The sequence below is a fragment of the Brachionichthys hirsutus genome, chromosome 22, assembly GCF_040956055.1.
Source record: "Brachionichthys hirsutus isolate HB-005 chromosome 22, CSIRO-AGI_Bhir_v1, whole genome shotgun sequence".
NCBI classification, from domain to species: Eukaryota; Metazoa; Chordata; class Actinopteri; order Lophiiformes; family Brachionichthyidae; genus Brachionichthys; species Brachionichthys hirsutus.
In genome coordinates this window covers 1,450,404-1,593,782 of record NC_090918.1, presented here as the reverse complement: position 1 = coordinate 1,593,782, position 143,379 = coordinate 1,450,404, and the positions used below count along the sequence as shown (strand labels likewise).

The following is a 143,379-nucleotide window of genomic DNA, read 5'->3' as shown; positions in this document are numbered from 1 at the left end:
CCCTGCTCATTAGAGACGGCAGCCTCTTCCTTTGGGGGACAGCGCTGCTTGTATTTGTTTCCAGCCTGATTATTTGCATGATGTATTCCGCAGCTTCATATTCAGTGATGGGAGAAAGATGACGTTCTGGCAGGCTGACAATGAGGCCTAAGGGGCAGCAAAGCAGGCACAGTCAGCTCTATTCAAGGCAAACATCAAACACTATGCTTCTTTAACCCAAATTAGTCACCATTTCACAGTCACTAAAGCTTTCGCACCAACAATTCCACTTGCATGCAAGGCATCTATACACAAGAATGTTATGAGAGGTTGGCGCGATGAGTTTGTTTTGGGACAATGACCTGCATCTAATCAGCGTTGCAGGCTACTGCCAAAATATTTGAAACTGTTCTATGATTCAACCCCGAGAAAGTCACATCAGCTTTCCGGTCTCTTGGTAAGGAGAAGGCTGCAGCTTGTATCGGCTATCATCAAGTCAATCCTCCACAAGGAGGGAATGACTGAGTTCAGTTAGCAGCTGCAACACGATCACGCTTTTTTCCTTTCATTCCACTCAATCGAGGCTTTATTGTCACGTGCACAACAATCACATAGCTGGCAATTACATGTTTGCATGAACTTAATCGCTTATTAAATGTGGGAACAGGTAGATAAATATAACTAGCTATAGTAAAATACAGGTGTTACAGAATGTGCACGGAAATGAACAGCAATCACTGCCTGGCTGGTTTTATAGCGGAGTCTGTGCGGTGACTAATAATCCGATCTTCACCGATGCCGTACCCAAGGAACCGGAAGCTGCTGACTCTCCTGCATCGTAGTTCCGTTGATGGATCCCATATCTGTGTTCTCCCTGTAATCTACAATCTGCTCCTTGGTTTTACTGATGCTCAGAATGAGGTTAATGTTCGGGCACCAAGATTATTTCATCCAAATATGGATTTTACTTTATCTTTACTATATATATTAGCATGCATATTGTTCTGCAGTGTTATTACGACTGCAAGTTAATGAAGTTATGGTGATAAAAGGTTCAAACATTCAAACATTATTTGTGCTTCATGTCCTCAGTAAGAGCAACATAAAATACTTGGATGTGTTGACTGTGACAATTAGAAAGACTGTGGTTGTGGAAACTGTTGTTATATGGAAAGGGTAAGCTTCAATTCATTTAATAATTGAATGAGTTGTGCTTTTCAGAACAACGTGTTTCATTGAATCACAGCGAAAACAGTTCAGAAACTGAAGCATTATTCTGCCTCCATATATTTTTGCACTTAAATTTACGCTTGAAATGTTGATACTGTATTTTATATTTTCTAGTAGCGTTGTATTAAAGTAGTAACCCGTAACCCTTTGGTCACCAAACAACAACATGCCGGCCAGAAAGTCATCTCTGCATGTAAAACCTGGATAGTTCAAATACATGTAGAAGTTCATAAAACATTTGCGATGCTTTATCGTGGCTTAAATGATTTGCTTATTTGTGGAAGCGAGCAAACATTTCTGCATCCATTGCCGTCACCATGCTGACATAAGTGCCGGTTCCCTACATGGTGTAAAACCAAGGCCGGCATGAACAATATGAAAACGGATGCGCTTGCTGAGAAATGTTGCTGATGTTTGCGTTTTCTCGATCTCACCTTCAAAGATCGTGCGATTAAAAAAAAAAAAAAAAAAAAAAGAAATTCCAAGCGCTGCTTCTGTACCTTCGAGCATCACTTCATCAACTCTACTGGAAACATTTAATGCACTGCATAATGAAATGAAGCAACAGGCGTGCAACAGCTTTCAGTCTAAGTAAATACAAAACGCACGCTGTCACGCTTCACATTGCATTATATGGAAGTAGATTGGGCCTGATTAGGCATCACATGACCGGGATGCCGTATCACCATGACATCCACCTTCTCTCGCCCGCTCAGCTCGCCATTCTCTTTTATTCCTTTTCTGCCTCCGCTCATCTGCACATCTTCCTGTGCAAGACAGCCTGCAGTCATATTAACCGAGAGCAGACACCCCGCGAACCTCCTGCCGACTGCAGGGTTGAGTAGATATGCAAAACTTGATCTGTTTCTCCAATCGGGTAGGAGCGCACCTACTGCACTCCGCCCCCTTATTAAAATGACACATAGCATGCAAATGTAGTTTCATTCAGTGGCATGACGGTAGTTTTAAGTGACTCAAGTTGGATGTGAATCAGAAAAAAGGCTGAGTTTAAATAAAAATGGCTAAATGTACAACAAAGAGAAGGAAGAACATGATTACGTCACTGTTATCATGCTAAGTTCAGTAAATGAGAAATATACGCAGTATTTACTTGACAGGCTTCAATTCCCCAGCGTGTCCGACGTGCAGCCGTCAGACTGTCCATTATCCCACAGTGGTGAACTCATCTGATTAAAGTCACTCAATCATATCTCTGTCTTCATCTCACCCCCCCCCCCCCTCTCTCTCCATTGCCCTCTGTCACTTACATTGCTGGGAATCAGTAAGGGGGGGGGGGGCACACCTGCTGCAGATGGCCTTACTAAAACAGGTGATTAGGATGCATCCCGAGATGAGAGAGTGCCCGTATAATCCTGAGACTGACTGGATGAGAAGAACAAATCTGCACTGTATTCACATCCAGATTGAAAGTTTTAAATTGGACTTTCAATTAAACGGGGGGGGGGGGGGGGGGGGGGGGTATTTACGATCGCAGCGATGCTCTTTATGCACAGATAGCCTGATCAGTCTCAGTTTAATTGACATTCAACAACTAAACTCTAATCTCACCTTAATATGGAATAATAGTGAGCGCAATAAAACCACAATCAGCTGAAGGACATGCTGCGCCCTCTGGGAATAACGTCTACAAGCGTCTCGATCTGGAAGGCTCCTGTAAGAGTTTAACTGAGCGCGGCAGTCGACGGGCCTGAAGACGCTGAAGAGTTACAGCCATGTAAGCTCTCGCAGTATCAAATCCAAAATTGAATGTTCTGCTCTGTCGCATGTTGCTTGTTGAGATGGAGACAAGTCGAGTCGGGAGGGGAAGGGAAGGGAGAGCGTTCTTTGAATCTCTTAACCTTTACGGCTTGTTGAGGTATCAAGCCCTGTGGACAAGAGCGGACGCTGACACGTTTGTCGAGGGATGACAAATTAGCTGTCCTTCCAGATGCCTGATTGCCTGACCTTTATTCACTAAGTGATGGTGGTGGAGGCGGAGGGGGGGTGGGGTGACAGCGGTAAATGGTGCCCGTGTCAATGAGGGGCCTGCACAGGAAATTCCCATTTCACCCTGTCTCTCAGAATCCCCATTGAGCTTGATAGAAATACAATCCAGAGGTGCGGCTGCTCCACTTGTCTTCTTCTCTTGATCGCCCGATTAATAATAATATCTATCCATCCGTCTTCTTGTAGACATGACGATCGCAATCGTCAGAGGTCCACGTTCAGTGTTTTTTGTAAATCAATTAATATATGCAAATTAAATGTAGAATTAGGTTTTTTATATGTGCAATTATTTTTCCGTAAAAAAGACATGCATGATGGAAATGTTCTTTCATTGAAAAAATCTCTGCATTAAAAAAAAATCTAATTCAGGGTGAAAGTAAATAATTTGTTGATAGCAGAATTAAAAAGTCACAAATAATTTGCTGCATTGATTCATTGATTATCAGTTTGGGTTTCTATACAGTAAAACACAAAATTATAAAAGTTCTTGTTAAACTACTTAATGTAGCATCAATTGCATGCTCTCTCGCTCTCGTTCTCTCTCTCTCTCACACACACACACACACACACACACTAAATGCCAACTTTTATCGTGTTCATGTTCACGCTGAGCATGCTCACTCATCCAGGATGCCATTTCTCCATCTGATGGCCATGACTGACATGAGTGCGCTCCAGGTCTATCTGAGCTTGACATGAGCTACAAAAGCATCTGCTTGTTGATATAATCTCACACACACACACACACACACACTCACACACACACACACATGTATACGCATCAGGCTGCTTCATTCTTCAGCATGTCATTTTAAATCCTATATTTGTGACCATACAGGAGACACTTTAATTTGAGACATATTAAACTTTCAGACATTTTAATTTATAAGGGTTTATTTACCCTTATAAAAGGAAAAATAAACATATTATTGATGGATTTCAGGGATCCAGTTTTAACAAACGTCTGAGGTTATGTTTGCCTCTGAGCAAGAACAATTTAATCTGTCAAATTCAGCCGTACAAACAGAGGGTGGGGCAGATCGGGGCTACGATTAACCTTGACTTTTCTCTGCCCTGTCCTTGTACAAGTCTAAAGGTTCGCTCCTTCGCTGCATGTTAAGCAGTTCTAACCAGAGTAAACTTTACCCGAGTGCATCTTCTTCTACCTAATTGAGTTAGAGGAAGCCATCTCCCCCGAGAACAGGACATTATGCTTCCCTCTTAGGGAATGGCGGGAAAAGTAAATCACTTTTAATTAGAAAAATCCTTAGATTAGATCTGGCCTTTCCTTCCTATTCATTTGCATAGCGTTTCTCAGAAGTATCTGGGTACTGGTGGCTCATAAATGAGATTTGGAGTTGAGGAAGAGGCAGCATGCAGTCCTAACAGGTGATGAGGAAATGCCTGAGGGGTGACCCGTTTCCTTTTGACTGACATTATGCACTATTTGGGTTACATTGTCATTTAAAATCAAATGTAAAACTTTGGAAATATATTTTTAAGCAGCAAAATTACAAAGTGCACAGCTGTTTAATTTGGTTTCAAGTTCTATAAAGGCCGTGAATTATGTTTCAATTACAGATGAACAATCAAATGAAAACCACTCATCACAGATTTACAAAGTGATAACCTGAAATTGTCTGATGAAGAGCAGCGAATGTAAACATAATCAACTTAATAGACAAGGTGTATTTGAAGAGTTGGAAGCGTTAAAGCATTTTTGCATGAACAATTAAATGATGAACATAATCTCCTGTCATTTAGTCAATAGACAAATTGTTTCTGCTTTTTAAAAAGATGCACTCCAGAAATGCTGAGGCAAGACATTAGAGCCTAAGTTAAGTCATTCATTTTTATTTTACTCGTTTTATGATATGGCATAGAGGAAATATTGAATGAACTAGTAAAAGATTCCGAAAAAGGTGTAATTTTATCTTATTGCAAACTCGGCTGTGATTGATTTCTGAACCAGTTTTGGGGTCACAAAAATCCTCTTTGCATGTAAACATAGTGAATGCATTCAATGAGTAGAGCAGCGTGCATGCATCTTTACCCCTGATTTGAGACGGTGAATTGTTCTATGCACAAAGCTAAGTCAGATTTAACATGGACAAAGTGACAATTGCGTCTCACACGGAACCGTTCTATCACTCTGACTGACTGTCACCAACACAAAGAAACATCCCCTCTCTTCATTAAATGAAGTCGTTCCCATGCATGCTGACAATGTTCCCTCTGTGTCCTTATGTCTTTTATCTACAGAACATCTTCGATATTTGAGGCTTGGTGCCTGTAATTGACTGCTGGCATCTGCAGAGATTTAACCTGCAACCCTTCTGTTGCAGGGCAGATGTTCTCTCCGCGAGCCTTGAAATAAGGGGAGAGGAAAAGGGGGAATAGCAATTGAGCAAGACAGGGACATAAAAGAGAGACAGGAAGGGCAGACGAAGCAACAGGCACACAGGCGAACAGGGCGGAGGCACTTACCGAACCCCACTGTGGGAGATGTGATGGGACACGTCCCAATCTCCTCTCATTCAGAGGCGACAGTCCATCTGTCGCCACCGCAGAAGTCCGCAGGGAGATCAATGTCTGCTGAGGTGGCCAAACCGAAACCTATCTGCATCCCCATTAGTATTCCTCACCTGTGGAGGGGGGGGGGGGGGGGGGGGGGCGAGCCGTCTACTGCATCGGCCTCCTAGCGTAACCGGCAGTGCAGCTTGCCACGTCGATAGATTGATAAGACAAGCCTGGAAAGCCTGAGAGGGGACAAGCAATTTAAGTCCCACTGGGATAAACTTTTAAGATCTCACATGGGTAAGCAGGCGAGCGCTCTCATACATGCATAACACATGGAAATGTTCATGGGGGGGGGCACACTTGAGTAGACGCACATGTGAGCGCATGTTTACGCCTCACACCGAGAGTAGATACGGACAGCTTACAAAGATGAATGGCCGGCCTGCGAAGGACGGCAGGACAGCATAATGAAAGCCAGACAAGACATTAATCCTCCTTGTGGGGTTTGCTGATGTTTGCAGCATTACGGCAGGCCGCTAACATTTTTCATGCCTCCACTGTGGCGGATGAGGTATAGGGGGCTGGAATCAGAAGGCCGGCTGCTAAGCATAATGCTAGATCACAAACTCATGTGTGCGCCATGTTGTGTCGTCATTACAATGCAGTGGGTCCGAGGAAGTTAAGGGTTGTTTGAGTGAATATTAAATATTCACTTTAGCCAGAAGTTAGTTAGAATACAAGATAAAAGATGGAAGCTCATGTATGAAAAAAAATGACATTTGCAAAAATGTTCTATTCTTGACAGGAGTTCAAAATGAATGACCTTATATGTTTTGTTAAACTTTTTTCTCCTTGCATTGTTTAAACCCCCCAAAACTCATTTCTGCTCATTAGCATTAAACCATTTGATGTATTTCTCATAAAATAAAATGCCAAATCTCTTCACATCATAAAATGGCTCAGCATTAACTCTAAACTTGACTTCATTTTGTATGCAACTGACTGAATATGCAAATGAGATCTGCCCCAATATCCGCCCAGACCGTGCACCGCTTAACTGCGAATGAAGCAACACTGCTCACCTTCGACTCTGGTCATCAAACACACACACACGCCATATCATTGCATATCATAATGAATCCAGCCATCAGCTAATTCGGCAGCTTAGCCACCTGACAGGCCGCTAGGAGGACATTCATTTCTCCTGTCGGCTTTTGATATTCATTACGTAACTTGGCAGGCTAACGTCAACTGACGTTATCTAACACTCTGCAGATTGTTGCGGACTTGGATCAAATGCAAAAACGGCTATAATGGCAATCAGTAGAATGCAAAACCTCTGCTGAGGTCAAAAGATCGTACACTCATCTGTGTCGTTTGCCTGGCCCACGCTGTTTAGTTTATAGAGAAAGTTAAAAATATATATATATATACTGGCTCTACCCCAAACTTTAATCTCTTTGGTTGAATGTAATATGCTTACCAGTTAACCAGCATCCTGTTCCCACCAGCTGTGCCCTTAGAATAAATGGATGGAGCGGCATTGCTCTTGCAAAACTTATCAAAATGTTAACCTCATCCATTAATTCGAGTTCGTTAGCAGAATCTTGATGCGTCTTTATAACTTATATTTGTCTGATGTTGAGAATTTTTTGAGAAACATGAGACAAGCTGAACAAAAACTTGTCTCTGTCACCTGCGCGGAACCGAGGGTAACAGGATTTTCACTTGATTTTCCGGACCGAAGTCGGCCAAGCCTGCTTAATAACAACGACAAGTGAGGACTCCATCTTATGAGACGAGGTGACCTTTACAGAGCTCAGTGTACACTGGCAGGATTTCAATCAACCAATTAGCGCTCTGGTTTCTGCCCTAGTGTGATCTCTGGTCTCAGTAGACGACGCACATCCCATCAACAACATCATCGCCTAAAGCAGTGCTTCTCAATTATTTTCTGTCGCGCCCCCCCCTAGGAAGAAAAAAACATTTCGCGCGCCCCCCCCCCCGAAAAAAAAAACACTCTTGTATCCTTAACATACAAAGAAATATGAAAAAGAAAGAAATATAGTTCTCTCCGGGTTCTCCGGCTTCCTCCCACCTCCAAAGACATGCAGCCTAGGCTGATTGGTGACACTAAATTGTCCGTAGGTGTGAGTGCGTGTGTGGCTGGTTGTTTGTCTCTGTGTTGCCCTGCGATGAACTGGTGGCTTGTCCAGGGTGTCCCCTGCCTCTCGCCCATTGATTGCTGGGATTGGCTCCAGCTTGGCCCGCGACCCGATAGCGGAATAAGCGGTTAGAAAATGAAATGAAAAAAATGAGAAATATAGTATAATTATAAATTATATATTATAAATAATATAATATTAACTTGCAACAAATAACAACTTTATTACCATTTTTTTTAGTCTGCAACCGAAAATAAGGAAGTCATGTCTTCTTCTTCCACCGGATTGTTTACAACAGCTCTTCTTCTGCTAATCCTCCCTGCGCGCACTCTGACAATCAGGGCGCCACTGCCAACTACTGGAGTGGATGTGCAATTACACTTTACTCTCGTAAGGCAAAAAAAACATTTTCTCCACGGTCACAGGCGCCCCCCCTGACATCGCACCGCGCCCCCCCTAGGGGGGCGGGCTCCACCATTTGAGAACCACTGGCCTAAAGCCAGAGGTGCAGCGCTTTACGGCTCGCTAACAACAAATGGGAAAAAAGGAACTCTCCAGTAGAGGTCACATTGAAATGACATTTTCTTGTAAAGATGTATGTGCAGAAATAATGTTTCTTGGGATTTATTTTCACTTTAATATTAAAGAACATGAAAGTGGAAAAGAGAAGAAAAATATAGCATCAGAGGATGCTACAAAACAGGCCAGAAGTAGGTCATCAAGTTGGATTCTCTGCAATCCATGAAAAGTGACATCAGTGAATGCGCACGTGCGTTTCATGGATTATGCCTCAGTAAGCGCACGAACAATGTGGTCAAGGGTAAGCACAATAATGAATTGATTGTCCTCTGAGAGTGTCATAATGAATGTGAAGCAGACGAAGGAGTGTGCTTTTAAACAATCGATAGAGCTGTGACTCGACACCAACGTCGAAATGATTGATTGTGTTCATTTCTATTTAAGAATAACCGGGTGAGATCAATTGTGAATAATTTATATCGAGCCATAATTTAAACTAACATTAAAGAAAAATAATAATATGTTTGTCCATTGTTTTATCTTGTTTTTTTTGGTCCAGAAAGTAACAGAGGGGAAAAGGAAAAATGATATTTTGAAATACATTTCTAAAGAGTTGTAAATATTCCTGAAGTGAGGAACATGCCTCGCCCAGCTATGGTGCGGCATTAAGCTTTCATGAAAGTGAAAGTTAATTAGATATGATGACTGAACTCCCGGGATCGTAATTAGCTGAACTGCATGACTGCTCTCCTGTAATTAAATGTCATTTTCCCTCAGTTCACTGAGCCTGAAATGAAGAAAAAGTAGTAGAAGAAGAAAAAGAAGGGAAAAGAAGAAGAAGAAATTGGGCTAAAAAGCTGTCACTTTTTTTGATTTGCTATTTGTATTCTGCACCATAAATACAATTTGTGTCACTAAAATGTCACCTGAACAAATGAAAAACATTTGTTAAAAGAGTGAAGAGCGCTGCAAGTCTCCTGCATTCACTAAAAAAAAAAAAAAAAAAAATCTCTCATGAAGGAGACACAAAAGCATCCGAGGTGATGGAACCACCCTCTGGTGTGGGTCCAGTCCATCTCCCCCTCAGCTTGCTGGTCCATGGAGTGGCCGCTTTGTCACACAGGACCTTCTTGTTGGCTGTGAGCAGGCTGAGTATCTCACAGTCATCGAGGAGAAGTGCGTCCAGCACTCCGTACCGCTGACTAATGTAAATCTCTGGGAAAGGATCTCTTTGATCAGATCAGCCATCGGCCGAGCAGCAGACTTCACGGCGCTGTGCCGTTGTTGTTTTTTTCCCACCACTCGTGCCACCTCCGCCACACTGCGAGGAAAGCCAGCGCCTACCTTGGTGCCATGCCTCATTGGCAGTAAAGTAAGTAGCCAATAGAAGCCATGGCGGCGTCTGTGCAGCCCCACCAACCAGCCAAAGCAAGAACACAACACTAAACACTCGGTACAATCCCAGCCAACAATATACCCACAAATATGAACATAAAAAGGAAGGTAAAGACAGGAAAAAGGTCTAAACCCCATTCTGCAGCTTCGTACTCACTCCTCTCACAAGAAGAAGAAAGAAGAACATGTTCCTTACAGGATTAATAACGGCTTTTAGAGCAGAGTTCGCAACAAACGAATAAGAACGATGCCTCTGCTTGATGCTCACACGCCAGTTTACCTTCAAACGCTGACATTTGGATTGCGTTTCAGGGGCCTGGGCTGCAGACACGGCAATGTCGTAAACACTCAAGCGTGAGGCGAGAAAAGACAAGAGGTCAAATCTGCAGGTACGAACGGAATGACAGATTCCTTCTCCAGAGCCGTTCTAGCAGGTGCCATGTGTTGAAAGGCGGAGGAGAGAGAAGGAGAGAGCAGAGCGAGTCCGACGGAGGGCGCGGCAGGTACTCCTGTGGTGTGTGGGAGTCAAACCTGCAGGAACCAAACTATTGATTGACACCAGAGGACACGCTGTAAAGACGACCACGGCGACCGCCAGCTCTGCTGCTGTATACAAATGCAGTAAAGTTCATCTTTGAAACCTTTCCATTAAAAGCTACATTTTGTCTCAAGGATGCTGCATAGAATATATTTTTTATTTTCCGGGAGTAAAACATGAAAGATGGGAGGGTTCACCTGACTATTTACTTATTAACCATGCGTGTGAATGTACATAAATGAAACTACAATGTCCAATTATATTAGCAATTAAGTTACGACAAAAAAAATGTTTGTACTATCTTTTCTTTCTTAATTAATTTAGAATTGGTGGCTGACATTTAAGAAATGTGTGTGTGTGTGTGTGTTTGTGTGTGTGTACTAGAAACAAAGGCTATACAAAATAATACCATAGCCTATACCACAACTGGCGTGAGGTTAAATTGGCATGAATTTGCATCATAAATTAAAACGTCTCAATATAACAATGTCGTTCTCTGCTTTATGTCTATTTCTGAACACGGCGGGATCTCTGAGGACGCATTCTTGAACGCAAGCACGGACGCTTCAAGGGTGAATGGTGATAGGAACACCCACAGGCTATGTTCTCGACAACAATGACTCGTTTTACCGTCTCTATACGGTGTGCTCTGTCTGATGAGATATCATTGGCACTGGGAGAGACGGCGTGAGTGGGGGGGGCTAATTACCTCTGCCCGATGGACAGAAGATGATCAGTGAGAATGTAATAAGGCTTTAACGCGTTTGCTGGAGAAAACGACCTGCGGTTGCCTGCAGCGTTTAGAATTATAAAATGTCAGGTTGCAACCCCACCTGTGTCTCTGACTCCATCGCTGCCGTGTGTTCGTTTCACTCCTCATCAAGTTTCAATAAAAAGAAATCTGAAATATAACACATGATTTTATGATTGCTTATTTGCTATAGCCACCTCCCACCACGGGTGTTGACAAACCAGTACTGATTTTTCAAGGATGATAGCTTTTTTGGGTTTTTTTTTATTAATTACTTATTATTTTATTTCTTTGTTTTATTTAAAAAATATAAAACTGGAAGCCAGACTTAAAAGAAAAGGGATAAAAAAAAAAGAAAAAAGAAAGAAGAAAGAGCTGTTGAGCAACAAAGCTCGTATTAAAGATCCGTCTTCTGATTATTATCCCTGGAGGAGTCTTTATGGGTGCTTTAAAGTGGGTGACTTTACGACTGCAGCGAGGTACATAATATAATCACATCAAAGTTCCTAAGAAGGAGCCTCCTAAATTTTCCTTATACGTTCACCTGAAGTCACCGCAGAACCTGGAGAGGAAGTACAAACCGCTGGAACACACGGGATTAAATCATTCCCATGGCGCCATCCAAACATCAGAAACAATCACCGTAGCATCTCGACGTCTGTGAAGTCCTACTGGACACACACACGCGCGCACACACACACACACACACACACACACCCCTACTGGTTGTCTGTTTTGACCTTTCCTCCTCAGCACAGCTTTGGCTGCAGAATACATCCAGCCAGCCTGTCCGACTGCCGGAGAACACTTAGACGTTAGACGTTGTCTGCTGCTAATTCCACCTGAGCTCTTAATTACATCATTAAGGGTAGGTTAAAACCCTTCTGTGATCCCCAGGCTCCATATATGGGCATTAGCCACTGATAGGGAGGCCTTTAACCCGGTCCCCTTTTTTGAGACCCTGGTTATGTTTAACAAGGTTTATGTCTAACCCACAACGACATCTTTATGGATCCTGGCATAGCTAATCCAACGCAGTTTAATTGGTTTCCAGTGGAACCAACATCATCTCATTTCTTGGCATGCAACGTCTTTCCTGGAAGTGGGTTTTAGGCATATCACTCCCAATGTACCGGCTAAGCTCGGGGCAGCCCCTTTCCAGCAAGCATGAGGATTTTCCACTGTGGCTTTAGCTAAGCCTTTTCCCATCCGCATCCATTCTCTAAAGATGGCGAAGGGCAGTCGGCGGGGATGCAATGGCTTGAATGCTCCCGGAGATCTTATCTCGACGGAGGAGTAATCAGTAAAGGGCCGAGGGGAGGGCTATAACGGCAATGGCTGGATGGGCATGACAGAGAAAGGAGGGCCATCACACATGTCCATCCCTGACTGAAGATAGGAGGGGTCATCGGGGCAAAAATAGAGAGCAGACACAGATGAAGTGACAGCGAAGGAGAGCCAGTGAGGGTGAATGAAGGAATGGAACAGAGGAAGATTGATGGCTGACTCCTTCCCGCAAGGTGTATGTGGTTTTTTTTTCCAAACCCTCCATATGAACCAGGTGTCCAGGAGCCTCCGTGCCTGTCATGGAAGAGAGAAATGTGCAAGTCGGTGGCAGTGAAGACAGAAGTAAAATCACAGAAGGCTCAAAGAGATGGGAAGAGGAGGAGGAGAAGGTCAGGAACCAAGAAGTTTCTTTTGTTGGCACTAAATGTTTTTTTTACTTATTTTCATCACATATTAGGATGACTTCAGGCTTTAAAGGCTGTAGAATGGATCAACACAGTCAGCGCACCACAAGCCATGTCCGGTGCGTAATTCCAGTCTGTATTTTGGGCTTTCATTCTCTCCAGTCGTGTCAGATTGTTTGACTTTTGATGAGAGCTTGTTGCCTAATTTGCATTATAGACTCTGCATTGACTCTTGCAATTAGTGTGCATTATTTAAAATATATTACTTAATTTAAAACTTTTTTTTAAAGCACATCATGCCTTTTTGTGGACATATTGGAAGGGAAATCGTGTGTCAGCATATCTCAATATTCTTTAAATCATTGTCCTGTGCTAATCAGCATGTGCACGTTCTTCTAAATTAATCATTTGTGGACACCAATCTTTTTAAAGTGAAATATTTAAGGCATCAGCATCCTGCTACCAAAGATCTGCTGTATGATCCTTAAACTTTGCTTCAGAAACACTCGACACAAAACAACCGAGAGGCGACAGGAAATGCAATAAATAAAGAAACATGATGAAATTCATGAAAACTTTTTCAATACCAACTTTTGCCAGACTGGACAAAAAGAAAAAGAAAGACATCAAGCAATAAATCACACCAACTTTCCAAGGAATTACTTCATAATAATCAAGGCTACGTGGTGGACGTAGAGCTGAAGCGCTGGCTGTCCTTCACATATCTGCAGGCTCATTTTCCATCCTTTAAAACACATTGAATAAACTATACTTGCAGTTTGCAGGTCCATTAAATCAACAGGGATAGTGGCGGAGAGCAGAGGGGAGAGCTATTACATTTGTACTCTTGGTCAAATATTGCTGGCCTCTGAAGGAAAGAGAGGAGATACCCAAGCCCAGGCCTGGCGAATGGAGACAGCATGAAGGAGGGGGGGGGGGGGGGGGGGGGATGTCACAGCTATGTCCTTTCCGATAAGTGAGTTTCCACTTGCCTGCAACCCCCTCCCCACTGTAATAACAGTTGACACCTATTTGTGACATATGACTATATCTCTGATTGCCTGGGGCTCGATAGCATCCCAACGCCCCGCTCGGCTGGTGATGGAGGGATAGCGAGGCTCACATGAGCTGGTCGCTGTGATAGGCTGTGTGTGTGTGTGTGTGTGTGTGTGGTGGGGAGACAGACTGAATGGAATGTGTGCAACTCATTTGTTGCTTTCTCTTAGATGCGTTGGATGGCATGTAGGAGTAGATAGATGGCCGGTGTCAAATTAACGGGAACCTCAGGGATCCCGTTTATTCACATCTCCATTTGCTGCTGCAACTATCAATCACTGCTGCAGAGCAGAGCAGAGCAGAGCAGAGCAGTCACACTTCTGTCGGGCCACTTTCTACCAAATGTTGAATCGCCAGGTGTTCCCACACCAGATCCAAAGTGTTTTACCTTTATGACATCACTGGTGTTGTTCCTCAGGTATAGCCATGTTAATTCTGCCTCCATTGGGAGGTACACTTATGACTGGATGGGCAGAACAACCTCGACTGGGTTCTGCCCAGTCGAGGTTAGTTTTGGATTAAAGGATTTAATCACCTTTGGATTAACCATAACTCTGAGGGTAGGCCCAGAACAGACAGTGCAGGTGGTGTAGTGCATTCAAAATCAAACAACTCCACTTGGATTATTTTTCATTTTTGTATTTTATTTAGTGGTGCTTTCGGAATGTGACGAATAATTCCACTGATGATCTGATTGGAGGTGAAGCGGTCCATAAAGGTTACTTTCTCCAGGTCTGTGATTGGCTGGTTTTGAAGCAGAACAGAGACGCAGTGTTCAGGATGTGCGCTGGGCCAGAGGCCTATGAGAGACTGTAAATTTGGATAATAGAAAAATATTTATTCAACTTACAAACAGACAAACGTCTAAAGTTTTCTTCCCTTGATACCATCTCCAAATTGCCACTGTCTATAAAATATATACAGTCCTCTGTTTAAGAATGACCATGGTGAGTTCGTATATTGTTATTGCAGCCGTTTCTAACATTATTAGCACATTAAATACCAGAAAAGAACCATTTATCAGTAAAATCTTTTGTGTTTCTCTAAAAGTATTTATCTCAAGCCCCAAAGCGGAACAGAAACCAGTTCATCTTAACATTGAATGCCAAAACTTTCCATTAACCTTAAAGCCTGATAGAGCTCCAAAACTCCGAGCTAATAAGCTTGTAATGGTGTGAGACTGAATAACGTGGAGTCATCAGGCACAGACGTCGGAGCTTCCTCCTGACCTGCCGGTCTGAAATGAAATGCATCTTCTGTCTAATTTAAGAAGAGCTGCAGCCATTATAGATGAGTATTTGATATTCTTTGAAATAAAGTAGCGAGTCGGTTGATCTTTTCTTTTCCCCTGACAAGAAGAAGTGAAGAAAAATGTCCTGATCCTGTCCGAGGTGTCAGACACGAACAATCAGTGGCCCCATTTAGGACTCCTTTTACAGTACTGACCTTTATGAGACTGTGTACTCTGTGTTTTCCTCTCCTCTCCCTAAGGTTGTGTGTGTGTGTGTGTGTGTGTGCATCGTTCTGTCTGCAAAAATGATTTAGAAGTTTTCAGAGAAAAAAACAGCCCTTGTCACAAGCCACATTAAATCCTTTAATCCAAAACTAACATCTCTATTTAGTGTGGATAAGTGTGCTTTAGTCCGCCCCGGCCCATCTTTAGTGGCAAATTAACGAGTGTTTGTGGAGCTGTGTGTGAAGCCTCTGTGGCGGCGGCTGAAAATTACAGGTTACTTTAATACGTCTCCAGGCTGCTGAGATTGTCACGGTCCTGATCGGGATTCTGCAAAGGCTTCTCAATTAGGAGACATCTCCGCTGACACCAGAGAGCTTTTCCATCTAATGAAGTACCTCATATTATTGCCTTGCTGGTAAATTATTCAACTAAACTCCTCATGGGGTCGGAGAGGAGGGGGTTGAATAAGAAGACTGACAGACGGGGGGGGGGGGGATTGTAAAAAAAAAAAAAATTCAATTCATCACCTTTTTTTTCATATTGCCCTCCAGATCAGAGTGAATTTTGGCTAATCACATTTGTGATTTTATCCCATTTAAATTCAGACGACTTTCTCAATCGCTGAGAGACGGCCGGTGGAGACAGTGAGACTGAGAGACACGGACAGCAAAGAAATGTGCAATCGACAGAAGAAAGACACCTCGTGTGGGTGACCTCTATTGGAATGAATAAAGATGGAAGCCTCTTATGTCCCGCTGTTGTACCATTTTTCATTATTCAGACTTGGTTTGTCAAATACCGAAAATAACAGATCAGCTTTTCTTGATTTCTTTCATTGTGATCTAAATATGGAAGCAACTAACCAGACTATTTATACTGGTGGGAGTGGTGGAACCTAAAGTTTTCATTTAGTTGAACCAGTGAGGATGGCTGTGATGATCTGATCTTGGGTCGCCTCCCCAGCCCGACAATGAAATGCTTTGCCAGAGGACATACTGCGTGCCGGCACCTCTGGACTGAGGATAAGGAAGACGGGTGATGCTGGTTCTGGACATTGCCTGAAGGCCTGAAGGGAAAGATTGAATAGACACACCGTTTTCCTTTATTAGAAAACTAATCAATAGCCTGGAGGAACTGCTTTAAGGTTGTGACGCTTCATGGCTTGTGGGGCGAATAGGCTGCACAGACATACACACAACATGTCCATACTTGCTGACCTGCTACACTTGTCATAATGTCATTAACGACATTAACGACATCAACGTGGCTGCTTATATGCAAATAAAACGGGACATAAATATCAGTAATGGTGGCACAAATCAGCGCATGTTGTGTTCTTACCCCGTGTCCCATTGTGTGTTCATCACCGATAGCAAGCAAGCCTTTCTTAGCTGATTAGAAGGGAAGCATCAGCCCTGCTTTGATGTGAAACTACCCAACTATTGTCTCCTGACTCTCCATCAGCTTGGAGATGAGCGGTGCGTGACATATGCCCAACGCTGTACACCTGGATCTCTGGAAGAAGGCCAGGCCGATTCTTCTTGCTCTGACAACAGCAAATCTCGTTCAGCCAGGATTCAGTCAGGTTCTTTGCTTGATGATGATGATGAATATATTTATTAGATAGAATGTTAGAGTACAAGTACACTCACACAGTAGCATGTATTACAGTACAAATAAAGTCAAACATCCTGTCTAAGAGGAGCATTTCAAAAAAGCCCTTGCGGTCTTGTTTCCGTTGAAAGTCCTTAAATCGACAATTAACAATACAAATAAATGTGTACCCTAAGGCAGAATTGGTTTACAGCGGTTACACTTCAACTGTAGTCTGCTGCTGGTCGCAGCATGCGCGTGCCCCCGGGCAACGTGGGCAAGGTGTCTTGCCCGAGCCGGGGATCAAACCACCAATCTCTTGATCACAGGGTCAACCCTCTCAACCACTACGCCGCCGTCATCCCTAAATGATTCTACACCACAGATGCAAACTAACAATAAATTTAAAATAAATCACACCACAGACGCAAAATGACAATGAATGACAATAGATTACATAAATTACAATAAATTACCAAGACACTTAATATGTGCAACGTAGGTGGACAAAAAAAGGGGGTGGGGGGTTGATCCGTAGAGAGTCGCGATGACTATCTCCGTTTCACTTGATGTCCTCCGGTGAATCATGGCTCGAACATTTTCACAAGTTACAACAAAGAAACTGAAAAAAAACCCACTGGGACTCGTACAAGCTTTCAGAATTATTCAGCTTATTTTCTTTGAAAGAAGAAGAAGAAGTTGACAATAACAAATAGCACAATGTGGTGTTCCTAATTATAAAAAAGTTATTAATAATTATCTAAAAGTCTCACAGACAACATTTTCTGTCTCTGGAAGAAGATTTCAAAAGTATAACAAATAAATAAATAAACATCTCTAATTGATTATGTTATGTGATAATGTGGTTAGTTTTTAATCTTCCACATTGAAAGACATTTTACAAATTAGAATTTGGATCCAGCTGCAATTATGAGTTATCCACAAGTGTGTGTTTGTTTTTTACTTGCTTGTTTTGGATTTTGTTCTGTTTTTGCTGGCTTACCATTACGTTCATGATATTGGTAAAAAAAAAAAGAAAAAATGAAAATTAAATGAAAATTAAAGTGTCTTACATTGTTGAATATAAGCAACAACAAAAAAGTTCAAAAATCCACATCTCTGCCCAAATATGAATCAAAATGTAATCAGGTCTTTCTTGGTCCAATAATTCTAGAAGTGTACAAACAGTACTACACAGAGTGTGTAGACTTTCTGTTGCTCTAAAAGTCTAAATCAAAAGGTTTTCGCGAGTTTGTCCAGTGTTGTTTTGCAGGGAAGGGGAGATGTGGTAAGTCGGAAGTAAAGAGATTTCTCCAGCAAACATGAGAGGGTTTAGAAGTGGAGCCGAACCAAATAATGACACAGCCTTAACAAATAGCAGCATTGCTACCAAAGTCATGGGCCATTCTGTGTAAACTGCCCCCCCCCCCCCCCCACACACACACACACACACACACACTAAGTGTTGAAAGTGGAGCAGGCGCGTGGAAAATGCTTTTCACAATAGGAATTATGTAGGTGACACAAATCACACTCAGCAGTCTTTGTTGATGACCACGGTGCCATGACAACAATGGTAAACACAGCACAAAGAGACATATGTCTGGTCTATGCAGGGGTTAAAAAAATACCACGCAAACAGATAAACATCAAAATCAAATGTGCGGCTACAAACGCGTGCACGGGGTGGGTTCCCCTCACAAAGAAAAAGGTGTGAAATGAGTCCAAAGAATGCTGCACTGTGGGAAGGCTTTCAACGCATGTCTGGGAAGTGGCGAGCGGTCACGGCGCCTTGCTGTGAGCTGGTCAACGCAGCCTGGTGGAAAACAATTTGTTGCATCATTTCTCACTCAGAACTGAGTCTGTGTGGAGCTTTGGCTCTGCAGACAGAACCTCTGGGCACGACAGCATGCTTGAACTGGAGTCATATCCTGCTTTGACGGCTCTTCAGTGAATTCCTCCACCTGTCATCCGCCGTGGCTAAAAGATTTCCAGAGGATTTTTCTTTTTTTTCTTTTGCTGAATACAGTTTTCTGTAGATTAATATGAACTTAATGTAATCAATTGATACTTTTTTTTTTAACTGTGTACATTTTGGTGATGATCCAGAAGAGATCCTAGATTCTGGATCACTTTGAAATGGGGCTTCAAAATATGGGGGGGGCTCTATCTCATGACCCAATTTTATCTTGATTGATTTACAGGGAGAACATACAAACTCCGCACAGATAGGATTCAAGCCTCTTGCCTTCTTTCCGTGAGGCACCAGCGCTAACCACTACACCACCGTGCCGCTGATTGAATATTATTTTTTGTAGCCGGATAAATGACGCTGTACTAGCAGTCATGTTGGAAAAATTAGCACAGATTAAATAATAAGATTCGAAACCTTCACTTTGTGAACCAGCACGTCCGACATCACCCAAGATGTTGTGTATTGTGTAATTGTCGCATGACTTCACTTCAATCAGTGCGATTTGCAAAAATGCCACAGGAAGCAATATCAGCTGCCACGAGCACAGTTTTATTAAAATCAAATTACCGGCATTGAGGATATTGTGCGAGACACTTGTGTTGATCTATCGTTCCTCTCCTGAGTTCACTGTGAGAGACAAATATCAAGGGGTTCTCATTTGCCAGGTTTGAAATATCCAGGGGTTAAATGGCAGCATCACCAAAACAGCCCGAAATTCACACAGATTGGTCTGCGTCCGAAATGCTGAACCCTCTGAAGTTTAGACAATCAGGATCACCTTCGTTGTGCGAAGGTTAACCACTTATCTTTGAGTGTGACAGAGTTCCTGTTGTGAACGAAGCGTCTTTCCCATTATACGATTGGCAGACCTGTTCGAGGTGAGCTGAGGTTCAAATAAAAACCACGCAAAGGAGGACTTTGAAAGCTCGAGAGGATGAAGAGTTCCCTTCTTCATGCGTGTTAAAGGTTTGAAAGAGTTGAAATCGAACTTCTAGGTTCAGTGGTTGTTTGGGTTTTGAATGAAAAGGTTTAAATGGATTTTCTGTGTGATTTGTATTTTCAAGTACTATTCACATCATTTCAATGCCTAAATCCACAGCTGGGTATTTTTACATGTTATATTAATGTGTGAAACACTTTTTATTTTGTTCATAAGGAGGTTCGTTCTGCTGTCCTGTACTTCCATCAAATATAAAGCTGTTACCTATAGCCCTTATTCTTAGCGTTAGTTTAGCATAGTCTGAGCTATTTTATCATTTTCTGTACCAAATGAATAAAAAGTTAAATTATTTATCATAATCTATTAGCCAAAATATACCATTTGAACCTTGGTGGAAACTGTGCCTCTTTAGGAGTCAGAACCATTCATGCAAAGCTTCCCTGTATTATTTCCCACACACCCGAAGCTACACTTGGATCAAATGAGACCAGGAGTATTTTGTGAAATATAGCATAAAGTGTAAACAACAAGCAATTAAGTGCAATTAAAATAAAGTAGCAGATAATGAGTAAACTCATCTGAATGTGATGCATGTGATAATTAGCATGTGACATTTAGTTTATCCCCTCAGGGGGCAAAATTAATGATTTGTGCTAATGCACGAACTGCAGATTGTAGTTCAACACTGATTCTTCACTGATCTTTCTCGGAGGAGATGTGGTTACTAATGACTGTCTACTTTTACTCCGTTGAATTTGGCTTATTCATATTGAAATCACTTCAATATTTAAAAAATATATAGAATAATAAGTAACACATAATAACTCATTGTAATACTTTGAAATTAAACATTTCAACATGTGCGTGTTATTGGAGGACATGACAAAACTGTCCAAAGCATGTGAGCGTATGACTCTCCTCCAGTGATGGTGTAAGATCGAAGAGAAAGAAAGATGGAGTCGGAGGTTAATCCGAGGTTGATACAGTTCATCAGCTTCCTGAAGTGATGTGGCAGCCGGAGAAGGCAGGTAGATCCCAGAGAGCCGACCACAGAACTGCAGCTTCAACAGCAAAAACTAACGGTAGCCATCCACACAAAAATGCTCGACATGTCTGACATTTCTGGAGGCATTATTCATTATTTACCAGAACTTTACTCTAATTCCATTTAAAAAATATACAAAAAAACACTTCTTACGAATCATTTCAAGATTGGAAGACAGTTCATTAATAGCTGAATGTAGCCAGTAATGATTTCCATTATGCATGAGCAGCATTGTTTATTTGTTATTCTAACAATTTCAACCTGGAGGGAAGCAAAAAAAAAAAAAAAGAAATTGTCTCACTTGGGAATAATATAATTTGAATAGGAAAGAACCAACCCGAGGAAAGTAAAAATGTAAATATGAATTCATTTTAAGGTTATCATCAGCTGCGCCGTCACCTTGACAGATGCATCGAATACATATTGCCAGCGTTGATCGAGGCAAATGTGTGGTAAAGTTAAGCCTCAGACATTCTACCGTGTCTTCAGTCCACTCGGCCATTACATGTGAGTATTTTAAACCAAGATTGTGAACGTGGTAAGCATCTGCTAAACTGTTAGCATCATCATCATCATCGTTAGAATGTCAGTATTTCAAGAAAGTGAATTAATTCCGATGACGCTCCTAATAGTGGACTGTTAAATTATCATTTAAGGACATGAGGGAATGTCCGTTATTAAAGGCTACGCAACAAGATCAGCAGACACTGTGTGCAGAAAACCTGTAAGTAAAAAAAAAAAACTGTCAGCGCTGTGTGGCATTTTAATGAAAAGGCATGCAGCGCTGACAGTGATGGGAGAAAATGCAAAAAGCCATTCAGATTACGAATGCTAAGCCTCCAGAGGCACAGCCTCTTCTGCATCCACATGAAAAGAGCTAAGAGCGAGACTTGGCGCATGCTCTTGTTGGATTACAAGGCGAAAATGCTTTCTATCAAAAATGATGATTACAGCCCCATTTGTGCAATGTGCATGCAAAAGAGAAAACCCAAAATGAGTGAATAATAACAGCAAGCAGACACCAGAGGGGAAGGTGAGGAAGAGGAAGGAGAAGGAGGAATCGGCTAATTGCGAAAAGGCTGTTTTATAAAGTCTTCGTGGATATCGAGGAACTGTCGTGCTGAATATGATTTTTGTATCAAAATAATACGTTGAGTAATCAATACTCTTCAGAGTCCTCAAAAAGGGTCTTTGAACAATGTGTCAAGAGGAACGAGGCTCAGTGAGTTTAAGAATTATTTTGGGAGGGAGGGGCTTTTTATAACAAAGACGGCTGCTTGAATACTCTGAAGCAATGAGATCAATGAAGCGTAGAAACGATTCAGAAAAGGTGTGTGAAATAAATAGCAGCAGAAGGAGCTTCCTTCATTTTAATGTTCTGTTTACTCTTCAGTGGAATTGTTACAAGATGCTGCAGAGTCTGTCCGATTCTATTAAATCCCCACAGGGAGCTGGACGTTATTGATCCAAGTCCAAGTCAAATGAATAGCTCATCGCACCCGTGGCGCCGCCGTTTGCACCAAACTGGGAATGAGACACAGGAAGACCTTTTCCTCTGAGCCAAACTTCTTGTTTAGTCAATGGATTGCCATATCTGGTTCTGTCAAAATATATACGTATATATTTTTTCAATGCATTCACTTCTCCTGTCTTCCAGATCTTCCTGCTGCAATCAGCTCATTCCGGTCACCTGTTGCTCCCAGGCTCACCTGCAGGTAATCTGTCATCAGACCGGACTCTACATATACTCAGCTCAGACGACACGCCCTCGCTAGAGTGTCGTGGTTCGTGACGTCATTTCCAGCACTGTTTCCTGATCCTCACTCCTGTGTACTCCTGTGTACTCCTGTGTACTCCTGTGTACTCCTGTGTACTCCTGTGTACTCCTGTGCAGCCGACAATAATATATATATTTTTTTCTTATTTGTTGTGTTATTCTATCTCCTTGAGTTCCCAGCAGATCGTGAAATGATAAGACAGAGCACGAGTGTGCATTACAACAATGTTAGATTTTATACTACAACAAGCCACATATCACACATTAAAACCCAGACGGGCCATGGATCTTTTGGGCAAAGCTCCACTCTGGTCTTCTTCACTTTAGCGCTGTCCACTCCTCTATATGTACCTCCTCAATGCAAACAATCTGCCTCTCCTCTCACATCCACTCCTGCGTTTCCCTTTTTAAATCGATCTCACACTTCCTCCTCTCACCCCCACCCCCCCTTGCTCCAGTGTTCTGCCATGGCTCTTTGGTTCCCCCCCCCCACCCCAAGGGCTGTGTGTCTGCTGTAATGAATTGCACTTAATTGCCGTCTGGGACCTGCAGCCTTAAATATAATTCTCAGGACACTTAACCCGGGTCACGATGAATGATAAACACACCTCTGGGCTTGGGCTGGGAACGGTGAAAATAAACCGGCGAGGAGCGTACTGTTCATGATCATGGGCAATAATTAGTATTTGATCAATTGAAACAGGACTAAAGACTGTCCTGCCGGAGGTTTATTATACACCTGGAAGATGAAATGTAATTAAAATGCATGAAATTACACTGGTTTGTAATTTTCGCAACCCTGTTTTCCTTTTGTACGCTCTCTTGCCATCTTGAGGTTAATTAACCGTTAACTAAAAGCCTCTCCCAAACAAAAGGCTGTTCAATCGTAGCGTAGCAAAGTAGACACAGCAGCCCCATCAAGCCCCGGATGGACCGTTCTCACAGCACGCATTCTGTTACCGCTGCTGTAAGGCAATCCTGCTTATTTTGATCAATCATGATATTCACACTTACTTAATGTGATTTTCTATTGACTTTGTCAACAACATTCATTTATGGAACATTGTAATAATGATATCAAAAAGATAAATAAATGATTTGAACAATGGCTGAACAGCAATCAGAGATCTCAAAACTCCATCAAGTAAACTCAGTTTCCTATTACGTCATTGCACCTAAAAGCAATGGCACCATAGTAGCTTGACCTGCATGACCTTGCATCCACCTTAGTCCCAGCTTCCCAGGACTGGCCAGCATCCTTATCGTCATGGAAACGTTCCCAGTGCAGCCTCAGGTTCAGCAGGGTCATTAGCCGCCACCACCATCAGTGTCTGGACTCTGAGAGGGATGGAAATCTTCCTTCTGCCTGGGACAAATACCCTTTGATCTCAAGCTCCCTGTAGAGCCTAAGCAGCAAAGCCGTTCTCATATACAAATATACACATAAACAATATTTACTTCAGCCGCTAATTTTGCTCGCATGTTTGCTCGTGACTTGGAACACGTATGTCAGAGCACTCACATGTTGAGGTATTGCTGTACATGTCAAAATAAATAAATGTTTTATCTTAATAATCTTTCTTTCATTGTAATTAAAAGCCAAAAATCAGCCCGAAATGTTGACATATTAACATTTGCACAGGTGTTAGCGCTGGCTCAGTTCTATTTAAATATCAGTGAGCTGAATCTTAGGCAGCTAAATACAATTCTGTCATTATTTGTTAAATTATTTATGGGGTTCTTGCGAGATAATAAAAATGCAAATATAGGAAACGTATTCACTGCATGGGAGCAAGTCGAGCACCATCGTGCTAATTGACTATATCAGGCTTTATCCTGTTCAGTATTGTGTTTAGGCAAATTTACCACTACTTGATACCGCTACCATTTAAAAACAGCATCAATATAAAATGTTATCATAATAAACAGTGTTGTTCTGTTGTTTGAGAATTTAGCCTTTTGTCTTTTAAAGCTTGAGTCTTTTTTTTTCTTTTCTTTGCAACAACACTGAATTTGTATTTGCTTTTCTACTTTAAGGAGTCGGATGGACAAAGTTTTTCAAGAAATGGAAATTTCAAGCGGAGGGCCAACTCACAGAAAACTATGGCAACAGCAGTACATACAGATCTGAGGGCGAGTAACCCCTGCAACACCGCCGTCTTTGTTCCCTCAGCTTGCTAATGAAAAACACTCAAAAAACAAAATGGAGAAGGAGGTACATGATTCGATTTATCATATCAGCCACATGTTTAAATGTTGATTCAAAATCTGAAACTGAAGTCAGAGGCCGCATTCCACTGCAATGCAAATATACAAGTCCGACAGCATGATAGTATTTCTAAAATCTCAATCCGACACATGTGGCAGATGCAAAGTCAGATCAAAGTTAGCGTAGCCCTTATGAATAAAAGAGCGCAACCCATCTGTGCAGCTCCAGAGAGCGAGAAGGTTCTACAAAGCACGTCTGAGAGAAAACGTAAAGCAAACCACATAGTGAGTTCACGGTGGCACCGTGGCCAATGTGGAACAAAGAAAATCTACAGGTCCGCCAGTCTTTCTTGGCAACCGGCAAAGAAATCAGTTGTTATAATTCATGAAAAAGATCACAGATGTAATGAAGTTTCACGGGTTTTAATTTCTAGTCAGTGACTTTATAAACTGTCACGGCACCAATGAGCATCCACCAAATGACTGAACACACTGATAAACACCGACGAAGCTGGGCCTGCCTCATGACCTACAAAGCCTACCTTCTGGAGCAGGTGTTCCATTTAAGATGTGAAGATGGAGACACACTGGTCTGGGAGAGAGAGAGAATCTTTATGATTGAAGCAGGAAGTAAAGGAACAACGAGACGAAACAATGTAGCAGGAGAATCGTGGAGCCCTTTGAACCGTTTGATCTTCACGGGTGGAAACTAAAGTGACTAAATGAACTGAGCTACTGCAGAACATTAGCGATACATTCATAGGTGTGAGAAGTAGGACACACACGCACACAGAGTTAAACAGCTTGCGGCCAAATTGACCCCAGAGGAACACCAATGCGTCCAATATGTGTTCATAATAGTGAAAAAATATCAATCATTTTAGGCTTAATCGATTCTAAAAGTAACAGATTTACATCTGTAGAAACAAAACCATCTGTTCTTGTTCCAGTGTTATACCAAAATAGACCCCCCCCCCCCCCCCCCACACCCACCCCCAAGATAAACATCATTACCACAGCTTTATTCTCTTAGTCTTACCCAGAGGAAACAAGCAGAGGCACAGAAATACTCTCTGATGCGATACGCCCAGCAAAGATGTGTGTGTGTGTGTGTGTGTGTGTGTTCAGTGTGTTATTAATCACAGAACGATAATTTGCCCCTCCGAGCCACCCAGGAGCTTCATTCCGTTCGTCTCCATCGATTGGATGGCCGTTTCAGAAACAGGCAGGTGGTGTGGGGAGTGTAGGCTCAATGCAAGTTATTGATCAGAGCCTACATGACCTTGTGGACGCAATGACTGTGGAAGCCGAGCAAGGCATGCGGAGGAAGCGCCATCGTTCAGGGGTCTTGGTGGATTTGAAATGAAAGCACTGTTGCATTCACACGGCGCGCTATTCGAATCCTCCCGGAGGATGGCGGCGACATGACAACGGCGCATGCATGCTTCCGCTTCTGCTCGGCACAGTCAGTCAATTGTAAGCACCTTGCGACCTTTGGTACTTTTGCACACGAAGTACTATTCCCAGGTACTCCATCGCATTACGGCTAACTAGAGTCTAGGGGCGGGGGGGGGGTCCCATGTTCTCTCGGTGTTCAAACAAACATTGTTTGTACACGAATTACATGCTATAGGAGATGATTAACTACCCAGCTGAACCCCGGCGCCGCTTTTGGCAGCATTCCCACAGCACAATTTATGAGGGTTTGGTTCATTTGTGTGTGAATGGAAGGGGGGGGGGATATGGGAGGGGAGGGGGGGTTAATAGAATAATGAGACTGCAATACTGTGAAGCCACCATGCTGGAATTAGCAGCAATGAATAAGACCCTCTTTTGTTTGAGGACGTTTGATTACTTGCGTGGCGGAAGAGGCTTTGATTCCACACAAATCCACCCCTCGATCTGTCTCACGCACACACAAACATGAATGCACAGGTGTGTGTGTGTGTTAAGTAAGTGAATGATGGATATATCTCGTTGCCTGGCTTACCTTATCAGCAGAAGGGCCAGTATGGGTTTCATCAGCAGGCTGATGACGCTGGAGATACAGGTAAGCCAGGCGGCTTTTTCAGGAAGGGAACACATACACAAAACAAGATTGGCTTGTCTTCACGGCAAAATAAATGGTGTTGTTGAACCAGAGATCGTCAAAGAAGAAGAGGGGGGGGGGAGACTGCTTTTCAGGTGCGGCCCCTCGATAAGGGCCCCGGTCTGATTAAAACGGCAAAAGGAAAAGGTAAACACAGCTTAATGCCATTCTCGCTGAAGGGGACCCGCCAACTTCGTGCTTCCCAGAGACGGTTACTAAGGACGCGATACTGATTAAGGCGTATTCGTCTTTTGAGTAATGACTACCTGGGTTGACTCCCTCAGTAATCAAGATGTGGAAGGATAGTTAATTTTGTTGGTCGTCCCTGTTTCACACGTTTCAGTACTCCAGTCCAGAACGTCGAGGAGAAAGACGACACGGCAGGAGGGGACGGACGAGCGAATAAAAGGGGTGGGAACAGAAATATCAAAGACCAAATTAGAAAGTTGTAAAAAAAAATACAACAACCTGCAAACAAAAAACAGAGTGAGTGAGTATTAGATAAAGACTGCCGCACATCAGCTGACATGACGCCTCCCCATCCTGTCACAGGGACCGGCCGGGGGAATTGGGAGGCTGAGAAACGGCTGGGTTCCAGGCCCACGGTGCCGATCACTGTCACTCCTGTCTTTCAGTGCAACGTATTCTGGTAACACGTAACGATCCCCTGAGTCAAAAATAGGATGAGACCCCCCCTCCAGTCCGGCCCCATCGTCTGTTCTCCCGAGTCCTTCTGCTTCATCATCCCAGATCCTCTCTTCCTGTTAATTATTTACTTTGTATGGAATCACTTGTGCTAATATTTGCTTTGCACTCAAACGGATTCGTTTTCTCATCATCCAGGGCTCAATTTTCTTTAAGAAAATTAACTAAAATGTCATCTTGAACTTCTAATTGCTGACATGTTTTCATCATGGAAGTAGGTGTGAATGAACGTGCTTGTCGGCCTACTGTGGCCCTCCGACTTCTATACCTACCCCTTGGTTAGAACAGCTGTGATGCTCATTCAGGTTGGCTCAACCCCCATTGTAAAACTACCGGATTGAAGCGGCAGAAAATGAGGAGGAAGGGCCGCAGGGGTAAGCAGCAAGAGCAAGACCGGATTGAACAGCCAAATTATCACATTTCCTGCCACCATTTTCCAATTAGCTCTTTATTGATCAGCTTACTAGCTTCTCGACGCGCTGTGCCTTCCTCCAAATGGGCTTGAAGCCACTTTCTGTCCATGCACTGTCGAGTCGTCGCCACACTCTGGAGGTGGACAAGGAGACTCGTCTGGGAAACCATCCAGATACTGTGGGGGAAAGTAGAATCTAGTGCTAATGTGTGTCTCGTGCCTTATTTCCTGTGCTGCTCTTTTTTTTTTTTTTAAACAGAAAAGCAAAATATTGTGCCGTGCACATTATCAAATAAAAAAAATAAATTAAGTGTTGTCTTAAAGGCATTTTTCAGAAATTGATGACAAGGATTCAGTTCACGATGATGCGCTGAGGAGTATGGGATGGGGGGTTAGTGTTCTTTGGAGGTGCTTGTGTCTCACTCTACAAGACGAATGTTGTCAGATTAAGACACAATTCTTCCATCAGTTCCCAACATGTTGTAGTGTGTGTGTGTGTGTGTGTGTGTGTGTGTGTTGGGTGTGAATGCATCTGCTCCCATGAGCAAAAGGGCAAGAGAGAGGGGGAATGTTCAAACCCCAGCGGTGGGCTGGTGCTGAGGACTCAGTCTATGGAAGACAGGGAGTAGACTAGAACCCGGACTGTGTTCCAATCATATCAATTTAGAATTCAATCTGCAATGTAATTCTAAGGGAATTTGCTTACATCACAGGACCTCATTGTCAATGGGTCAGCACCATGTGCGAATAAAAATTAAAAAATTAATTAGCTGTTCTGATGTGATTAATTACATCACATGGCCCTCGAGCGCAATGAGTTATAGTGAGCTAATAGGGCTAAAGCAAGATTACGATGTTCTCGAATGGTCTACATTGTAATGTGTCTGAATAGTGTAAAATAAACATACAATTTGCATCATATATAATGATTTCAGTTTAATCGGTTGTGATATTGTTTTTTGCCACAATCAGATCAAATCAGATTCAAACAAAAAATTACGTTGCACAGCTTTAAGTGACCTCACCATAAAGATACACGAGTTTAGCAATACAGAAACTATAAATAATTAATATACTTCACCATGTAGTAGGGGGAAAAAAGCACTGCACTTTGATGTCCAACCTTTACCTCAATACCAGCGGAATTATATACAATATTTATGTCGGTGAAAGAATCATAAAAGGTGAATCTGCATTTAAAAGTGTTCAAATCGGACGGCAACCGTAAACACAAAGGTGCCGCTATTGTTTTCCAATATATCCAATCAATACGTTGTGTTAGGGTGATGGACAGAATAACAAAGTCACAAATGGCGCACAATCGATGGTTCCCCCCGACACACACACACACACACAAATTCATTATGGAAAGGGCATTTGTCCCGTCACATCAGCGGATACCTGTTTGCAGGATGTGAATAGCCTGGCGCTTAAGTAAAGGAGCGAGATGCTATCTTCCTGTTTCATGAACCCTTTATTCGTTATTTTACTGCGGACGTGTCACCCTGAGCTGCGTAAGGCTCATAAGTGTGTGAAACAAAAGCTGCTGTCAGCGAGGCTCTGGCTGCGCCGTCTTATCTGAGCTCAGCAAAAGTCCCCATCGATTGCTCCGCTGATTGTGCGTCTGCCGGCCTACCTGTCCAGCCCTCCCTCCTCCCTTTGCCTCCCGCCATCCATCCATCCCCTCCCCTCCCCACCTCTGCCCGAGGCCTCATTGATCAGCCGTTGGCCCCGGCTCCTGTCCGCTGATCAGGCAGCGTGATGCCTTTTGTGTCTGGGTGAAGCGAATAAACTATCCGGCCAATCGAATGGGAAGTATGGAGGAGTTGGGGGGGGGGGGGTTGTTTGGCCTTCGGATGGAAGAAGGGGAGAGAGGGATGGGAAGGAAGCCGTGGGAGTGAGAGAAAAGAGGGAACGGTGAGGGTGGCTAACGGTTGCTTCTCAGAGAGATGAGAAAAGAAACGCACAAAAGGGTAGAAAATAAAAATATATGAGCTTTACTCTGCAAATTGTTTTTTATAGCACTTGGCAAGCTGTGTGTGGAGGCTTGTAATAACATGAATGAAACAAATGTTGACCTAAAATCACAAGTAGGTGCACAATAAACAGGAGCGGTTGCGCCACGATTAGACAGAGTTTGAGTATTGATTAAGATATCTATCAACACTAATGTTGTCGCCACATGGAAAACGCTGCCGTAGCGTAGCATCGAGGGGGATGAAGAGGCTTGAAGGCCTCTTCAGCTTCGACGCGATCAGATCATCCATCTTCAGTCCACACGCTGAAGACAAGCTCCTCGACGACAGGCATCCACTCCGTCTTAAGACTGCCAGCTTCCCGTACTCCTTCACAACTGTGGACACATGGAATAATTGAGTCCATGAGGTCGCATAAATTAGCCGGCAGTTGTAGGCAAATCCATAGGCAAGTGGATGAGGCCTGAGCGTGAGGACCAAGCCCCTCTTAAATGTTCTGAGCAAGAGCGTTCAGGTCCGGATTGATGGGACGGAGCCAGGATAAACCATTTCATCCCTGTCAATAAGCAATCGATAACAGGGAATGGAATGGGAGGAGGAAATTTGTTATTCTAATAAGTGAGGTTATGTATTTATCTTATTTCATCGCAAGGTGACATAAAATTGCACGGATGGATCTGACACAATGGAGGAATAATGTGGACATTTGGTGGAGGAAAATGTCGGAGGATAATATAAGATGGATGAATCAGTTTACGAATGCAATTACTCACATCGAGATATAGGTCCAAGAAATAAGATGGCAAAGACAGATGATGCAAAAACTGTTTCGTGTTTTGATACTCCCAGAAGTAAAAGTTTTCTAGCTGGAAAAGTACAAAATAAAGAGGCAAGTGATTGCAGTTGTTTGTATTTCTATTCACGCTACAAAAACTGATGACATAAACAACAAACATTAACTCTGTTTGGAATCCCCCTGGTTCGCTTGGGGACTTGTGCGTTTTCTTTCTGTCCTCCATGTTTTCAGTCAATCGGTCCTTAGTTCAAAAAGAAAAAGAGCTTAGAAAGATTATCCCCCTGGCTTGCATGCCATTATCATTAATCAGTGTGTTATTGACTGCTCTGTCCTTTCCTGTTTCAAGTTCAGGCCTCCCTTAATCCACAGATTTTGCCCAGAAGACGCACACACTCGATTCAGGGGAGGCTCAGTGCAGCTTGAACCGTGCCCACCCTCGCAGGTACCGATCAATCTGCAGCGGGCCCTCTCTGGCCTACCAATCCAAATGCTCAAACACGATTACTGCCGATGTAAAGTCCTCAGAATTATATTATCTCGGAAACCATTCCAAAACCAAAAGGCTGAGCCATCATGTCTCGTAACTCTTTATTGCACGAAGATTTTCTGAGTTTTTGTCATTGTAATAGAGCCAAGTAGAAGTTCCCTCCCTGGTGATACTGAGCTCCTGCGTCACATCCGTATTTGGTCAAGGCTAGATGTAAGGAAATTATGTAAACTTTACATGTTTGAGATATATCCACATTTTTTGTGTCTGGAAGGAAATCAGCACAAGATTTTTTAAATTGTTGTCAGGGTTACCAGTTCAAGAACAAAATTTGTGCACGCCACCAACCTAAATCAGTTGTCACCGCAATGCATAGCTGGTTAGAAAGTTAAGATGGTTAGAAAACAGTCAAATTAATAGCTGGATATTTTAAATGTCTAAAATGACAGAGTTGAAATTCCGATCTATGAGAAATGGAAGGCATTACAATAGTTCAAAGTTAATTCTTGTTGTAAAACATTACGTAACTGCCATATTGTTTTTTCTGGGAAAAAAAACAACGAAAAAAAAGATCTGAAATCAATGGAGAAATGAAGCTAAAAGTTAACGGACCTTTTGCCAAAGTATAATGGATAACTACCGGTAGTTTAGTGTGCTAAAACGTATTGGGTTATTGGTTCATCTGTCCAAACCATGACTTTATTTGCCTGAAGTATTGGACAGATTGTTGACAAAGCTGCAAATGAATAAACACATCAAAACACTGACATGGCAACGTGGAGATATTTTAAGAATCACCATAGGAGACACATAAATATCCAAGGAGTCGGTACTGAGTCAAAGCGATAACTAGACAGCTTTTTACAGTTGATCCATGTCTTGTTCCACTTTTGAGCAAACATTCCTCTCAAAGAACCAAAACAGATCAATGAAGAAGTGCATTTTCTTTCACAGCACTCTGAGAGAATCCTGCATCAACGCCACTGAAGCCAGAAGACATGGTGAGGTCGGCTCTGGGATCTCCGCTTGACTGTGGAACCTGACTCCCAGCATCTGGAATTGTGAAAATCAAGAAAAATCAGGTTTTCCTTAATGCGGATCCCCATTTCTCATCTAGTTATAACTTACTCACCTTTCACAGAAAATCCTCGTCAGCGTTTCACGTTCTTTTCTCGGCTGCATATTGGTGACAGTGTCCGCCCTCAGAATTATGAATTTGCCAGATTATTTATGATCTGGATCTGCAACAAATTGCACAAAAGTGTGTCCAGCGTGTTGGTAAATTTATGTCAGTACTTCCTGACAATAGCATTATTTATATGAACATAGCAAAATGGTTTTCCAGTAGAAGCCTCGCTTTCACTATCCCAATCATCAGGAGCACCAAACAAAGCGGACAGATTGAACTCGTAGATGCTCACCCGCAGCTTGCTGCGCTGCAATTCAACCTAAAAGTGCATAGCACACATTCGCAGGCATTCCCAGGCCTTTCCTTGCCCTGCCATGGGACTTGTTGTTGCCAGGCGTGCTTATGCTGAGTACAAATCATGCTGTCAGTTTCAGTGCGCCTGTCAAGGATGCGAGGCATCAACGCGGGGACAGACGGGGAAGGCGGGAAGCGCGAAGCGTTCTGGGACAGCGTGAGCCGTCGAGGGAAGCCTTCAGCTGTGATTGGAGAACATGTTTGCGTGGAACCGTGCGGACTCTGAATGACTTGGGTCTGAGTACATATTGCAAGGTCGTGCATCCATTGGCAAATAAAAGCTAAGCCTGATCAATAATCTACAGCAAAGAGAAGCTTAAGGTTTTACCACATTAACTCTACGCTGCCAAAGCCTATTGTCCACAAGTATTACATTTGGGGGGGGGGGGGGGGGTGCTAGCATGACTTGGATGCACAAACACGTCTGTGTGAACATGTGTGCAGGCATGCTTATTAACAGGAATGTTCGCTTAACTGTGTGTGTGCGCGTTCGCTGCGGTTGCGCGTGGTTCAGACCTCCTGCCGTTCACCGCCTGTACTTTTGCTGGCACGTACCGCCTGGTCAAATAAAGAGAGATAATCTATTCAAACGTGACGATGTGTTTTCTCAATCAAAAACCATTTAGCTGCCTTGCGCATCTTCCTGCATGTGTTCATTGACACGGTTCCCAGAGGGCCTCCAGCGGTGCCGGCTTGTTGATTTAAAAAAAAAAATAGATTAAAAAAAAAACATTGCATCAGTTTGTTTAGCTTGACGCGCAAATTTGTGTTGTTGTAATGTACGCCGCGATATCACAAGGGTGTCAGACGCTTGCCTCTTCATTTGCCGTGTTGTTCGACACAAAATATGCTCGCAAATTAAAGCCTGCGAAAGAAAGGCCTCGGGGGGGAGGGGCTAAGAGTGATTGTGAAGACAATGAATTGGCTTCAAAGTGGCTGGAACACAAAAGGAGAGCAGAGCCCGCCCTCCTGGAGTCACACCCGAGAGGGTGCCTCATCGGCATATAACCACAGTGCAGCCACTCGCTGCAGACTTTGTAGAGCCTCCGCCCGGTGGCTCGCCACCTGCAGGGATCCGCGCTGAGGTCGGTAGAGAAGCATGTCGGATGGCAAGGATGACCCTGAGTCTCCCTGTGAAAGGATGAGATAACGGATACACACAATCAAAATGAGCTTCCTCGTCGGCGACAGGGTGAGGAGTCTCAGGTGAGAGACGCACAATGAAAGGAACCAGTTGAAATGGTTTAAGCATCTGGTTAGGATGATGGGAAATAAAGTCTTTCAGAATGAGGCGAGTTAATGCTGCTCTGATCAATATATTTTGATATTCTACAAAAAAAAATGAATAGAGAGAAAAGTGTCACCTTTGTGATGAACCCACTGGCAATTCTGACTTTTACGATGCCTGAGCAAACCTCTTTTATAGCAACGCACTTAAAAACAGCGCTGCAGAAAAATAGCAAAGAAAAATAAAAAGGAACTGACAGAGCCAATACATAGAATAAAAAACCTGACAGCGAACAAGGCACATGCTCAGTGGAAGAAATCACGGGCAGACAGAAAACGATTCTTGAAACCAGTCTTAAAGTAACAGGGAAACGTAAATGCTTTGATTTGTAGGTGACGTTGCAGATTAGCCTGTGAAAGACGCTCCGCTACGAGCAATAGACGGGTTTATAGCATCTTTCAGCTTAGGTTCACTCTCACCTTTGTCTCAGCGGCGGGAGAACGCTGTAGAACAGGGGTGGGCAAACTTTTTTACTCGCGGGCCACCATGGGTTCTAAAACTTGACAGAGGGGCCGGACCAAGAACAGATGGATGGAGTGTTTGTGTGAACTAATATAAATGACACATGAAAGCTATTGCATTAAAGGATTTGGCCTTTTACAGGTAGCATTACAGGGAAAAGGTCAAACGAATGAGGTTTAATTATAATACAATTTTATTTAATGACAATTTGGACAAGTTTGGCGGGCCGGATTAAAAAGACCAACGGGCCGCACATGGCCCCCGGGCCTGGGTTTGCCCATGCCTGCTGTAGAAGGTTAGCAAGCTGTACAGTAGCTTTCCAGCAGAAAAAAAAAGCAAGCCGGGTGAGGGAGATTAGACATTTGCAACAAACTGGTGAAGATGATGAAGTGTGTATAAGCCAACGATGAAGAAACCTCCCTTCGGAGTTATTATAGACAATTGCGGCCTGAGTGGTGGATTTAAGGTTCCTCTTGTCCGTACCGGCCCTCAAGTTATCCCAGCCTCATAACAGACGGGGGGGGGGGGGGTTATATTCCCCGTTGTGGATGCACTAAAATAAGATGCTTTGAGACGATGAGGTGTCTCTGTCCTAGCAATCATGGGGTTGTCTCTTTGTTTTCAGGCGTAGCAAATAAAAGTATCCCCTTTGCAAGTGAGAATGGAAACACAAATATTTTTAGATGCACCCTTGCCTTTTACACTGCAGTTGGGTTTTTTAAATCCAACTCTTATATTTGCTCTGTTGAGCTGTCACGGGCTCTATGTGGCGTCTTTAGTGATTCAGCTCAAGTTCAGTGTCTTGCTCAAGGGCACTTGGATAACATTTGTTGGTCTGCTTGCGCATAACAGCATCACAACAGTCTCTTTAGGTCTCTCAGCTCCATGTCGACGTACCCTCATGCCCTCACCATAGTCTTCTCTCCGCCGTAAAGGCATCAACACAATTTCTTTGTGCACGCCCAAAAAACATTTGTTTGTCCTCATCCTACTTTCTACGCGCATCCTCTCCCCTCAACAGAAGGCTGAACCTGTGTCTCTGAAACCCTTCCTCCTCCAACATCCTTCTCTCTCTCTCTCTCTCTCTCTCCCCAGCCTCCTCTATCGCTCTGTCTCCTTGCCCTCCTCTCACTCTCTCCTCCTCTCCTGCTACAAGCTCCAAAGTCTCCTAATTCCTGTCATGCTAATTGGAGCTGACAGACACAGCTAATTATGCGCAGATAATCTGCTGCATCTGACTAATTATAATTCCCATTAGCTGCCGATAATGCTCATTAGATTAACTTTCTGCAGGAGAAATTGGAAATAATAGGCCGAGCTCGCCACTGAATCTGTGGTTGGTAATCACAGCGAGGGGTGTGTTAGGCAGGGAGGGCGGGTGTTTGTTTGGCGTAGAGCAGGCCGGCCGGTTTGCTTTCAATGGCCGCAGTGGAAAAAGATAAGCCGTCTGATCCAAATAATATCTGATATATCTCGACTGCTATCGCCAAAATTGTGAGAGACGCGGAAGCCACTGAGAGGGGGGGAAATTACAGAATGAGGGTCTATGTCAGGTCAGGAGCAAAAAGCATTTGGCCTTCAAGGTGCTTGCAAAGTCGGTTTTGGAAGTAGAAGTCTGCTGCTGTGATAAGAAAACCTTTCTAGGTGAGGATTGAGGCAGCCTCGAGTACAAAAAGACACTGTTGTTGTCCGTGGGCGGGAAAACAGCACATGCTAGTAAGGGTGCTGCTCTTAGTAACAATACCAGCGTATATCTGTGAGGCATGAAAGCGTGAGCAGAGAACCTCTCTGGGTGGCGTCCATTAGCCGACTGTGCTGTCCCTATAAGCCACCAATCACACACAATTTCTTCTGAACAGAGCAAACTATATTTTGCCCACTCAGTCGACTGCTGCACAATCCGCTCGTGTCTCTTTTCTGCATAATGCGACAATAGCTGCCACCAGCACCGACCGTCGCCTGCTTAAATGTGCTCTTATGTGCTGCAGGGAGGGATATTAGCTACGCAGTGAAGTGTGCACCGGTGTCTACAGGGAGGATATAAAAGCAGATCTGGGGACCTTGAATTGCTCAGTAAAATCAGCCAAAATGAAGTCCAGCAGCAGGTTGGGAACAAACTCTGCATGATAGCAATCCTCTTGTCCGAGAAGAGACAGGGGAGTTCATCTTATTTCTTTTCAGAGGATGCACACGGTGTCCTGGCTGCAGGTGAAATTCAATTCAATTTTATTTCTCTCGCGCCAGTTCAAAACAGTAAGTCATCTCAAGGCACTTTACAGACGTAGCAGGGAAAGACCTGCAGGCAAAGACGGAACCCAACTTGACCCACAAGAGCAAGCACTTTGGCGACGGAGGCAAGGAAAAACCTCCCTTTAACAGGCAGAAACCTTGGACAGAACCCAAGGCTCATAGTGGGCGGCCATCTGTCTGGACTGGTAGAGAGAGAGAGAGCAGAAAATGGACATCAGGGTTGACAGCCACTGGTCCAGGTTCTGCAGCACCACGGACAGGAGAGACAGAAAGAGGGACAAACAGAGGGAGAGAGAGCACAAGACTACAGGGAAGAGAGAGAGCGAGATTACTGACATATATTTATAACATGAATAATCAGATGAAGAGGGAGGATTTCGTTGTGCTGACTACGTCAAATCTGACAATGAAGAAAATAAATATGTAATGAACGTTTGAAAATCGTCTGTTTATAGTTCATATATGGAAGCCCCCCCCCCCCCCCCTTCGTTGCTAAAAAAAAAGGGTCGTACTGAGTGAATCGAAGAAAGCAATAACGATGAAAACTAATGAGAGCGTTTACATGAAATAAACAAGCCGATGTCACGGAGCGAACGTTGATGCCGTTTGAGTGAAAGACAGAGAGAAGTCCTCTCTCATGGCTGCGAATGCTTGGAGAGCAATTGGACACAGAGAGCAAATGTAATTTATTGATGCAGTGTGGGACCAGGGAGTCCACAGCCTGGGGAACACACGGGCCCTAAAATCCACAAATGGGATATTGATCGCTTTGTGAGAGGAGAAGACAAAAGTTCTATTTAACCATGAAGTATCTTGCTCTTGTCTATTAAGTGGTTAGTGTTTTCTCTCTCTCTCTCTCTCTCTCTCTCTCTCTCCCACATCCACACACACACACACACATTTCAGTGTATGTTCTTATGACAACCCATCAAATCACCCATCAGAAGCAGGGTTGGCGGCACCTTCAGGTGTTTAAATTAAAAGAGTGGTCTGAATTATAACAGACTCCACAGTGGAGGTTTTCTATACTGCTCTGCTCTGCGGTGGGACGAAAAGGACGAGCTCCTTTGCTCCAGTTGTGTGTATTCGTCTTTTCATTCAGCCCCCGTGGCCACTCCGAATGCGTGTGTCTGTTTTTTTTTTTTTTGCACACGTTCCTGCTCGCCTCTGCACATGCCTCCGAATTTCTATCGTTTTAACGGTGCATCTCGAACACATTGAGCGCCAGTAACACCCACGCCGCTCAAACTGGATCCAGCTACAGACAGGATATGTTCGCTAATCACAAGCTTCGCTGCAATACTCGCTGGCGTGTGTTCTGAAACAGTAGGCTTAGGGTTGAAACCATAGCAACAATGCTTTGGCAGAGAGGGGAAATAAAAGCACAGTTATTGTGTGCATGTCTCTGTCTGCATGTCTCCCTGCACGATGCACGTCCAGGAACGTCCCTTTTGAGCGGCGCTATTCTCCGAAAAAGGGAAAACAATAGAAGTATGATTATAGGACTGCTCACTGGCTGCTAACAAATACAAATGGAGCTTGATTTGAAATTTTTCTGGCTGCTGCTGTCGGGCTTTTGTATTTTCTCCGGCCTACAAAGCAAAACCAGATCTCGTGTGTGTCTGTGCAACTAAATATGACGTGGATTAAGTGAAAGACAAAAAGCAAAGTTAACCTCCAAAGTTATTCGTTTACAGGTAGCATGAAGGGTACTGATTTTATCTGGAGCTTATCTGACAAACTATAAATACTTCCTTTCAACTTTTGAAAGATTTTGCCTTCTTATTTTTCTATCATTCTTATTTTCTGCGTTTTCCATACAGAAATTGCAGCGACTGTGCAGGATAGTTAGCCAACCCATCAAAGTAATGGAGGATGCGTCTTCTGTTATCGAATGTTCAGGCGGACCTTATCTTCAGCCTACTTGTTTCTCGTCCAACAGGTTTTGATAAATACGCTAGCAGGCGCCGACATCCAATAAAGAAACAGCCAAGTGCGCCGCAAGACAAAACGCTGGAGCGTTTTGTGACCACATATCTGCATCTAAGGTTGCTGAAAAGAGTATGATGTAAAGATCGGGCGATGAAACGGCGATTACAAATACGTGCCAGCAGAAAACAGTTGCTGTTGCACGGTATTTGTTTTTGAGTATATAACACCTTGTTGCGCGGCATAATAATTAGGATTAGGATTAATTAGGAAAGCGTGAGAAATGGTGGGTTATCATTTCACTCATTTAAACAAACTTGCTTGGTAGGATTATTTCAGCATCTGTCCATGGACTGTTGTTGTTGTTGTTCTGTTGTCTGCTTCATACCTCAGGATGGATTCTGCTCCGTTGTTCTGATGCATTTCTGCACTGTGAAACAAAATACAATCTGTTTTGTTTTTTTGCCATCCAGAATTTAGAATTCATCTTTATGCTGTCCAGCTATGGCAAAAAGGGAACACAGAAAGAAATCTCGAGTTTGTCCTAGTTTAGCTTTAGGTGGAATGCTTTCTGTGCTAACCTAGGCAAAGTCCCGCCCTCCTCTCACTCATTGGTTAATCCAGAGGCACGTGTATCTTCTTGCCAGATTCGGCAACAAGCGAAAAGTCATATTTTAGCAGGTGTTAACGATTCTTTAAAGTTGAAATTAAAATAGTTGTGGATTTTGATTTGATTCTAACACAAAATATTTAAGCACATACTTGTACTATTTTTTTATTTTTTTTATATAGCAGCAACTCAATAGAACAAGGAATACTGAGTGAAGCATCTTAGTGTAGCTCATGATAGAATCATTTAATGCACGTTTAATGGAGCAAGCAGCTCATGTTCTCATTTTCACGGAGATAACCACTGCAGTGAGCTGGTAGCGTTTTCATCTTCATCAAACCAGCCTCTAATGCCCTGAGAATGAGGGTAACTTCTGAAACAAGAAGAAACGCATATGCTTCCTTCTTCAAGCGTGATTTTTCCTCAGGTGTCTCCCTCGCTGTTCCGAACGTTGTCGGATCAGCTGCTTTAATGTTGTTCCAGTAGATCCGGAGAAATGTATCACGATATGTTAGGAAGCTACTTTGAAGAACATCAGACTAAGATTCAAGGAGACAATTTTTACATGACTTGTTATGTCTAGACAGACAGACAGACAGACGGCCCTTTAACCATAAGCTGTCCGTTAATCTGACTGGAGGGGCCTCCATAAAGATGCCCGTTCATGCATGGAGCCCATCTGACGATTATTGCTGTCCCTGTCTGCCGGTTGTACCTGTCATCGCCGGCCTATCGGCGCGCTGAGCTGATGGGAGTTAGTAGAAGCATGTTAAGAGGAGCTCAGCGGCTGTTACAAAGAGGCTGAGAGAGCAGCACAAGAGGATGGGGAACCAGCCGTGGGACTGAAAGTCTCTAGTCATCAAAACTAAGTGCCCCCTCTCGAAGCCCTCTGTGGCACGATGTAGTGCATTTCCACTCAGAAATACACAGACACAAATATAGGAAGAAACTTGTGGCTCCATTTCATCTTGTACATCTGTTCGCACCTTAAGCCTGCGCTGTCAGATTTGTCTCTTTCCCCTCGTTCCTGCCCCTTTTTTCTCAGCAGCAGGATTTCTCACGCGACACGGACATTTCCCAACGGCAGCTCGATTGTCTAAAACAGGCTTCCAGTGAGAGAGGAAGACGACAGTGACGACTATTCTTTATAATAAGTGACTGGTCCAAAGAAAGCGAGTGGTGTAGGACGGCAGGAATGAATTCTGCTCGTATCTATAGTGTCCTATTTGCATGAGCAGACTTAAGGTTAATAACACAAGCCCCGCTGTGACGAAGGAGAAAAAGAACATCGAAGAGGTAGGAGGGATGGAAAGTGCTGATCCTCCACTTCTGACTCCTGAGAATCCATGGAAGGCACAAGGGAGGAGCATGGAAGTAATTAGAGCCCTGGATATATGATGGGATTCATGTATTGCACCACCTCCCCCTTTTTCACCGCAGCACCTCATTTCCCAGAATGCACGTTGAGAGGGGACAGCAGCAGCTGCTGCAGCAGCCGCCGCGATCTGAAACGTGTGTGTTTTACATCTGTAATTACCAACCAAGGACTATTTGGACTCCTGAGGGTACTTCTATTTGCCACAGGTTACGTGGAATGAATGTGGAGAAGCTCTACTATTCTGGAAAAAAAAAATCATCATGGCTTGATTTGAAAAAACGAATCCACACCTTTAAGGAGAATAATTATATATACCGTATTATGAATAGAATAATTTGCTTATAGATCGCTTTAAATAGTTGCTATTAACAACCGCTTGAGGACGTCCCGCTGCAGTCAACAGAAATATATATATTTTTTTATCTCTTCCTGGTTCTTTTCAAAGTTTGACGCTTTCAGATATTTTACAGAACAAAATTAAACTATCCCGTAAAAGTAATAATAAAGCCGTGAATCTGAATTACGAACTCCAAAAATGTTGCAGTGTTGCGTTGCCATAGGGATGGACGACTTTCAGCAAAGCTTTTCTGGATGCGTAAAAGGTAAACGTAGAATGCGGTCGATAAACGTTTAAATGAGCCGAGAGTAATGAATGAAGTAGTTAGCGTTAAAAAAGGATGACGGCATGGATAAACTCTATTTGCATAAAGTAATTGATGACCAAATTTAGCAATAAAAGAAAATTAGAAGTTCTAATTGCTGCAAATATAAAAACCTAAATTCAAGCAAAGCAACCTGGATGTTAATTTTGTTTTGTGGCATCTAATTAAATGTCTTCCAGTTCTTATTTATTTCAGTGAAGATGCTGAATAACTTCATGACAATAAAGCATTTCTGACTTGTAAAAACTCACCAGCAGCCAAGTGCAATAAAAAGAGCAGGAAACAAACTAAAAGCATCTCATGCGGCCTTGGCGTCTGTTTTTACAAGGTGAACAGAGAATGCAGCTAATTTGCTGAACTCATGAGAGCCAGACTCTCCTTTCCTGGCTGAAGAGCACAGTTCAGAAGTCACCAGAGGGAATTTATTATTGATTATCAACAGGCGGTTGGATCCCCCCCCCCTGGTTCCGGCATAATGAATCTGTTTCAGGGCCATCGGGTGCATTTTTTACACTTCTTGTTGCTATTCCAAGTCTCTTTTGCTCCTTCTCTGCATCCCCGGATCACACCAGCCCAGATATGAGCACGCTGGGAATACAGCAGGAATACATTCCAAGTCTAATTCAAAGTTCCAAGGTTAAAAAAAGCTCCTCTTTCATTGTCTTGCAATGGGTTGAAATCTGAAATCTTTGAGAGTTTGGCTCTGATAACATCTCAGCCTGATGATTGGAACAAACAAGTGGTGGTGGTGTGGGGGGGGGGGGGGACAAAACTTAGAAAATGAAACGCACAGGCAACACGCGCAAAGACACAAACAGCCTATAAATAGCGGAGATCCATAGCAACCCGGAATTTGTTGTTTTTGCCGTCACATGCCGCTGAGAGCGAGAGAAGAGCATGGACTTAAATAATGCCGGGAGATTGGTTTGTGTGAGCGGGAAAGTCAAAACAAATTACGCCTTTTCTATCACTTTGGGCCACCGGTAAAGCATCTGAAATAGCTTTGTGCCTGGGGGACGTTTTACCGCTGAAAGAATACGGCAGCAATATCCTCAGAGGAGCTTAAAAAACAAAGGGATGGGGGCTAAGAGGAGAGGATGGAGAATGAGAGGCTTTAGTTTTACTGCGGAGCACAGGTGGCACCTTGACCACCTAACTAACTCTTTTCACTTTATTCATTGCCAGCCCGCCTCCCTCCGACCATCACTTCCCATCTCCCTGCTGTCGCACTGGGAGGATGAAATAACCTTCCACTGATGAGTCTAGTCTTTATGTTTGTCTTAGGGGGGGGGGGGGGGGGGGGCTTCTAAAGTGGTTGGCAATGTTCATATGAAATATGGAATTTATACTTGACAAATTCCGTCTCCAGTTTGTTGATTAAACTTGTTTTGCCGGCCAAAAAAGATTTTCCCTTTTATCTATTTGGAGTGACCTTCAGCAGACCTCTTGCTTTCCTTTCCATGTCTAATAGAAACAAACCATAGACTGCACTTTGTCCGCGTTCTATTTTCCTTTGCTAGATGAGACATATATCAGATTTTAATTGAATTTCATTTTGCAAGATAAAGTCATTTTGTGCAATTGTTTCAGTTTGGCGGTGCATTTTGCATTCGTTCCCATATGCTGTTCATTAATTTGCCGCTATTGGGTGATTTATCAACCTATTACAATTGGGCTCGTGCCCTCGACACACACACACACACACACACGCACACAGAGTTTGTTACCCCTGGTATCTTGAGGAGGTGTATGTGGCACAGCTTTGGTGGTTGGGGCTGTAATGGCTGTGCTAAAAGGCTGGGAGCGAGCCAGGCCCTGTCCGGATACAGATGGATGGACCCAAGGGCTGCACGAACACACACACACATTCTGGCACATTCAGACATTTTGCCTGGACTATTTGGGAGCTACAGTAGGGATAAAGTGAAGTTTTTTTTTATTAATCCATTGTTTGTTTTTTTGAACAGATGCCAATTATTAGTCAAGAAAAACACCAACCCCCCATGTTTAGAATCAAACTATAAGTACAACTTACAGAAGAATATACTTGTGTATGGTACAGTAATTAACATTTCCCGTGTGAACATTATTTCTTAATTCACTTTTGTGGGTACAATTCATTCCCCCTGTGGCATGCCTTGATTTCTAAATAAATCTGTAATGGAGCCTCGTCGGGAAGGAGAATAGTGGGGTCAGCTCCTCTTCGCCGATATCCTTGATGAACACCTCCTCGTGAATAAAAGCATTGTGGGCCTGTAATAACCTGGATCACCACCAAAATCTACTTGTGTCTCGAAAAATGGCGTTCAAATCCATTTAATAAGTATTTGGCGTAACGCCGCTAAAATGCAAACCAGCAAATACACAACCTTCATGAAAGAAGTAATGATCTGAAAAATGCTGAATATCCAATCGTATTTAGTCAATCCCCAGCTCACACTTCAAGATGCAGCTCACTAGTATAGGTAAACACAGAAAATACATGATTTGCAATCATTAGCATGCTGTAAAATGAGGCAAATATACGCGCTGCAGAATTTAAGCGGCCTATAATCAATGTGGTATAAACAGAGTGGAATCTGTCGAGAGCTCCTGATCAGATTATCGAGAGGAACCTGGAAGTTTCGTCTCACATTCCCCTCTGAAAGCAGGACGTATAACACTCATTTTTTTGCACTCAGACTCAGCCGAGACATAATTTGCTGAAATTGGATGATGCAGCAGGGAATGTGTTGATGCAGCTCAGGACTGTCTCAATATAGCATAACCCTTGTGGTGTGAATCCATCACCACCACTGACATATGTGCTGCTATATTGCTAACTACTGTGCTAAATCCCGTCCTCTTGTTTGTGTGAGGAGAGGAAAATAGCCTTTATGTTATGATTGCGTAGCACCACCAGCTAAATAGATTTAGTTTTATATATACAGTACAGTATACAAGAGGCAGTTCCACAATTGCACAGTGAGCAATAAAACTGCCTGATTTATATTTATTTTTTTCCCCACATTTTACAATGCACGAGTGTTCAATGCAGCAGACGTGGGTTGTTTCAGACTGGATGCGACAACCTTGTATAAAAACAACAACAGCAACAACAGGATTAAGAACCTTAATATGATGAAAATGGCAGACAGTCTCTGTGCTATTGATTTTAGTCTGAGTTGATTTTCCCACAGCAGAAAAGCACATCCCAGCAGCCAACCGGGATCCACTTTGCATTGAAGAACTGCTGCTTTCACAAAGAACTGATGTGTTTTATGGGTGTGGTTTTTTTGTTCACAACTTAAGCAAACATAGTAGAGATGTATGTAAATACATTTGGTGGAATAAAATAAATGCTAAATGTGGCACACCTATAGCTTTTAGGCTCAGGGGATAGACCGTTTCATTCGAGATAAGGGATAACCTTGTTGTCATTTAGACCTTTATTTACTGCAGGTTGTCTTTTTTTCCATGATGAAGTTTGTTTAAAGATCTGACAGTTTAATGCGAGGCGCTCACAAGGACAGAAGGAATCAGCAGGCGGTCCGATGCTTCTTCGCAGCATTGGAAAGTGTTATTTTATATTTTTAGAATAACAGCTTCAACAATACCGTTTGACTTACCAGACTGGTCGCCGGCTGCGATTGGCCGCTTCAGGTGTGCCGTCTGGTGTTGTGCAACCTTAGTCACTCGCGCTCATGAGATCCCGTAAAGCTTTTGTGTCGCTCAGCTGACTTAGGGGGGAAAAAAATATTTGTTTTTGACAAGTGGACGAAAAGCCCGAGGTCGTCCAGAGGCAGAAGAAAGTGAGACCGGGATCATCCATGATCGGCTGGATTTCATCCTCGGGTCACCTCACAATGCTGCCTTCATCACTTACATACAAATGCTTCTTCTGTACAACCCCAAAACTTCCCAAAAAAAAGGGCATAAATGCAAAAGGAGAAAGCTCCAGTGCTTTTATTCCGTTTGCACTCCCAGCAGTTTCATCAACTACAATTAATGTTATGCAAGTATTTCTACTTAAGGAGCTATAACATGCAAGACCCACTAACTACGTTTTCCTCTTCAGGAATCAATACTTCCACTAAAGACTTTCCATTAGCAAACTTTCACGTTGGCCTCGCCTTTCCTTTTAGAAGGATGCAGTAATGGATATCGTCAGTGAAGCCTATCTTCATGTCCGGATACGGCTTCCCTCGCCGGGTAATAATTCCTGTTTAGCGTGGACAAGTGACAAACGCCCCCCCCCCCCACTCTCAGCAACTACTGCAACACACAAACACATCTATACACCGGCATGCAGAAGAAATCATAGCTGACATTAATAGGTAAGCACGAAGCAAATAAACTCCATTTAAAAAAAAAAAACTGGCGTGTTTAATTTAGCAAGGCTTTTTTCCTTATTGACAAAGCTGTGTTTTCATTTAGAGAGAGGAGGTGAAGGGGTGTGAGGAGAGAGAGAGAGAGAGAGAGCGCTGCAGGTAATTATACTTCATACACTCGTAATCGGGGGGGAGGTCACCCCAGTTGCCTCCCCTTTGCACTACAATCAATAGCGTCGGAGCAGGTGGCGAGAAGCAGAGGCAGGGAGGAGGTGAAGGGAGGAGGCAGAGCGTCAAAGTTGGTGGGCCCTTGTACAGTATTTAACATTAATCATTTAGCAGCACGAGTGTGGGCAGGTGGAGGAGCGGGAACGCAGTCCAACTTGAGTGGTTGGTGCAACAGGGAAATAAGCGGTAGCATTAACAGACCCCTACAGGTAAACGGGGCCTGCACCCTGACAGGGTGGAGGAGGAGGAGGAGACGCAATAAAAGCGCCGAAGAGGGTGTAAGAGTGAAAAACAGTCACTTTTTCTTAATCCAGTGATCCGTTGAGAAAGAAGCAGCAGCAGCAACTTTATTGTCACCGTCTAGCAAGATAACTTAAGTCAGTTTATTGGACAGGAGGACGGTGCCAGATCCAGTCATAAAAACCATCGCTGTTCCTTCCCCAACTTGTTAGAAAGGCCATCTTTTATTTTGGGCAATTTTCTGCCCGGGGCGCCGCGTCGCTCTCCAATCTGTGGCAGGAGCAGCGACCACTGAGGGGGAGATATAAGGACTTATCCTCAAGCTCGATAAGGGCATCATCTTCTGTGTGCCATGCCAGGACTATTGGTGATTATCATGGTGCAAGATAAAATCGTTAAATGCACTAAAATGTTTGAATTTATGATAACTTTAGAGCATTTTTAGGGACCTGTGTTTCCCTGAATGGGGTCTCCAAGAGAACCTTCTTACCATGCGATGACGCTCTATCACCGAGCAGGGGGGGGGTTAAAGTACCCCTAACTAACAGATCATAACTACTATGATCTGTCACATGCCTCTAAATGTATTGTATTATATAATCATATATATTATATATTAAATACATACATGAACCACAAAAATGATGGCAAGGTTTTCCAATTTCGTGCAGCCCTAATAAAGACTCTCATCCCGCAATTCAAATGTGTTGATTCTAATGTGTTGTATTATCATTTAATGGAAGGGACACCAGACAATAGTGTCAGAATGAAGCTTTCGTACGTGAATTTGCGCGACATAATGAAGAAATACCATCTCTGAGCTCGTTCTAGCTCATTAACAAGCGCTGTCATTAAAGCTAAAGACTTCCCACGTGCATTGATGCTTTATGTATTCCTTTGAGTTGGATGAAAGTACAGGTACCCATCCAGAAAGCAGCAGTATATCAGCAGTCATTAAAATAGAATTTATAATATGGTTTTTAAAATGCATCTTAATATGTCATTTCTGTCTGAATGCATGTATGGCAAGTGTTAAAAAAAATAGACTGCATTCCGGTTTGGGTCTCAGTTTCAGGCCTCTAGAGACCATGACTCTGATTTATCTTTATTGGACGAACGTTGCAAGAAGAAGTTTGCAAAAAAAAAAAGTTCAAATCCATTTCATTCGCAGTAAATTCTGTCGCTTTGTCCTGGAGCAACTAATCTGTGGTCAACCAAGGTAAATTATTTACGACGCGCTTGTACGACACAAGGTGATAACAAAGAGCCTTGCAAAACACATTCCAGCAGATTAAAACCTGCGCATCGCACCGTGCTTGTTTGTGCACATCCTCACATGCACGAATGGATTAAAGGGACGCCTTTCCAGCCGTTCCTCCGCGCGGCTTCCCGATAGAAAGCCATTGTTCGCGTCTCAGCCGAAATAGGAAATTTGTCTCCGTCTGCACTCTCTTCCTCAGCTTCAGAGAGAGGCAAAGCGATAAGGAGGAACACTCGTGCAGTCATTTCAGCCTTCAGCCAAAATGGATACACCTGGATGGCATCTTTTCCTTGCTCGATAAGGATTGTCGCCTCCACAGATCTGCAGGAGACAAGAGTCATCTCTTTGAGAGCAGAGGAGGAGGAGGAGGAGGAGGAGAAGGCCCGACTCGTACCTCCACAGCTTCACAGCGTGGAGCAGGGTGATCTGATGCTTCCAGAGATCTGAACGGTGTCACAGCAGCAACAAGCTTGAGGCATCTTTATTCTGGCTGTCTTTGAGATTGAAGGCTTTAAAATGTGTTGTCTGTGGAGAGGTCCGATTACCTCAGACTCAGGCCCGGTTTCATTTCAGCCTGGATGTGTTGGTGTCGCCACGAAATCTCACCCCCCCCCACCGACAGAGAGGGGGGTGAGATTCCCGGCAAGTCCACCACAAATCAATGTTTTGTTTCCATCTCGTCGTTGCTTTGATGCACGAGGCGCCAGCGCAGGAAGTCCGATTGTTCTGCTAAACTCTAGCGAGGGGAATTAAAGCTCTGTAGCAGCAGGTGCATTAGCAATACCCCCCCCCCCTCCGATCCTCAGGCATAAACGGGCAAAAGCAGAGACACATATTGCCACAACACACACCTGTACATAAAATACATAGACAAGGCTGTACGGTCACACCTGCTCTTATCCCATCTGCGTTGCATGGGCACAAATCCTCCACAAATCCATCCTGCCCTCCCCGCCAGCGATGGAGAGCCGCACATGATCCCGCCACGGCGCGGCGGGCGGGCGGGCGAGGCAGGGGCTGCTCCTGTTCCTGTTTGTTCAACAGTGAAACGGGAGGGGAAGATATGGGTGTAAATCTAACACTGTGGCAGAGCCCCGAGGATCAAATCCAATTCTGGCAAGATACACATTAAGTCCCGTCAATCACAACAGTGTCCTTGGAATGCAGCAGAATGCTGATGAGGACGGCAGGGGGGGTCTCCTTTCCACGAGCGTCGGGATGAAGCCACTTCGATGCAGATTCACACCACCTCGGGGGGGGGGGGGGGGGGGGGGTCCTCATATTTAGATGTATATCTGCATCGCTTCACTTTTGTTTGCAGTTTCAGAAAAACAAAGAAAAGGCTTTGAAGCATTTAGATTATTCAATTATTGAAAGAATTAAACCGACATTAAGATTCCATCCAAATCAGGGATGTTCCGATCCGATCAATGTGACACCCCTCCATAGTGTTTACATACAGGAGCAACGGGAGTGCAGTAAAAGCGCACCAGTTCCATCTCGAGCAGGTTGCGTTGAAGGGGCTTGGATCTGAGCCCCTATCAGTCCTCGCCTGAGTGACGGAATGATCCGACTCCCACTTAAATCACAAAAGCCTTGATGCCAACCCCCCCCCCTCGACAAAATAAGGCATCTCCTTTGTAAACAGACTTTGATGTGTACGACGTGGTGGAGGGAATGCTTGTGAGAAAAACAACTAGCGCATTCACACGTCCACCAATCGGGTGCTAAAAATGCACACCCCAGCTCTAATGTAGCTGCAGCCAATGGACATCCACGTGCTAATTATCTTAACGACACAAATAATTATCTTTCACATCAAAGGACTTTGCTCTGAGCCCTGCTGCCCTCCCACCCCCAATGAGGCCCCACCACCATGTTTCCAGAACCAGATGAATCACGGCATTAACAGATAATTAGATCACATGACTGCATTTGATGAAGACTTCTGTTGACGAGCAACCGTCCGCGAGAGTCCGGGGACTCTGTACTATTTTTTTTTGGGGGGGGGTCGCGCTGAGCAGCTCTTTATCTCCTCCATTAGCCGCCATCTTCCTGATCGCTCTCCTCTGTGAGCAACGGCGCTTTCCGGTTGAATTCGGCGTCCAAAAGTCGCAACTTCACGACTGCGACGACACTGTGCACGGTTATGTGCACGGTTATGTGCACGGTTATGTGCACGGTTTTGTGCACATGTGTTTTCATTTGCTTCGTCTAATTCATTCGCCGGGCGCCTCCGGGCTCCTGCTTCTGTAAGCAAGACAATAATCAGGTCATCTGGTGTCAGGCGTGAATCCTTCATTAGCAATCAGACGATAATCTCTGCACGAAGCGAGTCGGAGCGGAATTTACATGAACTGCATTTAAATGCCTTTGAAGATGTTTGTTTTGCTCACCTTGGAAACGCATCATTTCTGCTCCTCTGTGGTGAGAAGTAAGCGCAGCCCATAAATATGCATCTACCTAGGGCCCCGTGCTATTTTGGCCTGGTGTTTTGAGCACAGCCACTGGAGATCGGGCCTATCAGGGACCCCACTGGTGGGGAGGGAAGAAAAGAGAGAGAGAGGGGGGGGGGGGGGGGTAAAAGGAGGAGGAGGGAGCTGGAAGGGAGCGTGGAAACATATTTTTGGAGTTTGTATCGCAGGAGGATGAGGGCAGGGTTCAAAGGCCGTTTCCTTTACGAGTCACCGCCCGCCTCAAGAGTTAATGTTGTACATATGAAGCGTCTCCTGCATTCTTTGAATGGCTTACATGTCAAAAAGATTCTTCTTCAACCCCGCTGAAAAGTTTAAAACAAACCCAATCACTGCTTGAACCAACAGAACCCATCGAGATCTCAAAGTTTCCAAACGCTCACTATTCACTATTCTCACTTACCAAACTTTTTCCTTTTTTTTTCAATCTTATCTCCAACTGATAGAGACGGGGTAAAAGTTCGGAGGAATTAAGTTGCCAGGTCTGACACCCGGGCAATACTTGTTTGTCACCTCCCAAAATGGGAGCCAAACAACTACTGGTGGCACCAAGTTCATAGTAATCAGATGCATAAATATGGAGTGTGTGTGTGTGTGTGTGTGTGTGTGTGTGCACATATATGAACGTATGCTCGCTCTGAGTCTGCCTGCTTACATGCAGGAGGAGTGTGTGTGTGTGTGAACGTGGCATTTCCTCCCTGAAACCCGTGACACTTCCACGCGGGGTGGATTATGCATCTCCTGCCACACACAGGCACACGCACACACACACGCACGCACACACACACACCTGCTGACTGATGAACCCTGCATGCTTGCCATAACTTCAGAGACCTCCACCTGGCTGTTATTGCGGCGGAGGGCAACCCCCCCCCCCCCCCCCCCCTGCTCCACCGCCCTAATGAGCCGCGCCTCAACTCCGTCAAAGTCGTCTGATGACACTTGATGCGGGGCAGATTGATATTCACGCTTGACTCGCCGTCCTCTCCACTTGACTGCGCTGTTTACCTCCCCAAACAATTAGTATCCGGAGGAGACGGGCAAAGACAATGAAAGGAGAGAGCGAGGGAGCGATGGAGTTAGCGTTTTGCGACTGCGTTAGCGCCGGTTGTCTTTCATCCCGGGCTCGAAGGCGGCTTTCGAGATCGCAGAGCTATTACGAGCTCGTTCAATCCCCCATAATGCTGCTTTACCTGTCTGGGTTTTGCCCATCTTGAACTAAGCAGAAGCTGGATTGGCTTAAGTAAAAAATGCATATTTCAACAGTTTCTCATTCATATTTGCTTATGGCCTTCTGAGAGCGTTTCAGGCTCAGCCGCCGCCCACGCGGCGCCGGCTGCACCGTCGTCTCCGTCTCACTTCGCTAACTTTCATCCGGATATATTTGCACATAAACAAATAATGCACTCAAGAGAACTGTCTGCCCACTCTGTGAGAACTGACGGGGAGGCGAGCAAAAGATTAGCATTAGCTGACTGTTAGCTGAGCCGGAGGAGGGAGGGAGAGAGGGACGGGAGGCCCCGGACCCGGCAGCCATGTCTTCAAACTGATTTAGCTTTAATTGACGTTCTCGCTAATCGGTGCGTTCACCATTTGAACGCCGTGATGAAAACGGCTCATATAGTGAATACTGATGCCTGGGGGGGGGGGGGGGGGCGTACAGGTACTATGTGTCTGTAAATGGCGTCATGGTAAAGTTGATAGTGGTTATGTGTGGAGGCACAGCGCCCCCCTGTGGACAGACCGAGAAAGACAGCCTTTTTGTTTTTGTTGACTGGCTGTCAGTCAGCATGAAGGGATCTGTTAATGTTTCTTTTTTTACTTCATATTTCTGTTCTACTACGTTACAGAATGAATATTTGTACATTTTATTTCATTGATTTTATTCTACCTGTTGCTTCTTAGTTCAGGTGTTGCGTGCGGAGTCTGCACGTTGCGTTATTCTTCAGTCTTCCTCCCCGCTGGAGGCTCAGACTCTTCCTAAGAGATTTTCCATTGAGATTAAACTCGGACAAGCGCTGCAGAACGTTCCGGGACTCAGATCTGCTTGGGATCTTTGTGCCTTTGGAACTTCCTCGGCTTCAGTTTCTTCGCAGATGGTGAAACTTCTTTGATGGAGTTGATGGAAATTAATTCTGCCCTCTAAACTGCTGCATGTTTCCAGTGGCCGAGAAATCAATGCAGTCCTCGAACGTCACCAAAACCTTCTCATCAGGAATCTCAAAGTGTGCAATAGGTTGACAAGATTGTGTCCTAATCTGGCCCACCTTTGCAAGCCTTTTTTTTTTTTTCCAAGCCTTTATGATATTGCTGGCAGCCTATCGGACAGAATGTACATACTTAATCTAAGTGGACGATGCTCGGATGAGTGTGTGAGCAGGGTACGGCGCCATAAGGCAGGCAGGAGCTCGAATCGGCGCATGAAACCTGCCAACCGTGAAGGAGCCCTTCAGAATAATGCTAGAAAAATGCATTTACTATCTGAAATTCAATCCAAGGACAATTACAGGGAAACTGAATACATTTTTTAATACAATTTTGAATTACTATACTGACATTTAAAAACCAATACATAAATGATGAAAATAAGTTCATGTTCATAATTATTATGCTTTTATTTTTTGCTTTACTACAAAAAACAGTCCCAGCAATATTTTCATGATGACCTGATTAAAAAAAAAACTACTACAGTTAAGTACAAAATTAAATATACCAAAACTACCCAATGCTACCCAGAAAAAAAAGGCAATAGTATAAAATGAAATATCTTAAGGTCCAAGACTAGAAAAAAAAAAGAAAGGAATTAGAAACGGTTACTTAAAGAGAAGGCCGGTATCCACCACAGAATGTGCCACTTTACCACAATCAGTCTTTTCTTGGACATAAAGTAATGCAAATACTTTACGATAAGTTAACGCAGGCACATCTCCCTACGACTACAGCAAAACCAAGTGACAGTCAAATGTATCTAATAAAAATACACTTTGCTTCCCCCCACCCTCCCGTTTTTTGGCAACAATTTCACACAACACACAGAAACGTAATCAGCAAAAAAGAAAAAAGAAAAAAGAAAAAAAAACCTCTGGGTAGCAACATTTTTGGTTTCTTGAGAACAATAAATGTTCAAAACATCAGACTGTCAGTGTGAGCTGGAGCGATTTTACATACTGTATCATGTGCTCAAATCATATAAATATATATATCAACAAAAATATCTGAAAAATATTTTTAATACCAAAAAGAATTTATGGTAAATGGAAGCTTAAGATTACAAACTTCAATAACTTAAAAACTGAAAAAGAGAACTTTCATATTTTAAATTTCTTTTTTAGAAACGTGACTTTTTAGCCCTAATCTCCTTAATACTAAGGCTTTTTACACTTTTTTTTTTCATTCTTCAAGTCACACAGCACTGTGGAAAGAACACACACTCGTTTGAGAAAGCATCAAGTATAAATACTAAGAAAACATCTGTACAGTACCCATTTATGTCAAACCTACAAAATACATTAGTGTTAGATAAATGTACAGATTATTTACAGTTTAAATACAAAGGAATAATTGGACCAGAATAGAAATGTGACGAGGCATAAACATAGGCTACAACCGATTCAACAGAACAGAACTTTAGCGAATATAGTGGCTACGAGATGCTTTGTTTAACCCTAAAGAGGTTCATGATTGGCTAGCGGCCAAATAAAAAAGAGAACACATCCTCTGTGGGAACACATTTGACAGTCAGTGTTTAAGTTCTGGTCTTATTATAAAGTCCTGACACCACAGATGTGTGTGTTTTTTGTTGACGGGGATGAATTCAATGATTGGTGGAGTGTGAGCACAGTTGCACGCCTGGAGCTGCGCGGGAGAAGATCGGCACATTCATTCGAGCAGCTGCCGTATCCCATCGGCACATGGTTCGGAGTGTGAGAGAGGGAATGCATGAGGAAAAGGCGGCACCTGCTACAGCAGGTGCCCCCCCCCAGTAAACATCGGAGTCTCCTGGCAGAGCAGGGGAGTTGGGATGAAGAAACTATTTGGTACAGGAAAAGGTACGAGTTTGTGTTGTCCTTGTGCGAGAGGAGAGCGGACGCCGTCAGTCCACGTCGCTGAGGTCGCTGACGGGCTCATCCTGCACGATGCTCAGGTGGTTCATGGCGCGGCTGAAGGCAATCTGGACAGCCTTACGGATGCTGGATGTGCGGCCTTCCATCATTTTGATTTTGTCGATGGTCTTGTCCATTCCCAGAGGAACCATTTTGGATCTAGGAAGCCATTGCCTCGGGGGGGGGGGGAGAGAACATCTGTTACATCTCTCTGGCGAGACTTGAATATTTTTCAGATTTTGATGTTTCGCTCTATCATAAGAAAAACATCTGAAACCCCCCAAAATATTCAATCTGGAACGGTAACGCACAAAGGAAAGCACGAAAAAAATGTTTTCCATAAACCGACTACACTGTTACTAAATGAAACGCTCCATCGCTCATATGAGGAAGCAATAAAAGGACCAACATTCTAAAGTTCACAGGTGAAGGGAAGCTGTTCAAGAGGCACTCGTGAATGCGTCAGCCTCAGTAAAGCCGTTGCTACGGTGACTGCTGTGCTGCATTAAGTTGTCAGGACGACAAAGAGATACGGACTGTTTTAGACTAAAGTAAGATAGATGATTAAATGTGAGCCAGGACAAAGAATAAAAGCATTTTAATCGACTGATTGATGATAAAGGGACAAAATAAAAAGCCTATTTCTCAAGATGGCTGGAAGTCATTCTTCTTTATACATTTCCATCTATTATTCTCTTAGTTTCCATCATAGCTTCAACAAGATGAGCAAGGTTTCTCCAAGTCGCCGACACAAACCGGCATCACCATCGCTTTCAAAGCCTGAAAACTACACCCCCCCCCCCACCCCCCATCATTTGTTCTCTCTTGACAATCGATGACGCGGGAGAACCACGGAGTGACGGGTGCTGACGGGTTTAACCGTTGCACAAACCCGCGTCCTGCTGACTCACCAGCTGCGCTTGTTGTCGAAGAAGAGGACGAGGTGGAGTTTCTCTTCCGCTTTGTACTGCATCTGCTCTCCGATGCGGAGCACGTCCATGGGGGGCGTGGGGATGGACACCCCGTTGTGCTGGCAGCCCACGCGGGGCATGTGAGGGTCAATGATCTACGCACAGCGGGGGGGGGGGGGGGGGGTGAGACGCGGAGGCTCGTGAACGCAAAGGCATGTCAAACAGACTGGATAACTCAAGATGTCTATACTATACACACGTGTGTAGTTATATATATATATATAAATACATGCACCCCATGCTAAGGCTATATTCAACTGCTAAATAGTGCAAGACTGCCCCCTAGTGAATAAGATGGCTTTTCCCCTATAGCTGTCCTCCAGACACCAAAAAGGACAGCTGCAGTGGAACTACTTGCTTCAGCCTGGGGGACAAGTGTGTTATAATTAGGTTACAACATGTCCCAATGTGAAGAGATGACAAGACAACACAATAAAAAAAAAAAGAAAGATTCAAGTCAGTGATTGTCATGCTATCACAAACACAAACTCACCAAGGCAGGGTAGGAAGGGTATCCACTACATTTGGCCCAAACTAGCTTTAAGGGTTCCAATGCAACAGTTGCAGCGCTAGCGGGCATCCAAATATTGCTGTTGCCAACCTCTACGGAAGCGGGAACAGTACCAAACAGGTTTATGCAGGGGTTCAAACGCAGAGAGAAACACATTTCAGAAGCCAAACGGTCAGAATCAGGGCAGGAAGCTTCGTTCTCCCTCTATCAGAGCCACGTGTGAACGACAGATATGAACATTTACCAGCCAGTTTTAGCAATTTATTATCCAAACGGGGACACGAGAGAAGGATTCTGCCTCCAGATGCTGGACTGGTTCGGTGCCGTGATGGCAGGCGAGGTCTGAAGGCTCGCTGGCCGCTGCCAGAGTCACAAGAAGCTGGCTGCGTTGCTGCTGTTCGTTTCCAGCCTTGCTTTTTAATGAATACCAGGTGTCTGCACCTTCTATTAAGTTACACGCACAGAACCGGGTCCGTGTGTGTGTGTGTGTAACCTGCTCAAACGCTCGTTCAAAAGGCAGACCTGGACGGGCCTCGCTCTGTCGATGCCAGCGCGTAACTGAAGGCATTGAAAGATTCACTGCGACCGACAGACATCTGGAAATTAACAAATATCTGCATTTTTTTGTTGTTGTTGTAAATATGCAAGAAGGAATTGCAGCACTTGTTGCATTTAACATTTTTACCCCGTTTTCTCTGAATCAACAGCCCAGGAGGTTTGATAAGGTTTAAACTGATGCTAAACACGCAGCTTTATCATATTTGATGTTTTCTTTAATCATTCTAACTTCTAAGGTGTAACGTCGCTCCATCTATGTTACAACTCGCATACTAAACGCCTTATGACTGGAGTCAGAATACTAATCCGAGCAACAACAGGAAGTGCAGCATGTCTACACAAACAAGATGAGGAGATTAAGAGGGGGGGGGGGGGGGAGTCGTGCTGACGGGCGCTCAGGAGAGGAAGAGGTGCTGAAGGAGCACAATGTTCAAGCGAGGAGGAAATGCAGTCGAGTCGTTCATTTTCTTCACATTACAGATTCTTTTTTTCGCCTTGCAGATACCAAAGATGCCAAACAGCAAACCAGGAAATCATGTCTGAATTTTTTGTGAGTCGTACAGACGAAGACGAATCACTTTTCTCGAGGAAAATGCTTGACATGAGGCAGTGGTGCTGAGCTTGTCGCTGGATCGACAGTAGCAGATGTTCGACAGTGATGCATCGTGGGAATCTGGAGTTGACTCACCAGCAGCGATGCGTGCGGCTTTCGCAAAATTGCCAGTTTCAATGCAGGCGATTAATTCGCTCTTATCGTCCACAGTGTTCCTCCGGACCAAAGCGGGCTTCCCCTTCCCGCATTTCGGAAGACTGAGAATAGTGCTAGAAAACAAAAGCAAGGCAGCAGAGTCGGCTTTGGAAACAAAACACAAAGAGTTTCATTTCTAGGTCTCATTAGGGAAGCACACGCCGATCAGGCAATACGAGGATGCGTCGAATCCTGATCGGCCATTTTGTCTCGCGGGTTTACCTGGTGCTTCCCGGGAGGCTGCTACACGAGGAGACGGAGGACTCGGAGGCGCAGCGTCTCCGGGGCTCCACGGGCCTGCTGGCTCTACCGGACTCCTCCAGGTCCTTCTCCTCCTCTACCTCCAGAAAACCGCTGGACAGGCCTGAGGAGGGACAAAAGATAATGCAGGACGCGATTTACAACCAGTCACACGCACTGTACCTACAATTCAGGAGCAACACACAAGAATGAAAAGTCTTGCAGCTCCACCGAAATGCAACCAGGTCGTAAGATCCGCCCCTCGGTCCGCTTCGACACGCAGGAATTCACCCACCAACCCACAGCGGACCGTACCGTTTACAGCCTCGACCTCGCTTCCTCTCTTCACACCCTTCTTACCAGTGTTGAGCCGCTTCACAGGCGATTCTCCCTCTTCTTCCTGCTCTCCTCCCTCCTCCTCGTCCTCTTCTTCGCTGTCTCTGCTGCCACTGTGCTTCCTCTTCTTGCTGTGAAGCAGCGTCTCCAGCCTGGGTATGACGACCGACAGGAAGGATTTGGAACCCAGCTGGGTCCCGTCCTCGTCTTCCTCCCCGTTCTCGCCTTCCTTTTTCCCCTCCACGCCGTCGGGCGCCTCGTCTCCGAACCTCGGGTGCTTGCGGAGGCCGGCGGCCTTCGATTTGCGGAAGAGCACCGCTGTGCGGCGGTTGACCGTGCCCGTGGGCTCGGCCAGGGTCGACGTGGCGACCACGCTCACGTCGCCGTCCAATAAAGACCTCTGCAGGCCCTCGTGGGCGTAGCCGTTGAAGTGCGTCGTGGAGGCGAGCAGGTCTGGTATCTCCCCATCAAACGTGGCCTGCTTGCTGGGCGCCTGGTCTTCACAGTCTGGGGCGGCGTCGATGGGTTTGAGGGTGGGGGGCCCGGGGTCCGTGTCTGAGTGGATGAGGGGAGGGATGGAGTCTGAGAGCTCTAATTTAGGAGGAAGTGACTTGTCTCCTGAGGACGGGAAGAGGAGAAAATTAGCAATTTTAACTTCACAGTCCGCATTGATCGTTCGCCCGCACCAATAAATCGCCCGGCGGATCCGACAAATGTTATTCCGACAGCCAAATGTTATTCTGCAATTCATAACGATGGGTTTTTTTCTTTTTTCTTTAGTCGTGGCTACCAATTCATCATTTATTTATATTTCGTAAACACAATAATACGTTTGGCATTGGAAAAAACTTCACGTCAAATTCAAACGATGGAGAATAGAAAATGTTACCCATAATGCACCGCATTTTGTGGCTGCAGAAATGATGAAATGGATGATTTTCGGGTCTGTCATAAAAGCACGAGGCGGCGCCGTGCAGAATAACAAGGAGGTACTTTGGTGCATTAAGGGAAAGCAAAGCGACTTTTCCTCTCAGGTCTATTCAGAGGTCCAGACAGACTTTACTTAGATTCAGCCACACTTCCTTCTCTGCTGTCGGAGGCCGTTTCTCTCTGAGGCTTCGTTTTTTTTAGCTGGAGCCTAATCGCTGACCTCTGACTTGCGTGTCAGGATATTAACCCACTAACGTCCACAGTGGCATTTCACTCACGATAAAAACATTTTTCCTGAGCACGCGTCCATTGAAATTGTTCAGACTCAAAGCATGAGGCTGCTGCAAATGTTGCAAAACAAATGTTTGTCTTCAAATTAAGGCGTAATAAATAATCAGAAAATGCATTTTGTAATAAAAAAAAGTAAATAAGTGCATACGCACCTTCGTCATCCTGAAAATGTCCGTTGGACTTCAACATTTCTTCTTTACGTTTGTCCAGCTCTGAGCAGGAGGCGGCTGACGAAGACGACGCTGAAGAAGAGGGAGCCGCGCATGCAGGGGAGGAGCGGTGGTGCGAGGGGAGGACTCTCCTCAGACTCGTCTCGTTGCGTACGTCGTTGATGGTCTTTTTTAGCAGCTTTAGCCGCTTGCTGCGGGAGGGGCTCGACTTCATGCCGCAGGTCAGGTCAAACTTTTCCAGCAGCTGCTGCAACTGCACGTCCAAAGAAAGATGCTGCCGATTGGCTGGCGCCAGCAGGCGGTCCACTAAAGGGGAGATTTCACTGATCAGATTAAAGGAAGAGCACAACACAGAGTTCGATCTGGGAGATCTCCGTCCTTACCGTCCTCCCAAGAGAAGGATGGGGACGCTTTGACTTCAGGAGCTTCAGACAGATGCATGCCGCTCTCCCTGTCGAAGCCGATGTTCTCCACGTCACGCCGGGCCTTCCTGAGCAAGGCGCCGCCTTGGTCTCGTAGGCGAACGGCGGCCCGGTAGAAGTAGGTGTCCTTCGAGTTGTATTTCATGCAGTTATCAACGATGAGGTTGAAGTCGCTCTCGAACGGCTCCAAGTTGTTGTAGCCCTGCTCGTCGATGCGCCGCCGCATGGCGGAGAAGTCCATGGGGCTTTTGATGTGGTCAAGGTAGTCCGGCACCTGAGGAGGAAGATATCATTTAAATAAAACAGATTTTGTCATTTACAAAGCGAATATTGTCGTATTTTGCACACACAGCAGTTATTTGTCAAACATTTTGAAAAGACAAAACCAAAAAAAAAAGTGCTATGATGTTATACCTAATACAAATAATTATCTACTAGTAATATGTTAGACGCCTGGTGCAACAGCTCTACGCCCAAGGCGGGGCTTGAATCCACAACCCTGAGATCTAGAGTCTCACGCTCTGCCGACTGAGCTCGCTAGGTTTACGAGAGCGAGAGAGAGAGAAGCCCCCCCCCCCCCGGCCAAAGACACCCAGTGGCCTGTGCTCTCAGGTTACAGATTAAGTCGCGTTACACAACACCACCCCGACGTGGAGGGCCGGTTTCTCCGGAGCGACTGCGACCAGAATGCGTGACACGGAATGACTGGTCGTCTGCCGGCTCAAGTCTTTCCTGTGCGTTTGAGGCAATAAAAGGCGACGCGACGCAAATCTGCTTTCATTCTCTCTTTGCTTTCAGTCTTGCTTGGCGTGGCAGGACTCCCCATCATCGTGGGCGGCGTATATCACAGTACTGAGACCAGCGGGAGGGGCTCTGTTGTTGAAATGCAGACCAGCAAGTCCAGTTTGAAGACGACCGGTGTCTTCCTGGTGGAGCTACGAGACACGATGCCACAATGGTTTCATTCATAATGAACGGCTGTAGCACTGTTACATTGTCTTCTGTTCATTTTATCTCAACATTAGAGTGAAAGTCTAGTCACGGTTTAATAAATAATACAAATATTCCTTCTGAGGAAAGAGCGGTCTTTGTTGATACTGTTTGGCTGAACTACGCCTCGGAAGGGCAAAGCCCAAAGAAACTCCGTTGGAGGCCTTACAGCTAATTCTCCACTCACAGTGGAATACGTACAGCCAGCTGACATCACCAGGAAACAACCAGTCAGACACAACCAGCAGAAGAAGAGGTGGAAATAGTGATAGTATTACAATTCTGTTTCATCCAGCTGTTCTTATAAAGAGGAATGGAAGTGATTTGAATGTTTATGCAACATAATTATGGCTCCAATTATCCTAAACTGACTATTGACTTAATTTAACTGTGATAAGCTCATGGAAATTAAAATCCTCCCTTCAAAAGGTGAAACGTCTGAGCGCAAGGATTATCCGTAGCTCGTCTGTTTGTGTGAATTTATTGCACCCAAAGTAAAAAATGAAACATTTAAAAGCCTTGACGTATCTACTGATGTTCACCTCGCTGACATCCACCGGTTGGGTGAAGATCTTGGCCTGGTCTTTTGCCTGGAGCTGGTCCAAGAGGGCTCTGAGCAGAATACTGAAAGGCGTCAACTGCATTTCTAGAAGGGTTTCCTGCTGTTTGATCTACGACACAAAACATTGGTACATTAGAGGATTCTTTTCTTCCATTCACTTAGCAGAATGCTCTCTGATCGGACGTCCATCTGATGACCCCCCCCCCTCCCCACACGCACCTCTTCCCTCTTCAGCTTCTCCCTCTTGCGGATCAGCTCCAGCAGCAGCCGCGCTCGCTCCAGGTCATGCCGGAGGCGGTGCCATTCCTTCAGCTGGTTCTTCAGTGCCCGGGTCTCCTCCTCATTCTGCCCCTACAGAAGACATTTCAAGACAAAGAGATCACATTTCTCACACATCCTCGCGAACTCTAAAAACTTTATTGGCCCGTGGATCCCATTCAAAGGTAAACTCGTGCGTATGCTTTTAACAGCATGAATAAAAGGTTGAAAAAGTGCACTTGGGAAAACCTTTTAAAAGCTACTGACGCTCTCGTAAAAAGGCAAAATGAAGACCGACAGCCTTCTGTGAGTGACTGACAGATGAACAAACCAGCCGTGCGTTCTTCTGAGACTGTAGGCTTGTCTGAAGGCGACGGATGAGGGGGAGTCCATTTCTCGACTGCCTCTTCAGCGTCCAATAATTCAGGACCAGCTCCACAAATGCTTTCTTCTTCTGGACTGACACCTGGTTCAAAATAGTTTGCAACCTGGAAAGGGCAGAAAGACGGAGAACTGTCACAAATAATTCTCGCTCTGCTTGCACGTCAACAAACGCGTGTCCTGTCAGTGTTCCTGAGGATGGACAATCCTTTTCCTGACAGCATCCAGTCTCACACTTTACTCAGAACTATACCTGTGAGCAGGAAACGTAGGCACGGCAGCGGGCGGCGCGTCTTGACTTTCCCGTTCAGGATCCGACTCGGGCTTCTTCCTCTTTGCCCTCTTCTTCCCTTTTGACCGTCCTTTACCCGTCCCCCTCCCCCTGTCCGCTCTCCTGCAGAATCCGTTTTTAGGCTTGGCCTCGTCGTAGATTGCGAGAGGCCTCCTCACGCATCCGTTGGGCGTGTGAGCTCCGCAGTAGGCTGTCTTTTTCACCGAGAACGTCAGCTCCCCCGATTCCTTAACCTCCTTGATTGGCTCCATTTTCATGAAGAGGCCCGCCTTTTGCCCACAGCTGACGTGGAAAGCGGTGTAACAGTTGGCTTTGTGGCACTGGATGCAAGCCCCGACGCCTTTCTCCTTGCAGAGGTAGCAGGTGAGCTTCCAGCGGGCGGGAGGAATGTGGCCGACGCCGTCGATGGGTTCGATGAAGGTGGTGTTGGCGAAGCCAACCTCGGGGACCCAGAGCGCGCACACCACGTGGCCCCAGCGGTCATCGTCCGTCTTCTTCACTGCGCCGCCCTTGTTAGGACAAAGTATGCAGGCCGCGGGCCGCGTGGACGACTGGAGGCAGTGCCGGCAGAGCCACTGGCCCTCGGGGATGTACGGCACGCCGTAGCATTCCTGGTGCACGGCCACGTTGCACGCGTCACAGAACAGGATAGCATTGCTGTCGTGACACTCTCCGTCCATGCAGATGCAGCAGACGGCGTCCTCGTCGATGGGCGCGTGCGTTTCGCCGCCTTGATCCAGGCTCTCCAGGTACAGCTCTTTCTCAAAGCGGTCGATGAGGAACTCAAAGACGTTGGGAGACACCTGGCTGACCCCTTCGCTTCGCCGCTTTTCATTGACCAGGTCCAACCAGGAATAATCTTCCTCGTCCATGTCGTACTCCGTTTCCTCGTCCAGCTCTTCCTCCGTCTTCTCGGTGTATTTATAAAAGGCAGACGCTCGCTTAGGAACCGCTGGAAGGTTATACTCCACGTTACGACATTTGGGCTCAGGGAGCTTGGGACCAGGATGAACGCCGGCATGGTGCCCGCCTCCCTCTCCGGGGCCAGCGAGGCCCAGAGCAGCATTTCTTTTGTCCTGGTTGTTTTTTAGTCTGACTGACCTCACGAGGACCTGCTGCTGCGGTTTCTCAGCATTCTCCTTATTGCTGGTGCATTCCATCATCTCTTGCGCCATAGGGTCATCGTCCGAGATCACGTCCAGCTTGTCATAAATGCTAATTCGATGGACGCGACCGTCGATATCGAACTCCACCATGCGCTGCGCCTGGGCATAAGTTAAGATCTGCTTGTTGGGGGAAGGCTTGATGGGAGAGGGCGGCCTCTGCGGCACCGAAGGCCGGTGCTGCCGAGCTTTCTTTTTCATCCTGATGCTCCGTGTTGCTGTTGAGACACATGGAAGTTAGTCGAATTAGACAAAGGGCAGAGAGCATCTATTATTGACGATTAAGGTCTCGGGATGAACCGCAATCTTCTTTTTGTTTTTACTTGTACAGCACTCTGTGTCTCCATCGCAATTTATGACAGAATAAAACTTTGTACCAGCAGTATAATAACAACAAAATGCCTCGACAAAATGAGATGGTGAAATATGAACACAAAACATACCTAAAACCCACCAAGGCCGTGGAAAGTACCACACAAAATCCTACTATTCGTTTACAAAGCAGTCTTTGGGCAGAATACATCTCTAAATTACACGCATATTAACTTCACATCCATAGATTTGAGGTATTTTTGGGTCTGGTTTACTCAGTGACCCAGAATCAGTTCTCAGCAGCATCAACTTCCTCCTCATCTGTGTAAAAACAAATTAAATCAAGAACCTGAAGTCTGCTCAAAATATCAACTCCTACAAATCAGGTCTTAACGAACTGTGTGGCTTTTCCATATATATATTCTACACACTTCCTATTTATTTGTATTGATCTCCCTTAAACTATTTGCACAGCAATTGTCTTCTGTATTTTGAAATATGCCATAGTTTGTCATTTTTGTTATGTACATGTACAAATACTTAATGATATTCTTAATGTGCTTTACATTAATTCATCTTTTTTCTGTGTAGAGTACTTTTAATTAACTTATGTCTGAAGAGTGCACACGTAAATAAAGTTATCTACTGCTACAATGCGACGCAATATTTACAGAGACAAAGTTGCCCGATCTAATTCAGCACTATTCTACATTGACGCACAGAAAACGTCTGTTCTCAATGTACACAAATACAACTTTGATTAATGTCACAGCCTGAAATCACACCGAGAGATCACTTTCAGTACTTGTAGTATTTGTCACTGAGGTGGGGCCATTTAAATACGGTGGGAGGCAACCACACAATCCGTGTCAATATGACTTTGCGCTTGTCCATTTGGCGCAGAGATGCCTTTTTTTTTAATCCCCCCCACTTGACGGTCAAACACTCAGGGTAGCAAAGTTGCTAACAATAACATTAGCTTATCCGGCTAATCAGCAAAAGGGAACTAGCCACCCCTTTAAACGGAGCAAATGGCGTCAGACGAAACTAGAGCTGTATTAATGTTTGTAAATTCATAACCACTGTCACGCTAAATACGTCTTTAGCAAATGCACGGCGTGTCTTCTTCACCGTCACTGCATGCAAACAAAAAAACAACACCCAAAAAACACATACCTCGGATTCACGAGCAGTTTTGCTAGCTGAAGAAGCCCGTAGCTAGCCAGCAAGCCTTACAAAGCAAGGGCATGGATGCGGCCTGCTAAGTGGCTCTAATCCCGGGCGCCGTGTTCTCATCCAGCGGGAGATAGTGGGGTCTTTTCAGTCCGTAATGAAGACGGGGAAAAAAGGCCTGCTTGGTCGCCGTGAAGATCCGACATTAAATTCCACAGAGAACACACAGTTACTTGCTTTGTGCTACCATTAGCCGCTCACTCGCTAGCCACTGCCGACCAGAGCAAAAAGGCAGAGCAAGCAGCAGCAGCTACGCTCGGCTCCGCTCGGCTCGTCTCGGCTCGGCTCGGCTCGGCTCATCCCCCAACACAACAATGCGTTTCACCAGACAACTCCCACCCGGACGCGCCGCGTTCTGCGTGTGACGCTGGAGGTCACGGTGGTGGTGGGTCGGAGAGTTAACGCAAAAAAAAAGCCCCATCTGTCACACAATCAAGTATAATTTATTTTGTTGTGTATCAATACTCGGTGGAGACTGACGGAAGCGCTGGTTTCAATGTGTGCTAAAATAAGCTAAAGGCTAAGTAGCATATTTTGTTAAATCATAACTATGGTAGGAAATATTGATTCAGCACTTCTCCGCTAGTCACAACAAACCCACTGCTAAATGCCCCCCCCCCCCGAGACTGCATTCACGTGTTTAATAATGGTCAATTTAAGGCTTTTAACGACGTGTCGCGATAAAACAAGCATGTCGTACTAATTTGAAACAGTCAAAACCCCGTGAGGGGTAATGTCTTATTTCCTAGCGGCAAGTATGTGGCCGATTTTAGGATGAGAAAAATCCGCTCGTTGTTTCTTTCAAATTAAAAGTTTAAACTGAAATTGATATGCAGTACCGAATCCACCAAAAAATAATATAATTTAGTTCAGCGCACGGTTATTTCCGTAATAATACATTATTTACTGTAAAAAAAAAAGAAAAAAGAAAAAAAGTAAAAATATTGGTTCTTAAATTGACTACGAAATGTTATCTATTACCGCACATAATTACATTTAAATTGCCAAAACGCAAAGTTACGTGTCGCTGATTTATTAAATGTTAAATGTATTGTCCGTCGCGTCACCCTGAAGACCAGGAGGGGAGGGGGAGGAGGAGGGGGGCGGTGACGTCATGATAACGCGTTCCCTTCCGTCCGACGCTGCCTCGGCCGAACGTAAACTGCTAGCAAAGCAGGAGACAAAAGCAACAAAGTGAGCCCCCCTTTGGATCAATCTGTGTGTCGTGTTTGACTCTTTGGGATCCGAACCCCGGGGATATCAGCGTTACCGTGAAGAGTACGTATCCCGAGTGCACCTGTTTGCGTCGGGCCGCTTTAATTGAGCCGGGACGTCGTGGTTAGTAGCGGTCTGATTCGGATCCCGTGCGGTTCGTGCGGCTGGGTTCTGCCTCGCCAGGTTAGCAAGTGAGTCCTGTCTTTGGCCTATAGCTGGCAGCTAACCAGTTAGCAAAATGTATTTAAGCGCGTTTAACCGGGCAGTACGACACGGATGGGATAGTAGCTCAAGTTAAATCTTTTTTTTTTCTTTTTTTTTTTTGGACATTTTGTGGTGCTGGTCTACGTGACGGAAGGGGATGCGCTTCTGTTTTTGTGTGCCCGTATTAGCGTTGCGGCTAACCCCAGTTAGCCATAGGTTAGCGACTGTCGTTGTTTACTGATGATAAAGCGAAACCTTCCCGAAAGTATGTGACGGAAATGTTACGTTTTAAAAGGGTCGCCCAAGTTTCACGGTTCGTTTTTAAGTTTTAAGGTGTTTCGTTAAAGCCCAGAGCAGGTGTGTAGGTGCGCTTTTACTAGTTGGTGTGTTGAAGGCTAGTTTGCGTTGGCTAGTTCTAGTTTCTGCTGTCCTCTCTCGCATCTTGCCTTGAGCCGAACCCGGAAAAACGGTTTCTTTGCTGCTGGCTTAGAGAATTGATTGACGCTGCTTGTTTACGAGCATTTCCGAGGTTAATAATTGATCACACGCATGGCTTCGATGACCACATACATTGAGGTTGGGTGAAGTTGAATGATTGTTACAAGATAAACTGTATTTGGGGTAAACCTGTTCAGTTGTGCAATGCTGAACCCGGTCGTGTTTGTTTGGCTTGTTTGTGTTGTGTTGTATTTAGTTTTAGTTTTTGATTATGTTGTGACGTGTGCCTTAAGCCGTGGGCCTTCACACGATTTTATTATGTTCGCATAATGATAATAAAATATCTTGAATCTTATATAGACACAATATTTTTGGAATGCGTGTTGTATTAATATTTCCAGGCATGTCTATAATAAAATTGTTTGATTTATTGATTTAGTTTTGCACATAGAATTGCAGTAATTATTTGTATAAGGATAATGTCTGTGTAGGGCCTCAGCAAGCTAAATCAAGGAGAATAATGGCAAACCAATTTTGATTTAGGTAAATCTACACCTTGGGGGTTTTGAGAGATTTGCCAACAATAAATGTTTTATCCGCTCATTTACTAGATTTTTATTTTGTACACATTGCTAGAGTAATGGCGTACAATAAAAAAAATGGCTGGATAAATACTGCTTGCATGATCTGAAAGCTGTTGGTTCAGTTCAAAAGTACTTTGGAGTCTGGTGCATAGATGTAGATGTTTTTTGGAACACCATTAAAGTGAGGCAAGATTAAATCTGTAAAACAAATCTCTCTAAAAATAGTTTAGACTCAGGCTGAATATCATTTGCATCTGATCTTGCATGGCTGTTCTTTGAGACTGCATTGGTTGTAACTCGGTAGGACTAATCAATGATTTTCTTCTTTTTCTGATACATTTGACAACATATTTTCCCATATATGAGACTCGGTATGGTCCTTTAGACATGTCGGCATTATCATGAGACTTGAATGTGTGCTAATAATCTATAGAAGACAGTCTTGTCATTTTATTGCAAAATATGAATCATTTTAAAATATGAATCGGGTTATTTTTTGCAATCAGTCACTCGATACTGGAGCTCATTGCGGTGATTCAGCCCCTGCGTATTACAATTTGTTTTAAGTGTTTGTGTGATTTAAACACATCTTCTTTCAATGATCCACGACAATATGTGAGGATTTACACACAATGTTAGATATGCAGCACTTTTTCAGCTGTGCATTGATCGACCTCACCAGAGTGAGTTATACATGATCAACTGCCACTTTCTAAACCGGTGTCAAATGTTTTGTCCTTTGACGGGTCATTATGAGATCCAGACTGCTTGTTTGTATGCGTAAATTATGGCCTATGAATGCTGTTCCACCAGAGGTACATGTAAATGCGGCAGCGTAGCCTAACAGAAACCAGTCCTAATCATGTTTTCGGGGTTTGGATGGGGCTTTTCAACTTGCAGATTTAAGCACTTTCATATTTAATACCACAAACTTGTTTTCTAATAAAAGTCTGGAAGGTAGGGGCGGGGTTTTGTGAACGGTGAAGCTGTGACTTTTAAAGCTTCGGCTGTAACTTTCAGGCCGAATTGCATAATCAGTCATGTTATTTTTAACAATGCACTGAATCTCTCTTCTCTCTGCTTGTCTTGGCTGTGTGCAGTGATGTCATAAATGGGGAAGGACGAGCAGGCGCCCTGTGTCCCAGAGAGCCACACGCTCTCCGCGACACCTGCTTGAGAACTGCAGTGTCGATGACTGCACCTGAAAAGAGTGATCACATTTGACAACACAGGCCTGAATACTCCACTGAACGCCCTGGGCTGCTACCATGGATGAGGAGGAAGAGGTCTCTCACACAAGTGAGGATATGCTCAGTGAACCTAATGGCTCCATGCATAGTAAAAAAAGTGAGGCAAAAGGGACCTGCCTGAAAATTGAGGGACAAGATGGCTATGTGTTCAAATCATACCGCATTCATCCTCACAAGACTGTTTATGCAAATTCGCCACCTTGCTCCTCGACAGCACTGGCTAAAGACTTCCCCACTTCCGGTCATTTACCTTCTCAGGATGACAAACAGCTAGAGTCCGATCAAGCAAGTGAAACGGATCCGGATTCTCCTGCTCTGTCAAGTAAATGCCTAAATATTGATGCTGAGGAAAACTTGGAGCATGGACAGTATGACAACGGTAATGGGGGAAGTCAACATATCAAAGAGGAGATTGAGGACGCAAATGGGCTTGAGGAGGAAATCCAGGATGATGAAAGGCTAGCATTTGGTAGCTCAATTGGCCCCTTTGTAACTAGGGATGGTGATGATTACTATAATCTACTAAATGGCTACACAAGCACCCTTTATGATGTTGCCATGGATGCTGTTACTCAGAGCCTTTTGTCGTCTATGAGGAGTAGTACCAACCCGCGAAAAAAATCCCCTGCTTGGAATCATTTCTGCATATCACCGCGAGATAGTACCAAAGCAATCTGTTTGTACTGCATGAAAGAGTTTAGTCGGGGTAAGAATGAGAAAGACCTCAGCACAAGTTGTTTAATGAGACACGTACGAAGGGCTCACCCCACCGTGCTTTTACACGACGGAGCAGATGCAACCTCACTCAATCTGACTGGCTCTCTTGCAACATCTTTCATACCTCCCTCCCCAAACTCACCAAAAAACGGAGACTTGACAAATGGCACTATGTCGTCCGCCTCAAAGAACATGTCGCCGTCCACTTCCTCAGTCGAAAATTCAGATCTGTCATCCAAAGAAGTGTTGCCCAAAGTCGAACCAAGCCTTGATCCATATACCAAGACCGACACTGTTGGCAGCATGCTCTTATCCTCGCATTCCAATGAAAGCAACCTTGAAGACATCTCAGACGGAGGGCCCGAGCGCCTTCCCGGGATCCCTAAAAACTCGAGTTCACGTCGGCGGTCAGCTGTGTGGAAGCACTTCTACCTGTCGCCTGCTGATAACTCCAAAGCAGTATGTATCCACTGTATGAACGAATTCAGTCGGGGTAAGAATGGGAAGGATTTAGGAACGAGCTGTCTTATTCGTCACATGTGGAGGGCCCACAAAGACGTCGTCATAGAGGAAAATGGACAGGGCAACCACATTCCCCCACCCTATACAAACCCACCCTCATTATTGCGCCGCACACAACTCTGTGATCCACTGGAAATAAAAAAGGAATCGCCCCTTCTTCCTTCATCGCCAGAAACCATGACGGATGAATTGCTCCGAAACATCGAGGAAAGCATGGACACGAAAGAGGAATCTGATGAGATGATGTCCTCTTTTAATCTCTCTCTCAGATCTCAGGGGGAGGATACACCCTCTACTTCCTCAACATGCGACCTTTCTGAGGGCCACAGCCTCAATCATCACTCTGTTTTCCAGCAAAATAAGAAAATCATGAAACGGGTAAAATCTGAAGTGTGGCACCATTTCATGGTGTCGCCAGTCGACCAGCTGAAAGCGCTGTGCCGTTACTGTCCGTGTGTCATCAGCCGGGGGAAACGGGGTGACTTTGGCACAAGCTGTCTAATGAGGCATCTTGTGAGGCGTCACCCGGATGTTCTCAAAAACCAAAAAAGCACAGATGAAACGGAATCCTCCCTTCATCCCTACACCAATTTCCTAGCAACAGACACGGTTTCAACGAAAGAGGCCAAGTGTCTCGTCAGTCAGAGAAAGGCCCAAACCCTGCCCGCTTTCAGCAAAAAGACATCAAAACTGTGGAACCATTTCTCCATATCACCTGCTGATCCCACAAAAGTGGTTTGTTTGCACTGTAGCCGCACAATTAGCAGAGGAAAAAAGACTACGAACCTTGGCACGAGCTGCCTCTTCAGGCACATGCAGAGGTTTCATGGACATGTTCTTGAAAGTAACAATTCTATCTCAGGTGATGTGCCGTCTGCTGAAATTCCCATTAAACAAGAGCTCATGGATGCTTCTAGTTACGAGACGGAACCGAAAACGTTTGATGGGCACCACCCGGTTGCCAAAAAAATAACCAAACTTGTTGCAGAAATGCTCGCACTGGATCTTCAGCCATCAGCTTTGGTGGAGAACACTGGCCTGAACAGATTGCTCGAGGTCCTCCAGCCTCAGTATTCTCTACCATCGTCTTCTTACTTTACCAGCACCGCCATACCAGATATGTACGAAAGGGTTAAGAACGTTGTGCTGACACACCTGAAAGAAGCTGAGGGTGGTGTCGTCCACTTCACAACTAGTATTTGGGTCAGTAGCCAGACTAGGGAATACTTGACGCTTAGTGCCCATTGGGCGACGTATGAATCAAATGTCAGACCCCAGGGTCAGGACTTTCACTGCTCTGCTCTCCTCAGTGTCACACAAATAGACTGTGACCATGATACGCATGCCATCCCAAAACAGCTACAGTATCTGTGGGATTCATGGATCACTGCATCAGGGCTGAGAATGGGGTTCACTGTGACTGATAACAGCACTATCACAAACACCTTGGAGGACCACGGCCACGTCACCATGCAGTGTTTTGGACACACCATAGACCTCATTGTTAGTGAAGCCATAAAGAGCCAGAGGATGGTTCAGAACCTTCTGAGCATTGCGCGGAAGATCTGTGAAAGAGTGCTCCGCTCGGCAAACGCCAAGGAGAAGCTGTCCGAACTCCAGAAGGCCAACGAGCTGCCAGAAAACCAACTGACTCCGGATGTCCCTTCCAAGTGGAGGACCTCCCTTTCCATGCTGGAACGCCTGGTGGAGCAGAGAACGGCCATCGACGAGATGTCTATAGAGTGTAATTTCAGGGAGATGGTCAGTTGCGATCAGTGGGAGGTGATGCTGTCAGTCTGCAATGCACTGAAACCGTTTGAAGTCGCCTATAGGGAGATGAACAACCGCACTGCCACTCTGGGACAGGTAATACCACTCATTCACATCCTAAATAAAAAGATAGACCTGCTCTTTGATGAAACCGTGGGTATAGACAACATGCTCAGGTCTCTAAAGGAAGCCATGGTGAGCAGAATGTCTGCCGCTCTACACGACCCACGATACACCTGGGCGACCTTGCTCGACCCGCGATACAAGACATCATTGTTCACTGAGGAGGAGGCTGAGCAATGTAAGCAAGATTTAATCCTGGATCTGGACTCTTCCTCTTCTACCTCAATGGGAGTTAAATCCCCGCTGCCCAACGGCTGCGACGAGTCCCCCGTTTCATCCAATATCTCCCCCGAAAATGAGGAAAACCTGTGGTCCCTGATGGCTGACATCCGACAAAAGATACAACAGGAGGAGAAGCCGAAGTCCTCAGAGCTGGCAGTGCTGGAGTACCTTGAGGAAGACATACTTGATCAAAGCTGCGACCCCCTCGACTATTGGAATCTGAAAAAGTTCCTGTGGCCTGAACTTGCCAAAGTAGCTGCCCGTTACGTGGGCTGTCCTCCCAGCATCGTCCCAACAGAGACACTGTTCAGCACGGCTAGTATCAACTGTACCCTGAATCAACCCAGGCCTTCACTGGAAAACATGGAGGATCTGCTGTTCCTCAAAGTCAATCTCCCGCTGATTTATTTTCAGTACTAATTATCACTGTCCATTAACTTGAAACCCCTTGATTAAGGACCAAGTTGCGTAGCTGTGAAATAGCTGTTTTCTGGTGGGCAAAACTGTAAAATATCAATGAACTCACTGATTCTCGATGCAAAAAAAAGGCCAGATTTGTTGGTTTTATTGAATAATGTGTACTACTGTTAAACACTTCTGAGCTGGTGTGACGAGATGTCTCAGTCTCAAGTGTATCAGGGAGGGAGGGATTTTCTAGCTGTAGGGGTTGGTGATAATGTGCTTGCCTGTAAATCAATGTTATTGTTTTCTTTTTCCTGTGTCTACTCTCTCCTTGTGCCTTACCAAAACTACTTCAGGTCAGAATGCTGTAAATATTTTTTTTGTTAAGTTGCGCAGGACACGTCAGGACGCTTTTTGATTCTCATCACACTTAGCTGCAGACTTTTGTGAATGAAAACTTGGCCCAAAAATAAATGCTGTGACTGAAAGATATTTAAAGTTAATGTTATTTAATTTTCATTGTAAATTTGTGGCTCTTGGTACTGTCGTTTAGAAAGACTTTTTTAAACTTCCTCTTTTTTTTTTGCTTTTTAAAGATGTTTAATATTGCTGTATTTTTCTGAATAAGGAGTTTGTTTGAAATATAAAAGTTTGTCTCAAGCACAATTTAAGTTTATTTCATGGGGATTAAATTATGGGTTTATTATTTAGTAAGACAATGTACTGTACATTTTATATTAAATTAATTCTCAACCTAATTTGATAAATGTTTTAGCTTTGAGACCTGGCCCATGCAAATTTTGTGGTCAATTGTAAATAAAGGTTTTTTGCTTGTACAATATTTCAGTGAGTTTAATGTTGGGAACATTACAGTTCAGGATATATATACAGTTTACTCATCTAAAAACAAGCTGTCCTCAAAGTACATGAATCACAGCCTGAGGGGGGGAAACACAACATTTTAAACATTTAAAAAATGTCACCACTCAATGAAACATTTCTCTTTGGTCACCACATATCGGTAGCTGAAACATTCAAATGCAACCCATGGGACTATTTTTAGTCCCTAAAAAAATAATGACCCCTTCATGCAACGCATGACTCCTGTGGAAATCACTGCTTTGGTTGTCCAGTTCTCATCTTTCTCTGCATTAGTACAGTTTTTGCCTCCAAGTTCACCCTGACTGGAGGGAACTGGAACATGTTGAAAGCGATGTTGTTGAGACCTTCGACGAAGGCCAGCGGTTCATGGGTGTCCCGGAGGAGGTGCACCTTGGTGACGTTGGCCTCCATCAGTAGGTGTGAGTACACTCTGACATCGGGGTGCGTGAGGCTCAGATCCTCGCGCTTGTCGTATCTGTCAAAGAATTTAAAGTGATTATTTTTCCACCAATTTTTTTTATTTTGCTTCTCCACTTTCACATTTTAGTTCTAACAGATTAAAAATACCGACCTCCAGTTTCTGTTCTGTTCCAGGAAACGAGAAACTCCAGTTTCAGCAGCGTAAGTGTCAATATGAACAAAAACATCTGAGGGCGCAAAGACATTGCATGAATGCTTTGGTGATTAATGATTACATTAATGCGCCGCATTTTATAATCAGTGAACAACCAGCATGTCCTCTAAACGCATGTCTTACGTTTGACACACCAACATGGTATTTAATAGTAGCTTTTAGAACGCACCACAGAGAAATGGCAACATCCCCATCATCTCCAATGATTAAATAATGACTCAAAAACTCATCCTCAATGTGAGAATAATTATTCTGATTAGATTTGCGGAACAAACGAGCGCTGAAAGACTCCGACCTTCGGTGTCCGGCAGGAGCCTGTGCAGTTCCTGCATTCCTCGGCCTCCTGGGTAATTGTGGTGGGAGACGTAGAGACAAACGCTGGAGTAAGCTGCGTTAGTCAACAGCTGGCCAACCACCACTGCAGAGCCCAGTTTATACAGCCACGATTTCTGGTAGTTGCACAAACTAGAGAACAGCGAACAAAGTAAACAGTCATTGCAGAGATGCCCATTTCACACTCTTGGTATAATTACACTTAATCGGTGTCTGATCCAGCAGGACGAGGATTTAGGACCTCACAGATTGGGACACACTTTGATTAGATCGAGTACCTCCGCTATTTAGTCGCCATAAAAACGTGTGATTATATACAGAGCATGCCAGAGACTTTGTTGATTGCAAATTGAATGTAAAGATAAATAAGTATTGCTTTGATTGTGGTGAGTTGTCTGCTCGCAACAACTGATATCAAGACGTCCAAAGTGATCTTTGCTCTGTGACCTTTTCCCTCCACCTGAGTCAACACAACGACATCCTCGTTGTTCCTGACTTGTCTATTCGTATCTATGATGGGAGCAGGAAACAAAAAGAACTCTTTAAATATGTATTATTATAGCGGTTAAGTGGGCAAGTGATGACCTGATAAAAACTTGCAAGAGGAATTCCCATGCTCTGACTAGCATTTATTCATGATGGTTTTTTTAATCCGAGACCATCAGCCACAATGGCGCCTTTTTTTTTCCACTGATGATGATTTAGTACCAAATTATAGCAAATAAATGTAATTATGCAAGGTCAAAAGTGTGGAATTTCTTTGGAAAGAAAGAAATAACAACTCCAAACCACCAATTGGGCGAGTCAACTTTCTACCCATGCTCCCAGAGGACATGTTTAATCCTATGAATTCCTTTTCTTCTTAAATGTGTAATAATGTTTTTACTTGCATGAAAGAACAGCCTCGGGCAGCAGCCAGGCTGAGCACAGGGAATGTGTAGACGACGAAGCGCATTTCTTTGTGGGGCAGCAGCGAATAGATGGCTATGAAACCCACGGTGGGTAAGAGCAGCAGCCTTATTCGCCTGTCAGCGAGGCCGAGGGGGATGAAGAGCAGCGTGCAGCCGAGAGCACGGGGCACAGCAGAGGAGAAGTACCACAGCAAGGGAGCGGTCTACTCGGAAGAGTCAAGAAGAACTGGCCGTGGAAATAATTCTTGGTGATTTTGACTATATATATATATATATAATTGGTGTAAATAAAAGGATATTCCCCAGTTGGAACTTTTGTTGAGGACGGTGTTGTACCACAAAACCTGACCTTCCGGCCACAAAAGCTTCCTCCAAAAGAAGGTGTCAATGGACACTGTTAGAGCTGTAAAAGACAAAGACATTTCATAGCAGAGTTGACTAAATACTTCCTAAATAATTAGTGAGTATTTATCTTGCATCCGCTACTCACCCAGTGATATAATTCCAGCCGGAGCAGCGTAGTAAAGCAGGTGTAGCAGTCCCAGCCTCCTGCTCATTAGTGACATCAGTAGCATTAGACCCAAGAAGACGCAGAGCTCTGTCCGAAACACAATGATGACTAAAGCAGAGAGGCTGATGAAGCGGCCGTTTCTCTGAGCCATCCATGACGTGAATGCTAACAGAACTAGGGAGAAAATGTGTGTCGTCAATTCATTGGACTTATCTGCTCAATAAAATGAAACATTTATCCAGAAGACTCTCGAGATCATGGCGACCGTTGCCTAAGGGTCTTACCGAGTGGAAGTGCAAACACATTCGGGAGTGTCCGTGTGCTGTAGAACATTAGGTGAAACTGTGAAGCGCATGTGAGGCAGAAGAGACCGGCAACTGTGGAGCCAAACTGCCTCCTCACCTCCCTCTGCATGTGCCACAGCGAACCGATAACACACACTCCCAGGGAAGCTCGGACTGCGTACGAAAGTCGTTGCAAATTTAAAACATCAAAATGCAACAGCGACTACTGCAGTGAAACGAGGCTTACCTATCAGCTGTGTGTAGAACTTTGGTGCATCCAGCAGAGATGCCAGAAGCACAACAGGGGAGCAGAGCATGGAGAGAAACAAGGGGCCGAGGAAAGTCCTCGGCACCACGCCAGGGAACTCATAGTGGTCGTACTGTAAGACAGGACAGAAGCCAGTCTCAGTTTCGCTGATAAATCCTTTTCTTATCCCATCTTCTGATAAAGGTGATCATGCTGAAAAACTCGGAACAGAAATGTTCTAATTTTCAGCTAACAATTGTTGTTGTGATTGATTGGGGATATACAAATAACATTTAGCCTTGAAAATTTGTTCCTTTACAGAAAATACATTTTTAAAGCTAATGTGGCACTAACAACGCATTAAATAAGAATTCATCGTTCATTTAATTGACAAAGTGACGTTAAGCGCCGAGAAAAGCGCTATACAAATAAAATGTATTATTATTAAAGTACTTCTGTCATCTTTAAACGTTTCTATGGTTTGTTTAGTATTATTGAAATTTAAATTGTTACTGTTTTGGAACTGTATACTTCAACAGATTTAGCTAGACCTTCTGGAAATTGCAACGGGTTATTTTAAAATTATAATAATAGCACTCACTAATGCAGTGCTTAGTTAGCACAAATAAAGGGCCTTCTTACCTTGTCAAAGTTAAGTCTATGATATAAAATGTCGTGCGTCGCTTGTAAATTAAAACTTTCCTCAACCTTAGTAAACGGACAAATCAATAAATGGACGAGGGCCACAGCTAATAATAAAAACAGTAGTGGCAGCCCCAAAACAGTTCTCTTTTCAGCCATGACAGTCGAAAGCTCCTGTAATCACTTCCGGTCGACACCGGAAGCGAACGGAAAATCATGCTTTCATAGCGATTACAATTTATTTTTAGGAACGATAGTCTAAATCTATTGTTTAAATATTTAATCAAAAGTGTCGTTCGAGGGCCACAGCTAATAATAAAAACAGTAGTGGCAGCCCCAAAACAGTTCTCTTTTCAGCCATGACAGTCGAAAGCTCCTGTAATCACTTCCGGTCGACACCGGAAGCGAACGGAAAATCATGCTTTCATAGCGATTACAATTTATTTTTAGGAACGATAGTCTAAATCTATTGTTTAAATATTTAATCAAAAGTGTCGTTCGAGGGCCACAGCTAATAATAAAAACAGTAGTGGCAGCCCCAAAACAGTTCTCTTTTCAGCCATGACAGTCGAAAGCTCCTGTAATCACTTCCGGTCAACACCGGAAGCGAACGGAAAATCATGCTTTCATAGCGATTACAATTTATTTTTAGGAACGATAGTCTAAATCTATTGTTTAAATATTTAATCAAAAGTGTCGTTCGAAGAGGAAGTTTACTTTATTTTAAATTCAAACACCAAAATTCATTCATATTCCACATGAGGAAGGACTTTGTTTGTCCCGCGCGTGGCGGCCTGTGATTGGCTACATATTTGATTGCCAGGCAATCATATCCAATCAGCTCAAGCCACAATTCGACCAAGAGGTGACGCGGAAATGGAAAACCGCTTCTTTCTTTTTTTTTTGCACTACCGGCATGTAAATGGTCGCTTGTAACACTTTGCGTAGATAACGCTGTCTTATAATGTAACGAACCCCCCAGTTAGATGTGTTGAAACATTGCTGTACAGTAATATTAGTTAATTGCGAGGGGCTCAAGAGATTGTCTTGATATGAAAGCGAATCACGATCGGAATTGATCGGCTGATATGTTGTTATCCGCTGCTCCAGAGATGGGGCTCCTGCTGCTGCTGCTATGTTTGTGTGTCAGTCTTTTACTTTTTCAGGTTACAGAAGCCAAGAGGGATTTAAAAAGCGCCTGTTCTACCTGTCGGCAAATCACTGAAAACTTCAATAAGGTGAAAGCGCATCTCTTAACGTTAATTTATTTTCATGATATGTATTTCTTTGCTCTTTTATTGACCCTTGTTTGTTTATCTTTGGAATTATGTTTTTATTTTTTTTTATTTTAGGGATTTGACAGTACAACGAAGCAAAACTTTGGTGGCGGCAACACGGCTTGGGAGGAGCGAAAACTGTCTAAATATGAGACCAGGTGAGGAGGTGCATCATGTCCAAACTGTGCCGGTCGCCCCGCCACAAAGGGCAGGAGCTGCAGTTTGTTTTCCTTGGCAAGGAGAAGCAGGTCGAATCGTTTGATCACTGATAAGCTTTTGAATTGTATCTCGCTTTACGGGTGATGGAATATGCAAACATTGAAACTTCAGCATTTAGCAGGTGTGGGGTGTGAATTTCATTTGTAGATTTTCTTAAACTAATTTCCTGCAGTTTTGAAATAACTTCCATGTAATACTCCCCCCCCCCCCCCACACACACACACACACAAACACACACTTCTGTGCATCTTGTTTTGCCTTGACAGCGAGATCCGTCTGATGGAGATCGTAGAGGGGCTGTGCGACAGCAGCAGCTTCGAGTGCAACCGCATGGTCGAGGAGCACGAAGAGCGTTTTGAGACTTGGTGGTTCGAGAGGTTGGTACTGGCTAGCGCAGTGTCGGCGTCGGAGGCGGGGGGGGCGGCGTAGGCTTGATGGCACCAACAAATGGAACAACTTTGGCATGTTGAATAAATGGAGGAGTTATTTGTGTTTTTAAAAGAATGTCTCATTTGGTAAAAAAAAAGAAATATGGCTCAATCCTCTTGTCTTTCCTTCTGCAATACAGGAAAACAAAACATCCTGATTTGCATAAATGGTTCTGCATTGAAACCATCGAAGTGTGCTGTCCGAAGGGAACTTTTGGTCCGGACTGCAACGGTGAGGGAAATCCTTCTGTAAACATTCAGACCGCTTTAGTGCATTGATTCTGCTTTATTGTCGATAACAATTACCGTGACAGTGATATTTGATGTTGCATGTATTTTTTTTTATTGTTTTTCTGCTTTGAAGCCTGTGTGGGGGGCTCTGACAGACCTTGTCACGGAAACGGGATGTGCGATGGCGATGGGACAAGAGCAGGGAACGGGAAGTGCTCGTGTCACCACAGTTACGAAGGGGAATTCTGCCTCGACTGCGTCGATGGATTCTTCAACGAAGTGAGGAATGACACCTTCTCTCTGTGCACAGGTACACAAGCCTTTGCTGCTTCTGTACCTAAATCAGCACTTCACCTTCACAAACACACGAGGGCAGCAGAGAGCAGCAGATCTGTTCTTATTCTGAATCTTCACCCTCCTCTGCAGAATGCCACTCATCCTGCCACACTTGCTCAGGGGCGACCAATCGGGAGTGTGATGAGTGTAAAGAAGGGTGGGAGAAGGATGAGCAGGAAGCCTGTGTTGGTAAGAGGACCTAAAAAGATGACCTCTTTTGTTTGATTAAATGTTTTCATCATTTTGCCACCCAAATACGACTGACTTGATTTCCACAAAACGTGGAGCGGGTAACGCGAGCCTACTGAGGCTAATCCTGGTTTACTTTTGATGCCAGTCGTTTTTAATCCGATGTTCATCAGATTAAAACGCCGCACTTTATCCGACTGAAGTCCATCTCGCATGTTACAGATGTAGACGAGTGCTCCAAAAACTCACCGTGTCAAGACGATCAATACTGCCTGAACACAGAGGGCTCATACTCCTGCAACGGTATTTATGATCTCTCTGACGTGTAATATTTGGATACAACAGTGGTTCCTGTGCAAAATGTTTCTCCAATGCTTCACAATATTGGAAAAATATACCGCTGTCAAATTGTGTCACATGATTCCTTGTTTAAATATGTTTGTGGCATTTCCTCTAATGGGTTCTATTGTTGTATTCGTCCTTTCCCACAGCCTGTGAGAGCGTGTGCACCGGCTGTACCGCCGCCGGTCCTGATAGGTGCAAGGCCTGTGCCGGGGGCTACCAGGACATAGAGGGGACGTGCACCGGTATGAAGTCAATCGTTCTCGATTCAATAAAAAAATATATATATTGAACCTTAAGGTAAATATGTGTGAAACAGACTGCAAAGATTTGCAAATCATTTTAAACAAAATCAGTTGAAGCAAAGAGATTAAGTTCCCTCGTTTTAATGAATACACACTCATTGTGAATTTGATGCCTGCAACACCTCTGGAAAGATTCGGGACCGGTGCATCACAGTGCTGAGAGCAGATCCGCTCTGCAGACAGACCGTGTGTTTACATAAATCAACAAGGTTTCTGTCTTTGAATGACTTTAATTGACCTGAAGATCACAAAACGGATCAGGAAATGATCCCATTCTGTTTTATTTATTCATTTTTCCATGCGTACCAACCTTTTACGACAATAAGGTTACATTTCTGGATTAAGAATAATGCTAGAAGTATCCCTAACATTGTGTTTTTAATCTTTGAGCTAAAAATGTGTGTCATTTTCATAGGAAAATACCGATTGGTCATTTATCTTTTACTAGTCGCAGATGTTATTGCTGATGACCTCCTGTCCTGGGTGACATCAGAGGAGTCAGACGTTGTTATCAGTTGTTGCCGTTGCATTTTCCAGATGTGGACGAGTGTTCCCAGACAGAGTCCGGATGCACCGAGGAGCATCAAGGGTGTTATAACACCGAAGGAAGCTTCGTGTGCCTCTGCTCGACAGGCTACGAGATGCAAGACGGCAAATGTGTGCAAATGGTCCTGCCAGGTAAAGTTAAAATGTTTCGACTGAAACTTTGCTAGAGTTTCACAATATTATTACGTGTATTAAAAGTATTTGTTACGCTTTCATTCCTATCAGAAAAAGACGAGACGGAAGTATTGGAGACAAATCAAAGTCCGCACGAGGAGCTTTGATGTAGCCGAGGGGAGCGCTCCATTCACCAGCTGCTCCAGCAGTGGATCACAGACCAAAGGACAGAGACATTTCTTATGCTCTACGTTTGCGAGTCATTGTCACTTTTTCTCCGATGTGTTCCAAATACCGCTCGATGTCTCTATTTGTTGTATGTGGGGTTTTTAATCGAAGAACATGGTTTCAATAAAGGTCATTCGTGTTAATAAGTGTTTAAGAAGTCTGCATATTGTCTTCAATTTGTCAAGTCTGGTGACATTAAATGGGAAATTAGATCACATTTACAGTGATCATAAATCTGCATGGGGGGGCACGCTACCGAATTGAAGCGTGAATGCCCATGGGTGTAAAGAAAAAAGTCTTACTCAAATAATAGAGGCATTGTTTGACCATCAGAAATAATCTGTTTATTTTTATATCTACATTCTCTATATCTTCCATCCAGAGAAAAGGACAGTTCTCCATCACAAGCAGAAGAAACCAAGATCATGATAAAGAGAAATAAAGCTTTGCAGCATTAACAATCAAATGTTGATATGGTATCATATGCATGCTTTTAATTGTTAATCATAAGGTCTTTAAAAAAATGAATATGTTAACCATCAACAAACCATTCCCACCGCATAAACTGAACCAGCTGCGTGTGTGTGTGTGTGTGTGCTTTGCTGCCAGTATCCTTTTTTACTGTTTGATTTATGTGGTGTATTTGTACTAATTCAACCATTCGTCGAACGTATTCTTTCCCGCCACCTTGTACCATTTATTCATTCATTCATCTCCATTCATTGCGGGCTCGGTGATCCTATTTCAGTTGTCTACAGGCGAGAGGCGGGGTACACCCCGGATGAGACGCCAGCTCACACACCGTGTAGGCACTTTGGGATGACCAATGCGGAACCAAACCAAACAGTCACCACGTCAGCCTGCATTCCCGATATTCCCTTTGACTCCCGGACAAGTCCTGTAAACTCCTCCATCCTATTAGACAGCGATCTCACGTTGTCCATGGTGACTGTTGTCCCTCCGGCTTCAGCTCCACCAGCTGATCCCGAGACGGAGTCGTTGCGCTCGGCTGACTGAAGAGTGAAAGAATTTCAGAAGAGGTATATCCTCCCCTTGGACCTCAAGTCGGTACTTGATTGCCACTTTGCCATTCCTGATCACCATGCTTCTTGACTTCTTTGGTTTAAACTTCATTCGAGCCCATGTTGCCACGTCGTCGAGTGCATTCAGGATCCACCTTGCTTCTACATGGGTTGCCGTTGTTATGGTAAGGTCATCCATAAAGCCTCTCATAGACGGTTGGCGGATGCCAGACATCATGGTTGGCCCCCTGGATTCCTTCCCTGCGGCTGTTATTAGCAGGTTTATTCCCATTACAAACAAGATGGGGGAGATGGTACACCCCGTTACAATCCCCTTTTCCAGGTCCTGCCACTGGGTTGTAAACTGGTCAGTCTGGAACCGTAACTTGAATCCTCCAAAGTAGCTGGTGATCATTCCCCTGATCATTTGGGGGATGTGATAGTGTTCCATGGCTGCATTGATTAGGCAATGTGGGATGGATCCATGAGCATTGGCCAAGTCGAGCCAGATGACCGTGAGATTCCCCTTACTCTCCTTGGCCTCCCGGATCAACTGACTGAGGATCCCAGTGTGTTCCAAGCATCCGGAGAAGCCTGGGATGCCACCCTTCTGGATTGATGTATCTATATACTTGTTCTTCACCATGAAGGTAGTTATCCTCCTTGCCAGGACAGAATATTTTCCCTTCCACGCTCATAGAACTCACCTTTTGTGCATTTGACATAGGATACGAAGCCCTGTAGTGTGGTGAAAATATATAGCAATATTAACAGTTATATAAAGAAATAAATAAGTAAGTAAGAGCAAAGGGGGAAAAAAGTAAAAAGGGGCGGAGCCACGGTCAACTGTCAACAATTTTGCTTTCATCTTCAAAGGATGAGCACAACACCCAGGTGTATATAAGCCTGCTGGAACTTGTCTCTTGTGTTAGTCTAGTTTGATAATTATTGTTGAGATACATTAATTATTTGCTGTAGACAGAGTTGGGAGAAAATGGTTTCAAGATCGAACAACTTCAACTTTTCGAGTTGCTCAGAGAGTGATTCAGGTGAGTTGAAAGTCCTGGTCACCTGGGGCTGTTTGACCAAGTGATTTTATTTTTTTCATCTGAATATTATTGACAAATAAATCCAGTTTAACAAGATCATGGTTTACATTATTTTCAGACATCACCACTAAGCGAAAGGCCAGAAATGACCATCCATCATCTGGTGAACCAGCCAGTCAGCCACCCAGTAAGAGACGTAGAACCATCATCGATCTCACTGGGGAGGACTCCACGGATTCTGTGGACGACTTTGGGCTGACTGAGGAGCAGAATCCCAGGTGGAAGAGAAAGGCAGGATCCTGTAACTGGTCTCTTCAAAATTCATCAGGAGAGTCGATCCAGCCGCCCAGTAAGTGGCAGAAAACCATCATCGATCTCACTGGTGAGGACTCCACGGATTCTGTGGCCGACGTCAGGCTGATTGAGGAGAATTCGGGAAAGCCAGACCCGAACGCAGAACCCGTCGAGTCCTCCTCAAGCATTTCCAGGAGAGGTGAGCTGACAGTTGAAAAGCTAACCGTTTTTATTTGGATGTGAACGCACAGATTAGCTCTGAACTTACACATTTACCACGTTTAACAACACTTGCTCTGCCCGACAATGTCAAACCACCTGTTTCTCTGTTCCAAGTAAAAATGTTCTTTTTTACAACTAAGAAGGAAACTGCAATTAAATTATTAAAATCTTTCACACTTCCTGAATGCAAAACAGTCGTCAGTTAATAAAATATGAATTGAACACAAACCAGCGGTTTCAGCAGTGGAGTGAATGAGATGATGATGATTTGTTCTCCACACTTTGTGTGTCTAGAAGACTTTGAGTCAAAATATCTGGAGCTGCAGCCACTCGGTTGTGGAGGGTTTGGCTGTGTCTATGCTGGTTATCGCCGGTCCGATAATTTACCAGTAAGTATGAACACACACACACAGACACACACACACACACAGAGAGAGATATTAATCCTTCCTCTGTTTACCAGTTTAACAAACTGTTCATCCTGTCTCTTAGGTGGCCATCAAGTACATCCGGCGGGACAGGGTACGGTTTCGAAAAGTCGTAAGTAATTTTAAATGTCTTTATACTGTTAACAACGATAAATTGACTGAATTATTTCAGTACTAAGTGGTTCTTATCTATTCTAAATTCTAACTTCTCTCTGTACCTTAAACCTGAGGAGTGTTCAGTGTTTTGTAGCCTGAAAGTCTCCTGTAGCAGCAGCTAAAGCTAACAATAGCTAACAATGTCCAGCAGCGCTGCATTTGTTCATGTCGAACAGAACCATCCCTCTGTGATGCATTATTGATGATGATGATGATGATGGTAATTCATGACAATCTTGGGTTCGCCTCAACACACACAGCAAGTCACTGTGTCATTCTGAAATGTCTCAGCAACGTGGTTTTTTAGCATGCTAACTCATGCTATTTCTTTACAGTGTGCTGTCTCACTGCGCTGCTGATTGGGACCACACAGAACTTACATCTACATGTTTATGCTAATTTAAAATCATTTTCTCCCCTAGACCATAAATAATGAGACTCGGGAGGTTCCGTTGGAGGTGCTGATCATGCAGCGACTGGCAGGCGGATCAGCGTCAGTGGGGAAATCACCACTAGTGGCGCTGATCGATTGGTTCGGGCTGGATGACGAAGTGATCCTGGTCATAGAGCGACCAGAGCCCTGCCTGACCTTGATGACCTACGCAGAGAAACCTCTAGAAGAACATCAGGCTAAAGTAAGGCTCAAATGAAATTGTCCTCCATGTCCATTCTTCCTCAATTTTGCAAAAGAGCTAAACTTTTCCTTAAACCTTCATGTAAAAAAACTGTCACATATCTTAAAATCAAAGTGCAAAAGCTGCACTCCCCTTCTTCCCTCACTCTCATCTTCTCTTTATCCATTTTCATCTCAGGACATCATGAGGCAGTTGGTGGCTGCTGCCATTCAGATCAAGTCAAAGGGTGTTGTCCACAAAGACATCAAAACGGACAACATCCTTGTTGAGCATCAGTCTGGTGTCCCTCGCGTGAAGGTCATCGATTTCGGCTGCAGCGTCTTCGTGGGTAAGACCTATTTTATTGGCAATTTGCTGGCTGTTAAATCATCCATCGTCTCCTCTTGCGTTCTTCCATCCGTCATGAAAATCTCACCTGTCCACGTTGTCTGTCTCCGCACCTTCCAAATCCCTGTTCACGTCCATACAGATGACCACGGAATGACGAGAGACCTGGCCGAGCTCATTACCCTGAGGCAGTTAGGCGGGGTCCTTGAGGACATCGTGTTGGGCTCGGAGACACTCTTTGATGACTCGTCCAGCAGTGAAGAGACTGACACGACCGAAGGTAAGACAATGCTGGTGTCCAATATACAAACCTAACTATGTGACTCGGTGTCCAAAACCATAAATATATCACGTCATCATGATGACATCACACACGCTGGGAAACTTGAGTGCTATGGTCTCAACCACATCTATGCTTTCTGTTCTCTCTCAACCTTAGAGTGGAAGGATTTCAGGGATACCTGCTTCAATCGAAAACTTGAGAGGGAGGCCACCCTGGAGGATCTTCGGCGGCATCCTTGGTTGTGTCAGTAGTAAAGATCAGGACCCCGCTTCCTGACTGAGCAGTTATTTCAGTTGACGCAAGGCAAAGATAGAGGTGACAAAGGCCCCCCCTGACGGATGCTCAGGGTCTCCTCCTGCATAAATTAATGCACAAGAAATAGTCCGTGGATTTTCACTGACGCAAAAGGCCTGTAGTTTCATGTGACCAAAGCAAACCCTGCCACCTGCCACGGACAGTGACCATGTTGTCTACAGAAACTGCATTCGAGAAATGCTTTGCTAAAGCCGAGGCAAGCATCAAACAATGGATTGGGCCGTTTGAAGGAACGCTTGGATTCACTTCAAATGGATTTCACATCGCTCAAAGAAGAAACGAAGGCGCTCAGGGACGCAAACTTTGCGGTGAGCACAGCAAGTGTGGAGCGAGCGTTCAAAGCCTTGTCCCAAACAGTGACAACAGTGGAGGCAAAGTTACAACATTGTTGTACGGCCCAGCTACCATTGCGGTTCCCCACGTTGAAAGACGGCGCCACCAGAGCCCATCGTATTGGACCTCCACGGGGCAACGCATCCATGGTAGCATTGTGAAATAAGCACCCAAGTTGTCAGCTATCCCAAAGTTCCCACTTCCCAATTGTAGCATATAGTGCCTCACAAGACCCGGACTACAGCGCATGCTTGGGATGATAAAATACCTCTCAGAATACATCCCTGGTGAAGCTACTGCTTCTGTGCCTCCGAGAAAGCTGCTGCAAAAGGACAGTGGCTGGCAATGGCAACCTGAGCGTGATGAGCGTGATGAGCGTGCTATCACTCACTGGAATAGCTGCCCTCTGCACATCCGTCACCCCAGCAACAAAACCTCATTCAAATACAATTTAAGAAGGCGTTACTTACAGCTGATCAATGGTCCTGTAATGACTAATTAAATGTTTGTTCTGTTTTCTGGATGCTCTCCTGGGAGATGGTTTTGACAATGAATACATGAATGTAAAGTTTGTTGATGGATATTGTTGTGGATATCTAGTGTGTACATATATGTATTGTGTATATGTACATATAGGGCTTTCATGATTTGAGTTGGTGCGTGTAATCCCGGACCCCAGGAAGACTAGCTGATGCCACGGTGTCAACTAATGGGGATCCTTTTTAAATAAATAACTGAAGATATAAATAAATTAAAGAATGCATTCATAACTGCCCCGGTCCTTAAATTATTTGACCCAGAAGAAAGCAGTCATCGTACAAGCAAGATGCATCCAAGGATTGTTTAGGTGCTTGTCTAATGCAAGATGGACATCTGCATCCAGAGCTCTGACGGACACTGGAAAAAAACTATGCACACAGAGAAGGAGCTCCTTGCTGTTGTGTTCTCAGTCAAGCGCTTTCATCAGTATGTCTCCGGAGTCAAAGTTAAAGTGCAGCCAGACTTAAGGGCATGCCATGATATTTGTTATACTGTTAAAATGAAGATGAAAATAAAAAGGGAAAAACACAGAAAGATAAGAAAACTGATGCAATTGAATATTTGACATTTTTTAACTAAGAACAGATTTAATGTTGCCTGAACTTGAAGTATTATGGATTCAAGTCCATATTCCACATTTAAGGCCGTTACTGGTTTGCTGTTGATACCGTCCACTCAATGCAAATTCTGCTTACTTGGATTATAGACAATGCCTATAGAGCAGGTCACTCAACTGCTGCTTTCATACAACATAAATTAACCAAGCAAAACTGCAGTTGACAAATTCCACGGTGTCTTGAAAGTACAACCCTGATAAAACTGAAGGAATCACCAAGGTTGCAGGATGTGGAAATAGTTTATTTACCTGTAAACAGGTCCTCTGATGACAATGTTTCTGGATGAAAAATAACTCAAACAAATGTATTTTTATTAATACAATTTGTTCAAGATTAATTAAATCAGTTCTCATAAAATAATTTGAAATCACCTTCTAATTTGCAATAGTGTTTTTTATTTCCATTTAAAATCTCAAATGCAGTTAAATCATGATTGATCAAGTTAGAAATCAATCAAGACAGCACTAAAAGAACATAAATAACAATCAGGAAGATTGAAGATCTATAAAATATAAAGTTTAAAAAAAGTTTGATTAAAGTTACAACTTCCAGCTACAGGCTGACAACATAATACACCTGCTCATCTCTAAACAACTTTATTAATATCTTATTTCCATCAGAATCAGCCGTCAGAATAACTTGAGCTCAGAATCAAAGGCCCCTTTTGCAATCTGGGAACAATCCTACCGTTTCTGCTAGTCGGCTGTTTCAGATCAAAAGTTATTTTGTGCTCTACAAGTTATGTAACGAAGGCATGTGGACGACAGTAATGAGGCAGTACCAAGTGATATCATAGAAACAGTGACCCTCTCACTCATTTAGTCTCCAGTATAGATCCGTGGGCTAACTGTGTACCGGTACTTTTACATCCTGGCTTTGGGAGTGATCCCGGAGTACAGATGATGCTGCAGGAAAGCTAGGATCTTCTTCCAGGAATCTTCCTGTGCATCTGAGTGGGGTTTTGTTTGTCCCCCCCACAGCACCATCACTGAAACACAGAATGTTATGTTTGAGAGAAGCAGCTTTCACACATTGAGTCAAGAACAGGATGGACAGCCAGAGGTAACATAAAGCACTGGGGCACTGATCTATTACGCAAAGCTACCTTTTACTTCAGTACCTGCTGAACATCTAGACTGGTGCAGGTCATTGTTTCTACCATCAACACACAGAAGCCGCTGCTTTCCACTAAAGTATGCCCCATCATTATCAGCGTTCATGGCATGGTTAAAGGCATAGAACTCACCTTTTTGTGCATCTGACATAGAATACGAAGCCCTGCAGTGTGGCGAGAAGGGCGGTTGGATCTGGTGTCCGGCGTCGGGGTATTGCAGGCTGGTCAGCAGGTGTTCCTTCCCTGTTGCCTTCATCCTCTGGAAGAGCTGAGGGTAAAATGATGAATCCGTACAGAACAGATTTCATATCAGCCTTTATTTTTCATTTTGTTGACTTGAATGAAACACTACAACAGATAGATGTCAAGCCTAAAAGAGAAGACAGTGTGAAGGTGAGCAAAAGGAGCATTCAAAGTCTACAATAACACGACATATTGATGTTCGTCGTTGTCATCATGCATGGAAGAGATTCTGCTTCCTGCTGAATAACCCTGAGAACACAGATATCACTATTCAAGAGACATGATTTGTGTTTACACGAGTCCAGGATATAATTAGTGTTCTGTTGTCCTGTGTGGACATAAGTATTAAAATATGTACTCACATCTTCTGCGTTCTCCCCTGCAGCCATATTTTGATCATCATGGCCGCTGACCAACAACACTGGACAGTTTATTTTCTCCACCTTGCATAGAATTATTAAAGGAAACACTTTAAAATGTTAAGATATTAATAACAACAAGTGGGGCTAAAATTGAACTGACACCTGCAATAAACAGGTCAGTTGTTACTTCAGTGCGAGAGCCGTAGAACCAAAGAGAACCCAGAAAGACAGGGGGAGAACATGCAAACTCTGCACAGAAAAGCCTTAGGTAAAATCAAACCTGTGACCTACACTAACCACTGCGTTCCCCAAAAGTAAATAGAAACTATTTCATTTAATTTATGTCAAATGACAGCAATCCAACACTTGATGACATCCTTGTGAGGCGATCAGTGTAAAATGTACTCACATTCAGTTTCTTTGAAGGGTCTTTCAAAAATTCTGGACCCATATCTCGCCATATTTGATGGTTGTTCTCATCCACACGAATCATGTTAGAATGCCTGACATCACAAGTAATTGTTCCGTCACTCCAGCTGAGAAACAGTTATTTATAGTTTCCGACACAAAATAACTTACTTAACCGTCAATTCATGGATTCCTCTTACGGTGAACTCGTGAAGAACGAAGTGGAAGCCACCGACAGAAACACAACAAAGAGGCTGGAACACAATAACATGAGTTATTTATGAGGGAAGGAGAAAATTAAAGAAACTATGTCAGGATATTTGTAGGATTAATGTATTTTCTGTTTATTTTAGCATCTGTCATATCAAATTATTTGTGACTTGCCTTGATTACGTTGCTCTCAGTTACCAGATACATGGCCACATTTGAACCGAGACAAAAACCAAGTATTCCAATTCTGTCTGGGATCACTTGAGGATGGTCCTTGAGAATATTAAATGCCGTCTGTGCAGAAGCAGAAAACAGGAAATCTTTGTGAAGTTGTTGGTTGCTGTGAAAACTTAAAAACAAGTTCTTCATAAGTAATAGAATAAAGAAACAGTTGTGGAACCCCCGATGAAGACAGAAAAAGCAAATTAGAACATTACAGACCATTTCCGAAGACTTTCTTGATTTCGAACATTTCAGAGACAACTGTACTTACAGTTTCTCTTAAAGGAAACATATTATTTAAAAAAAACCTCACTTTTCCCATGTTTCTACATTATTGTGGTGATTTTGGGTCCTTCACCCCAAAACAAGATTCTGATTCACTTTGTATTTTTCGTTAACTTTGCAGTCAATGTGTCTGGAACCCGGCTGGAGCTTCCTGCTCTACATAGCTCCGCCTCCTGCTCAGGTCACGCTCCTCTGCCTGCCACACCTGTAATCAGCTCATCCACGTCACCTGCTGCTCATCATCTCATCAGTCTAACATCACATATAGTCTGCTCAGTCTTCACACTGGCTCACAGAGATTATGTAATCACTGCCATTGGTTTGTTTGTCTGTTCACAACATAACTCAAAATTAAAGATGGATATTGAAGTTTCTTGATTCCCCTTCTCCTGTTGTTTATTTTGGTTACTACCGGCATTGGCCCAACAGTAACAGTTGTTCAAGGGTACTTGTGGTTTTAATGAGGAATTTTCCATTTCAGACAGCATCTACTGATTTCTCTTGGTTATTAATTAAAATTATAGCCAGTCTATGAAAGTTCAATAAATTCTAAAACTTCAAATGTCACATAGATTCAGCTCAGCAAATAATACTAAAATTGGTGAGTAGGAAACTGAAAGAACATGGGGCAGCAAATTCAAACATGCAACCACGGTGAAGCTGTGAAGAAACTAGTATGACAATAATTATATACCAGAAACCCTTTATACAGACTGGAAGAAAATAAATAAACAAACAAACAAACCTCAAAATAGCTCAAGCCAACATCTGCTTTCTCCATCTGGCCAGGTTTTACATATTCCAGCGCAAAAGAAGCAAAACCGTGGGATGCCAGCAAAGACGACCGATACTCCAGCAGTCCTCCACCTCCTCCCCACATATCCAGCACCCCAGGGAAAGGCCCTGGACCTGAAAGCAGAGACAAAGATGTCTGAGAAAAGACAGTTTTTACAAATTAAACTAGAAAAAGACAATCAGAGATTGCAGACCCTCGCCTCCAATAGACTATTTGATCTTGTGAGACAGTAAACAGGGCTTCCGGATCAGAGGGGCCAAACCTGCTCTCGCTTGCTGCTCCGGAACGTGCTACAAGTCATCTTCTGGACTCTTTTTCCCATCATGCCATTCGTGTCCCTCCCTCTTAAAGTGGCAGTTTACAGCACAGGCACAATTCCAGATGTAAAAATAATTCTAGAATCTGGATCCAGATCCGGATCAACGCCATTCTCGGGGAGGACCGAGCCACGGACAGAACCTTGCTTGTGTAAAAATTTCAAGTTGATTGGGTTACTAGTTTTTGAGTTATGCGCTCGGACAGACAGGCAGACAGACAAACAAACAAACGGACCCAATTGCAATACCCTCGCCTCCCCTTCGGCGAGGGTAAATATAAAAATGCCACAATCTAACCATAAAGGGTCAGGAGACGTCCCAGTCTCTTTCAAGATCAACAAAAAGAGAAGAGAAGATAGCACAGCTGTACCTGGTGGTATAAAGAGGGTCCCTCTCACTCCTTTCTCACTGATATCGATCCTCCGGACCCCGGGAGCCAGGTACCATCTCTCTATGAGCACCGACGCCAGAGGACACTGATCCATGAAGCCCTCAGCTAAATGTCCTCTGTAGACCGAGATGTTGATGAGCATCGGGGTGCAGACATTTTTCTTTCTCAACCTGACAGGTAAAGAAAAGGGCATATATTTTAATATCCACAGTCCCATCAGGTTTTCTTATATTTCTGTGAGTGAGCATCGGGCTGTAGCGAACGCTGTCGCTCTGCTACTCTCTTCTTCGAGAAGGTAAAGAAAGCAGCAGTAACGAGCACAATCAGCACAAAAAACAAACATATATAGGAATGACATGCACGGGAAACCTGCTGGGATTTTTTCAAAGAGAAGAGGAAACCAGGCCACCCTAAGAAATTGCCATTTGAGGAATTTGTCCAACCCCTTATGAGGAGCACAAAAATTGGTCCTAAGTTTCCCTCCCAGAGGTGAGAGTTAAAACTCCGTCTGACAGGAGACTCTGGACAGAACTGGCAGGCCCAAATGTATTGTGAGGGTCTGTTGGGAACATCTGGCAGAGTCTCCTGTCAGAAGGAGTTTTAACTCCCACCTCTGGGAGCGCTTCGACCATATACTGGGGGAGGCAGCGGACATTGAGTCCGAGTGGGCCATGTTTCGTGCCTCCATTGTCGAAGCAGATGAGTCAACTGAGTCTCCTCTCTGTGTAAAAGAAATGTTAAAAAAACAAAAAAACAAATGCACTTGCGAAATTGAGCTTTCCAGACATTTCATGGATTACCTGATGCCAGCACGGGATCCTGGAACTGGCCGCATGCTCCACAACAAACCCATGACCTCTGTTCCTGTGTAGGTGCCCCCAAAACTCAAATCCTCTGCAACTGGAAACATGAAAGTCAGCAACAGTAAAAGAAAGTTAGACAGGCAGCAAACATCTGTGGTCTAGTTGTGCTGATGGTACGAGGTCACTGCTGAAACTAGATATGGCAGCTATACTGTCAAGAAAGTTGTATTAAAAACCAAAAGGTTAACAATGGTGTGGGTTATAAGATGGATGCTTTTAAGTGTCATAATAAGGGGTTTTAAAGAATGTTTGCAGTGGTGCTCACAGTATCTTATGTTGAATGTATGCATGCCTTTGAAATGTTCACATATATTTGTGTTTTGAGAAGTTTTATTCATTAAATGTTTTGATTGAGGCAGAAATGTTCCTGCTGTAAGGTGGCATTCAGGACATGTCCTACACTAATCTTTGAGCTGTTTATACATCCCTGGCTAACAAAACCTTTTGCTTATCCTCAGAAGTCTTCATGAAACCCAAATGCCCTTCTCATGGTATGGTATGCCCAACCTTCATAACCTCAACTTCTTGCCCCAACTACTCTGCCTAACTGCGCTTTTCCTCCCCATCTTTAGTGCCGAGATCGGGCGAGTCACGCACGAGCCACTGGTAGAGCGTGTGTGTGGACGTGCAGCGGGCAGACACAAGGAGAGGGCACAGACATTTTGTGCACGAGATTTCTGCCAGACTCGTTTCAGTACTTAATTACAAAACTATGCAAACCACACAGGATTGACAGGATGGTTTATTTAGCTGTTTTTGGGTTGGTAATGGACAAAAACCACCAAAATAATAGTGTAGAAACATTGTATGTCTCCTTTAAATTGGTTCTAGGTTGCTCTAGCCAATTAAATTAGCACATCCTCGGGACCTACTGTCCAGGTCACTAAATATATTCCTAGCCATTCACCAAGTGCACGTCTTGGAGTAGAGCTGAGCCGATTTCTTTCATTCCACAAGAGTGGGAGAAAAAAGGAGCTGTAAGTCTACAAAGGAGGAACACTCACCAGATACTACCCCTCTGTGATCACTGATGTAGTGTCCAAAGGCCTCCCAGTAATCCTTATCCTCTGACTGGTGCAGGGAGTGAAGGGTTACTGGGGATCCTGGAGGCAGGTTCTCGACCACCACCTTGAACTTCTCATCCACCAGAGCCCGAGTGGGGAGAACAGAGAGAACCGGAGGGGCGGACTGAGTCATGCTCGATAATCGTCTGTGGACGAGGTCAAAGTCATTCATGGGCAGCTTCACCAAAGTACTGCAAAGTACTGTACTTTGGAATGACATGATATTCCCAGAAATACACAGTTGATTAGTACATGCTAGTAAATGTACAACACTCCATGATGTACGGTAATTCTCTTACCGTGTAAATATGAAGGTAAACCTCAGAGGACGTCTTTAAAAAAACAACAACATAGTTTGTGACAGAGTTTAATCCACTCTTCTGCAGGTACCTGGAGATGACAGTATGTAAGAAAGAGACGGATATCAGGTCATTCATTGAGTTTCTGCTTCAGATATGGCTTTGTTTACACTGTTGGGTTGAACGTCTGAGCTTTTGTGTAACTTCTGGCATCATAACTGGACCAGCCGGATTTCAGTACATGACACATGACATGCCCTGCAGATTGGCTGTTTAATATTCCACACATTTCACTAGTTCCAAACATCAAGAGTTAGGCTACTTTCATACATTGCTTCATACAATGAAGCCCAATGAGTAACGTGCAGCATTGTACTTTAAACAGAAATCACAAGTCAGAAACGTAGGAAATCAAATCCAGGCAGGCCACTTACCGGTGATTGTTGCCATTTTATTTCATCATTAGATACAATCAGTAATCATCGAACCTGTAACGCGCTAACATTTCTCCCCAAAGTCGATCCATACCAGTAGCTTCTTTGTGGTTTGACCCAAGCTGTGTTCTCCTCTGTCCTCCAGTCTGAGCTGCAGTGCGATGCTGCTGAAGAACCGCAGGCAGGTGAGGCGCTCTCTCTCAGGTGATCAGCTGATCAGCAAGGAGTTTCTCTCCTACGCACTGCTCCACTCAGCCTTCAGGAGGCATCCTATTTGACTCTCCTCCGACCTGTCATTCGCTCTCTCGCTCAGCCCAGCCGGTCCAGACAGATGGCCGTCCACCATGAGCCTCGGTTCTGTCCAAGGTTTCTGCCTGTTAAAGGGAAGATTTTCCTTGCCTGCGTTGCCAATGTGCTTACTCTTGTGGGTCAAGTTGGGTTCTGTCTTTCCCTGCTACTCCTGTAAAGTGCCTTGAGTTAACTTTCTGTTGTGATCCGGTGCTATATAAATAAAGTTGAATTGAATTGAATCATTACTTTGGGATGACTGATTTAGTGTGAGACCTTTTACTATAGACCCGACAGTGTGTGAGACCTCACACATTTCACTCTCGGTCATCTGATAGGTGTCTTCAGTAAAGACGTGAGTGAGTGATGATGATGATGAATATATTTATTAGATAGAATGTTAGAGTACAAGTACAGTCACACAGTAGCATGTATTACAGTACAAATAACGTCAAACATCCTGTCTAAGAGGAGCATTTCAAAAAAGCCCTTGCGGGCTTGTTTCCGTTGAAAGTCCTTCCTTTGCTTTTCCAGTATAGATTTAGATAGTGTGGTGTCTGGTATTGAACAGCAGTACACGTTCTATTAACCGTGACCACTAGGCGGTGCTACCGCGACACAGATGTAGTTGTCAACGAGTGATGGCAACAATAAAGACCACAGACCCGAACTGCCTGTCTCAGCATCTTATTAGTAAGTCACAGGAGCGTACATACTGGTAACCCACATTTATAGTAGAGTAGTATGCGGCATAAAGTCATATCAGAGAGAACTTTATTAATCCCTTGGGAAGGTTCCCTCGGGAAAATTAAGGAGAATTAACCAGATTTATTCATATCCTGGCTTTGGGAGTAATGTTGGAGTAAAGATGATGCTGCAGAAAAGCCAAGATCTTCTTCCAGGCATCTTCCTGGGCATCTGAATGAGGTTTTGTTTGTCCTCCCCACAGCAATATCACTGAAACACAGAGCACGATGTATGAGAGAAGCACAAAAACCTTGTGGTGTAAAAACGATCTTTGTTTCGGCCACTGCCCTCCAGCAGTGCTGCTGTGTTGTTGAAACAATCATTTATTTATTTATTGCTTTTTATGATCTATTTATTGATGTCTGTCTGCAATCCACAATAATAGTAATTACTTAATTAGTAAGTGAATAAAATAATTAAAAAATTAGCTGGTGGAGCATCGCAGACAATTTCCACCAATGTTCCATGTAAGAACAGAACCGTTTTATTTCCTCCAATTAAACATCTTATCAATTAACTGCCTCAGATGATTTATCAATCTAGCACTAAGATGTGCCACACACTGAAAACAGCAGCACCAACATTGTGAAAGGTTTCTGTATGTGGGTGACACGTGTTCCAGTCATCACTTTCCTTGTCGCCGCACACATTTCCCGTGTCCATGTATTTTCCCTGTTATCATTAAATTTAACAAAAAATGATCACCTGAAATGTTTTTTTTAGTATTCCACTACTACAAAAGAAAAAATAGTTTGGTCCTATGTGAGAAGAACTCACTTTTGTTTTCTGAGTCTGTGATAAATGTAGTAGCCATGTGGTGTGGAGAGAAGGGCGGTTCAATCAGGTGACCGGCGCCAGGGTATTGGACTCTGGTCAGCAGGTGGTCCTTCCCTGTCGCCTTCATTATCTGGTAGATCTGAGGAATACATTTTGTAAATTCTAGAACCCCTTGTATTTTATTTTTTTTTATTCATTTTACATTAAAATATGTTCCGGTACTCACATCTTCAGCAGACTCGACTGTAGGACAGTTCTGATCATCATAGCCGTTGACCAACAGCAGAGGGCAGCTGGTGTTCCCCATCTTGAGCCAATTAACCACAAAGAAATCGTGTCATGTTTATTAGAATAAATCTATAGAAATGACTCGCAAGCCTTCCCAAGTTGAGGCAATACAAGTCATGAAACACTGAATATGGATCAAGGAACAAAACTGAAAACACACATCTACATCAAGGTACCAGGTTTATTTGTTACACCGTGTACCATCAGTGTAAAATGTGCTTACGTTCAGTTTCTTTGAGGGGTCTTTCATAAGCGCTAGAACTATATCTCTCCACATCTGGTGGTGGTTCTCATCCACACGGATCAGTTTAGAATGCCTGTCATCACAAGTAATCGTTCCGTCACTCCAGGTGAGAAACGCCGGAATGTATTTATGTTTCCGACACAGAAGGTTACTTACTCGGCAATCAATTCAGTGATTCCTCTCATGCTGAAGCCAGGAAGGATGATGTGGTAGCCGCTGACACAAGCACAACAAAGAGGCTGAAACGGCACGTTGACACTATGAGCCGCCAGGGCAGGTATCAAACATCTCCCTTTCTGGTAATACGTTTTGGGAACGTACTTTAACGTCCACATATTCAAGACATTTCTAACGTACCTTAACAGTGGCGCTCTCAGTTACCAGATTCATGGCCACAGATGCGCCCATGCAAATACCAAAAATTCCAATTCTGTCTGGGATCACTTGAGGATGGTCCTTGAGAATATGAAATGCTGCCTGTGCAGAAGCAGAAAACAGGAAGTCTTTGTCAGGTTCTAACCGAGTTTTTACTCAATTCGCAAATGTTGCTCTCCAGGTTGAGTACAGCAGCAAGGGGACGGCGGGCAGCTGCAGCTCCTAAGAGGGTGGCGCAACATTTAATGAAGTTTTATTCATTAAATGTTTTGATTGAGGCAGAAATGTTCCTGCTGTAAGGTGGCATTCAGGACATGTCCTACACTAATCTTTGAGCTGTTTAGACATCCCTGGCTAACAAAACCTTTTGCTTATCCTCAGAAGTCTTCATGAAACCCAAATGCCCTTCTCATGGTATGGTATGCCCGACCTTCATAACCTCAACTTCTTGCCCCAACTGCTCTGCCTAACTCCGCTTTTCCTCCCCATCTTTAGTGCCGAGATCGGGCGAGTCACGCACGAGCCACTGGTAGAGCGTGTGTGTGGACGTGCAGCGTGCAGACACAAGGAGAAGGCACAGACATTTTGTGCACGAGATTTCTGCCAGACTCGTTTCAGTACTTCAGTACACAGGATCGACAGGATGGTTTATTTAGCTGTTTTTGGGTTGGTAATGGCCCAAAACCACCAAAATAATAGTGTAGAAACATTGTATGTCTCCTTTAAATTGGTTCTTGGATCTTGGTTGCTCTAGCCAATTAAATTAGCACATCCTCGGGACCTACTGTCCAGGTCACTAAATATATTCCTAGTCATTCACAAGTGCACGTCTTGGAGTAGAGCTGAGCCGATTTCTTTCATTCCACAAGAGTGGGAGAAAAAAGGAGCTGTAACTCTACGAAGGAGGAACGCTCACCAGATACTACTCCTCTGTGATCACTGATGTAGTGTCCAAAGGCCTCCCAGTAATCCTTATCCTCTGACTGGTGCAGGGAGTGAAGGGTTACTGGGGATCCTGGAGGCAGGTTCTCGACCACCACCTTGAACTTCTCATCCACCAGAGCCCGAGTGGGGAGAACAGAGAGAACCGGAGGGGCGGACTGAGTCATGCTCGATAATCGTCTGTGGACGAGGTCAAAGTCATTCATGGGCAGCTTCACCAAAGTACTGCAAAGTACTGTACTTTGGAATGACATGATATTCCCAGAAATACACAGTTGATTAGTACATGCTAGTAAATGTACAACACTCCATAATGTGCGGTAATTCTCTTACCGTGTAAATATGAAGGTAAACCTCAGAGGACGTCTTAAAAAAACCGACAACATAGTTTGTGACAGAGTTTAATCCACTCTTCTGCGGGTACCTGGAGATGACAGTATGTAAGAAAGAGACGGATATCAGGTCATTCATTGAGTTTCTGCATCAGATATGGCTTTGTTTTCATTGTTGGGTTGAACATCTGAGCTTTTGTGTAACTTCTGGCATCATAACTGCACCAGCCGGATTTCAGTATGTGATGTAAATGTAGCTCACTTCATTGTGTACAAATACATGTTTTAATTTTGTCCTAGTTTCCCTCCTTTTTATATTTTACATTCTCGTGAAGCAAATATGCAGCTCCACTCATCACCTGGATCAAAAAGGAAGAAAGTGTCCGGTTAACATCAAAAGGTTTTCAGTATGGAACTACTGCTCACTAACACAACTCATCTTTTATTCTGTTTGATGTACCAAGCTGCAATAATACTTAAATACTAGTTTCACTATGATACTAGAACAATACTCGTTTCTGTATTTCTGTTCGGAAAACTTAAAACAAATTTAGAACTAAAGATAATGATTGACGGAGTCCAAAGTTTAGAGTAGCTGAGAGCACGAGACATATCTTCAGTTTTAACACTAAAACTTTGTGTATTCAAAGTAAAATTAACAAATTACAGAGGCTGATTTCAATAGAAAATTCCAATCCCCAGTTGAATTTAAATAGCTCACCCTTCAATCTATCTATTTGCATACAAACACAATCTAATTTTTTATTAACGCTACAGACCATCAGGAAGCAATTTGAGGAAAGAACTCACGGAGATGAATGTTGTTGGTGTCTCATCCAGCAGGAATCAGAGAAGTCTAAATGGTCTGAGCTCGCTGCTCTCACTGGTCATTTGTTCTGTCAGATTTCTCGATGAGATGACGACAACCTTTTAACAGGAGGAGCATATCATTCAGTTCAGAATTAATCATAGACTAGCATTTCTAAAGCAAAGATGATGATTTACACAGTAGAAGGACTGACTCCAAACTATGAACTGTATGACTAGGCAATTAAAAAAAAAGAATAGAAATGTTGTATCATATGCTTCATTGGTGGAATCCATTGCACAAGGAGTTTTGTTTAAAATGAATGCTGTTTTTTAGTAAAGTTATATAGCAGTGGATCTTGGCAGGAGGTTTATTTTTATTTATTATCCCCATTAGCTGATACCGTATCAGCTAGTCTTCCTGGGCTCTGAGATTACATACATCATAATATCAAATCATGAACACATTATACCGTACATATCCACACTACGTATCCACAGAACATGTCATCTTGTGAGCACGGTCATCTGACGAAATTAAGACACGAATCATTAAACTCGAAAATTAATTTACAGCGGAGAAACATACCTGTAGTTCTCAAAAAAAGTTAGCAATTTTGATGAAGATTTTATAGGCATGTAGAACACAGACATAGAAGGTTTGAGGATGTTTGTCGCAATGAGCATATTGAATATTATTTTAATGTGTTTTATGGAATGGTGAGAAAGTCAGACAGCAGGGTTACTAAACATGGCATGATCCCATTAGTGGCATTTGTTTGTTTGTTTCTATGATGATGATGAATATATTTATGAGATAGAATGTTAGAGTACAAGTACATTCACACAGTAGCATGTATTACAGTACAAATACAGTCTAACATCCTGTCTAAGAGGAGCATTTCAAAAAAGCCCTTGCGGTCTTGTTTCCGTTGAAAGTCCTTAGTCCTTAGTACATAAATCATTGACATAGTTTCTTATGGTCGGCTATATTAGCTCAAAAGTTATTTTGTGCTCTACAAGTTATGTAACGAAGGCGTGTGGATGACAGTAATGAGGCAGTACCAAGTGATATCATAGAAACAGTGACCCCCTCACTCATTTAGTCTCCAGTATAGATCCGTGGGCTAACTGTGTACCGGTACTTTTACATCCTGGCTTTGGGAGGGATTGTTTCTACCATCAACACACAGAAGCCGCTGCTTTCCACTAAAGTATGCCCCATCATTATCAGCGTTCATGGCACGGTTAAAGGCATAGAACTCACCTTTTTGTGTATTTAGCATAGAATACAAAGCCCTGCAGTGTGGTGAAAATATATAGCAATATTAACAGTTATATAAAGAAATAAATAAGTAAGTAAGAGCAAAGGGGAAAAAAAGTAAAAAGGGGCGGAGCCACTGTCAACTGTCAACAATTTTGCTTTCATCATCAAAGGATGAGCACAACACCCAGGTGTATATAAGCCTGCTGGAACTTGTCTCTTGTGTTAGTCTAGTTTGATAATTATTGTTGAGATACATTAATTATTTGCTGTAGACAGAGTTGGGAGAAAATGGTTTCAAGATCGAACAACTTCAACTTTTCTCGTTGCTCAGAGAGTGATTCAGGTGAGTTGAAAGTCCTGGTCACCTGGGGCTGTTTGATATTATTATATTATTATATATTATATATTATTGACAAATAAATCCAGTTTAACAAGATCATGGTTTACATTATTTTCAGACATCACCACTAAGCGAAAGGCCAGCAATGACCATCCATCATCTGGCGAACCAGCCAGTCAGCCACCCAGTAAGAGACGTAGAACCATCATCGATCTCACTGGGGAGGACTCCACGGATTCTGTGGACGACTTTGGGCTGACTGAGGAGCAGAATCCCAGGTGGAAGAGAAAGGCAGGATCCTGTAACTGGTCTCTTCAAAATTCATCAGGAGAGTCGATCCAGCCGCCCAGTAAGCGGCAGAAAACCATCATCGATCTCACTGGTGAGGACTCCACGGATTCTGTGGCCGACGTCAGGCTGATTGAGGAGAATTCGGGAAAGCCAGACCCGAACGCAGAACCCGTCGAGTCCTCCTCAAGCATTTCCAGGAGAGGTGAGCTGACAGTTGAAAAGCTAACAGTTTTTATTTGGATGTGAACGCACAGACTAGCTCTGAACTTACACATTTACCACGTTTAACAACACTTGCTCTGCCCGACAATGTCAAACCACCTGTTTCTCTGTTCCAAGTAAAAATGTTCTTTTTTACAACTAAGAAGGAAACTGTAATTAAATTATTACAATTGTTCACACTTCCAGAATGCAAAACAGTCGTCAGTTAATAAAATATGAATTGAACACAATCCAGCGGTTTCAGCAGTGGAGTGAATGAGATGATGATGATTTGTTCTCCACACTTCGTGTGTCTAGAAGACTTCGAGTCAAAATATCTGGAGCTGCAGCCACTCGGTTGTGGAGGGTTTGGCTGTGTCTATGCTGGTTATCGCCGGTCCGATAATTTACCAGTAAGTATGAACACACACACGCACGCACACACACACACACACACACAGAGATATTAATCCTTCCTCTGTTTACCAGTTTAACAAACTGTTCATCCTGTCTCTTAGGTGGCCATCAAGTACATCCGGCGGGACAGGGTACGGTTTCGAAAAGTCGTAAGTCATTTTAAATGTCTTTATACTGTTAACAACGATAAATTGACTGAATTATTTCAGTACTAAGTGGTTCTTATCTATTCTAAATTCTAACTTCTCTCTGTACCTTAAACCTGAGGAGTGTTCAGTGTTTTGTAGCCTGAAAGTCTCCTGTAGCAGCAGCTAAAGCTAACAATAGCTAACAATATCCAGCAGCGCTGCATTTGTTCATGTCGAACAGAACCATCCCTCTGTGATGCATTATTGATGATGATGATGATGATGGTAATTCATGACAATCTTGGGTTCGCCTCAACACACACAGCAAGTCACTGTGTCATTCTGAAATGTCTCAGCAACGTGGTTTTTTAGCATGCTAACTCATGCTATTTCTTTACCATGTGCTGTCTCACTGCGCTGCTGATTGGGACCACACAGAACTTACATCTACATGTTTATGCTAATTTAAAATCATTTTCTCCCCTAGACCATAAATAATGAGACTCGGGAGGTTCCGTTGGAGGTGCTGATCATGCAGCGACTGGCAGGCGGATCAGCGTCAGTGGGGAAATCACCACTAGTGGCGCTGATCGATTGGTTCGGGCTGGATGACGACGTGATCCTGGTCATAGAGCGACCAGAGCCCTGCCTGACCTTGATGACCTACGCAGAGAAACCTCTTGAAGAACATCAGGCTAAAGTAAGGCTCAAATGAAATTGTCCTCCATGTCCATTCTTCCTCAATTTTGCAAAAGAGCTAAACTTTTCCTTAAACCTTCATGTAAAAAAACTGTCACATATCTTAAAATCAAAGTGCAAAAGCTGCACTCCCCTTCTTCCCTCACTCTAATCTTCTCTTTATCCATTTTCATCTCAGGACATCATGAGGCAGTTGGTGGCTGCTGCCATTCAGATCAAGTCAAAGGGTGTTGTCCACAAAGACATCAAAACGGACAACATCCTTGTTGAGCATCAGTCTGGTGTCCCTCGCGTGAAGGTCATCGATTTCGGCTGCAGCGTCTTCGTGGGTAAGACATATTTTATTTGCAATTTTCTGGCTGTTAAATCATCCATCGTCTCCTCTTGCGTTCATCCATCCGTCATGAAAATCTCACCTGTCCACGTTGTCTGTCTCCGCACCTTCCAAATCCCTGTTCACGTCCATACAGATGACCACGGAATGACGAGAGACCTGGCCGAGCTCATTACCCTGAGGCAGTTAGGCGGGGTCCTTGAGGACATCGTGTTGGGCTCGGAGACACTCTTCGATGACTCGTCCAGCAGTGAAGAGACTGACACGACCAAAGGTAAGACAATGCTGGTGTCCAATATACAAACCTAACTATGTGACTCGGTGTCCAAAACCATAAATATATCACGTCATCGTGATGACATCACACACGCTGGGAAACTTGAGTGCTATGGTCTCAACCACATCTATGCTTTCTGTTCTCTCTCAACCTTAGAGTGGAAGGATTTCAGGGATACCTGCTTCAATAGAAAACTTGAGAGGGAGGCCACCCTGGAGGATCTTCGGCGGCATCCTTGGTTGTGTCAGTAGTAAGGATCAGGACCCCGCTTCCTGACTGAGCAGTTATTTCAGTTGACGCAAGGCAAAGATAGAGGCGACAAAGGCCACCCCTGACGGATGCTCAGGGTCTCCTCCTGCATAAATTAATGCACAAGAAATAGTCCGTGGATTTTCACTGACGCAAAAGGCCTGTAGTTTCATGTGACCAAAGTAAACCCTGCCACCTGCCACGGACAGTGACCATGTTGTCTACAGAAACTGCATTCGAGAAATGCTTTGCTAAAGCCGAGGCAAGCATCAAACAATGGATTGGGCCGTTTGAAGGAACGCTTGGATTCACTTCAAATGGATTTCACATCGCTCAAAGAAGAAACGAAGGCGCTCAGGGACGCAAACTTTGCGGTGAGCACAGCAAGTGTGGAGCGAGCGTTCAAAGCCTTGTCCCAAACAGTGACAACAGTGGAGGCAAAGTTACAACATTGCTGTACGGCCCAGCTACCATTGTGGTTCCCCACGCTGAAAGACGGCGCCACCAGAGCCCATCGTATTGGACCTCCACGGGGCAACGCATCCATGGTAGCATTGTGAAATAAGCACCCACGCTGTCAGCTATCCCAAAGTTCCCACTTCCACATTGTAGCATATAGTGCCTCACAAGACCCGGACTACAGCGCATGCTTGGGATGATAAAATACCTCTCAGAATACATCCCTGGTGAAACTACTGCTTCTGTGCCTCCGAGACAGCTGCTGCAAAAGGACAGTGGCTGGCAATGGCAACCTGAGCGTGATGAGCGTGATGAGCGTGCTATCACTCACTGGAATAGCTGCCCTCTGCACATCCGTCACTCCAGCAACAAAACCTCATTCAAATACAATTTAAGAAGACGTTACTTACAGCTGATCAATGGTCCTGTAATGACGAATTAAATGTTTGTTCTGTTTTCTGGATGCTCTCCTGAGAGATGGTTTTGACAATGAATACATGAATGTAAAGTTTGTTGATGGATATTGTTGTGGATATCTAGTGTGTACATATATGTATTGTGTATATGTACATATAGGGCTTTCATGATTTGAGTTGGTGCGTGTAATCCCGGACCCCAGGAAGACTAGCTGATGCCACGGTGTCAACTAATGGGGATCCTTTTTAAATAAATAACTGAAGATATAAGTAAATTAAAGGATGCATTCATAACTGCCCCGGTCCTTAAATTATTTGACCCAGAAGAAAGCAGTCATCGTACAAGCAAGATGCATCCAAGGATGGTTTAGGTGCTTGTCTAATGCAAGATGGACATCTGCATCCAGAGCTCTGACGGACACTGGAAAAAAACTATGCACACAGAGAAGGAGCTCCTGGCTGTTGTGTTCTCAGTCGAGCTCTTTCATCAGTATGTCTCCGGAGTCAAAGTTAAAGTGCAGCCAGACTTAAGGGCATGCCATGATATTTGTTATACTGTTAAAATGAAGATGAAAATAAAAAGGGAAAAACACAGAAAGATAAGAAAACTGATGCAATTGAATATTTGACATTTTTTAACTAAGAACAGATTTAATGTTGCCTGAACTTGAAGTATTATGGATTCAAGTCCATATTCCACATTTAAGGCCGTTACTGGTTTGCTGTTGATACCGTCCACTCAATGCAAATTCTGCTTACTTGGAATATAGACAATGCCTATAGAGCAGGTCACTCAACTGCTGCTTTCATACAACATAAATTAACCAAGCAAAACTGCAGTTGACAAATTCCACGGTGTCTTGAAAGGACAACCCTGATAAAACTGAAGGAATCACCAAGGTTGCAGGATGTGGAAATAGTTTATTTACCTGTAAACAGGTCCTCTGATGACAATGTTTCTGGATGAAAAATAACTCAAACAAATGCAATTTAATTATTTGAATTAATAGATTCATTTTCCTCGATTAATTAAATCAGTTTTCATAAAATAACTTGAAATCGCCTTCTAATTTGCAATAAAGTGTTTTTTATTTCCATTGAAAGTCTCAAATGCAGTTAAATCCTAATTGATCAAGTTAGAAATCAATCAAGCTCAAAAAACAGCACTAAAAGAAAATATATAACAATCAGGAAGATGATTGAAGATATATAAAATATAAAGTTTAAAAAAGGTTTGATTAAAGTTACAACTTCCAGTTACAGGCTGACAACATAATACACCTGCTCATCTCTAAACAACTTTATTAATATCTTATTTCCATCAGAATCAGCCGTCAGAATAACTTGAGCTCAGAATCAAAGGCCCCTTTTGCAATCTGGGAACAATCCTACTGTTTCTGATAGTCGGCTGTATCAGATCAAAAGTTATTTTGTGCTCTACAAGTGTTACGTCTATAGTCAAAGGCCTCTCAATGAACCAGTCAACCCAAAGGAAGGACGCCTCCTGAAGGTTGAGTGGAGCAGTGCAGGTGAGAGAGACTCCTTGCTGAACTGATTTATCTAAGTGGGAGCACCTGCCTGCAGCCCTTCAGCAGCGTCACACTGCAGCTCAGAGCGTGGAGAGCAGAGGAGAACACTGTTCAGCTTGGGTCAAACCGCAAAGAAGCCACTGGTTTACAACCTGATGACTGATAATCCTCCAATGCACAAAGTAAAAATTGGAGAGAGAAAGGAGTTGTTCCGAGCATGTTTGTGGGTGACCAGGCCCGTTTCAAGTTGGGGCAGAAGCTGAACAAAAGTGAAGGATAACTTGACAAGTTATGTAATGAAGGCATGTGGAACGACAGTAATGAGGCAGTACCAAGTGATATCATAGAAACAGTGACCCTCTCACTCATTTAGTCTCCAGTATAGATCCGTGGGCTAACTGTGTACCGGTACTTTTACTTCCTGGCTTTGGGAGTGATCCTGGAGTACAGATGATGCTGCAGGAAAGCGAGGATCTTCTTCCAGGAATCTTCCTGTGCATCTGAATGGGGTTTTGTTTGTCCCCCCCACAGCAACATCACTGAAACACAGAATGTTATGTTTGAGAGAAGCAGCTTTCACACATTGAGTCACGAACAGGATGGACAGCCAGAGGTAACATAAAGCACTGGGGCACTGATCTATTACGCAAAGCTACCTTTTACTTCAGTACCTGCTGAACATCTAGACTGGTGCAGGTCATTGTTTCTACCATCAACACACAGAAGCCGCTGCTTTCCACTAAAGTATGCCCCATCATTATCAGCGTTCATGGCATGGTTAAAGGCATAGAACTCACCTTTTTGTGCATTTGACATAGAATACGAAGCCCTGTAGTGTGGCGAGAAGGGCGGTTGGATCTGGTGTCCGGCGTCGGGGTATTGCAGGCTGGTCAGCAGGTGTTCCTTCCCTGTTGCCTTCATCCTCTGGAAGAGCTGAGGGTAAAATGATGAATCCATATAGCACAGATTTCATATCAGCCTTTATTTTTCATTTTGTTGACTTGAATGAAACACTACAACAGATAGATGTCAAGCCTAAAAGAGAAGACAGTGTGAAGGTGAGCAAAAGGAGCATTCAAAGTCTACAATAACACGACATATTGATGTTCGTCATCATCATGCATGACGACAACCTGCTGAATACCCCTGAGAACACCGATATCACTGATCAATACCTATTTAAGAGACGTGATTTGTGTTTACACAACCCTGTCCAGGATATTATTAGTGTTCTGTTGTCCTGTGTGTACATAAATAATTAAAATATGTACTCACATCTTCTGCGTAATCCACTGTAGCAAAATTTTGATCATCATGGCCGCTAACCAACAACACTGGACAGTTTATTTTCTCCACCTTGCATAGAAGTATTAAAGGAAAATGTAAAGATATTAATAACAACAAGATCTAGTGGGGCTAAAATTGAACTGACACCTGCAATAAACAGGTCAGTTGTTACTTCAGTGCGAGAGCCGTAGAACCAAAGAGAACCCAGAAAGACAGGGGGAGAACATGCAAACTCTGCACAGAAAAGCCTTAGGTAAAATCAAACCTGTGCCCTGCACTAACCCTTGCACCAATGTGTTCCCCAAAACTAAATAAAAACAATTTCATTTAATTTATGTCAAATGACAGCAATCCAACACTTGATGCCATCCTTGTGAGGTGATCAGTGTAAAATGTACTCACATTCAGTTTCTTTGAAGGGTCTTTCAAAATCTCTGGACCGATATCTCGCCATATTTGATGGTTGTTCTCATCCACACGAATCATGTTAAAGTGCCTGACATCACAAGTAATTGTTCTGTCACTCCAGCTGAGAAATACTTTAATGTATTTATAGTTTCTGACACAAAAGATCACTTACTTGCCCAAAAAATCATGGATTCCTCTTACGGTGAACTCGGGAATAGCAAGGTGGAAGCCACTGATAGAAACACAACAAAGAGGCTGGAACACAGTAACATGAGTTATTTGAAGACTGAGAGCCATGAGGGAAGGAGAAAATTAAAGAAACTATCTCAGGATATTTAGGATTAATGTATTTTCTGTTTATTTTAGCATCTGTCATATCAAATTATTTGTGACTTGCCTTGATTACGTTGCTCTCAGTTACCAGATACATGGCCACAATTGAACCGAGACAAAAACCAAATATTCCAATTCTGTCTGGGATCACTTGAGGATGGTCCTTGAGAATATTAAATGCCGTCTGTGCAGAAGCAGAAAACGGGAAGTTGTTGTGAAGTTGTTGGTTGCTGTGAAAACTTAAAAACAAGTTCTTCACAAGTAATAGAATCTATGAAAGTTCAATAAATTCTAAAACTTCAAATGTCACATAGATTCAGCTCAGCAAATAATACTAAAATTGGTGTGTAGGAAACTGAAAGAACATGGGGCAGCAAATTCAAACATGCAACCACAGTGAAGCTGTGAAGAAATTAGTATGACAATAATCATATACCAGAAACCCTTTATACAGACTGGAAGAAAATAAATAAACAAACAAACAAACAAACATCAAAATAGCTCAAGTCAACATCAGCTTTCTCCATCTCGCCAGGTTTTGCATATTCCAGCACAAAAGAAGCAAAGCCGTGGGATGCCAGCAAAGACGACCGATACTCCAGCAGTCCTCCACCTCCTCCCCACATATCCAGCACCCCAGGGAAAGGCCCTGGACCTGAAAGCAGAGACAAAGATGTCTGAGAAAAGAGTCTTTACAAATCAAACAATAAACATACCACCGTCCAACCATAAAGGGTCAGGAGACGTCCCAGTCTTTTTCAAGATCAACAAAAAGAGAAGAGAAGATAGCACAGCTGTACCTGGTGGTATAAAGAGGGTCCCTCTCACTCCTTTCTCACTGATATTGATCCTCCGGACCCCGGGAGCCAGGTACCATCTCTCTATGACCACCGACGCCAGAGGACACTGATCCCTGAAGCCCTCAGCTAAATGTCCTCTGTAGACTGACATGTTGACGAGCATCGGGGTGCAGACATTTTTCTTTCTCAACCTGACAGGTAAAGAAAAGGGCATAGACTTTAATATCCACAGTCCCATCAGGTTTTCTTATATTTCTGTGAGTGAGCATCGGGCTGTAGCGAATGCTGTAGCTCTGCTACTCTCTTCTTCTTGAAGGTAAAGAAAGCAGCAGTAACGAGCACAATCAGCACAAAAAACAAACATATATAGGAATGACATGCACGGGAAACCTGCTGGGATTTTTTCAAAGAGAAGAGGAAACCAGGCCACCCTAAGAAATTGCCATTTGAGGAATTTGTCCAACCCCTTATGAGGAGCACAAAAATTGGTCCTAAGTTTCCCTCCCAGAGGTGAGAGTTAAAACTCCATCTGACAGGAGACTCTGGACAGAACTGGCAGGCCCAAATGTATTGTGAGGGTCTGTTGGGAACATCTGGCAGAGTCTCCTGTCAGAAGGAGTTTTAACTCCCACCTCTGGGAGCGCTTCGACCATATACTGGGGGAGGCAGGGGACATTGAGTCCGAGTGGGCCATGTTTCGTGCCTCCATTGTCGAAGCAGATGAGTCAACTGAGTCTCCTCTCTGTGTAAAAGAAATGTTAAAAAAACAAAAAAACAAATGCACTTGCGAAATTGAGCTTTCCAGACATTTCATGGATTACCTGATGCCAGCACGGGATCCTGGAACTGGCCGCATGCTCCACAACAAACCCATGACCTCTGTTCCTGTGTAGGTGCCCCCAAAACTCAAATCCTCTGCAACTGGAAACATGAAAGTCAGCAACAGTAAAAGAAAGTTAGACAGGCAGCAAACATCTGTGGTCTAGTTGTGCTGATGGTACGAGGTCACTGCTGAAACTAGATATGGCAGCTATACTGTCAAGAAAGTTGTATTAAAAACCAAAAGGTTTTATTCATTAAGTGTTTTGATTGAGGCAGAAATGTTCCTGCTGTAAGGTGGCATTCAGGACATGTCCTACACTAATCTTTGAGCTGTTTAGACATCCCTGGCTAACAAAACCTTTTGCTTATCCTCAGAAGTCTTCATGAAACCCAAATGCCCTTCTCATGGTATGGTATGCCCGACCTTCATAACCTCAACTTCTTGCCCCAACTACTCTGCCTAACTGCGCTTTTCCTCCCCAGCTTTAGTGCCGTGATCGGGCGAGTCACGCACGAGCCACTGGTAGAGCGTGTGTGTGGACGTGCAGCGGGCAGACACAAGGAGAGGGCACAGACATTTTGTGCACGAGATTTCTGCCAGACTCGTTTCAGTACTTAATTACAAAACTATGCAAACCACACAGGATCGACAGGATGGTTTATTTAGCTGTTTTTGGGTTGGTAATGGCCCCAAACCACCAAAATAATAGTGTAGAAACATTGTATGTCTCCTTTAAATTGGTTCTAGGTTGCTCTAGCCAATTAAATTAGCACATCCTCGGGACCTTCTGTCGAGGTCACTAAATATATTCCTAGTCATTCACCAAGTGCACGTCTTGGAGTAGAGCTGAGCCGATTTCTTTCATTCCACAAGAGTGGGAGAAAAAAGGAGCTGTAACTCTACAAAGGAGGAACACTCACCAGATACTACCCCTCTGTGATCACTGATGTAGTGTCCAAAGGCCTCCCAGTAATCCTTATCCTCTGACTGGTGCAGGGAGTGAAGGGTTACTGGGGATCCTGGAGGCAGGTTCTCGACTACCACCTTGAACTTCTCATCCACCAGAGCCCGAGTGGGGAGAACAGAGAGAACCGGAGGGGCGGACTGAGTCATGCTCGATAATCGTCTGTGGACGAGGTCAAAGTCATTCATGGGCAGCTTCACCAAAGTACTGCAAAGTACTGTACTTTGGAATGACATGATATTCCCAGAAATACACAGTTGATGAGTACATGCTTGTACATGTACAACACTCCATGATGTACGGTAATTCTCTTACCGTGTAAATACGAAGGTAAACCTCAGAGGACGTCTTAAAAAAACCGACAACATAGTTTGTGACAGAGTTTAATCCACTCTTCTGCAGGTACCTGGAGATGACAGTATGTAAGAAAGAGACGGATATCAGGTCATTCATTGAGTTTCTGCTTCAGATATGGCTTTGTTTTCATTGTTGGGTTGAACATCTGAGCTTTTGTGTAACTTCTGGCATCATAACTGCACCAGCCGGATTACAGTACATGATGTAAATGTAGCTCACTTCATTGTGTACAAATACATGTTTTAATTTTGTCCTAGTTTCCCTCCTTTTCATATTTTACATTCTCGTGAAGCAAATATGCAGCTCCACTCATCACCTGGATCAAAAAGGAAGAAAGTGTCCGGTTAACATCAAAAGGTTTTGAGTATGGAACTACTGCTCACTAACACAACTCATCTTTTATTCTGTTTGATGTACCAAGCTGCAATAATACTTAAATACTAGTTTCACTATGATACTAGAATAATACTCGTTTCTGTATTTCTGTTCGGAAAACTTAAAACAAATTTAGAATTAAAGATAATGATTGACGGAGTCCAAAGTTTAGAGTAGCCGAGAGCACGAGACATATCTTCAGTTTTAACACGAAAACCTTGTGTATTCAAAGTAAAATTAACAAATTACAGAGGCTGATTTCAATAGAAAATTCCAATCCCCAGTTGAATTTAAGCAGCTCACCCTTCAATCTGTCTATTTGCATACAAACACAATCTAATTTTTGAATTAACATTACAGACCATCAGGAAGCAATTTGAGGAAAGAACTCACGGAGATGAATGTTGTTGGTGCCTCATCCAGCAGGAATCAGAGAAGTCTAAATGGTCTGAGCTCGCTGCTCTCACTGGTCATTTGTTCTGTCAGATTTCTGGATGAGATGACGACAACCTTTTAACAGGAGGAGCATATCATTCAGTTCAGAATTAATCATAGACTAGCATTTCTAAAGCAAAGATGATGATTTACACAGTAGAAGGACTGACTCCAAACTATGAACTGTATGACTAGGCAATTAAAAAAAAAGAATAGAAATGTTGTATCATATGCTTCATTGGTGGAATCCATTGCACAAGGAGTTTTGTTTAAAATGAATGCTGTTTTTTTAGTAAAGTTATATAGCAGTGGATCTTGGCAGGAGGTTTATTTTTATTTATTATCCCCATTAGCTGATACCGTATCAGCTAGTCTTCCTGGGCTCTGAGATTACATACATCATAATATCAAATCATGAACACATTATACCGTACATATCCACACTACGTATCCACAGAACATGTCATCTTGTGAGCACGGTCATCTGACGAAATTAAGACACGAATCATTAAACTCGAAAATTAATTTACAGCGGAGAAACATACCTGTAGTTCTCAAAAAAAGTTAGCAATTTTGATGAAGATTTTATAGGCATGTAGAACACAGACATAGAAGGTTTGAGGATGTTTGTCGCAATGAGCATATTGAATATTATTTTAATGTGTTTTATGGAATGGTGAGAAAGTCAGACAGCAGGGTTACTAAACATGGCATGATCCCATTAGTGGCATTTGTTTGTTTGTTTCTATGATGATGATGAATATATTTATTAGATAGAATGTTAGAGTACAAGTACAGTCACACAGTAGCATGTATTACAGTACAAATACAGTCAAACATCCTGTCTAAGAGGAGCATTTCAAAAAAGCCCTTGCGGTCTTGTTTCCGTTGAAAGTCCTTAGTCCTTAGTACATAAATCATTGACATAGTTTCTTATGGTCGGCTATATTAGCTCAAAAGTTATTTTGTGCTTTACAAGTTATGTAACGAAGGCGTGTGGATGGCAGTAATGAGGCAGTACCAAGTGATATCATAGAAACAGTGACCCTCTCACTCATTTAGTCTCCAGTATAGATATATAAAGAAATAAATAAGTAAGTAAGAGCAAAGGGGAAAAAAAGTAAAAAGGGGCGGAGCCACTGTCAACTGTCAACAATTTTGCTTTCATCTTCAAAGGATGAGCACAACACCCAGGTGTATATAAGCCTGCTGGAACTTGTCTCTTGTGTTAGTCTAGTTTGATAATTATTGTTGAGATACATTAATTATTTGCTGTAGACAGAGTTGGGAGAAAATGGTTTCAAGATCGAACAACTTCAACTTTTCGAGTTGCTCAGAGATCACCACTAAGCGAAAGGCCAGAAATGACCATCCATCATCTGGCGAACCAGCCAGTCAGCCACCCAGTAAGAGACGTAGAACCATCATCGATCTCACTGGGGAGGACTCCACGGATTCTGTGGACGACTTTGGGCTGACTGAGGAGCAGAATCCCAGGTGGAAGAGAAAGGCAGGATCCTGTAACTGGTCTCTTCAAAATTCATCAGGAGAGTCGATCCAGCCGCCCAGTAAGCGGCAGAAAACCATCATCGATCTCACTGGTGAGGACTCCACGGATTCTGTGGCCGACGTCAGGCTGATTGAGGAGAATTCGGGAAAGCCAGACCCGAACGCAGAACCCGTCGAGTCCTCCTCAAGCATTTCCAGGAGAGGTGAGCTGACAGTTGAAAAGCTAACAGTTTTTATTTGGATGTGAACGCACAGACTAGCTCTGAACTTACACATTTACCACGTTTAACAACACTTGCTCTGCCCGACAATGTCAAACCACCTGTTTCTCTGTTCCAAGTAAAAATGTTCTTTTTTACAACTAAGAAGGAAACTGTAATTAAATTATTGTAATTGTTCACACTTCCTGAATGCAAAACAGTCGTCAGTTAATAAAATATGAATTGAACACAATCCAGCGGTATCAGCAGTGGAGTGAATGAGATGATGATGATTTGTTCTCCACACTTTGTGTGTCTAGAAGACTTTGAGTCAAAATATCTGGAGCTGCAGCCACTCGGTTGTGGAGGGTTTGGCTGTGTCTATGCTGGTTATCGCCGGTCCGATAATTTACCAGTAAGTATGAACACACACACGCACACATGTGCGGCGGCTGTGGCTCAGTTGGTAGAGTGGGTCGTCCAGTGATCAGAAGGTCGGTGGTTCGAATCCCAGCTCTGACTGTCTGCGTGTCGAAGTGTCCTTGGGCAAGGCACTGAACCCCAAATTGCTCCCAGTGGGTCTGGCCGCACCTTGCATGGCAGCAGTCGCCCACTGGAGTATGAATGTGTGTGTGACTGGGTGAATGTGAGGCCTCATGTAAAGCGCCTTGAGCGCCGCGAAGCGGTGGAAAGGCGCTATATAAGTGCAGTCCATTTACCATTTACACAGACACACACACACACAGAGAGAGAGAGATATTAATCCTTCCTCTGTTTACCAGTTTAACAAACTGTTCATCCTGTCTCTTAGGTGGCCATCAAGTACATCCGGCGGGACAGGGTACGGTTTCGAAAAGTCGTAAGTCATTTTAAATGTCTTTATACTGTTAACAACGATAAATTGACTGAATTATTTCAGTACTAAGTGGTTCTAATCTATTCTAAATTCTAACTTCTCTCTGTACCTTAAACCTGAGGAGTGTTCAGTGTTTTGTAGCCTGAAAGTCTCCTGTAGCAGCAGCTAAAGCTAACAATAGCTAACAATGTCCAGCAGCGCTGCATTTGTTCATGTCGAACAGAACCATCCCTCTGTGATGCATTATTGATGATGATGATGATGATGGTAATTCATGACAATCTTGGGTTCGCCTCAACACACACAGCAAGTCACTGTGTCATTCTGAAATGTCTCAGCAACGTGGTTTTTTAGCATGCTAACTCATGCTATTTCTTTACCGTGTGCTGTCTCACTGCGCTGCTGATTGGGACCACACAGAACTTACATCTACATGTTTATGCTAATTTAAAATCATTTTCTCCCCTAGACCATAAATAATGAGACTCGGGAGGTTCCGTTGGAGGTGCTGATCATGCAGCGACTGGCAGGCGGATCAGCGTCAGTGGGGAAATCACCACTAGTGGCGCTGATCGATTGGTTCGGGCTGGATGACGAAGTGATCCTGGTCATAGAGCGACCAGAGCCCTGCCTGACCTTGATGACCTACGCAGAGAAACCTCTTGAAGAACATCAGGCTAAAGTAAGGCTCAAATGAAATTGACCTCCATGTCCATTCTTCCTCAATTTTGCAAAAGAGCTAAACTTTTCCTTAAACCTTCATGTAAAAAAACTGTCACATATCTTAAAATCAAAGTGCAAAAGCTGCACTCCCCTTCTTCCCTCACTCTAATCTTCTCTTTATCCATTTTCATCTCAGGACATCATGAGGCAGTTGGTGGCTGCTGCCATTCAGATCAGGTCAAAGGGTGTTGTCCACAAAGACATCAAAACGGACAACATCCTTGTTGAGCATCAGTCTGGTGTCCCTCGCGTGAAGGTCATCGATTTCGGCTGCAGCGTCTTCGTGGGTAAGACATATTTTATTGGCAATTTTCTGACTGTTAAATCATCCATCGTCTCCTCTTGCGTTCATCCATCCCTCATGAAAATCTCACCTGTCCTCGTTGTCTGTCTCCGCACCTTCCAAATCCCTGTTCACGTCCATACAGATGACCACGGAATGACGAGAGACCTGGCCGAGCTCATTACCCTGAGGCAGTTAGGCGGGGTCCTTGAGGACATCGTGTTGGGCTCGGAGACACTCTTCGATGACTCGTCCAGCAGTGAAGAGACTGACACGACCGAAGGTAAGACAATGCTGGTGTCCAATATACAAACCTAACGATGTGACTCGGTGTCCAAAACCATAAATATATCACGTCATCGTGATGACATCACACACGCTGGGAAACTTGAGTGCTATGGTCTCAACCACATCTATGCTTTCTGTTCTCTCTCAACCTTAGAGTGGAAGGATTTCAGGGATACCTGCTTCAATAGAAAACTTGAGAGGGAGGCCACCCTGGAGGATCTTCGGCGGCATCCTTGGTTGTGTCAGTAGTAAAGATCAGGACCCCGCTTCCTGACTGAGCAGTTATTTCAGTTGACGCAAGGCAAAGATAGAGGCGACAAAGGCCACCCCTGACGGATGCTCAGGGTCTCCTCCTGCATAAATTAATGCACAAGAAATAGTCCGTGGATTTTCACTGACGCAAAAGGCCTGTAGTTTCATGTGACCAAAGTAAACCCTGCCACCTGCCACGGACAGTGACCATGTTGTCTACAGAAACTGCATTCGAGAAATGCTTTGCTAAAGCCGAGGCAAGCATCAAACAATGGATTGGGCCGTTTGAAGGAACGCTTGGATTCACTTCAAATGGATTTCACATCGCTCAAAGAAGAAACGAAGGCGCTCAGGGACGCAAACTTTGCGGTGAGCACAGCAAGTGTGGAGCGAGCGTTCAAAGCCTTGTCCCAAACAGTGACAACAGTGGAGGCAAAGTTACAACATTGTTGTACGGCCCAGCTACCATTGTGGTTCCCCACGCTGAAAGACGGCGCCACCAGAGCCCATCGTATTGGACCTCCACGGGGCAACGCATCCATGGTAGCATTGTGAAATAAGCACCCACGTTGTCAGCTATCCCAAAGTTCCCACTTCCCAATTGTAGCATATAGTGCCTCACAAGACCCGGACTACAGCGCATGCTTGGGATGATAAAATACCTCTCAGAATACATCCCTGGTGAAGCTACTGCTTCTGTGCCTCCGAGACAGCTGCTGCAAAAGGACAGTGGCTGGCAATGGCAACCTGAGCATGATGAGCGTGATGAGCGTGCTATCACTCACTGGAATAGCTGCCCTCTGCACATCCGTCACTCCAGCAACAAAACCTCATTCAAATACAATTTAAGAAGGCGTTACTTACAGCTGATCAATGGTCCTGTAATGACTAATTAAATGTTTGTTCTGTTTTCTGGATGCTCTCCTGAGAGATGGTTTTGACAATGAATACATGAATGTAAAGTTTGTTGATGGATATTGTTGTGGATATCTAGTGTGTACATATATGTATTGTGTATATGTACATATAGGGCTTTCATGATTTGAGTTGGTGCGTGTAATCCCGGACCCCAGGAAGACTAGCTGATGCCACGGTGTCAACTAATGGGGATCCTTTTTAAATAAATAACTGAAGATATAAATAAATTAAAGAATGCATTCATAACTGCCCCGGTCCTTAAATTATTTGACCCAGAAGAAAGCAGTCATTGTACAAGCAAGATGCATCCAAGGATGGTTTAGGTGCTTGTCTAATGCAAGATGGACATCTGCATCCAGAGCTCTGACGGACACTGGAAAAAAACTATGCACACAGAGAAGGAGCTCCTGGCTGTTGTGTTCTCAGTCGAGCGCTTTCATCAGTATGTCTCCGGAGTCAAAGTTAATGTGCAGTCAGACTTAAGGGCATGCCATGATATTTGTTATACTGTTAAAATGAAGATGAAAATAAAAAGGGAAAAACACAGAAAGATAAGAAAACTGATGCAATTGGATATTTGACATTTTTTAACTAAGAACAGATTTAATGTTGCCTGAACTTGAAGTATTATGGATTCAAGTCCATATTCCACATTTAAGGCCGTTACTGGTTTGCTGTTGATACCGTCCACTCAATGCAAATTCTGCTTACTTGGAATATAGACAATGCCTATAGAGCAGGTCACTCAACTGCTGCTTTCATACAACATAAATTAACCAAGCAAAACTGCAGTTGACAAATTTCATGTTGTCTTGAAGTACAACCCTGATAAAACTGAAGGAATCACCAAGGTTGCAGGATGTGGAAATAGTTTATTTACCTGTAAACAGGTCCTCTGATGACAATGTTTCTGGATGAAAAATAACTCAAACAAATGTATTTTTATTAATACAATTTGTTCTAGATTAATTAAATCAGTTCTCATAAAATAATTTGAAATCACCTTCTAATTTGCAATAGTGTTTTTTATTTCCATTTAAAATCTCAAATGCAGTTAAATCATAATTGATCAAGTTAGAAATCAATCAAGACAGCACTAAAAGAACATAAATAACAATCAGGAAGATTGAAGATCTATAAAACATAAAGTTTAAAAAAAGTTTGATTAAAGTTACAACATCCAGTTACAGGCTGACAACATAATACACCTGCTCATCTCTAAACAACTTTATTAATATCTTATTTCCATCAGAATCAGCCGTCAGAATAACTTGAGCTCAGAATCAAAGGCCCCTTTTGCAATCTGGGAACAATCCTACTGTTTCTGATAGTCGGCTATATCAGATCAAAAGTTATTTTGTGCTCTACGAGTTATGTAACGAAGGCATGTGGACGACAGTAATGAGGCAGTACCAAGTGACATCATAGAAACAGTGACCCTCTCACTCATTTAGTCTCCAGTATAGATCCGTGGGCTAACTGTGTACCGGTATTTTTACTTCCTGGCTTTGGGAGTGATCCTGGAGTACAGATGATGCTGCAGGAAAGCTAGGATCTTCTTCCAGGAATCTTCCTGTGCATCTGAGTGGGGTTTTGTTTGTCCTCCCCACAGCACCATCACTGAAACACAGAATGTTATGTTTGAGAGAAGCAGCTTTCACACATTGAGTCAAGAACAGGATGAACAGCCAGAGGTAACATAAAGCACTGGGGCACTGATCTATTACGCAAAGCTACCTTTTACTTCAGTACCTGCTGAACATCTAGACTGGTGCAGGTCATTGTTTCTACCATCAACACACAGAAGCCGCTGCTTTCCACTAAAGTATGCCCCATCATTATCAGCGTTCATGGCATGGTTAAAGGCATAGAACTCACCTTTTTGTGCATTTGACATAGAATACGAAGCCCTGTAGTGTGGCGAGAAGGGCGGTTGGATCTGGTGTCCGGCGTCGGGGTATTGCAGGCTGGTCAGCAGGTGTTCCTTCCCTGTTGCCTTCATCCTTCGGAAGAGCTGAGGGCAAAATGATGAATCCGTACAGAACAGATTTCATATCAGCCTTTATTTTTCATTTTGTTGACTTGAATGAAACACTACAACAGATAGATGTCAAGCCTAAAAGAGAAGACAGTGTGAAGGTGAGCAAAAGGAGCATTCAAAGTCTACAATAACACGACATATTGATGTTCATCGTTGTCATCATGCATGACGACAACATGCTGAATAACCCTGAGAACACCGATATCACTATTCAAGAGACATGATTTGTGTTTACACGAGTCCAGGATGTAATTAGTGTTCTGTTGTCCTGTGTGGACATAAATATTAAAATATGTACTCACATCTTCTGCGTTCTCCCCTGCAGCCATAGTTTGATCATCATGGCCGCTGACCAACAACACTGGACAGTTTATTTTCTCCACCTTGCATAGAATTATTAAAGGAAACACTTTAAAATGTAAAGATATTAATAACAACAAGATCTAGTGGGGCTAAAATTGAACTGACACCTGCAATAAACGGGTCAGTTGTTACTTCAGTGCGAGAACCGTAGAACCAAAGAGAACCCAGAAAGACAGGGGGAGAACACGCAAACTCTGCACAGAAAAGCCTTAGGTAAAATCAAACCTGTGACCTACACTAACCACTGCGTTCCCCAAAAGTAAATAAAAACTATTTCATTTAATTTATGTCAAATGACAGCAATCCAACACTTGATGCCATCCTTGTGAGGTGATCAGTGTAAAATGTACTCACATTCAGTTTCTTTGAAGGGTCTTTCAAAATTTCTGGACCGATATCTCGCCATATTTGATGGTTGTTCTCATCCACACGAATCATGTTAAAGTGCCTGACATCACAAGTAATTGTTCCGTCACTCCAGCTGAGAAACAGTTATTTATAGTTTCCGACACAAAATAACTTACTTGACCGTCAATTTATGGATTCCTCTTACGGTGAACTCGTGAAGAACGAAGTGGAAGCCACCGACAGAAACACAACAAAGAGGCTGGAACACAGTAACATGAGTTATTTGAAGACTGAGAGCCATGAGGGAAGGAGAAAATTAAAGAAACTATGTCAGGATATTTGTAGGATTAATGTATTTTCTGTTTATTTTAGCATCTGTCATATCAAATTATTTGTGACTTGCCTTGATTACGTTGCTCTCAGTTACCAGATACATGGCCACAATTGAACCGAGACAAAAACCAAATATTCCAATTCTGTCTGGGATCACTTGAGGATGGTCCTTGAGAATATTAAATGCCGTCTGTGCAGAAGCAGAAAACAGGAAATCTTTGTGAAGTTGTTGGTTGCTGTGAAAACTTAAAAACAAGTTCTTCACAAGTATAATAGAATAAAGAAACAGTTGTGGAACCCCTGATGAAGAAAGAAAAAGCAAATTAGAACATTACAGACCATTTCTGAAGATTTTCTTGATTTCTAACATTTCAGAGACAACTGTACTTACAGTTTCTCTTAATGGAGACATATTATTTTAAAAAAACCTCACTTTTCCCATGTTTCTACACTATTGTGGTGATTTTGGGTCCTTCACCCCAAAACAAGATTCTGATTCACTTTGTATTTTTCGTTAACTTTGCAGTCAATGTGTCTGGAACCCGGCTGGAGCTTCCTGCTCTACATAGCTCCGCCTCCTGCTCAGGTCCTGCCACACCTGTAATCAGCTCATCCACGTCACCTGTGCTGCTCAGTCAGGACACCTGCTGCTCATCATCTCATCAGTCTAACATCACATATAGTCTGCTCAGTCTTCACACCGGCTCACAGAGATTATGTAATCACTGCCATTGGTTTGTTTGTCTGTTCACAACATAACTCAAAGTTAAAGATGGATATTGAAGTTTCTTGATTCCCCTTCTCCTGTTTATTTTGGTTACTACCAGCATTGGCCCAATAGTAACAGTTGTTCAAGGATACTTGTGGTTTTAATGAGGAATTTTCCATTTCAGACAGCATCTACTGATTTCTCTTAGTTATTAATTAAAATTATAGCCAGTCTATGAAAGTTCAATAAATTCTAAAACTTCAAATGTCACAGATTCAGCTCAGCAAATAATACTAAAATTGGTGAATAGGAAACTCTGGAAGAACATGGGGCAGCAAATTCAAACATGCAACCACAGTGAAGCTGTGAAGAAATTAGTATGACAATAATTATATACCAGAAACCCTTTATACAGACTGGAAGAAAATAAATAAACAAAAAAAACAAACAAACCTCAAAATAGCTCAAGCCAACATCTGCTTTCTCCATCTCACCAGGTTTTACATATTCCAGCGCAAAAGAAGCAAAACCGCGGGATGCCAGCAAAGACGACCGATACTCCAGCAGTCCTCCACCTCCTCCCCACATATCCAGCACCCCAGGGAAAGGCCCTGGACCTGAAAGCAGAGACAAAGATGTCTGAGAAAAGACAGTTTCTACAAATCAAACTAGAAAAAGAGAATCAGAGATTGCAGACCCTCGCCTCCAAAAGACTATTTGATCTTGTGAGACAGTAAACAGGGCTTCCGGATCAGAGGGGCCAAACCTGCTCTAGCTTGCTGCTCCGGAACGTACTACAAGACTCCTTCTGGACTCTTTTTCCCATCATGCCATTCGTGTCCCTCCCTCTTAAAGTGGCAGTTTACAGCACAGGCACGATTCCAGATGTAAAAATAATTCTAGAATCTGGATCCAGATCCGGATCAACGCCATTCTCGGGGAGGACCGAGCCACAGACAGACAAACAAACAAACGGACCCAATTGCATTACCCTCGCCTCCCCTTCGGCGAGGGTAAATATAAAAATGCCACAATCTAACCATAAAGGGTCAGGAGACGTCCCAGTCTTTTTCAAGATCAACAAAAAGAGAAGAGAAGATAGCACAGCTGTACCTGGTGGTATAAAGAGGGTCCCTCTCACTCCTTTCTCACTGATATCGATCCTCCGGACCCCGGGAGCCAGGTACCATCTCTCTATGAGCACCGACGCCAGAGGACACTGATCCCTGAAGCCCTCTGCTAAATGTCCTCTGCAGACCGAGATGTTGATGAGCATCGGGGTGCAGACATTTTTCTTTCTCAACCTGACAGGTAACAAAAAGGGCATAGATTTTAATATCCACAGTCCCATCAGTTTGTCTTATATTTCTGTGAGTGAGCATCGGGCTGTAGCGAACGCTGTCGCTCTGCTACTCTCTTCTTCGAGAAGGTAAAGAAAGCAGCAGTAACGAGCACAATCAGCACAAAAAACAAACATATATAGGAATGACATGCACGGGAAACCTGCTGGGATTTTTTCAAAGAGAAGAGGAAACCAGGCCACCCTAAGAAATTGCCATTTGAGGAATTTGTCCAACCCCTTATGAGGAGCACAAAAATTGGTCCTAAGTTTCCCTCCCAGAGGTGAGAGTTAAAACTCCGTCTGACAGGAGACTCTGGACAGAACTGGCAGGCCCAAATGTATTGTGAGGGTCTGTTGGGAACATCTGGCAGAGTCTCCTGTCAGAAGGAGTTTTAACTCCCACCTCTGGGAGAGCTTCGACCATATACTGGGGGAGGCAGGGGACATTGAGTCAGAGTGGGCCATGTTTCGTGCCTCCATTGTTGAAGCAGATGAGTCAACTGAGTCTCCTCTCTGTGTAAAAGAAATGTTAAAAAAACAAAAAAACAAATGCACTTGCGAAATTGAGCTTTCCAGAGATTTCATGGATTACCTGATGCCAGCACGGGATCCTGGAACTGGCCGCATGCTCCACAACAAACCCATGACCTCTGTTCCTGTGTAGGTGCCCCCAAAACTCAAATCCTCTGCAACTGGAAACATCAAAAAGTCAACAACAGTAAAAGAAAGTTAGACAGGCAGCAAACATCTGTGGTCTAGTTGTGCTGATGGTACGAGGTCACTGCTGAAACTAGATATGGCAGCTATACTGTCAAGAAAGTTGTATTAAAAACCAAAAGGTTAACAATGGTGTGGGTTATAAGATGGATGCTTTTAAGTGTCATAATAAGGGGTTTTAAAAAATGTTTGCAGTGGTGCTCACAGTATCTTATGTTGAATGTATGCATGCCTTTGAAATGTTAACATATATTTGTGTTTTGAGAAGTTTTATTCATTAAATGTTTTGATTGAGGCAGAAATGTTCCTGCTGTAAGGTGGCATTCAGGACATGTCCTACACTAATCTTTGAGCTGTTTATACATCCCTGGCTAACAAAACCTTTTGCTTATCCTCAGAAGTCTTCATGAAACCCAAATGCCCTTCTCATGGTATGGTATGCCCGACCTTCATAACCTCAACTTCTTGCCCCAACTGCTCTGCCTAACTGCGCTTTTCCTCCCCAGCTTTAGTGCCGAGATCGGGCGAGTCACGCACGAGCCACTGGTAGAGCGTGTGTGGACGTGCAGACACAAGGAGAAGGCACAGACATTTTGTGCACGAGATTTCTGCCAGACTCGTTTCAGTACTTCAGTACACAGGATCGACAGGATGGTTTATTTAGCTGTTTTTGGGTTGGTAATGGCCCAAAACCACCAAAATAATAGTGTAGAAACATTGTATGTCTCCTTTAAATTGGTTCTAGGTTGCTCTAGCCAATTAAATTAGCACATCCTCGGGACCTTCTGTCCAGGTCACTAAATATATTCCTAGTCATTCACCAAGTGCACGTCTTGGAGTAGAGCTGAGCCGATTTCTTTCATTCCACAAGAGTAGGAGAAAAAAGGAGCTGTAACTCTACAAAGGAGGAACGCTCACCAGATACTACCCCTCTGTGATCACTGATGTAGTGTCCAAAGGCTTCCCAGTAATCCTTATCCTCTGACTGGTGCAGGGAGTGAAGGGTTACTGGGGATCCTGGAGGCAGGTTCTCGACCACCACCTTGAACTTCTCATCCACCAGAGCCCGAGTGGGGAGAACAGAGAGAACCGGAGGGGCGGACTGAGTCACGCTCGATAATCGTCTGTGGACGAGGTCAAAGTCATTCATGGGCAGCTTCACCAAAGTACTGCAAAGTACTGTACTTTGGAATGACATGATATTCCCAGAAATATACAGTTGATTAGTACATGCTAGTAAATGTACAACACTCCATGATGTACGGTAATTCTCTTACCGTGTAAATACGAAGGTAAACCTCAGAGGACGTCTTAAAAAAACTGACAACATAGTTTGTGACAGAGTTTAATCCACTCTTCTGCAGGTACCTGGAGATGACAGTATTTAAGAAAGAGACGGATATCAGGTCATCCATTGAGTTTCTGCTTCAGATATGGCTTTGTTTTCATTGTTGGGTTGAACATCTGAGCTTTTGTGTAACTTCTGGCATCATAACTGCACCAGCCGGATTTCAGTACATGATGTAAATGTAGCTCACTTCATTGTGTACAAATACATGTTTTAATTTTGTCCTAGTTTCCCTCCTTTTCATATTTTACATTCTCGTGAAGCAAATATGCAGCTCCACTCATCACCTGGATCAAAAAGGAAGAAAGTGTCCGGTTAACATCAAAAGGTTTTTAGTATGGAACTCCTGCTCACTAACACAACTCATCTTTTATTCTGTTTGATGTACCAAGCTGCAATAATACTTAAATACTAGTTTCACTATGATACTAGAATAATACTCGTTTCTGTATTTCCACACAAACCAACTACGACATACAGAAGGATTTCATATGTGTTCATTATGAAGTTTAGAGTAGCTGAGAGCACGAGACATATCTTCAGTTTTAACACTAAATCTTTGTGTATGTAAAGTAAAATTAACAAATTACAGAGGCTGATTTCAAAAGAAAATTCTAATTCCCAATCTGGAAATTTGCACACAAACACAATTTAATTTTTTATTAACGCTACAGACCATCAGGAAGCAATTTGAGGAAAAAACTCAGGTGACATGACATGCTCCTCCTGTTAAAAGATTGTCATCATTCAGTTAAGAATTATTCATAGATTAGTAAAAGGAAGAGAGGGTTGTCTTCCGGGAATGCTGGTGGTGTAGAGCGGCAAGGTGTGATGGAGGAGTGTCCCCATTAAAGGACACGGATACAGATGTCCAACTTAAGGTCGTTTTATTTTGCTGCGGTCTGTAATAACACAGTAACAGACACACATGAGCACAATGTGCACATTCAACACAATGTGCACATTCAACTTCTAGTAAATAACTGTAATTACACTAACCTTCTGGCATGTACGCGCAGCGCTGAACTGAAGGAAGTAGACGTTCTCTGTTAAGACAGACAAGCCACGGTAAAAGGGCGTTCCACCGTGTGTGGAAAGTGAAACTATTTCCAGCTTCCACGCTGCACACGGAGATATGGTGCATTCAAAGGCGTCGGAGAACTATGGTGCGTTCACGAACGTGGGATATGTGACGATTTGAGAATGTTTGTAGCAAGGAGCATATTGAATATTATTTTAATGTGTTACTAAACATGGCATGATCCCATCAGTGGCATTTGGTTTTAATAATACATAGAGGGGCAGAACTGATCAGAAAGACACACCTTACGTCCACATCACAGCAATCTCACCTGTAGGACACATATGTCAAAGTCAAGGCCTTCTAAGGTGCAGGCGGTGGCAGATTTTCCGCGCCCAGTCTCTGTTAAAGGCTTACAGGAGTTTCTGGGCATGGTAAAATTTTACAACTGTTTCCTCCCTCGCGCAGCTCATCTCCTGCAGCCACCGTACGATGCTTTGAGGTCGAAGAAGGCCAAGGACCAGGTAGACTGGACTCCAGAACGGTGCAAGGCCTTTGATGGGGCCAAGTCTGCCCTGGCTAATGCGGCATTACTTGCACACTCTTCAGCCACAGCATCCTCGACCTTAAATCTGCTGGCACCGGTTTCGGTACCCCGTCTGACATCACTTCTGACAGACGTCCTCAGCTTGTTTCAGAGCTCTGGTCAGCAACTTGCCGTCTTGTTTTTGGCTCTGCCCGGGAGAGATGGGCGGATGAAGCCTTGTGATGCTTTTGAGGTTTCTTCCTGATTGTACCAAAAAAAAGAGTTGAAGCTTCAAAGCCTCAAATAAAGGCCCTGCTGGTGACATCTAGTGGTCTGCTGCTCTTATAGGCGCCATGAATTTACAAATGATTTCCACACCTTGATTCCCGTTTCAACACAAAAGCAGTCTCAAGCGGCTGTACGTCCATTCTGAGAATCATTGTCAACACATTAAAGTGTCACATTTTGAACTGTTTACATTTGCTCTCCTTTTCCTACTTACTGTTATCAAATCATGATTTAGATTGATATTGCAGATATTTCATCTTCAGTGTTTTGGAGGTACGACCGAAGGTTTGGGGAGACGTTCTTATGGAATTTATGGCATAAAAAAATGGAAGTAAATACATTCTGAATAGGAAACAACGCCGTAAAAGTGATGCACGACATGTGATTTACGAGGTGCCAATTCTGTTTCCTCGGGCCAGGTTTACGCTGCTCTGATGCTAAACTATTCGTCATCTCATACCAGTCATGGGATTATTTCCCACTATTCAGAAAAGTGAATAAATAGTTTTCAAAGGCAGCATTATTTATTTAACTTAATTGCAAAACCTAAAAACAGACAATTTAACGGTTTTAATTTAAGCTTTAATAGACGCAGCCCGCCTTCCATGAGGAAAGGCCACATTTGGCAACGATTCACAGAGAAACCACAAGATGTGGACAAAGAATACAGAGACACAAACATTGGATAAAATTCTCAATGTCAATCAGGGGTCGTTTTTCTATCTCCTCGTTCTGCTGCCATCAGAGTTTGGGGATGTGCTGCAAGGGGCCGAGCTTTCAGACTTTATTCAATCCAAAATTTTATTCTATTGACTCCACAGGTTAGTGAATTGAAGTTAGTACTTCTTTGAGATCAACATTCATTGTTTGATTGTAAAGCAACATTTATTTTTGTCTTTGCACCTCAGGCATGAATTTAAAGTCAGTGGTCTAATTATTGGAGCGTAGACCAATAGCATTTGGGTTGCTGAGCTCATGATGAATCGAGAGCTTCTGACTCTACCATTCATCTAATGAATCAATGAAATGGCCGAACGGGCATTTTACAGATCTTTGTTATTTGACAGTAAAGTGTCTTCTTGCTAAAACAGGTCAGACAAGACATTTTAAATGATAGGACAGTTCATTCAGGAGCAAGATAATCCATAATTCAGTGGCCCCTACAATTTAGTAGTTGTGTGAAATTGTATTTTAAAATTACAAATGTATTTAATCGAAGGTACAAAGGAAAATTAGACATTTTCTGATTGCGAATTTCCTGAAATTGTCTTCAAATTTAAGAATGACCTTTAAATTACTTACTGAACAGATATTTTTATTCAATTTAATAGATTGTCATGTAAAAAAACCAATGCAATAATTCACTTTAAAGCCACGGTTTTCTCCCACAGCTTATCTGATGGTAGAATAATTTAAAACCCCTTTCAATAAAACTCGAAACCACATGATTTTCCCACTACTGAAATATTGTTGCTCCAGGCAACACCACAAAATTTAAGTGACACAGATGCAAATATCCAGAGATTTTTGTGAAATTGCCACGTTTTTTACGGCTCCAGTTCCAAATGAAAAGCCTTAGAAGAACATCTCTGAATGCACACCAGCGATCCCAGAATACTAGACCAGTAGCCTTTCATTATTGATCAGCATGTCATATTTGAATTACCAGCACCTAACAGCATAAAAAAAAAAAGATCCCTTTGTAACAATATTGAAGACAAATGTTTTTAAAATGCTGTCTGATCTAGTTTTATGACTTTGCGTGCCTCAATGTCGAAAAGCTCAGCAGAGTGTGCAGTTAAAAAGAAACCACATAGAAGACTCAACACGTTTCACAGTCTACGGCTAATTTGGAGCAAACCATCATAAAAAAGCTCGACCAGAAAAAAAATAACATACTTCAATTTATATATATAAAAAAATGAATAATGAGAGCAGCTTAAAAGATTTGAAATTTAAGATTATATTGTATTACATGTTAATGTTAAGTAAAGAGTATGATGGTGGCAATTTGCAGATACAAAAAAGAAAAACCCATCTTCCCTGAATTCAAAGTTAAAGTGCCCTTAAAAATTGAAACGACTCGTCTATGATGCGGTTTCACTAATCGTTTTGATACATCAACTGCTTCCATGCAGATGTTTGTATAATTTTAAATTACAACATACACATGCAACAAAAAAACAGTAGTTTAAATCTATACCTGGCAGACTTCCTAATTTGTGAGGTATGATTTCCAATCTTTGAAATGGCCAATCAAATCTCACAAGTTACAAAAAAAAAGCTACAGTCCATTTAAATGTTGGCATTTTTTCTAGTTTCAATAGTTTGGCATAGTTTTAAAAAAGTTTGCTTAAAATGTCTGTTTAAATCTGTGCCCCTGATAATGAATGATTAAATTTTTATCAAATGAATAATAAATATTTAATAATTGCTCAACATTCAGATGAGATTTCATAATCAGGCATATTTTGAAAGGGGCAGACAAAGATGAACATAAAAAACATTTGTTTCTACAGGTCAAGTTCTAAAATCACTGGATTCAACATTCCCTAACACCACCCTTAAGAATGCCCATGTTTTTAACTTCATGTTACAAATGTCTCAGAAAAAAAAGAAACTAAACAAAAGAAAGCAATTACAAAAATGAACAAAATTAAGCCCCGTGGCGAAGCCGAAACAATCCTGATGTGACATCACAAGGATTTGTTTTTGTTCTCACAAGTTACCTGAATATCATGAACAAAAATGGTGGTGTCCATCGTAGCATCATAAAAGGAATTATTTCACTTGTAGAAATTCAAATACTTAAGGTATGTTCCAAAGTTTTAACCCAGTGTTTGATTTTAGAATAAACTAGGGTTGAACCCCCTTTAAATAAAACTCTCAACCACATATATACGTCTCCCCCCATCAGTGAGAAGAGTTCTCTAATATGTTTTTTTGCTCCAGGCAACACCACAAAAATATCTTTGGTTATTACAAAATAAATCTAGATATAAGGTTCAACACAGGAATGAGAGAATAGTTGCAGTATTCTACCACTAGATGGCGATATTGAACAAGGTGTTTTCTACAGAAATGCATACAGTACCTGCAGCTTATCGATGAAGCATCACAACTCTTTTCCATCCCCCCCCATTTACTTGTATTTTGGAAACTGCTTTTGAAAAGCTAAAACATTTCCACAAAACCATATTTAGTCTTTTTGGTGTCTAAGCCATCAATAATAAATTACATGTACCAAAGAAGGCCTTGCATATTTTTAAGGCAACTTGTAAAGCCAAGCTCATGCAGGGAGCGTTATCTGGAACCCAACTGCACGAAAGGCTTCTCAATTTCTGCCAACTTGAATTCCACCTATTGCTTCATCCCCTTCTCTGCTGTTCTGTTCTGTTCTACAACATTTTGCTCTTTTATCCACTGGGAGAAAACAAAAGCTGAACCCAGGGTTGACTAGGCGGTCAAGGCTGCACGCTTCAACTGGCGATAAAGGCATGAAAACAGGCATTTTACATGAATGCTTGCAGACAGACTGGAGGAGAAAACAATGCAGCCATTTCCCCTCCCATGTTCTATGCAGCCATCACGATTAAAAACAAAAAAAAGCGTCCGTTTTGTTTTCTCTCAGATGCCGATTAGGAGCTCTTATAAATGCTGACACAATAACTTGTAGCTGCTTTTTCTGACAGCATCTACCACGTGCTTTTCCTCTGTCCATTTCAAAAACCAAACCCATCGTCCATGTTTTTCTTCCTGCACACACCTAATCTTTCTTTTCCACTTCCTCTGAACTGCTCAGTCAACTTCCAGAAGCCGGACAAACTTCCCCCCACTCCCTGTTCTGACTCAGTAGAGGTCAGGGGGGGGGGGGTCACAGCTATACAAGCTACATCAGCCATCAAACTCAAATGCAAGCACTCCATAATCCTTCTCACTCCTTCAGACAACACTCGACTTCCTCTTGCACTCAACAAGCTTTCATTTTGGATTCGTTTTCCCCTCTCTGCACCTTCAACATATTCAGGCTGGATTTTAAGGAGGCTGAAAGTGTGCCAAAAATTAAAAGAATTAAAGTCAATATAATTGCAATTTTTTTTTTACTTGTTAAATAAAATTATTTGAAAAAGTTAGGTTGAATAGGAAACAGTTTAATGGCACACTTACTCATTCAGCCTTCTGGTTCCCTTCATTAATTAATATTTCTTTAACCTTAAAATGCAATGATAACATATCTTCCTAGCTTCCGGGGGGGTTCTGAACTTTCCCGGTATTCCTGCTGTTCATCGACTCCTATTAGCGGTCTGGCTAAGCTATTCCCTGTGTCAGATTGGTGCTCCGCCTCTGCAGAACAAAATAAGACTTTTTGATTATAAAAAGAAAAAAGGGAAAAAGATAAAAGCCTCCACCCATTTAAATAAAGACAATAATATGTACAAACCTCGGAAACGTATTAAATAAAGCTAACTCTACATATGGCCTTGAATCTTTCACAGGTTTAAAAAAAAGAATCTGATAAACTGCATAAATTATGGGACACCATGACAGAGAGAAGCGAGGGATAACAAATAGAGGATGAATAAATATGGCACAGTTAATGGAATCTTTGGTGTGAGCCGACTGCTGGCAGAAGTTCAGTCTTAAATCCAGGCTGAACCAAACTTCACAGTTGTCCTTTCATTCCTCTGATCTTGTTCATTCCGTGTCTTTACATCATCCCTCCTCCCAGGCGTTGGATCCTCCCTCCTCATTCCGTGTTCGGAATCATGCTCTCTCCATTAAAATTTACACCAATTTTCTCCTCGGAGAAGAAATGTCCTTAGTTGGAGGGAGCAGCGTTCCCATTGTGTGGAGGGTAATCCTCTAGGAAGGTCCTCTGACCTCCCTGAGGGACGCCTGCAGTCTCTGGCGATAGGCCTCGTAGCGGCGAATCACCGCCTTCCTCTGTTCAGACTCCTCCTTTTCCAGGATCCGCAGGAAGTTCCGCAGCTCCGGGATGGAGAAGGCATCCCACTGAAAAGAGGAGAAGACACTCATCATTCATGCAGCACATTTTATTTTGGTGGTTTTAGTTTTCTCTCTCTCTTGGATGATGAACATCATTTTATGGCGGTCGAGTTCCTTCCTTCTTCATTCCATCTCTTTTTATTCGTATTATTGATTCCTTCGAAATGACAATAATGAAAACATAGAAAAAGTGGCAGAGATAAAGAGAAGAGAAGACGAAGGATGAATAGAAAGAAGGCAAAGAGGACTTCTGGGAAGATTTTCTGGGCAAAGAAGAGTCGGAAAGGGTCGTAGAAAACGTTACGAAAGAAATCTGAGAAAATAAAACAAAAAGCCGACAAACAGATGGGAAGAAAGAGGATAAGAAGAAGAGGATGGATCAGAGGGACGGAGGTAGAGGAGGGGTTACCATAACTTCTCCTGTCTGCTGTTCCCTCAGCACAAAGCTGAGCGTGTCGGTGTCGGGTCCCGCCACAAGACGAAGAAACAGCGGCTGCTCGTCGTTCGCCAGCTTACACACGTAAACTGCAGGACGCACACAAACACACACACACACACACACAGACAGGAGCTCGGTCAGTACAGTTTGCATGTTCCTTCCGGTAACATGCATGCGTTCAGGGTGTGTGTGTGTGCGTGCGCTGGGGGGGTATTCCGTGTGGGCGGTTCACAGTGGGGAGAGTCCAGTGGCATCCAACAACTTCAGGGTGAGGCAATCAGAAATACACTCGCATCTGCTACTGCGCTCGGCATGACGCCCACACACACACACACGCACACACACACACACACACACACACACACACACACACACACACCCTTACCCTGCTCCTCTCTGTGGTAGCGCTTATACAGGGCGTATTTGGCCGGGTTGTCTGCGACCATGAACTTGTCCAGCAGCGCGACGATGACCTGAACACACAAAGACCCTCGTGAAACCAACGACCTTGAGATCAAAGCAGGATCACACCTTTAATTTACACTCATTGACAACATTATCAGTGATTTGATTTATATTTATACTACCTAAAAACATGGGGGGGGTCCTGCATCAAATATATAGATACATTATTTTTACTGGTAATTGATCTGAGGATCTATTCATCATTGGTTCAAATCACCACACGGCCGGTTTGTGGCCTCTCTTTGTCTCACACGAGACCTTTAACATTTCTTTGTTCGACAGGAGCTATTAAACAATACTTCGTCTGATTGGCTGCGCCGACGACCGACAGCCAATCAGAAACGGTTTTGCTCTCGCTGTTATTCCACCGATGAGCTGATTCATTGCAGATTAAACAACAAGTCGGCGAACAAAACTCCCTGAACTCAACCCAGGAGTCTACCGTCGTCGGCTCCCGTTGAACCGGGAACTCGCGTGTGCGTGCGTGTACGCGTGTGTGTGTGTGTGTGCGTGAGCCACCTGTCTGACGGTGTTATTGGAGCTGATGTGGAGGGTGTTGGCGACCCCTCTGGGCAGGTAGAAGGCCTCCTCTGCGAGAACTCCTCCCGCTGCTCTCTGACCGCCGCGCAACGTCATTGGCCTCCTCAAGTCCATCTGGACCTTGATGAAGCCAGTATACACCCCGGTGGCGTTCTGGGGGGGGGAGGGGGGGCCACGGGGTTTAGAGGAGGGCAGGGAGCCTGTAATCTGATGCTCCATATCTGACTATATGATCCCTTCACAAAGGACCAGTTCACCCAATCAGACCAGTGCGTCCAGATGGCCCAGACAGAAGACGGCGTCATAATCTCATTACGCCATGTGGCGCCTGGAGGATGGTGCGCAGAAATGAGCAGGATGAAGAGGAGTCAGAATGAAGAGGAGAAACTAGACGCGATAAGACGAGGAGGATGCAAAACTAAGCCTGTTAACAGACAGAAGCTTTCACAGGTAAGGAATCTTACCTCACCTGCACCGCCCCAGTTTAGATCTCAATCCGCGGGGGGGTCAGAACATCTTGTAACGAATTACCTCCGAGCGCCGCAGACCGAAGAGGATAATGTGAATTCAACCAGTAACAGCAACACGTGTCGACAAAGGCGGGATGGAAGTGAAAAAAGAAAAGTCCTTATTGGATCATCCAAAGTCTGCTTCCAACAGCAGAGTGCTTCTCCACCTTCGAGCAGGCGTCCATTAGGCAGAGCGCTCATTTAGCTTTAGTGCTGAGCATTTTGCTATTGCACAATATATGGCTTTAAAACAATGTTAAATGACAGCAAATAACATCTGTGCATTTATCCTCTTCTCTCAGCTGCAGTTTGACCTTCAAGGCCCCGAGCTGGTCTGCTAAAGCGCTAACCAGCCTTAAATACTGACTAACCTCGTCCTCCGCTTCCGTTGGAGCCCGACCTTTCCTTGAGGATTGCTTGATCCTGTTTAGCTGCTGAATAAAATACAGATATTTCTGATTCTCAACCTAGTGGGTTTTAATACAACTCCAGACATCTGTCATGCCGCCAAAGAAAACATGATTGGGGGGGCGGACAACAATCGCAGGAATAACTCTGACGTTGTTGCTAAGGCATGCTGGGAGCAGGACGGCAGCGTGGAAATATCAGCGCACCTCAGATGTGGAGATTCAGAACCTGCGGGATTCTGCACGTTTGAACATCACAGCTCTTTCACGCACGTTTTTGTCTTTTTCCTTCATCCGTCACGTCTGTACATTTTGCACGTTACTCAAGTTTTCATTCTGTGCGTGTCGAATATTCATTCCGTCGCTAAAGCTTTACATTTTAATGAAATTTGGCAGCAGCAAAGAGAATCTCTTGATTAAGCCAATAAAAGATTCCCTCCGTTTTCAAAGGACAACGCAGCCTCAAGACGAGTACCGACTCAGCTAGTGTGCGTGCGTGTGTGTCGGCCACTCACGAGTGTCATCTTGAGGTGGTCTTTGGTCACCGAGTTGTACAGCTCGACCTTCTGCCGGATTTCCTCCCGGCTGAACTCCGTCCGAAGCTCTCGCACCTTCTCCACATCCTGACAAGGACAGAGAGGGAATTAAAGAAAACGAGACACGATGGCTCCTAAAAACGACGCGGCCTCCGATTGGACAGCAGCAGCAGGAGGTCACGGATCAGGAGAGGAAGAGTTCCTACTTAGCTGAAGAATAACGCATCAACTCATACTTGAATGGTCTCTTTTCAGGACATATCTCTGTTCAGAAAGCACGCAGGCTCAAGTTAATGGCGTATCTATGGCTAGAGACACGCTGCGCTGCGCTGGGAGAAGACGTTTCCCACTCACTCCTCACAGTGAAGCAAAGTGACATCTCCCAAAGACCAGCGAAAGACAAAAAAAAACACTGATTGGTCCATTTCTGTGTGACTTGACTTGTACATTTGAGACAAATTCTGTCCGGGTCCTCGCAGGGCAGGGGAATGTCGACCTCAGGAGGCCGTGCGGAAGCGACTCCTAGCAGGTCGTGTGTAAATATTCACCGCATGCGAGGAAGGCCAGCAGCTGCGCAGAGTTTATCCATAAATAGCCGGAGGAGGCGCGGCAGGCCAGAAGGTCAAGACAGAGGTCGGCTGATAAAGTTCTAGTCGAACGCCACACACAGGTTACTGTTGTGCATTATTTCACTCTGTAAAGCTGCCGTGTGGGTCGCACGCCGGTACCAAACGTCTCCCGTAGCGAGACCTCGGAGCTAGTTCAACGTTTTCCCGCTTGTAATGAACAAAGGCTAAGTCTCTTAAAAATATTATTACCAACATCAGTGGAATAAATCCTCACTTATACAACTAATTAAGCAAAAAATCACAGCCTGTTTCCTGACTGGGTCATTCATTTCGTTTTTCCCCGCCTCCAGCCCGATCATCATCAGCCTTTGAAAATCGATCGACCTCAAGCAAGAAAGAAAAAAGACAAAAAAGTCTGAAAGTCTGTCCGTGTGAAAGCTGCATTGTTTTGTTCGCCACAAACAACCAGCGCCAGACGTATTAAAACAGGACGCAAAGACGCGAGCGTCTGTGCTAGTGTGCGAGTGCCAACAGTCGGTTTTTGTGTGTGCTTACATGGGCATGGTGCAGCCCTCCACTCCATCTATTAAAAACCACAGAATCCAGAGAGGCTTCGAAGGCGCGCACACACACACACACACCCTTATATGGGAAACACACACCGCTCAGGCAAAGACAAGGTGCCAATACAAAACACACACACACGCTGCAGGTCTACTGAAAGCAGAATAACACACACAAACCATTATAAGCACACCTTTTGTGAACCCCTGATGGTTATTACACAGCTTATTACCCCCCCCCCCCCTCTTCTCTTTTGTTTCATCGTTTTTCACAAAGTTGTAATCTTGTCATTGTCACACACACACACACACACACACATACACACACACACACACTAATAATAATAAAAAGCGATGAGACAGAAAACAAAGGAGCGGAGAGAGAGAGACGGTTTTATCTCAATCTGCATGTCGGCCCGTTTCCTGGGAGTCGATTCAGAACCGACTGCTAGTTTAAGTTCAGTCTGCATGAAAAGGCATTTTGTTTCCTAAACGTTTCATCACACACACCTGCAGAATGTCCCGTCTTTGTTTAGCACCGCTACGCTAGCCTGCATGCACCGTCCTTAAACAGATGACATCACCAGCTATGTGTGTGTGTGTGTGTGTGTGTGTGTGTGTGTGTGTGTGTGTGTAGACAAAACATGCTGAGCTAGGCTAAACGGGCCCTAAAGCACGGCTCTGGATTTCTAGTTTCTTTCTCAACATTTGTTTAAACAGCCTCGTCAGATAAAGTCAGACATTTTCCATTCGTAAAACTTTCTATAACGCTTCCAGAGGCCGTTGGGAAATCAGTTAATGTGGCAAGAAAGCTCCTTCAACACCGATCAGAAAATATCCGTAAACTTTCTGCCCTCCTCAGACGCACCTCGTCCGTTTCTACGTTACTTCCTCTCATACCCAGGGAGGGAAGTCAAGATCAGCCACACCTTTCCTCCCGGCATTCCTGCACTAATGGGTACACACACACACACACACACACACACACACACACACAGTACATTTATACAGCATTGTACAAGGGCTCACACACCTTCCCTTCATGAACGATCGGCTAATGGAAAGAAACTCGAGCAGTCTTCTCCTTAAGAGGACATCTCGACCGAATGTCCCACTCAGACAGCGGATGAAGTGCAGCCTGGGTAAAGCCTTTTCATAGAGCTCTCCATCTACTGTATAAACTACCTACAGATGTCCACTATCTATGATCGCATTGCTGTAATCACTGTTAATGGCGTCCAGGTGTCTCAAACCTGAAGTTTTCCGAATAAATAAGACGAGACGAATCACATTTTTAGTGGGGAGGAAAATTATGGAAAATTATTTTTCAATACAAAACAATGTGATTAGATAATAGTTGCTGGGATCCTTACACATGTAGAGCATGAGTCACACATCTAGGTATTGTATTTCGTGTTTGTGTGCACTTTTAAAGTCTAAAGAGTGAAAATGAGATGGAAAGGCTGCTTTGAGGTCAAACTTTGGTATCACTGAGTTACTCAAAAAACAGAAGAAAATGACACTAATGTCGCCGCAGAGAGAAGTAAAACCTGCAGACACACGACGCTCGAATCAAAGTGTTCTACCGACATCCCAGCGTAGTTGTCTCTGTTCCACCAGAGCGGTTCCGTAAGTACAGCTTGGTTACAGTGCAGGACGCACAGTCACGGTTCAACTCACTGGAAGGACACTACAAAAGAGCCTGTTTGAAGGCGAGCACCCAGAGGATCAGGACCTTCCCCCAGGATCACCAAACAGAGGAAGATGGGGAGGAAGTAGGGGGGGGGGCACGCAAGACTAGAAGCAAAAAGTTAAACCCGCAGTGGGAGGACCACGTGATGACGGCCGAGAAAGATCTGAAAGAAGTCGAAGCAATAGGAATAAAAAGAAGTGAAGACTGCCAAGTTAAAAATAAAGGATAGTAGGAGAGCAAAAGAGAAACGGCTACAACTATTTGTAGCTAGAATAATGTATAATCATACTTAAAAAAAGTTAGTCAATTTTGCGGTTTTGAAGATAAATGTGACATTTTAAGATCGATGTTGTCCAATCAGCAGTTCGCATCGGAGGCTCCATGAAAAACTGATGAAGAAGAACTGCTCCCACCGGACGGAGAACCTGTGAATTCAAATGATTGCTAAATCGGAACACTCCCGTTTACACTCAAAGAGTTGAGTAACAGGCCAGGGGAGGGGGTGTGGGGGGCGGGGGAGCACGCATGACTTAATTCTGACCTTGCAGAAGAACAGAGATGAAAAGGCAGAGAGACATAAGCTTTATGCATGCGATGATAATGATGCAAAAATAAGAGACTTTACTTTTATGAGCAAAACAGAAGATTAGCACTCACTAGCACATTAAACACTTGCAAAGGAGAAACGGCTACAACTTATATGACCTCAGGTCATTCACCTTTCCTCATCCAGCTCAGCAGGTTGAACCCTGTCTAGGAGTTAAACACACTGTAATCAATGTGGACTCAAAACAACGTGAGGAAATGGTGACAAGGTAGAAACGACATTTCCCTCGCTCTGTTTGTCCGACATTGAACCAAGTTTGGTTAAACTCTTCTTGGTTTTTGGAAGGCTGCCTTGTGTTTTCGACTACAGCTGAACTCACAGGCATTAGCAGCTATACAATAGTCCAGAGTGACAAATTGCATTTTTTAGCCGTATTTTGAAGCCAAATATGCGCAGCTGCTATGCAAAATACACAGTCGCCCACAGGTCTGCATGATAATGAGTCTATAAAGGTGAATTTGTGTAAATACACACAGTAATAACGAGTAAATATGACATTGGGATTGTCACATACATGCACACACACACGCCTGACATGGCTCAAGACTAAAAACCTCATGAAATTATTATTTAGAAATGTTTATTTGCCTAAACGGCAACTGTGGACATTCCCAAAGCAGCTAATACGCTAGTACGCCCCCCAAAATGCGTAACGACGAGAGTAACGAAATATCTGGTTGTATGTAAACAGGCTTGCACAAGTGCTTCCTCACATCTTGTAGAAACATGTTGTGAAGCAGCAGTGATGACACATCGTCTTCCTCGTTCGCTGTCATTTCCCCTGCCTTAAGGCTGACTTGAAGCTGCTGGTTTGATCTAAAGAAATCAGCGTCTTGACAAACCGATCACCGATGCCCCCAAACCACAGACCCAGAGCTGGGCTTGGTGGCGAGAAGCGGCATCCGGAGGAACCCAACATGAGAATGGTTAAGAGAAACCCAAATAATCACGAACCCCTTCAGACGCCCAGATGTGGGCCGTTCCAGGCGCCCAGCTCCATCCTGCAGAACGCTGTCGGGCAGCTGTTGACACAAGCACGCTGAGCGTTCTCCGTTTTTGCATATTGATCATAAACCGGCCTCACGAGGTGTGTGACACTACCCACTGTATCAATATAGATCAATAATAACTCACGCAAAGGCTGCTGCGGTGGCGGTGTGCAAGTGGACAAAATGAGGACGTGAAAAGCAGGAAACAAGGCAAACAATACCTGAGATTGAAAACTCAAAGGGTGTGTGTGTGTGTGTGTGAGAGGCGATGACTTTTATGTTATTCTATTCAGTGGAAAATCCCTTCTAAACACCCCCCCCCCCCCCCCCCCCCCACACACACACACACACACACACACACACACACACACACAAACAGCCCCACATCAAGGCAGCAAATCCAACCACAGTGAAACAAAATCCAACAATAAAAAAAAACACAACAAACGAACCAACATCAAGCAGCGCACGGTGAGAACCCGCAGACCTCGAGGGGTTTCAGGTGAGGCCGGGTTTCCTTCCCGTGTTGGATTGTTGCGTGGCGTGAGAGGACTAATAACACACAATGGTGGTTTATCCTGCACACGGGTCGGAGTCTCTGCCCCGTCATTATGTACAAACCCAACATTAGGGCAGGCTGTAATGTGTAGAATGGGCAGCGACGCAACGGCAGCCCCCTCCGCCGCCTTTAGGATACAAACACAGGGCGCTTCCACGCTCGCACCTTTTGTCCGTGAGCGCTGGGCGGTGACCGAAAAGAAGAGATCACAGACGCATGCGGCCGACGTCCTCGTTGGCGCGGGGTGGGGGGGGGGGGTCAGGTGGAGACGGGTTATCACTAGTGTGTTGCATTGTGTTGTGTTGTGGGCTCAGGCGTTGTAATTATGACTTCATTGCAAGGCTGCATTGCTGACGTATCAGGAGAAGATCATCCCAGGGGATATTTAAGTGCACGTTGCATTAACACACTGAAGTAAGTAGAAAAACATTTTGCTCACAGGCCACTTTTTTGTTTTTGTTTACCTCAACCTTTTGCAATTAAAAACTTTCTGAACACACCCCGTCTGTAAACCGCACTTTGCATTTATTATAATTTAATTCTTACTTTCTCTTTTGCACATCAAAAGTCCGCACAAAACGGATCACAAGTGAACTGTGGCGACGAGAAGCCGTACAGTGGAGGGTCTGTCTAAAGCAGCTGCCTGTGTTTATGAGCGGCGGTCATTAGAAGGATTAATATTATTACAGTGATGAAACCAATGATTATTCCATTCTAAATACAGAACACGAGTCAGTCTGAGAATGAACTGATTCATTGATACCTTCAGTTTAAAGCACAACTTTCAGGTGGTGATTCCAGCGGTCGACTTTTAGTCCTGAAAAGATCCCACTGAGGAGACTCAACTTGATACATCGCACTGGCGTTTGCCCAAAACGACCCCTTTGGCACCGAAAGCGTTAAATCAAATCAACCGATCCAAAACGGAACATCAGGAGATAAGCGGAAGAAATAGACTGAAGGTCAGCGTATCTTTCTATCGCTCCTTTTCCCTCTCAAACACCTCACATTCCCCGTGACGCAGGTGGTTCCTCTCATAAGCAGATTTACTTATATTATACAACACAGCCTACTGCTCCGGTAGAGCCCTGTGTGTGTGTGTGTGTGTGCGCGTGTGTGTGTTTCCATGAAAGCACTATGGCTCTGATGAGAGAGAGAGAGAGAGGGCCGCACAGTTTAGAACAATTCCACTTACGTTTCCTTTGGAAAAGCAAGGCGCAGGCAGGGGAGAGACAAAAGAGTCTCATAAATTGCTTTGTGGTTGCTTTATGCAACCTGCAGATACGGTCCACACTTCACAGGTCACAAAGCCCAAACAGACACACACAAGTTTGTGTTGGCTCGCACATCAAGACTTGTTTTTTGGTGAAGCCGTGGATAGATTGGACTTGGTATGTAGATTATAAGATAATTCCAAAGCAACAAAGTACAGTAGGGACCGTTGTAAATGTTATTTGTGCCAAGGAAAGGCAAAGGAAAGGTTCCAGTCAGAGAGTGCAAACCTCCAGCGAGGCACACAAAAACACAAAACCTTTCTGCGAGGAGTTTGCATGTTCTCCCCGTGTCTGCGTGGGTTCTCTCCGGGTTCCTTCCACCACCAAAGAACACGCGGATTAGGTGAATTGGTTGCACTAAATTGCCAATAGGTGTGAATGTGTGTGTGAAGGATAGTCCGTCTTTGTGTGGCCCTGCCATGAACTGGCGGCTTGTCCAGGGGGTGACCCGAAAATAAGAATTATACTGGAAGCACAGGACCGTTCCCACAGGATAAAACCCTCATATGCAAAGCTCAGTTCAAATACAGTCAAAACACATTTTACGAGCTCTCCGCAACTTGTTAATCAAGATTCGTGCAGCACAATGGCAAAGTCCTTCATGGACAAGAACGCCCATGTTAAGGGTTGCCATGGCAGCGTTGCCAGTCTGAACGCTACAGAACTTTGAACAGGACTGCAATTCACACAAGACACTTAAACGTCGTCTGATCTGCGGCCTCTTGCACGTGCAACACAGGAAGCTATAATCACGGGGCTCTTGTGAAATCCTCTTCTGCCGTCATTGTTTTCAACAAACAGATGGTCTTCCTGCAGCATCATGCACCCCCCCCCCCCCCCCCCCCCCCTCAGATCGAAGTAGATGCTGAGCTCTGGACCAGCGTGCTCGTAGCTGCGTAGCAACATGTCGGCAGGTCTCGGTGTGGAGAGAACCGGACAGACCGCCGAGCGAAGCCAGGACGCGCCACACAATGGAAGAGCGACAAGGATGACGAGGCTGGGAGGGAGAGGTGAGAATAAGGGATGAAGCCGGACAGACAGAGGAAGGAGGTCTAGAGAAGAAGAATGTGAAAGGTTAGATTTGGTCCCACATGTCCACGAGGACAGGAAAGGCACCGGATAAACAACAGATTTAAGACGGCCGCCGAACTGCCGTTTCTTGGTGACGTTCTGGACATTTTAACATTTATACAGAACGGCGAGGCGCAATAAAGGCGCTCTGTTCTGTGATGAAACACAGTAGATTCCTGACAGCGAGAAGAAAAGAAAAAAGATCCCTATCTGCCTACCACCATGGCCGTCAGAGTCTCTATCAGCTGCCCTTGGAGATGAAAACCACAGATAAGGACGCTGATGTCATGGCCAACATTCGAGGATGACCTCATTTTAATGTGTGATGGGTTTCTAAACAAAATTCCCATGAAGGAAAACAATGAAGAAGCACGCAGACTGGTCAAACTGGATCCATGGACAGACGCTCTGTGTATAAAAACAGGACAGATAAGGGAAAGCACGGCCGTAGATATGGAGGTAAAAAGACTGAAACATAAATCTATCGGCTCTACAGTCGATCGGGAACAACATCCTCCCGCCATTTACTCTCACGGGTCATTTCACTTCAAATCATGCTCAGGTCTGTACTTCATTTCTTTCACTGGGAACACTGGTTTTACAAGAATCACTGAGATGGGAGACTGGAACTCTGATTAATCGGTTTCACAGAGTCCGACGCGAGTCTTGGGATGGATGTAGCTGATGCACGGTTTATGGAATGGACAGAGCGCGTCGTGGGGCTTAAAGCTTTATGACGTAAAGAAGGAGGACTTTCAACGGAAACAAGACCGCGAGGGCTTTTTTGAAATGCTCCTCTTAGACAGGATGTTTGACTTTATTTGTACTGTAATACATGCTACTGTCTGACTGTACTTGTACTCTAACATTCTATCTAATAAATATATTCATCATCGTCATGTGGGCTCATCTCTGAGTTCCAGTACTCAGTCTGAACTCACGAGGCACGAACCTTAACCTTTCATGTGAGAACAAGCTAAACCCCTCATGTGTTAAATGTCAACTAAAAAAACAAGTTGTCGTATATAAAAACATTAATAAAATAGTCACGGGTTAAAAAAAAAAGCAAAAAGTTCTTGGACTATTCTGCAGACAAGACCAGGAATATGATCTTACTGACTTACACCATCATACATGAACTTATTCAGTCAGCTGAACCAGATTAAGGGGGGGGGGCAACCTGCTGACATGCATCCATTGAACCAGCACAACACAAGCACTGTCAATGCGTGACGTACAGAAACTGCATTTGAGCTCATTAGATTAAACTAATCGTGTGGTTTTCATTGGCCACATTGTAACCCCGGCAACCTACCTGGAGTGTATTCCGACCTCTGTCCCAGAATTCAGGGCGCAAACTAGGTAGAAAACCTGAAGCCTGGTAATATTATTACTATGTGGTATTATTGGTACATGGGATATACAGTGTCAAGAACAGACTTCAGAGGAATTCAGTGTCTCTGCAGTGATGAGAGATGATGGGGGGGGGGGGGGGGGATCACCATCAAGCCATTTTTCATGAGACACGCAGACTGGTCAGCGTGACATTTCCCAACAGACACACCATTCACACACAAAAAAGGTGGATCAGTAGTGGGCAAGAATGCCTCTGTGTGTGTGTGTGTGTGTGCGTGTGTGTGTGTGCGTGTGCCTGCTCGTGCAGAGGGGGATAGAGAGACAAAGAATCCTCCTCTGGCCAGACTTAATGTCTCATTTCCCTGCCCGACTATCCTGCGTCCGTCTGTCTTTATGCTTTCTCCGTTTGTCTTCAGTCTCTGTTTGCACTGAAGCTCATTCAACTTCGCTCTTGCACAGATAAAAAAAAGAAGAAGCCTGAAAGAGAAACGCCTCCTCTCTCTCCTCAGAGCCGGTTCAAAGCAGGGCTGCTGCACATCAAAAGGAGCCACGAAGGTTTAAGGCTTCCAGTCTGAACGGCGCAGAAAAGAGTCTCCGTTGCAGAGTTCGAGCTCGAGCGCTGCGTAAAAAGGAACACAGGACTTCCCTGATCCACGCAGCAGCCCCCCCCCCCCCCCCCCACACACACCATATCTGCCCAAGGACACGTCCCTTCTCGAGTTGTAATTACCGTCGGCGTGTGGGAAACTGACATACGTCCTGCCAGACTCCCATTTCAGGACCGGGGGGGGGGGTTTAAGACACCACATGTCACCGCCTCTCCTACGCGGCTGTGGGGGCTGCGTCGCGTATCTCAAAACACACTCCTCTCGCCCTGAGGAATGAGGAACTGTGTTAAAGGTCTGCCGGTGGAAAAGCGAAGGGTCGTGCTACAGAATCTGCAACGGAGTCACGCCACACACACACATCGAGCGGCCAGAGAAGAAGAAGAAGAAGAAGAAGAGCCCGATTCTTTTGCAGTATATCCAGTTTTCAACAGGCAGAACAAACCGGCTGTGTTTGCAGTAGAAGCGTGTGAGAAACTGAAGTACGAGTAGAAGTGTGTGCCTGTGGATCCGGTGCCACTTGAAAAGCCCAGCATTTAGTCAAAGGACCTGCTGAGCGACCTTTTTTTTTGTTTGTTTGATCCCAGACGTGATTAAACTGAATTTCTTCTGTTTATCGTCAATCAGCGCAGCCCTAATTCCATCAATCTGCAGGAAATGACAATACATATTATCATCTCTATTGCAGGCTAAAGACACAGAATTATGCAACAGATTGGTCTTTGCACCGGAAATACGCATATAAATTGCTCCAAAACAAACAGTTCTGCCAATTTAATCCGGCACAGAATATGCAAAGCTAATAATAAAACATGACTTTATAAATCCTTATTATCTTTATCTCTTCAGGGCTTTTGTTTTTGTTTTTCTTGATCAGTCTGCGCTGCTTCCAGGGTGGATTTTATTCCGGAACAGGTGAACCAACCAGCTCTGAACCAACCAGCTCTGAAAATGAACCTTCAATTCAAATGGGTGCGGTTTATTTACACTGGATGCACGCCGAAGTCACTCGAAGTCACGCCGAAGTCAAGCCGAAGTCACGCCGAAGTCAAGCCTGTCTATTAAACGAGCTTCGGCTCAGTCTATTTTGCGCGTCTTTATTATAGTAAACTATGCGATGCTAAATTGAGAGAATCCTGAATGACATCCGGCCCCATTAGAGCAGCTGTGCGCAACAGCAGCAGCTGCTGCTAGGTAAAGAACACAAACAGCGCGGAGCTGTCATTGTTCCCGGAGGTTACCTTG

At 43.8% G+C, this 143,379-nt stretch overlaps 8 protein-coding genes across 8 annotated transcripts in view; 2 read left to right on the top strand and 6 right to left on the bottom strand.

The window, feature by feature from the left end:
• Window positions 1-53,886: 53,886 nt before the first annotated feature.
• brd1a (bromodomain containing 1a) lies at window positions 53,887-63,021 on the bottom strand. Its single transcript, XM_068755060.1, has 12 exons — window positions 61,610-63,021; window positions 61,307-61,463; window positions 60,937-61,068; window positions 60,698-60,826; window positions 59,127-59,439; window positions 58,726-59,049; window positions 57,377-57,970; window positions 56,999-57,140; window positions 56,717-56,850; window positions 55,453-55,562; window positions 54,900-55,054; window positions 53,887-54,162 (listed from the first exon to the last, which is right to left on the bottom strand). Exons 1-12 carry the CDS (start codon window positions 63,010-63,012, stop codon window positions 53,979-53,981), a joined length of 3,777 nt encoding a protein of 1,258 aa, XP_068611161.1. The 5' UTR covers window positions 63,013-63,021; the 3' UTR covers window positions 53,887-53,978.
• A 5,044-nt stretch (window positions 63,022-68,065) lies between these two features.
• zbed4 (zinc finger, BED-type containing 4) lies at window positions 68,066-72,605 on the top strand. Its single transcript, XM_068755473.1, has one exon. It carries the CDS (start codon window positions 68,066-68,068, stop codon window positions 71,819-71,821), a length of 3,756 nt encoding a protein of 1,251 aa, XP_068611574.1. The 3' UTR covers window positions 71,822-72,605.
• Window positions 72,606-72,653: 48 nt separating this feature from the next.
• Window positions 72,654-76,406, bottom strand: alg12 (ALG12 alpha-1,6-mannosyltransferase). Its single transcript, XM_068755358.1, has 9 exons — window positions 76,248-76,406; window positions 75,606-75,738; window positions 75,359-75,532; window positions 75,054-75,248; window positions 74,861-74,966; window positions 74,543-74,764; window positions 73,615-73,784; window positions 73,257-73,332; window positions 72,654-73,160 (listed from the first exon to the last, which is right to left on the bottom strand). The coding sequence occupies exons 1-9, from the start codon at window positions 76,404-76,406 to the stop codon at window positions 72,917-72,919; spliced, it is 1,479 nt and encodes a 492-aa protein (XP_068611459.1). The 3' UTR covers window positions 72,654-72,916.
• A 929-nt stretch (window positions 76,407-77,335) lies between these two features.
• creld2 (cysteine-rich with EGF-like domains 2) lies at window positions 77,336-80,586 on the top strand. The gene is made up of 10 exons (XM_068755334.1): window positions 77,336-77,485; window positions 77,600-77,682; window positions 78,010-78,120; window positions 78,312-78,403; window positions 78,536-78,712; window positions 78,829-78,927; window positions 79,150-79,230; window positions 79,419-79,514; window positions 80,112-80,252; window positions 80,346-80,586. The coding sequence occupies exons 1-10, from the start codon at window positions 77,336-77,338 to the stop codon at window positions 80,399-80,401; spliced, it is 1,086 nt and encodes a 361-aa protein (XP_068611435.1). The 3' UTR covers window positions 80,402-80,586.
• A 6,948-nt stretch (window positions 80,587-87,534) lies between these two features.
• LOC137910721 (peroxisomal succinyl-coenzyme A thioesterase-like) lies at window positions 87,535-93,115 on the bottom strand. The gene is made up of 10 exons (XM_068755118.1): window positions 92,899-93,115; window positions 91,832-91,931; window positions 91,011-91,201; window positions 90,273-90,436; window positions 89,195-89,314; window positions 88,982-89,064; window positions 88,812-88,905; window positions 88,403-88,483; window positions 87,930-88,065; window positions 87,535-87,671 (listed from the first exon to the last, which is right to left on the bottom strand). Exons 1-10 carry the CDS (start codon window positions 93,089-93,091, stop codon window positions 87,547-87,549), a joined length of 1,287 nt encoding a protein of 428 aa, XP_068611219.1. The 5' UTR covers window positions 93,092-93,115; the 3' UTR covers window positions 87,535-87,546.
• A 1,625-nt stretch (window positions 93,116-94,740) lies between these two features.
• Window positions 94,741-109,862, bottom strand: LOC137911050 (bile acid-CoA:amino acid N-acyltransferase-like). The gene is made up of 10 exons (XM_068755472.1): window positions 109,670-109,862; window positions 108,748-108,847; window positions 107,927-108,117; window positions 107,618-107,781; window positions 96,393-96,512; window positions 96,192-96,274; window positions 96,015-96,108; window positions 95,730-95,810; window positions 95,504-95,642; window positions 94,741-94,936 (listed from the first exon to the last, which is right to left on the bottom strand). The coding sequence occupies exons 1-10, from the start codon at window positions 109,860-109,862 to the stop codon at window positions 94,812-94,814; spliced, it is 1,290 nt and encodes a 429-aa protein (XP_068611573.1). The 3' UTR covers window positions 94,741-94,811.
• Window positions 109,863-117,404: 7,542 nt separating this feature from the next.
• On the bottom strand, window positions 117,405-122,960 carry LOC137911049 (peroxisomal succinyl-coenzyme A thioesterase-like). The gene is made up of 10 exons (XM_068755471.1): window positions 122,681-122,960; window positions 121,638-121,737; window positions 120,817-121,007; window positions 120,157-120,320; window positions 119,065-119,184; window positions 118,838-118,920; window positions 118,668-118,761; window positions 118,253-118,333; window positions 117,788-117,923; window positions 117,405-117,529 (listed from the first exon to the last, which is right to left on the bottom strand). The coding sequence occupies exons 1-10, from the start codon at window positions 122,958-122,960 to the stop codon at window positions 117,405-117,407; spliced, it is 1,374 nt and encodes a 457-aa protein (XP_068611572.1).
• Window positions 122,961-129,808: 6,848 nt separating this feature from the next.
• The window catches only part of rassf3 (Ras association domain family member 3), a 33,251-nt gene continuing 19,680 nt past the window's right edge, over window positions 129,809-143,379 (bottom strand). Inside the window, exons 3-7 of the mRNA XM_068755389.1 lie at window positions 132,828-132,935; window positions 131,376-131,549; window positions 130,777-130,864; window positions 130,362-130,477; window positions 129,809-129,958 (exon numbers count right to left, since the gene is read on the bottom strand). Of these exons, the coding sequence (XP_068611490.1) occupies window positions 129,809-129,958; window positions 130,362-130,477; window positions 130,777-130,864; window positions 131,376-131,549; window positions 132,828-132,935 (636 nt within the window). The remainder of the gene's footprint in view (window positions 129,959-130,361; window positions 130,478-130,776; window positions 130,865-131,375; window positions 131,550-132,827; window positions 132,936-143,379) is intronic.

Coding starts and splice junctions, on each gene's coding strand:
- zbed4 (XM_068755473.1), top strand. CDS start 68,066: ATGGATGAGGAGGAAGAGGTCTCTCACACAAGTGAGGATATGCTCAGT.
- LOC137911050 (XM_068755472.1), bottom strand. CDS start 109,862: ATGACTCAGTCCGCCCCTCCGGTTCTCTCTGTTCTCCCCACTCGGGCT. Junction 96,513..107,617: donor TTGACTTGAGCTATTTTGAT/GTTTGTTTGTTT, acceptor GCTTCTGCACAG/GCAGCATTTCATATTCTCAA. Junction 95,811..96,014: donor ACCCCTCAAAGAAACTGAAC/GTAAGCACATTT, acceptor AATTGGCTCAAG/ATGGGGAACACCAGCTGCCC.
- brd1a (XM_068755060.1), bottom strand. CDS start 63,012: ATGAAAAAGAAAGCTCGGCAGCACCGGCCTTCGGTGCCGCAGAGGCCG. Junction 59,440..60,697: donor AACCGGTGGATGTCAGCGAG/GTGAACATCAGT, acceptor CTTCCTCCTCAG/GTGCCGGACTACCTTGACCA. Junction 55,055..55,452: donor ACCCTTCCTACCCTGCCTTG/GTGAGTTTGTGT, acceptor CGCTGTGCGTAG/ATCATTGACCCTCACATGCC.
- alg12 (XM_068755358.1), bottom strand. CDS start 76,406: ATGGCTGAAAAGAGAACTGTTTTGGGGCTGCCACTACTGTTTTTATTA. Junction 74,967..75,053: donor GGCTGGAATTATATCACTGG/GTGAGTAGCGGA, acceptor TGTCTTTTACAG/CTCTAACAGTGTCCATTGAC. Junction 73,161..73,256: donor GAACAGAACAGAAACTGGAG/GTCGGTATTTTT, acceptor ATTCTTTGACAG/ATACGACAAGCGCGAGGATC.
- LOC137911049 (XM_068755471.1), bottom strand. CDS start 122,960: ATGTCATTCCAAAGTACAGTACTTTGCAGTACTTTGGTGAAGCTGCCC. Junction 118,921..119,064: donor CTGAGAGCAACGTAATCAAG/GCAAGTCACAAA, acceptor ACTGTGTTCCAG/CCTCTTTGTTGTGTTTCTGT. Junction 118,762..118,837: donor ATCCATAAATTGACGGTCAA/GTAAGTTATTTT, acceptor TTGTGATGTCAG/GCACTTTAACATGATTCGTG.
- creld2 (XM_068755334.1), top strand. CDS start 77,336: ATGTTGTTATCCGCTGCTCCAGAGATGGGGCTCCTGCTGCTGCTGCTA. Junction 77,486..77,599: donor TCACTGAAAACTTCAATAAG/GTGAAAGCGCAT, acceptor TTTTTATTTTAG/GGATTTGACAGTACAACGAA. Junction 78,404..78,535: donor TTTTGGTCCGGACTGCAACG/GTGAGGGAAATC, acceptor TCTGCTTTGAAG/CCTGTGTGGGGGGCTCTGAC.
- LOC137910721 (XM_068755118.1), bottom strand. CDS start 93,091: ATGACTCAGTCCGCCCCTCCGGTTCTCTCTGTTCTCCCCACTCGGGCT. Junction 91,202..91,831: donor GGATCCCGTGCTGGCATCAG/GTAATCCATGAA, acceptor TTTACCTGTCAG/GTTGAGAAAGAAAAATGTCT. Junction 87,672..87,929: donor TATGTCAGATGCACAAAAAG/GTGAGTTCTATG, acceptor TCTGTGTTTCAG/TGATGGTGCTGTGGGGGGGA.